Genomic DNA, 129,819 nt, shown 5'->3' on the forward strand with positions numbered 1-129,819 from the left:
CCCCCAGGGATATGGACATCCCCTTCTTGAGAGACTCCTGACCATGAGCATCCCTCAGGGCAATGGATATCCCCCTTCTGAGAGCCCCCTGACCCCTGCCATCCCCCAGGAACACAGATGTCCCCATCCTAAGTCACTTCCAACCCCAAGCACACCCCAGAAGGGAGGGAAACACAGACCTGTACACCCCGGGGTGCCCCCAGCTCTGCCCACAGGATCCCCCAGGCAGGGAAGCACTGGGACTCCTCAACACCCCTGGGACCCTGAGTCCTTCCTGGGCTGCAGGATTTGGACCATTTGCTGAGCCTTGCTGCTGGCTGAGAGAGAGGGGACCAGGCACAACGGGGAACCCCAAAAGGCAGGAGGAGGAAGGAGATGCTCACTCCCAGGGCACCTCCCAATGCAGCCATGAGCACTGGGGGTCTCTTTGCAGCAGCCACCCCTTCTGGAGGCACCTGGACATCCCAGGAGCACCCAAGAGGAGGTGGAAAGGAGGAAAGTGGGAGCAGCCAGGCAGCAGGGAAGGCCAGCTTTGGAGCAGATGTGCTATGGAATTAAGGAGGAGGATAAGGACATGCAGCAGGGCTTCATCTCCCCGCTGTCCAGGGCTCTGGGGACACCAGATCAGTTATTCAACCTCAGCACTCCCTGTGCTCCTTAATGGCATTTCAATCTTGGCTGTGAGAGGCAAACCAGAGCCGAGCCAAGGAGCCAGACAGGATGTCTGGCCGGAGATGAGCCGGAAAGATGATGCCTTTGGGGACCCCGAGCCGGGTCATCCCAGCATCCAGGCACGAGGGGAAAACCCCGAGGGGACGCTGGGACCCCCTATTGCTGCTCCCCCTAGGAGGGGTGAGATCCCCAGCAGCTCCCGAACCGTGTGAGGCTGGAAGGGCTCTGGGTGCCCTTTGCCAGCAGAGGGGACTGTTGCTTGTCTTTCCAGCAGCGCTCGCCTAGAGCCTGTCCCGTGGGATAACTCGGGAGGAGACATTCCTGTCCTCCTTGCCCTGGTGAGGACATAGCAGGGACCCTCTCGTGGGAAAAAACATCGTCTCCCGGGAGAAAACGCTGGCAACAAGTCTCTCCCCAAAAGTCATTTTCCTGCTCCTTTTGTTCACAGAAACCTCCCGAGTTTGAATTTTTTTAATCTCCGCCCCTTGCCAGCGCATTGCCCTTCCCCCAAATAAGTCATCTGGGGTAAATAAAAAGAGAAAACAAAAAATGTTAATCCCCACATGCTCCCCGTGAAGCGATTCCTGTCTCGATCGTGACTTCTTGATGGGGCGGGTGAAAGCTCTGAGGGAAACCAAACGCGGAGCCGAGTCTGGGAGGCTGCGGGAGGAGCAGCCCCCGTTGGGCTCCCGGCTCCGCTCAGCACATCCCGCCACGGACATCTGGAAAGAGGGAAATTGCAGCTGGACACAGCTGGATGGAGTCCCCCGAGGAGGCATTGGCGGTGCTCCCCGAGACACTCCTCCCTCTGCAGAGGGATTTCCGTACGGATGGATCCAGGGCACCGGACCTGCCGTGGTTTGTGCTGAGCCCAAAGCAGCCCCGGGTACCAAGAAGCACCGATGTCCTCGGTGCTGCCATCACCTCCCAGGGCTGTGAGACCCTCGCTGGGCTCCTTTGGGGCTCCCTTGCCCCGAGGCTTTGGGGCAGACAAGCTCCCACCGAGGGATGCTGCAGCCAAGCCCTCAGGATGGGCATCTGCCAACTGCCCTCGGACATCTGCCAAGCTCCACGCTGAGCCCTCCAGCTCCCTGGCATGGCCCTCAGGATTTAGGGAGGGCATTCCCAGCCGAGCCACGCCGGGAGAGGATCCAAGCCCTCGAGTCACCCTTCCAAAGTGGGAACACCTTGCTGTTCCGCAGGGCTGGGAAATCAGAGCTCAGCGTCGAGCCGGTCCGGCTGTGCAAGGGTTAAACCCGGCTGCTCGTCCGGGTCTCGGGGGCCTCCCACTCGCCATCGCAGAGTATGAATAGCTGCGCTCCTCTCTGCTCCCAGCCACTCGCTTCCCTCCCCGCCTTCCCACCCAGCCTCGGCGTTCTCCCCGGCATCCTCCTCACCCGGCGTCTTCCTCCGGCTCCAGAGCCCCGGCATCCCCCGGCAGCGCCGATGCTGAGCACGGAAAGTTTCGCAGGGGCGAGAGCCCTGGGAGAGGAATCGCTGCAGATGTGGGACCTCAACAAGCGGCTGGAGGCGTACCTGGCCCGCGTGAAGTTCCTGGAGGAGGAGAACGAGGTGCTGCGAGCTGAAATCCAGAGCACCAAGAGCAGCCCGGCAGGGGACTCGTGGCGGGTGAAGTACGAGGAGGAGCTGCGAGCCCTGCGGGATGCGCTGGATCACGCCTTCAGGGAGAAGTGCACGGCAGAGCTGGCCAGGGACAATCTCTACGAGGAGGTCCAGCAGGTGAAAAGCAGGTGCCAGAAGGAGCAGGCAGCCCGAGAAGAAGCTAAGAAGCAGCTGTCCTTGAGTAGAAAGGAGCTGGAGGAGGAGAGGAGAGCGCAGATCTGGCTGAAGGAGAGGGCTGTGCAGCTGGAGAAGGAGGTGGAAGCCTTGCTGGAGGTGCACGAGGAGGAGAAAGCGGGGCTGGACCAGGAGATCGCGAGTTTCTCCCACAGCCTGGAGAGCTTCCGCTGTGCACCGGTGGCTTTCCAGCCCGTGGAGGTGGAGGATTACTCCAAGAGGCTCTCGGAGATCTGGAAAGGGGCGGTGGAGACCTACAAGACAGAGGTGGCACAGCTGGAGGGTTCCCTCTGCCAGGCCAAGGAGAACTTGTGGAAGGCGGTGGAGGACAACCAGCAGAGCCAGCTGCAGCTGCAGCACCTGGAGAAGGACCTGGCGGGGCTCAAAGCACGGAAGGAGATGCTGGAGGAGAGCCTGGCCCAGCAGTGGCAGGAGCAGCGTGGGGAGGCAGAAAAGTTCCAGGCGAGTGAAGGCAGCAGGAAGGAGCTGGGTCCCTGGGGAGGGGGAGAGCAGAGGGCTGTGGGTGCCTGGTGGGGGATCCAGGGCACATCCCTGAGCAAAGAGATGGAAGGAGACAGGACAAAGGGAACAAACCCCAGGGTTTGATGGATGGTGGTCCTGGATGAGCTGCAGATGAAACTGGGAAGGGTGGGAGGAAGAGCAAAGCGGCTTGGGGACATCTCTGTCCCCAGCACAACAAAGACCTGGGGCCACCCACTGCAGGGGAGCAGCAGCCAGACACCGGGTCCTCCCCAGCACCCTGCCCGGGACTGCTGCTGCACGTCCTGCTGGGCTCCAGGTCAGGATCCCGGGATAGCCACAGCTCCTGCTGCTGCCCCCGCTGCACGGTGCAGGCACCGCCGGGGGTGTGGGCAGGATAAACTCCCACCGACTTCGCTGCAGCTGCGATTCAACAGCTGCAGAAGTGATTCAGCAGAGGGAGGTGGAGGCGGGGTGGGCTGGAAATATCGGAATCGGATGCCCGTGGAAGGGTCCCCCTTTGTTCCAGGTCCTGGGACCAGCCATGGGTGTCCTGGGGCAGAGGATGGCCTCGGCTGCTCGCCTGGAAGTTGTTTCTTTCCCACGCTGGCGTCCTGCAACCCTGAATCACCCCAGCCTTTCCTCCCTCCCCCAGCAGCCCTTTCCCCATGGTCTTTCAGCCCTGCTCATCTCCTTTCCCCATCCTCAGCCCCCCGTGCTAAAATCATCTCCCAGGCTCCTGTCCCTCAGCATCCTGAGGGGACGAGCCGAGCCACCACAGGGACCGGCAGGGCTCAGGCAGGGCTGGGGTGCCCCTGACCCCTCTGTGCTACCCTCAGCTGGCCATGGAAGCCCTGGAGCAGGAGCAGCAGAGCCTGAGGGTGCAGATCGCCCGCGTGTTGGAGGACAGGCAGCAGCTCATGCACCTCAAGATGTCCCTCAGCCTGGAAGTGGCGACCTACAGGTGAGGTTCCGGCTGGGAACGGAGCGTGCAGGGATGTGGGGCCGAGCCTGGCACAGGTAGGACTTGGCACAAGGGAGGTCTGGGCAGGGGCAGCCCTGTGCCCCTTCCGCAGCCCTTCCAGATGGCCCCACACAAAGGCCGCCTGCCAGGACTGGGGGGACAATTAGCATGAGAATAGGGGCTGTCCCAGCCCAGGCGAGGGGCCTCCCCGGCAGAGCATGATGTCACCCTGCGCGGACACTAATCCCGGGCACGGGGGGATGGGAGGGGAGATGGGAACGAGAGGGGCTTCTTCGATCCGCCCGTTCCTTCCCCGAGCCGTGGCAGGGCAGCACAACCATCTGTAAACCACTCCGTGCCTCAGTTTACCTGTCCTGGCGCTGCCGCAGCCCAGCGGGGTGAGCTGGGTTCATCAGCACCCTGAGCACCCATCCTGAGCACCCATCCTGCAGCACCCACCCTGAGCCCCCACCCTGAGCACCCATCCTGAGCACCCATCCTGCAGCACCCACCCTGAGCACCCACCCTGAGCCCCCACCCTGCAGCACCCATCCTGCAGCACCCACCCTGAGCCCCCACCCTGCAGCACCCACCCAGCAGCACCCACCCTGAGCACCCACCCTGAGCACCCACCCTGAGCACCCACCCTGAGCACCCACCGCGCTCCTCTCCTCCCGCAGGACGCTGCTGGAAGCAGAGAGCACCCGCCTGCAGATGCCAGCTGGGGAATTCAGGTTGGCCAATGGTGTCCGAGGTAAGGGACCCCCGGTGCCAGCCCGGCACTGTCACCGTGTCACCCTGGGAGGGCTCGGGGGGATGAGGCTGGGTTTAGACACGTTTTCCTGCATTTTCCTGGCAGCGGTTCTGGCCGCGATAGGAAGGTGCGAACAGCGGCCGGGGGCTCTTGGCACGGGGCTCACAGCCCAGATAAGGCTTATCTGCTCCTTCGCCTCGTTTTTTAATTCCCTGCCTTTCATGGGAAGGGCAGGAACGGATCTGCCCAGCAGGACGGCAGGCTGTGGTAACAAGCTGAGCATTTCCTTTTTCCTCAAAACAAAAAAAAGAACAAGAAAAGCTTGTCACCTGCACACTTTCCCCAGCAGCAGGACTGACCAGGCTGCAGCTGGGCTGAGCATTGTCCCGGCCTGATGCTGAATCCCCCGGGACAGCCAGCATCCGCTGCACTCAAGAGGGAGGAATTTCCCACTTTCCAAGAAGGAACCGTTTAAAAATAGGAGAGGGGGCAGCGAGAGGCAGCGAGGCAGCAGGGGAGGGCTGGGAGAGCCTGGAGCGGCTTCTTGCCCGCTCACGGCTCCACCTCACTCTTTGCAGATCTCAAACTGGAGGTGAGCAGCAGCAGCAGCAAACTGGTACCAGCGAGCCCTGAGACCAGGAGGCTGCTGCCCCGAGACCATTGCACCAGCCCCTCCATCTTCCCCAGGGCAGAGGGGAGGGGACAGCTAGCAAAACCCCAAAGTGACACCCTGACACCCAAAAGCCAGAGCCCCAGTGCCAGGGAGCTCCAGAAAATCAGCTCAGCTCTCCATGCCACAGCACTGCCGGCTCCCAGCAGGGCTGGGGTGCTCGGAGCCCCCGTCTGCTCCACACCCACCCCCTCACAGGCAGGCAAAGCTGCCCCTGCTCTGTCCCCAGAGCCCCCCAGCCCTTCACCACCAGAGCAGCAGAGCTCTGGAGGAGAGGGTCCCGCCTGGCCAGGGGGAGTGATGAGCCAAGGGACGGAGTGTCCTCTGTCCAGAGCCGTGGGGGACAGTCCCAGTGCCACCGTGCTGCCCCTGGGGGCGGTGCCCACCCGCAGGCTGCACTACCCTGCCCAGCTGGTCAGCGAGGTGCTGGAGGATGCTCTCAAGGCCATGGAAGATGATGCTCAGCCCAAAGAAGAGCCCACATGGGCCCCCCGCGATGCCTGTGTTCCCAGCCCCACTTTCCCCGCAGAGGCTGTGTCAGAGGGACCTGGGGAAGAGCAGGAGCCCTCTGAGGGCTCTGAGGATGGATGCAGCCCTGAGGTGGAGGAAAGGATTGGGGAGGTCGTGCTGCAGGGACTGGGTGTGGAGAGCAGCGCCCTGCAGGACAGAGCCGTGTCCCCAGAGGGCACAGCCGCTTCCCTGAGTGCCTCAGGGAGCCAGGAAGATTTGGGAGCCTGGGAGGAGCAGGAGGTACCTGCTGTGCTGAGCCCGAGGGAGCCAGAAGTGGAGGCACAGGAAGGGGACAGGGATCTCCCTGCACAGGCAGTGATCAGCTGGGAAAAGCCAGAGCAAGAGGAGGACAGGGCAGAGAGCACAGAGCCATCCCATCCCTCAGAGGAGGAGGAGGAGGAGGAGAGGGGACCCTGCAGCCCCTGCAAGGAGAATGGAGATTTCCAGGAAGAAGGAGCAGATGTGCAAGAAGAGGAGTGTCCACACAGAGAAGTGGAAGCTGCTCATGCTGTCCTTGCAGAAAGCCACCTGGGTTTGCTCACAAAAGGTCACCTGGGAGAGAACTTTGTTGATGCAGAGCAGGAAAGGTCTGAGCAGCAGAAAATGCCCACGTGTGAGATGGATCTGGCTGAGGAGGAGGAAAGGGGAGAGGAGCTGTGCCCGGAGCAGAAGCCCTCGAGTGTCCATGAGGCCATCCCAGCAGAGGAGGCTTTGTCAGGAGCTGAAGAGGATGCTGTGGGAGGGGAGGACACAGACAGAGTGGAAGATGATGAGGGAGAAAGTGGAGAGCCCAGCAGGGAGGTGCTGGGAGGAGAGGATCATGTGGTAGGACAGGACCCTGAGGTGGGAGAGGACTCTGAGTCAGTCCATGACCAAGCCCATGGGGCAAGAGAAGGCTCTGAGGCAGGAGAGGACCCAGGGACAGGAGAGGCTGTGGGAGGTGACACCCTGGACTGGGAGAGCAGAGCCCCAGAGGAGCCTGAGGACATGCAGGAAAGTGGCTCTGTGGGAGAGGAGGGGGAACAGGAGGAGCAGGAACCAGGAGAGGAACCCTGGGGCCAGGGGGATGATGGCCATGAGCCCTGTCCAGAGGACTGGGAGGTGACAGCAGAGGACACTGAGGGAGTTTTGGGGCCAGAAGAGCCAGCCTGCACAGATGACACCCCGAGCAGTGCAGGAAGGCTGATAAGTGAGGAGACAGATGGCACATTGCCAGCAGAGCTGGAGGAAGCCCAGGGAGATGATGAAGAAGATGCCAAGAGCCAGGAGATGAGCCAGCAGCAACCACTGCCAGAGGCTGAGCCAGCACCGGAGCTGGCAAGGCAGGAGAAGCAGGGCACCACGGCAGAGCCTGACCCAGCCCCTCCTGTCCCCGAACAAGGGGACAGACAGGACCTGGCTGAGGCTCCAGAGGAGCCCTGGGAGGGGCAGGATGACGATGATGACGATGCTGACGATGGGCTCAGCTCGGAGCTGGGGAAACCGGAGAGCTCAGAGCTCACAGCACTGAAGCAGGTGCCAGGTGACAGCGTGGAGAGCGGTGAGTGGGCACTGGAGGAGGTTCCTGGAGACCCAGAGCCCACACTGGGCACCGGCAGGAGGGTGGAGCTGGAGGACACACTGCCCGACAGCACACCCCTGCACCTCTATGAAGGGGAGATGCTGGCTGTGGGAGCACCCAGCCCAAACCCTCCAGAGACAGAGGAGAACACAGAAACAGCTCCTGTGTCTGACACAGCTCAGGAGGGTGAAGGATGGCTGGAAGAGAAGGACAGGCCACCAACTCCCACCATGCCAGAGAGCCCTGAAGAGGAGGCAGGGGCAGAAGTGGCTGCTGTGGCAGAGGGTGCTGAGGAGGAGGAAGGTTATTTCATAGTCTCTGCTCCCAACCAAGAGGTGAACAGCTTGGAGGAAGCTGAGCTCTCTGAGGACTTTGAAGAAATTAAAGTTGAAGCAACTGAAGGCAGTCAAGATGATCTGGGGGCTCCTGGAGAAGCATCTCCAGTGCCAGAGGGCAAAGCACACCTCGAGGAGTTTGTTGGGGAAGCAGATGAAAATACAGAGGTGCCCACTGAAGAACCTGAGGTGGCAAAGGAGGAGAACAACACTGCTGAGCTGGAGGAAGGCCCAGCTGTGCCTGAAGCAGATCCCAGCTGTCCTGGGGCTGTGGGACCATTACCAGGAGATACCAATGAGCCAGCCCAGGGTGCCACAGGCACTGCAGCATGGGAGGGACCAGAGCATTTGGAAGGTTTGGCTGCTGAATCAGATGAGGAGCTCCACAACACAGCTGAGCGGGAGAGGGATGCCAGTGGAGCAACAACCCTCCCAGACCTGGGGTTGGCAGGGCAGGAGGAGGAGGAGGAGGCAGGTGAGGATGAGCCCAGCATGGCTCTCCACGACACAGCCACCCCTCCAGCAGGGCTGCAGGCCCAGGCAGTGCCTGATGAAGCAGAGCAGCCTTTGGAAGACCAGCCATCCATGGAGGAGGAAGCACTCGACAGTGAGAGCCCTCCTTCACCCAAAGAGCAGCTCCCCGAGGCCAGCCCACCCGAGCTGGGCTCTGCCCTGGAGCAGGGAGGTTTTCCAGAGTCAATTCCAGACATCCCTGACACTGCTGTTCTCTCTGCAGAGGTGCCAGTGGATATCATGAAAGACTCAGATATTTTGGAAATAGTTGAGCAAGCCCTGGAATTCAACCAGGAGCTGATGGGGGTGGCAGAGGGTGGGCAGCAGGGTCCTGAGCTGTCCCAGGAGGCAGAGGAAGATTCCTCACCTGCCTCATCCAGTGAGGAGGAGCCGACGGTGCAGGAGGCACCAGATGCAGTCCCAGAGATGGAGGGCGTGGTCCGGGCTGAGAATGGGCTGCACCGGGAGGCCAGTCTGGAAGACCTGGCTGAATTCACTGACGAGATGCTGAACGGCATCAGCAGCACAGCAGCAGCACAGGAGCTCCCCACAGAGACCTCAGACCCCTCGATGGTGATGCCACCGCAGGCCCCCACCCCTGGAGATGGCACCACCACCAAGCTGGGGGATGCCACCCTGAGGGGAAAGCACGGAGGAGCTGACCCCAGCCCTGTGTCCCCTGCTCTGGGGGAGGATGTCCTGTGCCTCACACCCGACCAGCCAGCAGTGTGTCAGCTGAGAGCTGAGCAGGAGCCCTGGTCCTCAGGGGATGAGTGACAACAATCAGGGGGAACCTCCTGGTAGCCCCTTCCTACCAAAACCCAGTACCCCCACTTGTCCCACCTCCCTCCTAATGCTTCCCCATCTCCTTGTGGTTTTTAACATGTTTGTGTGGATTTTTTTGCACCCCTTTTCAGAGTGAAGAACCACCGAGTTCAGTTCCACCCCACAGCCCACCCAAATTCGCATGCTTGCTCTGGGACCCCTGCTTCATTTTGAGCTTCCTCTGGGTGGGTTGCTGTGGCTGTATTTAATTTAAACTTTGTGTTTCTCCATTCCCTGCAATCTTCCCCCTCCAACTCCCCCAGTATTTACCCCAGGACGCCCAGCTGGAGGCTAGGGACCCCCCAAACTGCACCTGGGACTCAGTGTTTTGGGGCTGCATCACCCTGGGGTCCCCAGCCCCAACTTGCCGACACTGGGGGCTGAGCCACACTGGATGTATTCTCTGCCTCGAGATTAATTTAATAAAGCCTCATCCTCCCACTCTGGACCCCGGCTCTCCTCACTCTGAGGGCAGGAGGCAGCAGCAGGGCTGGGGAGGCGGGGAGGGCACTGTCTGGTGGGGGTTGCACTTCCTGGCTGCTCTTGGCTGGGAAAATTCCCTTGTGGCCATTCATCAGGATCCGTGGGATGCTGCTCCTCCATCTCTAAGACAATGCACACGCCCGGAGCGGCGTGGCCTCAATCCCTGGGGCGTTGCTGGTCCATCCCTGCGGTGATGAAGCCTGCAGGAGGATGCTCCCCCTTTCCCAAGCTGCAGCCCCCCAGGGTTAGGGACCCTCATCCCTTCTGCGATGCTCCCCCATCCCCCGGGACCCCGCAGATGCCACTCAGGGCTCGCTGCTGCCCGGGAGCTTCCCCAGTTTCCGCCTGGGCTGCCAGCCCAGCCCACCCAGTGCCCGTGCCAGCGGCACCAGCCGCTGTTCGTGCCCGATGTGGGCAGGATGCCCGCGGAACAACCCGCGGGACCACGGCAGCACCGTGGGGACCCCTGACCCAAAGGGCTGCAGGGGGGCTGCGAGGAGCCGGCGGGGCTCAATCGCCCCGTTGTGCAGCCGGGCGTGGGGAGAGCCGCATAAATCAGCCAGCAGCTGAAGAATGGGCTCCTTTATGCCGGGCAACGGGCTGAGTCACCCCGGGCGGGGGGACACGGTGACTCGGGTGGCCACGGCATCGCTGTGCCCCGCCAGGCTCGCACCCACGGCTGCGTTCAGCATCGCCGGCGCTGCTCCACGCGCCCGATTTAGCTCGGTCATTCCCTCAGGGATGCTCAGAGCCAGGAGACACCGATAAGAACCCAACATTTAGCGCCTTCCTGCCTGCGAAGCCCCCGGTTCCCTCCCCTGCCCGAAGGCGACAGATTCCTTTTAAGGTGAAACTCCGACGGATCCAAACACCGTAATAAAAAAAAATCCCCCTCTGATGAGTTGAATCAGGCGCCGAATCTGCTTTCAATCACACCTCGGGGTGTCTGGGCAGCATCAGCCCGGCAGCAGCTCCAGCAGCACCCCCTGAGCCCCCAGTGCCCCCCGAGGGTCCCCAAATCTGGGGGTCCCCGGGCCAGGAGAGGGGTGGAGGATGTTGAGGAGGAGACGGAGACGGCTCGGGCCAGGCTTCGCCATGCGGGGGGTGACATTCCTGCCGAAATGAATCCACATTCCAGCCAGTGCTGACAGAGTGATGAGGGGGCACAGATGGCGGGGGGAGGGGGAGCCCCTTCCTCCCCGCGAGGAGGAGGAGGATGGGACGATGTGCTGAAATCTGGGAGTCAGCCGGGGGGATGGGGGAAGATTTGCCCGTGCCTTTGGAATCGGCGGGGGCTGCAGGCAGGAGAGGAAGCCCTGGTGGGGCTCGTCTGGGTGTGGTGAGTGCCCGAAGGACTGGGCAGTGATGGGACGAGAGTGTTCCTGCCAGCAACAAGTGTGTCCCCAACAGCACTGAGTGTGTCCCCAACAGCACTGAGTGTGTCCCCAACAGCACTGAGTGTGTCCCCAACAGGTCTGAGGGTGTCCCTGATGGGACTGAGCAAGTTCCCAATGCGATGAAGGATGTCCCTCATGGGACAAAGCGTGTCCTCAGTGGGATCAAGAGGTTCCCAACGGGACCCAGACTGTCCCTCAGCACTGTGTGACAACAACAGGACCAAACCTGACCCTGAGGGGACTGAACATGACCCTGGGGGGGACACGGGTGCCTGAGTTACCCCCTGACCCCCCTGGCTGGGGCTGCAGCTCGGACACCCACCGGGCACATCTCCCCTGACCCCAAATTCCATCAGACCCAATCAGAGTGTTCCAGACCCCATCTCCCACCCCCAGCCGAGTGCACACAGGCTGATTTTGGGGACCGCACCGTTTTGAGGGGTTGGAAAGAATAATCGAGATGCCCTCACACACACAGCACCAGGGGGGCACAGGAGGGCAGGGGGTCTCGGGGGCTGCAGCTCTGGAGGCGCTGCCAATTTTTGCCTGGGCTGCAGCGCTTTTAGAGCCCCTGGAGTCCCTCGCAGCCTCCCGCAGTGCCCCCAGCCCCTGCACCCCCCGCAGCCTGGCCCCCCGCCAGCCAGGGAAGGGTTTTGTTTCCTCCCAGGCTGGGCGAGGGGAGTTTCAATGGAGCCCACACAAAAACTCCCTGTGGGGTGAGCCCGCGCCGGGACAGGGAGGGGGGATGAGGCGGGATTACCTCAGCGATGACTTCATTCCGCTCTCAGCTCCCAAAATTCATGGGAACCTTTTAAGGAAAGGACTAAAAATACAGCGGGAGGGGCGCGGGCAGCCCCCGCTCCCCCTCCCCAAAAGGAGCCCTCGGGGATGTTACACGCTGGGGCCACCAGAGCGCCTGGGCTGTTCCCAAGGGGGACAATCCATAGGGACCCCAAAATCCCCACGGGAGAGACGGGCTGGTCTCCACGGGACAGCAGAGCAGGGCTGTGCGCTTTGGATGCTCAGGGACCATCACCCCCGTCCCCCCAGCACCGTCCCCTCCTGTGACACCTCCAGGGACATGCGGGAGGGGGGAGGTGGCTCGGTCACCCTCTCGCCCGCCCTTCACCCGGGTCAGACCCCGGGAATAGCTCTCACCGGCTAAAATCAGCTCTGCCCCGGCTTGGGGGGCTCTCCCAGCTGCCGGGTCGTGACCCCGCGGCACCGCCCGTGCCCCAGCTCGGTGACAGCTGCTGCCAGCCCGGGGCGGTGCGGATGCCTGAGGCTGAGCCCGGGGGCAACGCCGCCGGGAATGTGCGCCTGGAGCCGTCTGTCAGGAGCAGCGAGCGCGGTGGGGTCCCGGCCGTGATGAATCCCCCTGGGGTAATGGTTCTGTCATCCCTGGGGTGATGCACCCCAATTCCTGGAGCGATGCTTTCCTGTTTTTAGAGTGGTTAATCTCCCTGGGGTGGTGCTTTTCTATTCCTGGGGGCATGAATTCCCCCTGGGGCGATGTTCCCCCGTTCCTGGAGTGATGGTTCTCACTGGAACAATGGTCCCTGATCCCTGGGGAGATGCTTCTCCAGTTCCTGGGGTGATGCCCCCTCATCCTTGGAGCGATGTCCTGCTGACCCCCATTCCTGCACCATTATTTCCCCCAGATACCTGGGGAGGACAGGGAACACTTCTTTCCCCCAGAGACCTGAGAGCCCCGGCCCTTCCCTGGCCCTGGCAAGGATGTGGCACAGCAGCAGATGGGACAGTGTGGCTGGGAAAAACCCCAATGGCTCCCCCACACACATGCCAGCATCGTGCCTCAGTTCCCCTCCTCGTCCAGCCTGCCCAGGGTCAGCCACAGGCAGGAAGGGGATGAGCCAATGATGGGGAGAGGAGAAATCCCCCCAGAGCACTCCCCGATTTTGTGACACCCATCTGCATCCCCCCTATGCTGTGGGACATCAGGAATGGGCACAGCGAGTGCTGGAGGTGACTCAGATGCACAAATGGCACTGGCACAGCTGGAGCAGGTGGCACTGTGACAATCAGGATGTGTCCCCTGCCCCAAGGCCAGACCCACCCTCTGTGACTGAACCTGCCATGGGCTGAGCCCCCAGGATGGGGGGGAGTTTGGGGCGCAGTGCCAGGCCAGGGGCACATGGCAGGGACAGGATGTGACTGCAGCCAGCCCTGAGTCACCGGATCCAGCCCGGGAAGGGACAGGAAGGGCCCTTGGCTCCAGCACTCCTTGTCCCAAACAGCTTCCAGCGGGTGGCTGGGGACTCTGGTCTGAGCCTGGGGAATGTGTGCCCACTTTGGGGACCCTGTGTTCCCAGTTTCAGCACCATTTTCCCAGTTTGGGGATCTCTTTCTCACTTTGTAGATCCCATTTCCACTTTGGGTAGCCTTTTCTCAGTTTCAGTGTGGGGACTGTGTGTCCAGTTTGAGATCCCATTCCAAGGCTGGGAACAGTATGGGACTCCATTCCCCATTTGGAGACTCTGCTCCCAGTTTGTGAACCCCGTGCCCAGTTTGGAGACCCCACTCCCAGCTGGGAACCATATTCCTGATTTAGAAACCCCATTCCCAGCTTAGGAACCCTATTCCCAATTTGGGAACCATGTGCCCAGTTTAGAATCCCCATTCCCAGTTTAGAGACCCCATTCCCAGTCTGGGGAGCTCATGTCAGACGCGGGTCCCCGCCCGCTGCCATCAGTCACCCAACCGCAATTCCGACCAGATTCCAGGGGCAGGTGGCCCAGGGGTCTCTGGCCCTGGTGGGGCAGCAGCTGCCAGCCAGGGTTGGGTTTCGGGTGGGGGGGATTTATCACCTCCAGGCCCACAGGACCCTTCAATCCTGCCCTGCAGCCCCCCAGGAGCTGCATAGGGGCCCAGCCTGGCCAAACATGGACAGTGGGGACAGCAGGGCTGGGCTGGAGCACGAGGAGGGGAGGTCATGAAAGGGGGTCCCAGCACCCCCCCAACCCCAGCACAACCTCTGACAACCTCCTCCCTCTCCCTTTCCTCCTCCTCCTCCCCTCCTAGGGATTCACTGCCCAGCAACCCCAGCTGGACTGACAGGAGGCTATTGTGGGGGGCACAGGTGAACACCAGAGTCTGGAGGGGCCACAGAAATGCCTGAGCAGCCCTAGGTGGGCTATGGGAGGAGCGGCCCTGACCCCCCCACACTGCCCTGTGAGGGGACAAAGGTGAACTGGAGGATCCCAGCCCCTGGTTCAGAACCCAGCCCCTCAGTTTTGACCCCAGACAGATCCCAGGATCAAACCATCAGTTCAGGACCATGGCCCTCAAGACAGACACTGGTTCCAAAGTTCAGATACCCCAGTTCAGCTCCCACACCCTTTCCTGCTCTTGGCATCCCCCTGAAAAAAAAAAAGCCTATTTGGGGAGGGGGAACACAACCAGGCAACCCATTGCACAGGGGAGGGGAGAGCAGAGACCCCCCAGAGCCCCTTGCCCTCGCTGTGAGCCCCTCAGGTCTTCTATCACCCTTCCCAGGACCCCCAGACCTCTGGGGAATATCCTGTGACCCCCCCCCCGGCTCCCCACCCACTCCAGGGGTTCCCGCAGGAGGAGCCTGTGATTCCCAGGGGAATCTGTGACCCCTCAAGGAGTTCCCCTGATTCTGGTGGCTACTTGTCCCCTCACCGGCACGCCCCAAAACCTCCTCAGGACCCTTTAGTGACCGCCACGAGAACCCCCTGTGGCCTCCCTCCTGCCCGGGACCCCCAAGCCCACCCAGGACCCCCCTGTGACCATCCCAGAACCATGGGAACACTCCCCGGGAGTCCCGCAGAGCTCCCTGAAACCTCCGGCACCACCTCGAGCCTCCTCCGTGACCCCTTGGACCCACCCAAAACTCCCCATGCCACCACCCGGGGACACTCCCGGCCATGTCCCCCCGAAAAACAGCCACGGCCACGCCCCCGAGCCCGAGACCACGCCCACAGCCACACCCACTGTCAAACCACGCCCATGCCCGTGTTCATGGCCCCGCCCCCTGCCCCGCCCCGCGAGCCCTGCGCGCCCCCTGCCGGACGTCCGCGGCATCCGCATTTCCCACTCTTCCTTCTGATTGGCCATCCCCTCCCAGCCAATGAGCGAGAAGGATTCTACCCTGGGGGCGGGCCCAGCCGCTATCTCAGCCAATCGCAACGCGACACGGCGCCCCGCCTCCCGAGCCGGCAAGCGCCACCCTCACAACCAATCAGCGCCGGGGCGGAAGGGTGATGGGCGGGACGAAGAGGGCGTTTCCACCAATGGGCGCGGCGTGCGGCGCGGAGGGGGCGGGGACAGCGCGGGGGCCGTGCCCGCGGCTTCCAGAGAGTTCGGAGACGGCGGCGGAGCGGCGGCGGCGGTGAGTGGGGGGGCGGCCCCTGGGACCCCGCTGCGAGCCCCCAGACCCCCTCGGCACCTCCCAAACCCCCCCAGCACCCCCCGGCAGGAGCCGGCCTGCCCCGCCCCGGCGGTGTCAGTGGCGGTCCCGGCCCGGACACCCTGAGGTGGCTCGTCGGGATGACCCGCGGGCCTGGAGGGCTCTGGGGGGGCTCTGGGGTGATTTTCCCCCGTGAGCACCGGGCTCGGGGTCCGCTCCTGCACACCCGGTGTGGGGTCTGGGTACCTCCGCGGATGTAAACGGGATGTCACCGTGTCATCTCCTCCCCGGCACCTTCCGACACCTCCCGGTCCCCCCCGACACCCCCGCCCCGCGACCCTCGGCGGGCGGAGCCGCCTCACGCGGGGCTGCTGGGTTGGACCGGACGGGACGGACCCAGCCCCGAGGGTCCCGGCCCAGCCTCGGCCCTGAGGGTCCCCGGGGACAGACCCAGCTCCAGCCGCGGGGATCCCGCTTGGACCCGACGGGACAGACCCGTCCCGGGCATCCCCGGGGAACGGGCCGGGCTCCACTCCCGGGAAAGCCGGTCCGGTGTCGGAACCGGTTATTTACTCGTGCGTGGGTCACGGGCGCTTCCCCGCGTCCCCTCGTGTCGCAAGATAAACACGTCCCCACCCCACGCGGGGCTTATCGGCTGCGGCACATGGCCCGGGGGGGGACAGGGGCACCCCCCGACACCGCCCCTTCTCCCCGGACCCCCGTGCTGTCCCCGCACCCGTGGAGCAGGATGTCACCCCGTTCAGACATCCCCTGACACCCCGCGACTCACGGGATGCTCCTGCGGGGGGGACACTTGAAGCAGGGTTGTGCATGAAGGAGAACAGGGATCAAAGCTTTATCAAAGCTTTTTGGGGTTCCACGGTGGGACGGGACTTTGAGGTGTCCCACCCGCCTTGGGCTGGGCTCCATCTCCACACATGCACACACCTGCAGGACCCCTGTGTGGGGTCTGGTTGTCACATTGATACCATCCCCTGACCATCACCCCCTGTCCCACCATGCTGGGTAGGGTTGTGCAGGGGGACAACAGGGATTAACAGGGATTTTGGGGTGACTGTGCTGGGCTAGATCAGCAGGTCATGGGCCGCACAGAGGTCCCAGGCTGCAGGATGGTCGCAGGCTCACAGCTCTATCCTGTCCCAGCACGTCACAGCGAGGAAGATGGTGAAGGAGACGGGCTACTACGACCTGCTGGGTGTGCGGCCGGGTGCCAGCTTGGACGAGATCAAGCGGGCGTACCGGCGCCTGGCGCTGCGCTACCACCCCGACAAGAACCCCAGCGAGGGCGAGCGGGTACGTGCAGCCCCCCGGCCCCCCTCAGCCTGCCCTCTCCCACCTCACCCACCTCTCCCCCTCCCCAGTTCAAGCAGATCTCCCAGGCCTACGAGGTGCTGTCGGACGCCCACAAACGGGCGCTGTACGACCGTGGTGGCGAGCGGGCCATGAAGGAAGGCGGCCTGGGTGGCCGAGGGGGAGGCAGCGGCTTCGGCTCCCCCATGGACATCTTCGACCTCTTCTTTGGAGGGGGAGTGCGGATGCGTGGCCGGGCAGACAGGAGAGGTACGGGGATAAGGGGCTCACCTGGACCCCGGGGTGGGAGGGGGCTTATGCCCAGCACACCACTGGGGACCATGCTGTGGGAGAGGGCTGGTGCCCAAATGCGATGTGACATTGGCTCAGGGGGTCACAGACTTGCTGGGACCCCTGTGTGTCAGTGAGCTGGTGCCCAGCACAGCACTGTCTCAGGGGGTGACAGACCTGCTAGAGCCCTGAGGTGAGAGGAGGCTGGTGGCCATCTCTGGCTCTGGGGACACTGGGATCCAGCTGGGCTCCCCAGACTGTCTCTGCCCCCGCGGCACAGCCCGGTGCAGCTCCTCACCACCCTCATTACTTTCTCCACCTGCCGCTCTTCAAAGGGCCCTTCCCTGTCCTTGTCCCGGCTTTCCCCCGCCGCAGTCCCCGGGGCTGCAGCTGAGTCACCAGCGCGGCCCCGGGGGTGGCAGCAGGACGCGGGTGTGCGGGGCCGGCCTGGTGACTGTAAGATGCCTTGGGCCTGGGTCACAGGGACAGGGTGACTCGCCGTGGCGTTTCTTGCTGAGATGGCACGAGTTAATAGCAGGGCAATTAGGAGGCCAAGGGAATGTCCCAGCCACTCCAGCTGGAGGGTGGCTGAGAGCGCTGGGGTGGGAGCTGTGCCCTGCCCACGCTGGGGACCCAGCACTGCCCCAGGGCAGCTGGCAGGATCTGGGCTTGGAGGTGCCTGGCCTGGAGTGTCCTGCCATGTCCCTGCCTCTGTCCTTGAGGAAGGAGCAGGACTGGCTCTGGGGGGACCTGGTGACCCTGAGTGGTGTCAGCCGTGGCATGTGGCTGGTGCTGAGCCAGGTGCTGAGCCACCCTCTGCCCTGTGCCCAGGGAAGACAGTGGTGCACCAGCTCTCGGTGTCACTGGAGGACCTGTACAACGGCTCCACGCGGAAGCTGTCCCTGCAGAAGAACATCATCTGCCGCAAGTGTGGAGGTGAGTGAGGGGCTGCAGGGCCGGGGGGCTGCCCCAGCACCCCCTACCCCACTGTCTGACCCCCTGCCTCCCTCGGCACAGGCTGCGGGGTGCGGGAGGGCGCCCAGAGAAGGTGCCCCAAGTGCCACGGCACGGGCATGGAGGTTCGCATCCACCAGCTGGGGCCCAGCATGATCCAGCAGATCCAGACGGTGTGTTCCCAGTGCCAGGGCCAGGGCGAGTGGATCCGGCCCCGGGACTGCTGCCTCACCTGCAACGGCCGCAAGGTTGTGCGGGAGAAGAAGATCCTCAGCGTCCACCTGGATAAAGGTGAGACACGGCTGAACGTGGAGAGGGGTCACCCCAGAGTGGTGCACATGCCCTGAGCTTCCCCCACTCTCCTCACAGGCATGAAGGATGGGCAGAAAATCACCTTCCACGAGGAGGGGGACCAGGTGCCTGGCCTGGAGCCCGGGGACATCATCATTGTCCTGGATCAGAAGGAGCATCCTGTTTTCCGGCGCAGCGGCGATGACCTCATTGTCAGGAGGGAGATCAGCCTGGCAGACGCCCTGTGCGGGTGCCGGCAGGTGATCCGCACGCTGGACAACCGCACCCTGCTCGTGTCCTCCTCACCAGGTGAGAGGGGACTCAGGGACACCCCTGTGGGAGAGCCAGGGAGCTGCCAGCACAGCAGGGTGACCCTCGTCTCTCTCAGGTGATGTAATCCGGCCTGGGGACCTGAAGTGTATCCCCAACGAGGGCATGCCTGTCTACAGGAGCCCCTTTCAGAAGGGAAAGCTCATCCTGCAGTTCGAGGTGAGCTAGAGCAGGGTGAGAGTTGACATCTCCCACCTCTGGGTTTCCTGAGTCGCCATCCCCACCTCACATGTGCTCTCTGGTCACAGGTGAAGTTCCCCGAGCCGGGCTGGCTCCCTGCTGACCGCCTGCGCCAGCTCCAGGCCTTCTTCCCGCCGCAGGAGGAGGTGATGGCCACGGAGGACACGGAGGAGGTGGAGCTCAGTGATTACACGGCGCACGGGGGGCCCGGCCGGCGGCCCTACACTGGAGAAGCCTATCACGAGGATGACTTCGAGGACGGGATGCGCCAGCATGTCCAGTGCCAGACCTCATAGCGGGGGAGGGCCGGAGCCCCCCGGGCGCGGGCGGGGCAGGGCCGGGGCCGCGCGGCGGGGAGGGGGCTGCGGAGCCGCCACCTTCAGGGATGTACATAGGTCGCCTTTCCGACAGCACTTCACCTCCCTCGCCCCCCCGGGAACGGGCAGACCCCCCCAGTGAGGTGGGTCAGTTGGGTGAGGCTCCCCTGCCCTGCCCTGCCCTACCTCCAGCCCCGGGGCAGGGGTGCTTGGGGGGCGTGGGGCCGGGTCCAGCCTGGCACATCCCACACTGGGAAGGCTCAGCCCTGGCCTGAGAGGAGGAGGGGGTACCCGGTTTCCTCATCTGCTGTGGTGGGGCCAAGCTTGTGCTGGAGCCAGTGTGGGGAGGAGGGGAACTGCCCACCCCTTTTGGGGATGCCCCACTCCCAGCCCCACACTGCTGGGCCTGCTGCCTGGGCCCCCAGCCCCTTGCTTTGCCCATTTCTTTCCTTACTGGAGCCTGGCTCAGGCCTGGGATGCAGAGGGGGTGGCTCTTTTTCTCTTTGCACAGGACAGGAGGGGTTGGGGGGGACCCGTCCCTTCCCTTTAATTTATTTTTGGAAGAATTTTAGAAGTTTATCTTTTTTTTTTTTTTTTTTTTTTTTTTTGGAGGGGGGGGTTTGGTGACTTTGTACTTGGCATTAAACGCGAATCCCAACTCGGTGTGTGGGGTTGGGCATGCGGCAGGGTGTGGGGTTGAGCGTGGGGCAGCAGGAGCCCGGGGCAGTGACTCTGCCCCGCTTTGATCTCGGGTGTGCCTCAGTTTCCCCATCTTACACAACCGGGAGGTGTCAGATTCTTCCTTCCTCTGTCTCTGGCTGCTCCCAGCTCCTCCTGCTCCAGCAGGGGAGGACACAGACCCAAAGCCTCGGCAGGGGTCTGTCCCACTTCCTTTCCCCCCCTACAACCTCTTATCCTTTTCTCCCCTGTCTTGAAACAGTCTTCACCTCATGGGACCCCCAGTCCCTCACCCTGTCCTTGTCACCTCTACATCCCCTCTCCCACTTCCAGAACCCACCCCCAGTTACCCTCCTGGACCCTCTGCATCATCTCAGCATCCATGGGGACCCCACAATGGAGGCAGACTCCCCCCAGATAGCTTCAACCTCCCCTTTTCAGCCCTGCACTCCACACCCCATGGGAGCTTCCAGCCATGGGGCAGAGCTGGTCTACTAAGCACTTAAGGGGGACCCCCTAAAAAACAGACCCTACTGGGGGCCAGGCTGGGTCCCATAACCCCCCCACGCCCCCTCCACGTGCAGCTGCTGGAGACTCCACAATGGAATGGGGGTGAAGCCCCCCAGCCCCCTGCCCAGGGGACTCTGTGGGGCTGGAGGCTCCCCCTCCACTGGAGCCCAGGAAAGCTCCGGCGCCAGATGCAGCTGGAGGGGGAGAGGAGGAGGAGGAGGAGGAGAAGGAGGAGGAGGCAGCGGGGAGAACAATGCTGGCTGGCCGCCAGCCGAGGGGAGTGGGGGGGAAGCGGGGAGCTCCTGCACAGCCCCCGGCCCGCCGGGCACAGGGAGGAGGCGAAGCCATGCAGGAGGTGACAGTGACAGTCACCCTTCCCCGGGGCTGACGGCGCCTTGCTGAGCCACCCAGGCGTCAGCGTCCCTGGCTGCCCTGGGCCGTGGGGACACCCCTGGGGACAAGCATGTCACCCCAGTTAGATGGGGGCACCCTCGAGACCACGCCACGCTGGGTGCGAGGAGCTGCCCCCCGCTCGGGCAGGGACCCCTGTGCCATGTGCCAGAGCCCACCTGGACACGTGGCCCGGTGGCAGCACGATGTGGCAGCGCAATGCCCTAACCCTGCCAGGCTCTGGGTGCACCCAAGCCCTCTGAGCCAAGGCCTGGTGGCCAGCAAGCTTGTCCCACATCCAGAGACCCCTCCCTGGGGAGCAGGGCAGCTGAGACCCCCCTGAGGCTGGCACCTCCCTGTCCCCAGCTCCTCAGTCTGGGGGTGGGGGAAGGGATGTCTAGCAGCCAGCCTGGACCCTCAGGACCATCCAGGGTGGGCTCTGACCAGCGTCTGGAGGGTGTGGGGGTGTTTGGTGGGGACACCAGCACGGTTTGGCTGGGGTCCCTCCCCGGTGCCATGGGACGGGGGATGTGTGGGGGGTGTTGTTCCTCCCTCCTCTATCCCCATCCCCACCGGAGGGGGTGGCCCCCCAAGCCTGCCCACCGAGCCCTGCCCCCCTGCCCACACAGGGACATCCCCGGCAGGGCAGAGCCAGCACACGCCCATCGCTTCAGGCAGGTCGAAGCCCCCCCACCTTCGCTATGGCTCCGGCACGGGGCAGGGGGGGATGAGATGCAGCCACATCCCCCCACACCCAGCTGAGCCTCTGCTTCCAGAAAATGCATGGAAAAATTCCGGGGTGAGGGGCCAGGGCCCCCCAGGGTCGGGCATTCATTCCCCGCGCACAGAACGGGGAGGGAGCCGGGCCCCGCTTTGTCTCCAGAGATGAAAGGCGAGGGGCCAGCCCGGCCCCCTCCCCAGCCCGGGGGGGCAGCGGGGCCGCCCGGGGGCCACCGGGGTCACCGGGGAGGATTAGTGCCGGATTAGAGGCGCCGGGGACCTCCACACCACCCACGCGGAGCCATGGGAGGGGGCAGAGCCTCCAGAGCAGTTTTGGGGTTACTCACGGCCCCTCCATCCCAGCCCCCCATCCATCCCAGCTCCGTACAGAGGAATTTGCTTTTGTTTCGAGAGCAGCCGCCATCCAACGCCACGAGCCGCGGCCGTGCTCCGGGGAGGGGGCACCTCCGGCTCTGCCCCTCCTGGAGACCCCAGAGCAGCAGAACGGGACCCCCGGGCCGCGGTGGGGGGAGCGCAGGCAGCCACAGACCACCCCCCATCCAGATGTGCCGCCCCAGCATCGGGGTCCCAGAGCCCCCCCAATGATCCCCCCCAACCAGAGGCAAACCGGAGCCGTCCCCAGGGCTTGCGGGGGGAAAGCGGATATTCTTCCAACCAAGGGAAGCCGTCGGAGCCGGGGGGGACGGCTGGATTCCATTACCGGCTGCTCCTGCCTGGCCGTGGCTTTCCCGGGGGTCTCCGGGGCCAGCAGCAGCCGGTTGGGTGAAGTGGGGAGGGGGCCGGGTCCTGCGCCCACCCTCGGGGACGTCGGGAGAGCCAGGACACTGCCTGGCAGCGCTTTGGGAATGGCGACAGGGGCGATGGGCGCCTGCCAAGTGTCCACCTGGAGATACCGAAGCCTTCCTCCCCCTTCTCCTTCTCCTCCCCAGGGAAGATGTAATTCCACCCTTCCTGCTCCTGGACGCGCTCCCGGGGTGCCGGATCACACCCCGGGCGTGGGGGTGAAGCCAACCCTGAGCCCTGGCTCCCTTCTGCATCCCCCCCCCGTTCAGGGCCCCCCCATCACCGCACGGCTCAGCTCGGTGCCCCCCACCTGCCCCATGGGGGGGGATCCCAGCCCATTCCGGAGAGCTGGGTACCCCAAACCTCGTGGCAGGACAATCCTGCATCCCAACCCTCACTTAGCCCTTGTAGGGACGCGGGCTGAGCCCCCCTATCCTTGGGTAATTAATGCCATCCCATGCAGGACAATTATCGGGTAGCTCCCAAAGAGCATCCCTGAAAACCCCCAGAGCTGCATCCCACATGTGCCCCTGCCTCCCCCACCCCAGCTGGGATGGGGTCTCACGCCCCCCGCGCTGGAGCTGAGGCAGAGCACAACTCCCAGCCCCACACTGCCCTCCCTGCTCCGGAGTCACCCCACGGTCACCTCCGAGCCACCACCCGCTTCCCACGCCGGGATGTGCCAACCCAGCTGCCGCCTTCGCCCCCGGCCCCTTGCGCAACGACCGGGGAGTGGATGTGGGATGTGGGATCCACGGTGAAGGATCCGGGGTGTGGAATTCAAGGTGTGGGATCTGGGGTGCAGAATCAGGGGTGTGGGATTTGGAGTGTGGGATCTGGGGTTCAGAATCCGGGGTGTGGGATCTGGGGTTCAGAATCCGGGGTGTGGGATCTGGGGTGCAGAATCCGGGGTGTGGGATCTGGGGTTCAGAATCCGGGGTGTGGGATCTGGAGTGTGGGATTTGAGGTTCAGAAGCCGGGGTGTGGGATCTGGAGTGTGAGATCTGGGGTGCAGAATCCGGGTTGTGGGATCTGGAGTGTGAGATCTGGGGTGCAGAATCCGGGTTGTGGGATCTGGAGTGTGAGATCTGGGGTGCAGAATCCGGGTTGTGGGATCTGGGGTGTGAGATCTGGGGTTCAGAATCCGGGGTTCGGAATCCGGAGTGTGGGATCGGGGGTTCAGAATCCGCGGTGTGGGATCTGGGGTTCAGAATCCGGGGTGTGGGATTCAGACTGTAGGATCTGGGGTGCAGAATCCGGGATGTGGGATCTGGGGTTCAGAATCCGGGGTGTGGGATTTGGAGTGTGGGATCTGGGGTTCAGAATCCGAGGTGTGGGATTCAGACTGTAGGATCTGGGGTGCAGGGTCTAGACCGCAGAGTCTGGGGTGTGGGATCTGTATGGCAGTGGGGCCAGGAGGAGAGACAAGGATACCACGGTGGGGGGGTCATAAGACATTTATTGAAAAAGGAGAGAGGTGACAGAGGGAAGTTGGACCCTGTGGGGGTCGGGACCTGGCACTGCCCCAGGCTGAGGGGGTTTGGTGCTCCCGTCTGGTACAATATTCACAAATAAATACTGGGGAGGGGTCGCGGGGCAGGGCTGGGGGCTGCGGGAACCAACAGCAGCCCGAACCCGAAGCAGCTCAAACCAGCCCAAAGGGCAGGGAGGGGCCGCGTTACCCCCCGCCGCACCCCGGCACCTCGCCAGGCCCCGAGCGCTTCGTCCGCGGCAGAGCGGGGCCAGAACAGGAGATTGTGCTGCACCCGGAGAGACCCCGCCCTGCAGGGGGAGGGAAAGCCGTGTGTGTGTGTTCGTGTCCCCCGAAAAAAAGGGGTTTGGCTGGTGTACCCCCGCGGGGAGATGCAACACCCTCCCCGTGGCCGGGGGATGAGTGCAGGGGACTGAGGGGACGCGGGGTGGGGGACGGGGGATTTTGGGGCCGCCGGCGCGGGTTGGGGGGTGTCAGCTGGGCAGGGGTCACTCCCTGATGTAGACCCTGGTGCACACAACGTCGTCGGCCGTCATGGTCTGCAAGGAGAAGCAGGGTCACAGGCACGGCCGTGGCTCCCTCCCCTCCCCATCCCAGCGCGCTCCATGGGGGTTTCCTAGCGCACAGTGCGGGCAGCGCTGCCCCCAGAGCCCCGAATTCCTCCTCACCAGGATGAGCTCCCCGTCGTTGGTCATCTCCCGGGACCAGCCCGTCTTGGGCCCGTCGCCCTTGAGCAGCCGCTGCTCGCACACCATCTTGTTCTCGCTCTCCCACCTGGCCAGGCTCTGCAGGGGACACAGGGCAGCGCTGGTTGGGGGTGTGGGACCCCCGGGACACCTCCCGCCCTCACCAGAGCATCTGTCAGACCCCTGGGAGTGAACGGGGCCGTCTGTCCCTGCGCCAGACGGGTGTCCGGGCTCATCTGTCACCGGGGGGGCACAGGGGGAGGTTGGGGTGCAGGAGGAGGGGAAGCAGCCTGAGACTGTGCTGAGAATGTGCAGACACACACGAGAGCTCCTGCCCTCATGCCAAACATATCCCTGCACGCTCATGTGTGTGCACAGACACGCGTACATACACACACACAGAGCTTTGTGTGCACACGTGTGTGCAGGAGTGCTGATGTCCCTGTGCCAGGTGTGTGAGGCAGGAGTGCACAGGTGAGTGTGTGACACAGGGGAGGGAGAGATCCTGCCCTGGTGCAAAGTGCACGGACACACACACAGAGTCACACACAGACAGAGAGTCACACAGGGTGACACACACACACAGAGTCTCACACATACACAGTCACACACAGACACACACACAGAGTCACACACAGACAGTCACACACAGACAGAGTCACACACAGACAGTCACACACAGACAGTCACACACACACACAGTCACACGCAGAGTCACACAGACACACGCACACACAGAGCCACATAGAGTCACATACAGAGTCATACAGACAGAGTCACACAGAGTCACACACAGACAGTCACACACACACAGACACACAGAGTCACACAGAGTCACACACAGTCACACACACACACAGGTACAGATATACACACACACACATACCCAAACACAGTCACACTCACACGCATACACACACAGACAGACATGCAGTCACACACACACAGACATACAGAGACAGACACACAGAGCTCACACACACACAGTGCACACACACACACTCACACACAGATGCACACACACACAGAGCACACACACAGAGAGCACACTCACACCTACACTCACACACAGACACACAGAGCACACTCAGTCACACACACAGCACACTCACACAGACATCCAGACACGCACACTCAAACACAGTGCACACACACACACACACACTCACACACAGACACAGAGCATACTCACACTCACACACAGACGCACAGAGCACACTCACACACGCACACACACACACACAGAGCATACTCAAATTCACACCTACACTCACACACACAATCACACACACACTCACACACAGAGCACACTCACACACACACACACACACAGAGCATACTCAAATTCACACCTACACTCACACACACAATCACACACACACTCACACCTACACTCACACACAGAGCACACTCACACACACACTCACACAAACGTGTGCAGGTGCCCACGCGTGCCCACGTGCGCACCTTGCAGGGCCGCCCATCCACCGTCTGCTCCTCGAACTCCTCGCCCACCCTGAAGCGGATCTCGGTGGTGCGCACGGGGGTCGAGGTGCGGATGTAGAAACTCTCCCCGTCCTGCCGGATCTCCACCGCCGGCTTCGCTGCCGCCGCCACCGCGATCTTCCGCAGCATCATGTTCACGCCTGGAGAAGGGGACGGTGGCACCGAGCTCCCCCTCCACACCCGGTGACCCGGGCTGGTTCAGTACCCTCGGGGCGATGTGAACCCCTCTGTCCCACCCACCCCTCCCCCGAGCCTGGGGGAGCACCCCCACACTGGGCAGTGACACGTCTCAGGGTACTCCGAGTGCTGCAGGTGGCTCAAGGCAACCCACGGGGGGACGGACGAGCCCCCCCGGCCACATCTGGGCCACATCTGGCTCTCGTTACCTGGTGGAGGGGGCGGGAGGGGGGTGCCGGGGTTGGCGCCGGATACGCCCGGGGGAATGGACGGGGATCACGGGGGCAAGGGCTCATCCAGAGCGGGGTGACAGTGGGGACAAGGGCCCCAGTCCAAGCTCTGTGTTAGGTGACCTGCGTGACCCCCCCGAGGGGTCCCACGTCTCCCCCCGCAGCCCCCTCTTCAACCGCGGGGCAGCTGGGGCTTTGTCCCTGCTCCAGAGGCGGCTCATCCATCATGTCCTGGAGCCCCCGGCTGTCACACGGGGAGCTGCTCTTTGGGGACATTGTTCCCATGTCACCCTTCGGGTACCGGCCACCCCCCGAGAGGGTCCCTGCACAAAGGAGATCCCCCCGCACAGGGATGGGGGTGCTCGGGGGGGCTCCAGGAGCCGAACTCCCTTGCAGAAGGAAGGGACACGTCCCTGAGGGTCCCCTCGATGGCCACGCCAAGTCCCCACGAGCATCCCCAGGTCCCTGCCCTCCCCCCGAGGCCTGATTCACACCGAGGGGATGCCCGAAACCTCATGCAGACACAGCCCTCCACATGATGCTGCTGGGGAGAAGAAACAGCCCCCAAAGGGGGTAAAACCAAGGCTAGGGCGGCAGGGTGCAGCCAGTCTGGGGGGCTGAAGCTGATAAAGCCCCCAACCCCCCCGGGAGGGCCGGGGATACCAGCCGGCAGGAGCCCCCACTTGCGCCGTGGGAAAGGAAGAGGGCTCCGGGGGGGGCTGGCAGATTTATTTTCCTGCTGAGCTTTCCCCAAGCCGGTTCCAGCAGCGGGGCCAGGGAGGGGAGAAGGGGCGACGGGGGATCGGGAGTGAAACCCAAGAAAGTGATAATTATCCTGAAATATTCGTTACGTATCCCCTAACCTGGAAAATATTCTCCTCCGGCAGCTCCCCGGCTGGCGAGGAGCGGGTCAGGCGGGAGGGAGCAGTGGGGGAGCTGGATTTGATCCTTCCCAAAGCCCCTGGGACCCCCCCGGTCTGTGCCCCCCAGTTCCAGCTCCTGCGGTGAGTCCTGGCCCTCCCCACCCCCGCTCACTGAGGACACAGCTCTGCGGTGGGGGGAAAAGGGGGCCGAGATGAGGCCAGTGAGGATGGGACCCCAAAACAGCGGGGTCCTGCCTGGGCTGGCTTTGGGGACACTGGACAGGTGAGCCCGTGGGTGCTTTTGGGATGGGGAGCAGAGGGACTGAAGGGATCGGGGTGATGGCAGAGTCCATGCTTAGGGGTGCCCATGCTTGGGAGAACACCAGAGTGGGGAAACTGAGGCAGGAAAGAGGAGGACGCGCAGGGGCAGAGCGGGAATCCCTCGGGGAGAGGGACACGCTGCCCGCCGCCCTCATGCCTCCGATTCCTCAGTGGGGCACCAACCGCGAGAGCGTTGTTAAAAGGGGGAGCAGAGGGATCCCCCCGGCACACGGCGGCTCCGGGCACCGTGACACCCGGACTGCAAGAGGATTTGGAGGGGAGATGGGGGGAAGTTCCCCCCGCCCCCCGCCTCCCCTGCGCCGCCCCCAGCCCGAGGGAGTCCCGGAGGGAGCGGAGGGAGAGTGGGGGCTCCACTCACCCAGCGCCTTCAGTAGCTCCTCGAAGTTTTCCGAGCTCTTCATCTTCCAGTTCCCGGAGAAGTTGGGCATCGCGGCTGCCGGCGTGGGGGGGGCTCAGGGAGGGGACCGAGGGGGGAATAAGCGGTTCGAGGGATCCGTTGCACCCTCCGCACCAGCACCGGCCCCGCCGCTGGCTCCCTCTGTCCGTCCGTCCCGTCCCGCCCGCGCCGCCGTTTTATCGCCGGGCTGGTCCCACCCACCGGCCCCGGCCCCGGCACGGGGGCTCCGCGCTCACCTGCGGAGTGAGAGCCCGGAGGGACCCCCCCCCCGCCCCGATTTGCCGTGGGGGTGCAGGCTGGAGGCACCACCTGGTCTGCCTGTCCCCCCCAAAACTCCTCCCATCCCCCCCGAGATCTGTACTCTCCTAATCTCCCCGCAGCTCCCAGGCTGGCTGCATCTCCCTGAACTGCCTGCATCCCCTAATCTCCAGCATCCCCCCCGAAACTGCCTGCACCCCACATGTGCTGCACCCCCAAATCCGTCTGTACCCCTCCAAGCTGCCTGCACCCCCCGATCTCCCTGCGTCCCCCCATAACTTCGTGCACCCCCAAATTTACCCGCACCCCCGAGCGGCACGGGCGGTGTGTGCACGCAGGTGCTTGTGCTCACTCGTACGTAGGTGTGGGCACCACTTTCCCAGCCACACGATCGCACGAACTCACACAAAAATTCACACACAAACTCACACCTGTGTCCGTGCACACTCGTGTGAGTGCAGGGCTCGGTCGAGCTACCAGGGGCAGGTGAAACCCAGGTCCCAGGCAGGTAACAAGCGCCGAGGGATTTCCCGAGGTTTCTCAGCCCTGGGAACCGCCGCAGGAAGGGCAGGCTGCGCGGCGGGGCCAGTTCTGGGCAAGAAAAGCAAGAGATGGCGTTTCTGGTTTAGCAGAAGCTCTGGAATGGAAGGAGAGAGGTTTCTTCTCCGATTTGGGGTGGAAAGGCCCCACAGAGCCCCGCGCTGCCCCCCTCCTCCTGGCCACATCCCCCCGTGCCCCCAGAACCTCCAGCTCGGGCCGGTGAGCCAAGTCCCGGCTTGCCGCATCCCTAATCCCCTGAAGAACAGGATTTCTCACCAAGCACTGACATAACCTCACCTACAGCAGAGCCGCGGCCATGCCAGAGGGGACAGGGACAGGCACAGGGACAGGCAGAGCTGCAGGGGCTCGGGAAGGGGGTGCTGGTGAAGGGTCACCCCAACCCCTTCACCCCAGGGACACAGGAGCTGCATCCCCCCATCCCGGAGTCACAGGAGGTGCTGTGGGTTTGCTCCAAATCTGGGGAAAATGGGGGAAACCCTCCCCCCCAAAAAACATCTCTATTCCAGGAAAAGTGGGTGGAGAGGTCTGGGGTGGGATCTGTCTGCAGATTCTCGGGGCACCCCGTCCCCCTCGTCCTGTGGTGGGGGTGCCATGACCCAGTGGGGTTGTGAACGCCAGCGCCGGCAGCCCCACATCTGGAAGGGATTGAGCCGGGAAGGGCGGATAAAGCCTTCGCACCCCACCCTCCTCTCCCTCCCGTCCCGTTGAAGCCCTAGGGTGAGCAGGCAAACCAGCGGCCCCAAATAACCCCCCTGGAGCGCCGGTCACCCCTGGGAAGGACACAGATTCTCTGGGAGGCGCGTGGGGAGCCGTGTCCCAGTGCCAGGGCAGCAGCAGCTGGCTCAGCCGCTGGAAACATCCGACACCATCCACCGCCCGCACCCCCCTTCCCGGCAAAAATCCTCACAAGCCGCAGAAATCCTGAGCACAAACCGTGGGGGGGGTTCCCCTGGCCCAGGCAGGGCTCCATCGCTGCCCAGTACCCCCGTGCCCCCCCCAAAATGCTGTCCCAGAGCCCCTCCTGGGAGGATGTGGCTGTTTGGGGATATTCCCTCCCTTCCCAGTGCCCGGGATCCATCCCGGAGGGGGTGTCGGGCACCCTCACTCCATACAAGAACCAAAGCTGTTGGGGTTATCCCAATTTCCTCATCCCTTCAGCACATGGGGAGAGAGGATGGGGGGGCTCCACTGTGGGGGGATGAAGCCTGAACAAGGGCAGGTCACCCATCGTCTCCGCCCCATGTCCCCACAAATCCTTCCCAGCTGGCGGGACGCAGCCCCCACCCCCCGCCTCTGGCCACGGCCACGGCCGCTGCGGAAATGAAACACAGCTGGACGGCGAGACCGAGCCCGGGCCCGGCCCCGTGGCCGATGGGACCCCCGGCTGTGGGGCGGGAGGGAACCCACGTGCCCCAGGACCTCTGCTGTGCTGCCACAGCGGGACCCTGCCCTGGCCCTGCTGCCTGGAAAGGCTGAGCTGGAACGGAGAATGGACAGAGCAAAAGGAGTAAAATCCGGATTTATTGAAAGGATTCACCTTGGGCAGTGCGAGAGCCCGGCTGGGGCTACACCCAAATCAAATCCAAGATGGATCCTGGTTTTACACATTTACACTTTTATAAGTTTTGGTTCCTCTACATCTTGGGGTCAATTGTCCAACCACAGCCCCAGGCTAGGAAGTCTCAGCCTCCAGTCTTGCCCCTTTCCCTCGCCATTGTTTATACTTTTTGGGTACCGGTTGTCCTTGGTTCTCCAGCTGGGAAGGGATTGTTTTGTCTAAGTCCCCTGTGAAGAGACCTTACTAACACCTAATATGAAGTTTCAGAGTCACACACTAAGCAGCAGAGATTCTGAAAAATAGAAAAGCTAAAACCCAAGGCATCAGCCCAGGATCCTGATCCAGCCACAGCCCCTGTCCAGGACCCTCACTCAGCTCCAGGACCCTGCCCCAGCCCTGGGACCTTTTCTCAGTCTCAGGACTCTGCTCCAGTGCTGGGACTTTGCCCCACAACCAGGAATTTGCCCTAACCCCGGGACCCTTCCTCAGCCAAGGGAACCAAGCCCTGTTCCAGCCCCATCTGGAGGGACCCCAGGGTGAGATTGAAGCGAAGCCCCACGGGACCCTGACCCGCATCCCGCACCCTCCGAGGGCTGGGGCCCGGCCGGCTGCTTCTCATTTCCAGGGCCATAAACCCCTTTAACGGCCGGCCATTTATAACCGCACTAAAGCCCCTAATCACCGCCAAACCCAGCCCAGACACAAAGGCTCCCGCCTGCTCCTCCGCCCTCCCACCTTCCTCTGGATTTTGGGGCTCTGACAGTTTTCCCACCCCCACCCGGGCTGTAGGGACGGGTGTGCAAGGCAGGAGGGGAGGGATGAACTCCCCACAACTCCGCAAGCTCCCGGCCCGTGGGATGCTGGAGCATCCGCTCGCAGCACTGCGGGGGAACCCAGATCTGCCCGTTTATCCCAAAAAAACGGGGAAAGGCCCCTCCCACTGCAGGGTTGTACACCCCAAAACCCTCCCTCGGGCTCTAGCGCCCCGAGCCAAGCGCGGCCACGTAAACACGAGGAAAGGCTGGAAAAAGTGACGCACGTCGGGGGCTCGGGGCCCGGCGGGGGCGGGGGGATCCCCCAAGCCGGCTGCGGGCTCGGCCCCGGCACCGCTCCTCGGTTACAGCAGCACCAGGGACCCGCCGGTGTTTCCAGCAGAAAAAAGGGGTGCGGGGGTGCTCAGAGCTGGGGAAGGGGCCAGCTCGTCCCTGGCATGAAGAGGAGGAGGAGGAAGAGCCCGCGGTTCGCAGATGTTGGAGGGTGCCGGGTGATGGCCCGCCCGGAGCCCCCTGCCCGGCACGGAGCTGCAGCTACCGCCCACCGGGGCAGGGGCTCCTCCCCACCCCCACGGAAGGAAAGAACTCTTCAATAATTTCTTTTTAATTAGGATTTTGCACATAAACCTTTCAGTTCAAAGCATTTCCCGTCGGGCTGGGGTGCCTTCAGGGTAAGGCTGCCCTCCGGGGCCGGGGGTGTGCCCGGGCCAGCGCGGGGGGGACTCGCCCGCGGGTGTTGGGGTCGTCCCTGGGGCAGGCAGGGGGGGCTCAGGCAGGCAAATGGGGCGATGCTGTTCCCCACACCCGGGTTTGTCCCACCTCTTGCACAATGAGGAAGGTGGTACTTAACCACCAACTAAAGCAGCTCCCAGAGCAGAGTGGGGACTTTCCACAGGGATCTGAGTCCCACCCACTCCTGCGCTGTGTCCCGGGGCACATCGGCAGTTCCCGGCGCTGACAGAGGTAGTTTTGGGAAGAGGAAGGAGCCTGCTCCATTCCCAAAGCCCCAGTGATGGGGGCTGTGCTCAGGATGCCCCAATGTCACTCCCAGATCAGGACCAGCAGCAGCCCCGAAGTGTTCGGGGAGTGCAGGATCCCAGAGACTCCTCTTGGGGCAGGCACTGTCCCAGGCCCTCCCCAAATCCTGGGGAGAACAGGGAGGAACAGCAGCAGCACAACAAGGCACGTCAGGCTTGGGCATGAGAGATGTCACACCTGGCTCCTCATCATCCAAGAACTGGAGCAGCCCCTCAGCACTCACAGGACCCTCGAGAGGGGCAGGACCAGGCCTGGGGGCATCACTCTGGGTCCCCCCAGAGGCAGGACCAGGCCAAGGCCATCACTGTGGGCCCCCCAGAGGCAGGATTGGTCTGGGGGTGTCACTCTGAGCCCACCAGGGTGTCACTTCTGCTCTGGGTTCTGCCGCAGGTGCTGCTCCCACTCCTCCTCCACCACCTTGTAGAGCTCCATGGTGGCTCGGGCGTCCTCCACGGAGGAGTGGCCTCCTTTCCCCACCTGTGGGGACACAAATCACCACAGCTCCCATTATGGGGGCAGTCAGAACTGGGGGAGAGGGGATTTATAGAGATCAGGGAGTGCAGGCAGCTGTGGGGCAATGTATGCAGCAAAAGTGGGGGGATGCATGGAGATGAGGGTGTGCAGGAAGATTTGGGAGTGCAGGTGCATGAGGTGGGGGAATGTGTGACAATCAATTCACACAGACAGCTCTAGGGGATGCAAGCAGCCCTGGTGGGGTGCAGGCAGCTTGGGTGGGCAGATACAGGGAGTTGAGAGGGTGAATGTAAGTGTGGGTGGGGTGCAGGCAGAACTGGGGATGCATGAAAGTAAGAGGGTGCAGGCATGGGAGGGGTGGGGGTATGGGAAGCTCTGGGGGGATGTGTGGAGCTTAGGAGAGTATAGGCAGATTTAGGGACACAGAAAAACCTGGGGAGGTGCAGGCAGTGCTGTGGGACATGCACAGACATTAAGGGGAAAACAGCAGGAAAAAGCCCCCCAAGGCTGCAGGGATTGAGCTGATGAAAGGGAAACTGAGGCACAGAGCTGCATTGCTCCAGGACTGGCAGCAATGGCTGAACTCAGGGTTCCTTGGATCTTCCCCCAGGGATGGCCTTCACTCCCCTCTGTCTCCCTGGCATGGTAAAGGGGTCCCCACGTCCTGGGGGGCTCCAGCCATGGTACCTGGATGTCCTGGTTCAGCAGTGCTTTGGTGAGACGCTTCAGGGAGATGGAGACGTTCTCTGGGAAGCCACCACGGCGGTTCAGCAGGGGGATCTGGGATGTGTCCCGGGTGAGAGCTTTGGGGTGGGAGTAATGGAGTGCCTTGAAGTCGTTGTGGATGGCATGGCCAACCACGACCTTCCCAGCAAGGACCCGCAGCACCTGCAGAAGAGGAGGGGGTTGAGACCCCAGCAGTGCCTTCCCTGCTCCATGGGAAGTTTCTGCCCCCCAGGAATGGGGGCAGCCCCATGGGGCAGAGCTGTGGGGCTGAGTGACAGTGGCACAGTGTGGGGACAATCCCTGTGCCCCCTAGGGCAGGTGGGGACGTGGCAGCTCTGCACCCCCACACAGCCACTGAGCTGCAGAGCTCGACCCTGTGCCCCCCACCCATGGCCCTACAACCCCCACTCCAGACCACAAATCTAGGCCTGCACCCCCAGCCCCACGAACCCCACTCCTGGCCAGGCATCCCCCAGCCCATGAGATGCAGCGAAGGCCTTGCAGCCCCTCACCCCCAGCCCATAAACCCTGCAGCCACCCCCTCCCAGCCCTGCACCCCATATCCCCCCACCCTGCCCCAGTCCCTGACCTGCAGAGCCCATCCTCACATCCCCCAGCCCCGATTCTGCACCTCCCATCGCTGCAGCCCCCAGCCCGTCCCCGGAGATCCCCGCACCTCCTTCTGTGCCCTGCGGAAGGGCACGGCGTTCGCCATGTGCCGCGGGCGGATCCCGCTCCAGCGGGTCCGGTAATCCACGATGGGCGCCTCGGGCCGCACGTACTGATCGTACACGACATCACCCTCGTAGGTGACGATGCTGCACCGGGCCAGGGAGCTCGTGCGCCCGCCGGGCCCCGTGCCCACCATCTCACAGTCTATGGCCACCAGCTTGGGGGGCGCCGGGGGGGCACCGCCGGTCTTGGAGGTGCCCCGAGGTGCCCCCCGACCCTTCCCCTTGGTCTTAGCGGGAGCACCAGTTCCAGTGGAGCCGTTCTGGGATGCCGTTGGGGCTCTGATAACGTTGGCAGAGCCCTGAGCCACCCGACTCTTCCCCTTGGTCTTAGAGGAAACATCGGTCCCGGTGGGGCCGTTCTGGGAGACCGGGGGGCATCGGGGGGTGGCGGCAGAGCCGTTCTCTTTGGGGCACGACCGGGGCTGGCCCGAGCGCGGCTTCCCCGGGCCGCCCCCAGTTTTCCCGGTCCTCCGTCCTGGGGCCCGCCGGGGTCCGCCCGGTGCTGCCGGGAGCTGCTTCTGCCGCAGGACCCCCCGGCGCTCCAACTCTCGCCGCCGCCGCACGAAGCGCTGGTGCTTTGCGTTCCCCGACTCCTTCTTCGGGCGGCGCTCGGGGGCGGAGAAATCCACGTTGAGCATCAAATCGTCCATGGCGGGAGCAGGCCCGGGCCGCTGCGGTGCGGAGAGGCGGCACAGCGGCGGGGCCGCTCGGCACCGGGGATCCCCGGCACCCGGGACTCCCGGCACCGGCCCCCGGAGACCCTCGCGCCCACCCCCCCTTCACCTCTGCGCCCCGGAACCGGAAGTTCCCCTCAGGCACGCGGCCGGGCCGGTACCGGCAGTGACGTCATCCATGTGCGCCGCGGCGGGAATTCGGCGGCGCCGGGCGCTGAGGGGCGCGCGCGCGGGGCCGCGGCGGCTGCATGACGTCACGGGTGACGTCAAAGCGACGTCCAGGGGCATCGGCGACATGCCGGCGGTGACGTCACGGGTGCTCGAGGGTGAGCGATGCCGCTGGGTGATGTCCTGGCTCCGGGGGGGGTCTCGGTGCGGGGCGTGGTGGTGTCACAGCCGCGGGGCTACGCGGCATCCTGTGACGTCACTGCTTGATGACGTCGTGTGGCAGGGCCGGGGAGGGGGTGACACCTGGGGTGATGTGAGGGTGCCAGAGCTCATGTCGCAGGGTGACGTCAGAGTGCCAGGGCTGATGCCCCCGTGCCGCCCCAGGAGCTGCCATGGCGGCCGCCCCCCACCCCGCCCCGCACGTGCAGCAGCACCTGGAGCAGTCCCCGGAGCAGCGCAGAGCCGCAGACATCATCCGCCTCCTGACGCTCTACCGGCCCCTGCTCGACGCCTTCATCATTGTGAGTGTCCCAAAGCTGTCCCCGGGCTGTGCCCCCCACGGCCTTTGTTCCCCACGCTGACCCTGCTCCCCACAGGATTTCTTCACCGAGGGTCTGTGGGCACAGCTGCCCCCAGCCTGGCAGCCCGCCCTGGCCAGTGCCACCCCAGCACAGCTGGCCGGGCTCCTGGGGGGCCGTGGGGGCCCAGGGGCTGCCTGGCCCCTGTCCCTCCTGGCGTTTGCCGCCGCTGCCCGGGCCCTTGCCTTCCGTCGGGGGTGCCCGGGAGGGTCCCCGCGCCCCCCGTGCCAGAGCTCCCACCTGCACCCGCTGCTCCGCCGCCACGTCAAGCCCAAAAAGCAGCACGAGATCCAGCGCCTGAGCAAGGTGGGTGCCCCTCCCAAGCCCCTGAGATCTCCCAGTTCACCCCAGCCCCTGACAGCTCCCCTTCCCCACAGCTGCTGCAGCGGCTGAGCCAGACCACCGGCTGCGAGCGCGTGGTGGATATTGGAGCAGGGCAGGTAAGAGCAGGGGCACACAGAGGGGTCTCAGGGGATCCCCTGCACCTGAGCTGAGCTTGTGTCCCCCCACAGGGTCACCTTTCCCGGTTCCTGGCCTTTGGCCTGGGCCTGTCAGTCACTGCAGTGGACAGTGACGGCCGCCTGCTGAGCCTGGCTGAGCGCTTTGACCAGGAATTGCTGCGGGAGCTGAGGAAAACAGAGGGGCTGGGACACAAGAAGAGGTCCCCCCTGCACCCCCTCACCCCCCGGGCCCCACAGCACGTGGCCGGGTGCCTGGACCCTGCAGCTCCCTGGGGGGAGTTCCTGCTGCCCCCCAACTCCCCAGGACCAAGCCCTGCTGCCCAGAACCCACTGGGGGGCCCAGGAGGCTCTGAGGACGGGGGGCAGGTGCTGGTGACGGGGCTTCACGCCTGTGGGGACCTCAGCCCAGCCCTGCTGTGCCACTTTGCCCGCAGCCCTGCTGTGGCTGCCGTGGCCTTGGTGGGCTGCTGCTACATGAAGCTGTCAACTGCCCCACAGCCCCCAGGATGCCCCCTGGGCTACCCCCTGAGCGCCTCAGTGGCTGCATTGCCAGGCCACCAGCTGTCCTACCGGGCACGGGAGGCTGCATGCCATGCACTGGAGGAGTTTGAGGGGCGGCTGCGTGGGGGCAGCCCCCACCTGCGCGCCCACTGCTACCGTGCCGTGCTCGAGAGCCTCATCTGTGCCGCCGACCCCAGCAAGAGGCACCTGGGCCTGCAGCCAGGCAGGAAGGCACATGCCCTCAGCTTCCCCCAGTGAGTTTGGGTGGGGGGAATCCCCTTCTGCATCCCCTGGGTGTCCCCAGTGAGTCTGGGGAGGGGGACTCCTTTCTGGGACATCTGCTGGCCCTCCCTGAGTTTGGGGATGGAGGATCCCTTTCTGGGATGTCTCCTAGCCCCCTGTGAGTTTAGGGAGGGAGGACCCTTTTCTGGAACTCTCCTTGTGAGTTTGGGTGGGTTGAGACATCATTCAGTGTCCCCTTCTGTCCCTGCAGTGAGTTTGGGGAGGGGGAACCCCCTTTTGGGACCCTGTTCATGAGTGTAGGGAGTGCGGTCAACCTCCTGTCCTGGTCCCACAGTGAGATTTGGCGGGGGGGGACTCCGTTCTGCGAGTTTGGGGATGGGGTGTCCTGTCTGTGACTCCCCTGCCCCCTTTCATGACAGATACGCCCACCTGGGGCTTCCCCTTGCGGGACTGGACCCAGCGAGGGTCCCAGTGGACTCAGAGGCTGTGGGGGCCATGCTGGAGCAGCAGCACAAGGTGGTGGCATTCTGCACCCTGGGGCAGCTTCTGGCACCTGTTGTGGAGACCCTCATCCTGCTCGACCGTCTGCTCTACCTCCGGGAGCAAGGTGGGCATGGGTGGGGCTGCCAGGGCAATCCTCCCCCTCCTCTGTTTCCTCTCTCCCTGGACTCCTCTCTTCACTCTCCCGACTCTCCTTTGCCTTTTTCCCAGGTTTCCACTGTGCCCTCGTGCCCCTCTTCAACCCCAAGTTCTCCCCACGGAACTTGGTGCTGGTGGCCGCACGGACCCCACTGGCCACAGTGCTGGCTGGGTTGGACAAGGACAGTGAGGATGGGGACAGCATTGAGGACAGGCACAGCAACCAGAATGAGGATCTGGGGGCAGCAGAGTCCCCCAGCGAAGGACAGAGCCCTGGGCACAGACCACAATAAACCCAGGATTTGTATAGTCCGGGGCTGGCTGTGAGTGAGCCAGTGCTGCACCAAAAGCACTGCATGCTACAAACACAGAAAATCAAGGGGGGTGTTTATTGCACAGCCTGGCTCAGGGGGCTTCTGGCTCCCCCAGTTAATACCAGTAGGATTTCTTGGCCCGGCGTGTCTCCACGATCCCCATGGCATCCATGATCTCCTCCTCAAAGGTCTTCAGGGATGGCCGGTATGTCTTGGCCAGCGCATCCTCCTTGGACGTGTCCTTGGGGCCATCTGTGTGGACAAGGGGACAGCGCTGACCCCCTCTGTCCCCTCCACATCCCCCCAGCCTCCACTGCCATCCCACTCACCGATCCACTGCTCAGGGACGATGCCATCCTTGTGCGGCTGCGGGGGCACGGGCAGGATGCGGCCGCTGCGCAGCGACACGCGGACACGCTCGCCCTCCTCCGTGTACCGCCACTCCACCTCTGTCGGCTTCCTGCAGGCACACGGCATTGGCAGGGGGCAGGACTGAGGTGGGGGGCAGCGCTGGGGTCCCCTCAGCACCCCCCAGGCCATTACCGGTCCTCAGGGTCCACCAGGGAGATCTGGCTGGGCAGCAGTGGTGCCTCGCTGGCGATGTAGGTCCCGGAGTACTTGGCTGTGCGGTTGATGTAGCGAAAGTGCTGCGAGGACATGGGGGGTCAGCAACAGCCTGTGGCCTCCCCAGCCTCCCCACAGCCTCCTCCAGCCCTCCCTGCTCCAGCCTCACCGTGTTCAGTCCTTCCACCACCACCCAGTTGCGGGCTTGCACCACCTGGGTGACCATCCCCTGCTTCCCTGCATCCTTCCCGGCCAGCACCTGGACCTGCGGCGGAAAGAAGGGCACAGATGGGACCCCCCAGCCCAGCTGCCAGCCAGCGGGGGAGCCGAGCCTGGGGAGAGGGAGCCTCACCGTGTCACCCTTGAACACCTTCCAGTCGTCCTTGGCGATGGGTTCCACGAAGACCTTGCGGCGGCGCTGCCCCGGGGGGTTGCGGAGCCGGGCGGCCGTGGAGTCGGGGGGCCACATGCCGTGCCGGTAGCCCGGGGGCAGCCGCGGCCGTGCCGCGCTCAGCAGGGCCGAGAGCCGCATGGTGCTGGCGACTGGGAGGTCGGGGGAGGCCACTGAGCCCCCTGCGAACACCCCTCATGCTCCCCAGGGTCAGGTGTGTTCCGGGCTGGGCAACATGCAGGGGTCCGGCAGAGCCCACCCACCACCCAAGGGGAGTCACCCCCACCCATCCACGTCCTGAAAGAGGCCCCCGAGGGACATTAAAGCGTCTGGCAGAGCAGCCCCCCACAAAAGGCAGCCAGGGATCTCACAGACTTTCTCCCCCACTCCATAAAGGGAACGCAATCCCCAACAGACCCCACAGCCCCAAGGGGGGTCCAGGTATTGGCAGAGCCATCCCCCACCCAAAGGGGACCCAGGTGTCCCTCAAAGCACGCTCTATTCCCGAAGGGGACCTGCAGAGCCCCCCACTCCCCGAACAGAACCAAGGAGTCACAGACATCCTTCCCTTTCCCCAAAAGGGAACACGGCCGTCCCATAGATCGGGAGAGCACCCCACCAAAGAGGACCCAGGGGTCTAACAGACCCCATTCCCCCAAAGGGCACACGGACACCGGCAGAGCCTCCTCCACCCCCCAAGGGCCCCATGGATATCGCAAAGTGTCCCCTCACTTCCAAAGAGAGCCCGTAGAGCCCCCCCACCACCCAAAGGGAACCCAGGGAGAGCACAACCCCTCCACCCCCTCGGAAACGACACCCAGGCGTCCCGCAGACCCCCGGCCACCCCCAAAGGGGCCTAAGCCCCGGCAAACCCCTCCAATACCCCCAGAAGTGCCCCTCAGAGCCCCCAGCACCCACAGCGCTGCCGGACAGCCCCGGACCCCGACCCCGCTCACCTGCGGGGCGCGCGCCGCTCGCGCGCTCCGGGGGGCGTGGCCCGGAGGGGCGTGGCCAAGCGTGGGTGGGCGTGGCGCTGCGTCCCGGCCTGGGAGCGCGGCGGAGGCCGTGCCCGACGCAGGGCACGCCGGGAGGTGTAGTCCTGCCGCGGGGCACGCCGGGAGCCGTAGTCCCGCCGCGGGGCACGCCGGGAGCCGTAGTCCCGCCGCCCCCGGTATCCCCCGCCCCTCCGTTCCCTCAGTCCCGCCGCAGCTCCCGCGGCGCTCAGGCCTACGGTGGAGCGGCTGTCGGGAGCTGTAGTCCCGCCTGGGCTGGCGCCCGGCCACGGCTCCATTTTCTGCTGCTGCCCTCCCTGTCCCTGGGGCTGGCCCAGGGGCAAGGGAGGGTGTCCGCTGTCCCCTCTGCAGGGAGCTGGGCACGGCCAAATTCCCCCGGTCTGGCCTCTCCTCACTGGGCTGTGTGTTTGGAATAGAGTGCCCAGAGAATGGACACGGGCCAGAGCCTGCCACAGCTCAAACAGTGTTTGGACAAGGCCTTGGGGCGCAGGATGCAATCCTGGGGTGTCCTGTGCAGGGCCTGCAGTTGGACTCGATGATCCTCATGGATCCCTTCCTGCTCAGAATATTCCACTATTCCAGGATAGAAACTGAGTGCTTGGAAACCCTTGGACTTTGAAACTGGGGGCATTTTGGGGTGTCCTGAGCAAGGCCAGGGCTCGATGATCCCTGTGGGTCCCTTCCAGCTCAGGCTATTCCATGATTTCATGATCCTAAGGTCAAGGAGTGTTTAGACAATGCTCTTGAATGCTGGAATTTTGAGATGTGGTGTGTAGGGTCAGGAGTAAGACTCGATCCTTCTGTGCCCCTTCCAGAGCATTCTATGATTCTGTAGTTACTATTTTAGCTCCCCTCCAAAACCTCCCCCTGGCTCTTTCCCTGCCCCAGCCCCATCTCTCCCCTGATCCATGTGCTCGCTCCCCCCATCCCAGAGCTACCAAGGGGCTCTGGCAGCCCCACCTCTCTGGGCAGCCCAAAGAGTTCCAAAACCACCCATGCAGGGGGGTCCAGGGGCTAACCCAGGGCCCACAAGTGCTTTAAAAAGGCAAGATTCGCTTTTATTTCAAATCAACTGCTCAGCCCCAAGGAATCACTAATACAAAGCGTGCGCCCACGGCAGGGCAGGCACGGAGCGCTCGGGGTCAGTACCGGGCTGCTCTGCATTCCTCTCTTTTTTTGTAGTTTTTTTTTTTCTTTTTTTTTTTTTCCTCTTGAAATTTCATTTTGGGGTGGTTTCTCTCGTCCAGAGCTCCGGACACGACGAGCCAGCGTGGGCGACACAGGGCAGCACCCAGGACCCAGCACGGAAGGATCAGCTCACCGGGGATGCCGCTACAGGCTGTGGGAGCCAAGAAGAGACCCAGGTTCTTGGTTAGACCCTGGGGTGTGCCAGGGGTGCCCCCAAAGCCTGGGGGCTGTGGGAATAGGGGTCACAGCACCACCCTCACCTCTCCTTGTGGTCTCTGATCTCCTCCTTGCCCTCCTGCTTGGCTTCGTTGGTGTCTGGTGCGTCGGCAGAGTCACTGTTCTTCTCCCCTTCACCCGGGTTGGCTTTGGGCTCCTCCTTGGGGGCCTCTTCGTTGTCCACCTTCTTGTCCCCTTCCTGCCCCTCTGCATCCTTGGGGCGTTTGGGGGAGTCCTGGGCAGGGGCAGCTCAGGTCAGCCCAGCCCCCACCACCCACATCCCCGTTCCCAGCAGCCCACCCAGTACCTCCAAAGCATCTTCTGCTTTTCTCTTGATCCCGCCTTTCTCGTTCTTCTCCTTGGACTGTTCGTCGATCACCAGCTTCCCCTCCTCATCACTGCTGCCCTCTGCATTGCCCTTCTTCTCCCCATCTCCCTCCGGCTCCCGCTCGGCCGCCTCGGGGCAGCTCTTCTTCTGGGTGGGCTGTGGGAACAGGGATGGGTCACAGAGGGCACCCAGGAAGGAGGAATGGGGTGGGGGTGGGATGGAGGCCCCCCAGCTCATCACCCACCTGGTAACCGGAGGCTTTGACCGTGGGGTTGTTCTCGATCTCCCACAAACCTTCGCTGAACCCTTTCCGCTTGTTGGGTTTTCCAAACTTCTCCTTGCATTCCTCATAGGGGAAGAGATCTTTGGGCCCCAGGAATGCCCTGTGCCAGAGGAAAACAGTGAGGGCTGGCAGCAGGGAGGATCTCACCTTTCCCACACTTACTGGAACCACCCACCCTGTAAGGCCCAGCTCCCACTCACGTTTCATGGGTCCCGAAGAAGAAGACTTGGTACTTATTAGAGGAGGATTTGACTGCAGCTTCTGGCATCTCATCAATCTGTGTGACACAAAGGGCATGGTGAGAGGAGAGGGCTGAGAACCCTGAGGCTCCTCAGACCCCAGAATATCACCCTCCTTCAGTGTCCTATCGATGGGCACAGCTCAGGAAAGAAAAATGTGATTCCTTGGGAATTCACTCACCGTCCAGAGACAGTGCTGGCAAGAAGTGGTCAGTAGAACAAATGGTTGTGCCCCTGGTGTGGGGGCCAGCAGGGCTCCCCCTCTCCCACCCCCTCCCCCCTTAAGCTCTTGTCTAGACCAGCTCAGACACACTCAGCAAATTCAGGCGCTGCCAGTGGTGCCAGTGCAGCCACAGGCGTCACCTCCAGCCTGGGCCAGGAATGGGGATCGGGGTGCCTGGGGTGACACAGTCCTGCTGCTGGGACACCCTGGCCAAAATGGGGTCACCAGACAAGGGGACAGCCTGGCAAGGGCTGTGGGGTCAAGCAGCAGCCGGTGCCAAGCCCACAGGCAGGTGCTGCTCCACCAAGCGTGAATAATCCCGAGGCGCCAAGCGGGAACGGAGCGAAAGCAACTCCGGCTGCTTTTTATAGCATCTAAAAATAACCCCCCCTGCAGCCAGCAGCCATAAATTCCCTGAGAAAACCTCAAAGGGAGGTGGAAGGAGCTGGAGGAGGATGCGGGTGGGGGTCTCGGGGCAGGCGCCGGCACGTCACCGGGCTGGAAGGTGCCAGCACAGACGGCCGGGATCCTGGGTCCCATTCCCAGCTCTGCTGACTCATGGCACAACCTTTCTAAGTCACCCTGCAGCTTGCTGAGCCTCAGTTTCCCCAGCCAGCAGGGCTGGGGTGTTGTGACAGGGTGGACCTGGCCAAGAGTTTCTCCTGACTTCCTTCCCAGAGCTGGGAATGGAATTAACACTTGCCCCTGTGCTTAGGGGTAATGCCCCAGGGGCAGATGGAGGGGATGGGACACTGGAAGGGGCTCTGTACAGGCACCAGGATGTGGTGGATGGCTGGTATGATGTCCACTCCTGGGTGGGATGTGTCTTTGTGCCATCCCCACTGCCCAAATGTGGTTTGGGGGCACCCAGGCTGTCCTGCATCAGGATCCAGGAGGTGTTTCAGGATTGGTAAAGTGCTCCCACTCAGCACCCTGGGGCTACTGGCACATGCCCCAATGCCACCCATTCCTCACAGGCACGGGGACATTCCAGGAGCAGGGATGGTCCCCAGCAGAGCAAAGGTCAGCCTGGCCCTTGCACCAGTCCCCAGCAGGACCCTGGCCCATGGTGGCAGCTGGGAGCAGCAGCTCCATCCCTGCGTGGCACCGAAGGTGGAGGAGGGGATGATGTGACTCAGAGGGGTGGCCACCAGCCCAGCCCAGCCCAGCCCAGCCCAGGCGGGGATGGTGCTTCCCGCAGGCCACATTCCTGCAGGTCACTCCTGGGACGAAATAGCCAAGGCCCCATCAACCCCAGAGCCCCTCAGGCAAGGACCTGGAACCAGACTCTCCCCTGCCAGGCTGGACAGGGACCCCACAGCCCCTTGCAGTGCCACGACCCTGACGGAGATCCCCCAGCAAGTTTCCAAATCTCCTTCCCCAAAGAAAGGCAGCAGGTCCAGGGATGGCTGCCCTGTGTCACTGTGTCTCCGAGCCCACTGCTGCCCGTCCCCAGCCCATGAACTGAAGGCTCCATGGACAGGGAAAAGCCCTGACAGTGGGATTCCCTGCACAGCCCATTCCTGCCAGCACCAGCCCTTTATCAGCCCCTCCTGCACCCCAAGGGGATGCGGTGGCTCTATCTGCATGGGCAGGCGGGGACTGGGGCGCGGGGACAAGGGGCAGGAGGGTGACACCCTGTCAGGGACACCGATAGTGTAGGTGGGTGCAAACCCACCCAAAAACCCTGGGCTGCCCAAACTGCCCCACACAGGGGCCCAGGGCCTGTGGCACTGTCACGCCCCACGTTTGTTTGTCCGTCCCTGTCGCTTGCTGGACAGTGGCAGTGAGGGGAGACAGGGCTACAGTGCCAGGGTAAAGTCCATGGTGGCCATTTCTGTCCCCCCCCGCCAGCTCCTGCAAATGGCACTGGTGTCACAGCCCAGCCTTGCCCAGGGACCTGCATCCAGGGGCTGGGGGGACAGAAAATGGGCTGGGACAGGTCCCCTGCGAGGGGAAGCTCTGGAGCGTGGCAGGGGAGGGACAGGCACGAACCCCTGCTCTGGACTCTGCCCCCAACCTCTGCTCTTCACCTCTGCAACTGAGCATGGCTGGACACAGCCTGCCCTGCACTGGCCATGGGGGCTGGGAGCAGCCCCCTCCCTGCCTCAGTTTCCCCACTGCAGGACAAGGCTGGCAGTGAGGAGCTGGCTGTCAGGAAGGGGAATTAATGGAATTAACTCATGTGAGTCACACACGGTTGACGAAGCCCATGGGGGAGGGGGCACATGCACCAGGTGGGGGGCCTGAGTCCCATGGGTGCACCCATGCACTCCCCAGGGCTCTCCTGAGCCCCGGAGCAATCACTGGCCCCCATCCCAGCACCAGGTGGGCAATGGGCAGCAAATTACCCAGAGTCTGCTCCAGAGGATATGGCTAGCAGGATCCTGAAGCCATCCCCAGCCATGGGATGCTCAGGAAGGGGGCAGTGGTTCCAGGATCCCCAGCATGGGGCTGGTGCTCCCTGTATGGAGGAGGGGCTGTGGAACTGGCCACAGCAGCAGGGAAGCACCAATGTGCAGGTGAAAACAAGGGTCTGGCCTAAGGGACCCTGCAGAGAAGGAGTGAGGGGAAGAGGAGGGCAAGCATCATCTTCCAACTGCCAGCGACTCACCTCCCCACTCTATTTCCCCTCTGTTTAATGCTGCCCCTCTCAGGGAGAGGTTTGCACTGGAGGCAGGGGCTGAGCTGCTGATGCTGGGGAACAGAGCCAGGTGCCATCCCCAGGGAAAAGCTCAGGGGAACAACCCCTCCCCCGCAGTGCTGCCAGCTCTCCCCTCCATTTCTTCCCCCATCTCTCTGCTCCAGCCACACCTGGTTGGAAACAAATATCCCAGCACACGCCACGCGTGGCCGGGTAACGTTTCATCACAGCACCTGATTAGTCACTGCCTGCTTCACCCTGACCGATTAGTCACGGTGGGGACGGCTGCACCCCAAATCCCCCCTTTCAACCAGAACCCAGGCTTGGGCAGCCCAACCTCCTGCTGCTTCCAGAGGGGGAAAACCTATGAACCCATTCCCTGCCTGCCCCAGCACCCCGAAACGCTCCTGCCATGATGGTGGTGGTGAAACCAGGCAGATGAGTGGGGCGTGAAACCCGAGCGGGCCCGGGCGCACTCAGGCGCTAATTCGGTCCCCGGGAGCTGAGCCCGGCACGAGGCTCTGAGAGCCCCGACCCGGCGTCACCTCCGGCGGGGCCACCCGAGCCAGGGCGGCTCGGGAACCGGGCCGAACCCCTGCGAGGAGGATGGAGCAGCGGAGTGTGCCGGGGGCCAGGGGAGCATCGCTTTCCCCCGGAGAGAAGCTGCGGTGGAAAAGCAGGCGGCGGTGGAAGCTCCCAGGGATCCCTGTGGCTCCTCCTCGCAAAGCCGCTTTCAAATGCGCGTTGGGAGGCCAGTGCCAAATCCGAACGGCTCCCAACCCCCTCCCGGCCTCCCCGCCAGAACCCGACAAACCAAACAAAAGTTATTCAAATCCGGGAGGGGAAGGAGGAGGGGATGTGGGGGGACGAGGGGGATCCTAGGCCTTTAAAGCCCACCGCCCCATTCCTCCCCTTTTCCGCTCAATTTGGGGTTTCCAGGCAGCCCCAGTGCCCTTTGCAGCAAGGCCGGGAGAGGGGAGTGTGTGTGTGTGTGTAGGGGGGGAAACACTCCAAGGAAATTTTAAACTGCATCATCAACCGCTTAAAAATAACCAGCGCCGTGTTGTGTAGCCAGAGCTGCCCACGGCCCCCGGCCGGGATCGGCCCTGATGGCTCTGAGCTCCATCCCAGGGGTCCCGGGCTCCTGGCACCGACCCCCGAGGGGTGCCCGGGACCCTCTGGGGGGAGGGAGCCGGGGGCACATGGTGGGGCCGGCACATGGTGAGGCCTCGACCCCCCCTGAAACCTCCCTGTATACACGGCCCCCCCTTCCCCCGTCCTAAGTCCTCAATAAATCTATCGATTTTCTAAAGCCAAACTCCCGGCGAGCGCTGGCACCTCTGTGGCACCCGTGGCAAGAGGTAAGGCCACGAAGAGCCGGGGGACAGCTCGGGGAGCTGCCGGCGAGGTCAGGGCTCGCTGAACCCCCCTCGGGGTACCCCCGGATCATCAGTGAAGCGGAGGGGCAGCGACCTGGCAGCGGAGCGGGAAGGGCATGGTGGTGCGGCACAACGTGGAGAAGGGACCCCCGGTAGCGGGGCAGGGGGCTCGGCCCGGGCCGGCCCAGCCTCGTGCCCCGCTCTGGATGCGGCCCCGGCCCGAGGGGGTCCCCGCTCCCACGCGGCGGAGAAGCCACGCGGTCTCCACGCGTGATTCACCCCCCCCGGGAGAGGAATGAATAAACAGCACAAAAGGGGCCCCGGGGAGCCCGGGACGTTGTTTGAGACACATGAAATCCCCCCCGAGCCCAGCGAAATGTCCCGAAAGAGCCTCGCCAAGCCTCGGTACCGAGTAAAGCCCCAAGTCCGCCGGGCCCGGCCTTACATAAGGTGCCGGCAAAGTTGGACCCCGGCCCCCGTGGAAGGGGAACGGGGGGGATTGAAGGCTGACCCCAATGCGGTCCCGTTACACGGGGGCAGCCTGACCCCGGTGCGCCCCCTCCCCCCATCCCCCGGGCACCGCGGCCGCCCGCGTTATGCAACGGGAGCACCGGGGGGAGCACCGGGGGAGCACCGGGGGGCACCGCCGGGTCCCACCGCCCCCCACCCCCTCCCCAGCTCCTTACCCGGGCAGGCCAGTGCGGGTAACCCTTCATCTTGGCGAAGACCAGGTCCCCGCATTTGTATTCCTTCTGCCGGTTGGACCGGGACATCTTGGCTGGCGGCTCCTCCCGGGACCGGGGGAGCGGGCGGGGGGTGGGGGGAGGGGAGGAGGGGGTTAGGGATGAAGTTTGGGAGGCAAAACCCGGCGAGGCAGGGATTAGCCAAAAAAAAAAAAAATCCAAAAAAAAAACCCAACAAAAAAAACCCACCAACCAAAAAAAAAAAAGAAAAAAGAAAAAACCCCAAACCCTCCCTAATCCGAGGGGGAGGCGCGGAGGCAGCGGCTGCTCTGCCCCCCGGCGCCCAGCCCGGGCGGGGGGCGGCGGCGGCCCCGGGGTCAGCGGCGGCGCGGCGCAGCCACGGAGGGCCCGAGCCCCATGCGGTTGTTTGTGTTTGAAATTCAATTGCTCCCTCCCTCCGCCACCCCCAGCCACCCTTCCCCTTCCTCCTCCTCTCCTCCTCCTCCTCCTCCTCCCGGTGGATGCGCTCGGAGCGCGGCAGCGCTGCCTGGGAGCGCACACCCAGCGCCCGCCCCCGGGCCGGCCCCGAAATGTGCCCGGCCGGGGTGGCCAGCGAGGGCTGCAGGGGCCAGCGAGGGCTGCGGGTGGTCAGCGAGGGCTAGGGATGGCCAGCGAGGGCTGCGGGTGGCCACCGAGGGCTGGGGTGGCCAGGGAGGGCTGTGGGACTAGCGAGGGCTGGGGGTGGCCACTGAAGGGTGGGGTGGCCAGTGAGGGCTGCGGGTGGCCAGTGAGGAGTGGGGTGGCCAGCGAGGGCTGCGGGGGCCAGCGAGGGCTGCGGGGGCCAGCGAGGGCTGCGGGTGGCCAGCGAGGGCTGCGGGTGGCCAGTGAGGGCTGCGGTGGCCAGCGAGGGCTTTTGGGTGGCCAGTGAGGGCTGCGGGTGGCCAGTGAGGGCTGCGGGTGGCTAGGGAGGGGTGGGGTGGCCAGCGAGGGCTGCAGGGGCCAGTGAGGGCTGCGGGTGGCTAGGGAGGGGTGGGGTGGTCAGCGAGGGCTGCGGGTGGCCAGCGAGGGCTATGGGGGCCAGCGAGGGGTGGAGTGGCCAGTGAGGGCTGCAGGGGCCAGCGAGGGCTTTGGGTGGCCAGGGAGGGCTAGGGGTGGCCAGCGAGGGCTTTTGGGTGGCCAGCGAGGGCTGCGGGTGGCCAGTGAGGGCTGCGGGTGGCCAGAGAAGGGTGGGCTGGCCAGCGAGGGCTGCGGTGGCCATCGAGGGTTATGGGTGGCCAGTGAGGGCTTTGGGTGGCCAGCGAGGGCTGTGGGGTGGTCAGTGAGGGGTGGGGTGGCCAGGGAGACCTTTGAGTGGCCAGCGAGGGCTGTGGGGGCCAGCGAGGGGTGGGGTGGCCAGCGAGGGCTCCGGTGGCCAGTGAGGGCTCCGGTGGCCAGCGAGGGCTTTGGGTGGCCAGCGAGGGCTTTGGGGGCTCCCAGCAGCACGGGGGACCCGGCCCGGGTGACACCGGAGCGCTGCCCTGCCCTGGGCTCGCCGTGGGAATGGAGGGATTGGTGTAGGAGCGGTGTAAATTCGGTGTTGGAGCGTGCGGAACCGGGCGTAAAGCCACGTGGGAAATGTTACATTCGTGTCGTGATGGAAATACGCCATGGAGTCAATATAAACAAAAATACTGAAAGTAAAGCATGGGCATGAAACAAAGGAAAATATAATGATTTCATGATATTTGTTTAAATAATTTTGCTGTGAATTGCTAGCTTTTGCTGTTATGTTGTTTTTTTGGGGTTTTTTTGCCACTATAATCATGAATTGTAGCCAGTTTTTATGTATAAGTGTGAGATGTTACGTAGTGATTCATATCATAATGAAAAATACACCATGAAATCAATATAAACAAAAATACCGAACTTAAAGCATGGACATGAGACACAGGAAAATATAATTATTTCATTATATTTGTTTAAATCACTTTGCTGTGACTTGTTTGCATTTGTTTTTATGTATTTTTTATTATCTTGCCACTGTAATTATGACTTGTATCCACTTTTTAGGTGTAAGAAAAACGCGGGCTTGTGTGAACATGAACAGATTTGTCATTACTGTTACCTGCTTGCTGAGAGTGTAACCTGTGAATACATTCAAGCCTTGTCCAGACCTGGTGGGGCTTGTAGCCACTGCTGCTTGTGTGCTAGCCAACATGTCTGGGCTTGCTGGGACTTGTAGCCCAGCACAGTGGGCATGTCAGAGCCCACCATAAACTGCCCAGAAAAGGGGCAGGGACCAGGGGGAGGATGGATGTGTTGGTGGAGTCCACTTATCAATGATTTCATAAATTGCTTTATTGATTAACCTACCTAATTGTGGTAATTTATAACAAATTTGGTGACCTCAATGTGATGAATTTCCATTTTTCAGGGGAGAACATCTGAGCCAGGGGGAGGCCTTGGTGGCCTCAGGTGACTGTTGGCCTCTGCTGGGATAGGAAATTCATAAAAAGGTAAGGCACAGGCAAGGAGTTAGAGTTCCCAGAGGAAAACTGCAGTAAATGACCCATAATTTATTGTGCACAAAGATCCAGGCAAGGGCTGTGAGTGTGACTTGGTTGGGTGGGGTGTGACTGAGGCCAGAGGCACTGCAGGACCAGCCAGGAATGGGTCAGGTTTGTAAAAAACCTAAAAATCAAGGGTTCAGATAAGAACCAGGGTTCACATAAGAACTGGGTACAAAGGATAAAGGGACTGAGAGTTTCCTAGCACAGTCCACTAGGGAACAGGACAAAAGTGGGGGCCCCAAAACAGTGCTGGATTGAAGGATAAAATTCCCAAGAGCATCCATGGTTGTCCAACAATAATCTGGGAACAAGTAAAAAAAGTCTTAGTCTTGTGTTGTCTTGTTGTGAGTAAAAATTAGTAAGAAAGACATATTAAAGAAATAAAATTGAATGAGTGTGAATGAATAAATAAATGTATATGTATTGTTGATCTAAAGTTTCACTTTATTTTCTGGAAGGAAGTGGAATGTGTTGTATTGTTAGAAAGGAGGAGTTTTCTGTGCTGTAGGGGGGTAAGTGATGCTTAAGTTACCAGAGGAATTGGTTGGGAAGGAGAAGCAGAGGCCAGGGATGAAAGGGGGGAGTCCTGGAAGAATGGGACAAGAAACAAGTAAAATAAATTGGAAGAAAAAAATAGAAAGAAAAAGTGCTGGCAAATATGCCCTGGGAGGCTTGGATTTGTCAGCCCTTGAATGTATTTGTGAATTCAGAAAAACCGAGTAATCCAAAGAACAAGGAGTGTGCCACGTGTGGGGCAGGAGACACAGAACCCCTGGGGGTAAAAAATTTGAAAATATCAGAAACAAGAAAAGAAAAAGAAAAAAAAACCAGGGAGCCCTGGCACAATCAAAATACCGGGAGCAAGCTGAAAATGCTGTAAAGAAAAATCTGAAAAGAGATCTAAGAGTAGTCCAGAAGATACAACGTGGGCTCTATCATCTAAAGCCTTTAATAACTCTGAAAACAAGCCCACAAAAGGAAATATTCGAATTTATAGTAGATATTGGGACAGGTAAATATTCCAAAGGGATGTGATGCTTGTAGTAAAAATGTAGAAATGCAGGGGCAAAGGAAAAGGAGTTTGAAGTTCCCATCATTAAAAGTGCAATAATTAAAAGTGAAACCAGAGTATGGAGGGGTGATATCTTACTAGTTCCTGAAATAAGTAACAACAAATTGGGAAAGGATTTTCAAATAGCATGAAGAATAGGGGTTATACCAGAAGGAAAGAAAATCTAACAGAACAAACCCTCCTAAAAAGAAAAAATATATGTTAATAGTTCACCCAAATGTTTACAAGGATATGCCTTAGTAGATGAAGAAAATATGCAGACTATTAAAAAAAAAAAAGGTGGGGAAATTACTCTCAAATTGGTTAATTCAATTTTATAAATTACATGCTCTAAAAAGAGCATTAGAATATTTAGCAAAAAAAAAATTAGAAGACATGCATCAAAAAAACTTATTGGAAAGCTCAAGTTTTGTGTGATCATTTTTTTAAGGAATTATAGGTGCATTAGAATGTTTGGATTGGCAAAGCAAATAACTAAAAAATGTGTAGTTTGCCAAAAAGCAAATATGGGTTTTATTAGTAGTAATAGACCATTTAACTCACTGGGTAAAAGCTGTTCCCACTGTCAGAGCTACAGCTTTTTTAAAAACAAATTATTCCCAAATACGAAATGGTTAATACAGCAAGTAACTCAAGCCTTGGGAATAAAATAAGAATTACACATTTCATAACATCCAAAAAGTTCAGGCCAAGTAGAGAGGATAATCCAGACTTTAAAAAGAACTTTAATGAAATTAATAATAGTAATTGAAACCCAAATGTTGTAAGTAAAATGTTTATCTTGACTCTGTTAAGGGTCCAAACACAACCCAAGTTAAACCTAAAAGTGTCATCCTATAACATGGTGTTTGGATTACTCTTTTTAACCACCCAACATGAAAGTGCTACTTATGAGGCAGAGGAAATGAGTGTTAAGAAATATGTCATTACAACAACAAAAGCACTTAAAAATTTGCAGTTGAAGGAGATAATCCCTCAATTCACACCTTCAGAATTTAAAACCCATAATATCCATTCAGGGGAATGGGTATTAGTGAAAACATAGAAAAAAATAATTTTTAACTCCACAATAGGGAAGGTCCTTTTCAGGTGCTGGTGATGACTGAGACAGAGATCCAGACCAGGGAACGAGGGTGGATCCACTCCAGCAGAATCAAAGGACATGTGGGAGAACCTAAGGAGTGAATTACAACATCTGAACTGGGTGATACCAAATTAACTCTTAAGCTGGGATGGGTTGGTAATGAACTGGGGAAATGATCCAAGAAAGATATAAAGAATCACACCTAATAAGGAAATAAAGCCAAGCTTATATCAGTACAGGACAAGTTCTGAGACGCCTCCAATAACCCCCTTGGGGAGGAATACTTCCACTTCAAACAGGATCAGGACTGTTTCAGTCAAAAAGTTCTCATATTCTGGCCTCAGCCTGTGATTTATACAAAAAAGAGAAAAAATTACAACTTTCACTGGTGCCACACTACATACCCTGTCTAATTCATCCCAATACTGGACATGCTGGCTAAGCTAAGTCTAAATGTTTAAATTGCAGAAAAAATTGGTATTGTAGTTCACAAAATCAACACTCTCATAAAAAGTGTCGAGTGCCAAATCCATTCTCAATGCAGATGGAACTAAGAAACACAAAAATAATAACTTTGCTTTGTGGATGGAATTACTAGTGCCTGTTGAATGGGAAATACAGTAATTTCATGATTATAAGGTGCACCTGATTATAAGCCGCACGTTACAATACAGGGTGTGATAAAAGGTGTCTGTTCTGTCACCATCTGCTGAGGGTGGGGCAGTGATCCTGATCTCTGTGGGAGATATTCTGCTAATGGGCATCCATTGAAACCAGGCAGGGCAGTGTTCTTTATCTCCATGGGATATCTCCTGTTCATGGCCATGTTTTATAAACCAGGTAGGGCATTGTTCTTTATCTTTTCACAACCCATCCTTCCTCCAGCCAGTCATTTTCTGCTCATGGCCATTGAGTCCCACTGTGGCACTGATAAAATTACTGCATCCCATTGGGAGTTGTTCCAGCCAGAGGGAAGAGCCCAACATTTCTTACCAAGATAAAAACAGAGGTTTTGGGACACTAAGGGAGCCCCTTTCTCCACTGGACTCCAGAGGAAAACCGGATTTCTCCACATCACCACTGGAGCTCCGGAGGGAAACTGCACCTTGTACAGGAGCACTGCTCCAACTGAGCCACATCTGTCACTGCAGGAGGATGCAGCCACCATGGGATGGGACTGCTGCCAACACCCTGCCTGACTGATGGGGTGTCAGGTTGTACTCTGACTGTGTCAGGGTTTGGGGTTTGTTCCTTTGTAGTGCTGTATTTCTATTTTAATTTCCCTAGTAAAGAACTGTTATTCCTAATTCCCACATCTTTGCCTGAGAGCCCCTTGATTTCAAAATTATAATAATTTGGAGGGAGCGGGTTTACATTCTCCATTTCAAAGAGAAGCTCCTGCCTTTCTCAGCAGACACCTGTCCTCCAAACAGCAACTTTTCGTTCTTTGTCCATATATAAGCCGCACTTCGGGTTTGGACCAAAATTTTAGTCAAAATGGTGCAGCTTATAATAATGAAATTACTGTACTTGTATGCAAAATGGCAAAAATACTAGACTGTGGAAAATTTTAAAACAAGTAGTACTAGGTTAAGAAATATCCAAAACAAAAGAAATGAATTTGTTTCACATTTATCATTAGAAGTAAAGTCCAAGATTTGGAAAAAGAACAACTAGTAAGTGTAAAAGGAAAGCCAGTACAATAATTTAACTCTGTGCCAATTTCACTTCAATAAACCTGCTACTTGGGCACAAGATAAGGATACAAAAGGATATAAAGGATATATAGTTTTAGGATATAGGATATAAAACTCCCATTTATATGCTTAACCAAATTACCAAGTTTCAAACAGTAGTAAAAACAACTAAACATCTCAAACCCAAGCAGCAGTGGAGACCAAAACTGCATGGCATTAAATTATTTGTTAATTGATAAAAGCAGAGTTTGTGGGAAGTTTAACATGTTTAAATGTTGTTTACAAATTGATAACAAAGAAGTTGCTACTCAGCTAGCAGAAGATATTAAACAATTAGCACATGTCCCAGTTCAAAAATAGAATTCTATCCTTCAAGGACCTTGGTAAAATCAATTGTTTAATAGAGTCTAGTAGAAAAAAACACAATTCATTATACTGTGTTGAATACCAAGGTTACTAATTTTGCTATGTCTAATTTAATGTTTTTCTCAGGCTCATACACTCAGTAGTCCAAGGCATACAAATTTCAGCCATTCCCATCAATCCTGAACTTGCCACCTGAGGAAAAACTCAGAAAATAATGACATTGAAAAATAAAGAATTAAAAAAAAAAAAACAGACCCCACACAAAAAGCACTATCTCAATTTAAAAAAACAGACATGAATCAATAAGATAAAAAAGGGGGATTGTGAAATATTACACAGTGGTTTGCGTCATTATGGAAATACACCGTGAAATCTTAAAATATCGCATGGACGAGGGAAAATACAATTATTTCATGATATTTGTTTAAATCACTTTGCTGTGAATTGGTAGCTTTTGCTACCAATTAGGTAGTTTTTTCTTGTTTGGGCTTGCTGGGACTTGTAGCCCAGCAGAGTGGGCATGGCACAGCCCACCATAAACTGCCCAGAAAAGGGGCAGGGACCAGGGGGAGGATGGATGTGTTGGTGGAGCACAGACTCCCCGTGTCCACTTATCAATGATTTCATAAATTGCTTTATTGATTAACCTACCTGATTGTGGTAATTTATAACACACGTGAAACTAGTGTAACACAGTGCAAAAGTAGTGTAAAACAGCACCAGAATGTGTAAAAACATGTAAAATGGGGAAAAAAATGTAATGTGAAACCATCAAAAACTGTGAAACAGTGCATGACTAGTGTAAACCAGCACCAGAATGTATAAAAACATGTAAAACTGGGAAAAAAATTAATGTGAAACCATGAAAAACAGTGTGAAACAGTGCATGACCAGTGTAAAACAGCACCAGAATGGTGTAAGCCCCTGTAAAACAGTGCAAAACTGGCATAAAATTGCATAAAATTGAGTAAAAAAAAAGCTGTGTGAGACAGTACAAAACCTGTGTAAACCTATGTTAAAACGGTGCAAAATTGCTGGTAAACAACATACATGGTATTATAAATTCACAAGAAATTATGATTTCTTTGATGGCCATTTATTTAAAAAAAGCAGCAAGCAAAGAGCACTGGGGAGTCACTGCTCCACCAACGTAGCTTTGGTTCCGTTTTTATCCAGAGTTTTTGTTTTCCTTATTTTGTTTTCTTGATTCCACGTTGATGGTTATCATTCATTTATATATTTATATTTGCTTAAGCAAGCATAACCACACTTTCCTTATCTTTTGTTTCCTGCCTTATTTAGCTTCCTTAAAACTGATTTTTATAATCATTCCAGGCACTTCTTCCACTTATCATAGAGCTTTAGTCTGATTTACCCAACACAATGTTTCATAGCCACAATTGGTGGTCCATTACTCTTTTGGCCATTCCAGCCACCAAGTTCCATTTCCTGAGGTAGAGTTAGTGGTATGTATCAGTTTGCAGCCAGTGTGCCCCACAAATTTTGTAAAACTGGGACCTCCTTGTGAAATACATACTTGACCTATTACTTCATTGCTCAAAACCCATCCCTCAGGTAGGTTCTCCCTTGATTTATGAGTTCTATTCCAAATTAATAATTGGTCTGGCTTTAGCCCTTCCCCTCTCCATGGCCACTGTTCAGTCATTTGACCTCCCTCACATATCCAACAGGACAATATGTTTAATTCTTGTGCCACTCTTTGCATCAGATCAACAAACAAATTTTCCCCTAAAGTTGGTAAATCCCACTCACCAACTCTTTTTTTTTCATTTGCTCATATAAGCTTTCTGTGTGTTGTTTATTTGGGTTAATCCTTTTTAAGTGTTTAGTTACATCTTTTACTAATTCTTCCTTATATTGGTTTTGTACTCCTCCATTATCTGAATACCCCCTTATAAAAAAAATTTAATTTTCTCTGTAGGACAGCTTTGGTAAGCTACCCTTGTGCACCCACCCATCCCAGATTTTTGGCTACCCAATACTGACCTCCATGTCGACAAATTTCTAATTTGCCTTGCATTTATGTGGGACTGAACAGCAACAGACTGGAACGTCTTTCCACCATATTTAACATTTTGGACACACTTTGAGCATGGATCTGCAATCCCACTTGGGGAAAGGCTCAGTATCAGTATTAGTCTCCACAGCAATCTTATTCCTCTGCCTACCAGGCTCCTTCCAGCATCAGGGAAACTCTTTGGGAGCTCCATACTGGCTTTTATAGATCTCATGTCTCTTTTTAAATGCCCCCCACTTTTTAGCCTTTACTGGAGATCTGCTACAAGGAATTTGGTTTCTCTTGCAGCACTCTGTTCTTTCTACCTTTGCCATACTATCTAGTTTCCCTCTCAACCCATGTTTCCAAATATTAAACGACTCTGGTGAATCTAATTCGAGTAGCCCCTTCTGCACTGCTTCCTCTAAAGCACCGCTTGTCATTATTTGTTCAATACACAAACAGTTTGGGCACAGCCCCCTTGGAGAGTACCCCCTGTGACAATGATAATTCTCTTTACAGTATTTACACTTGATACAAACAGACAGCAATCACACCTTCCTCCAAACACCTCATCACCTGTGGATGATTTAGTGGTCTGGTGATCTTTATCTCCAAGTCTCCTGGAGTAGAAGTTATTTCCCAGATTTTGTCTCTTTTCCTCAAGATGCATCCACCCCTTTTCCGTGCTCCTCATAGCGATTTCTGTCACCAAAAGCACAAGAAAAGGTTTTTCTCAATGAGGGGTTAAGCTGTCCTCCCTCCAGCTTTTAACTAATACTTTATCTCCTGGTTGAACTTTGTGTATGGAAAAGTCTGAGGGTGGTGTCTGGGTTATCACTCCAGCTTGCCTTAGCTCTTGTAAATTTTTACCTAAGGTAGTTATGTATTGTTGGATAGATTGTCTTCAGCCATGAGGTTTCCTGCAGGCATTCCCTGAGAGTATGGCATTCCATACAACATCTCAAAAGGGGACACACCATTTTCTGAATTTGGCATTGGTCGAATATTTAGGAATGTTAGCGGTAAACATTTTATCCATGACAAATTTATTTCTGTCATGAGTTTTGACAGTTGGTATTTTTAAATTCTGGTTCATTCTCTCCACCCTTCCAGAACTCTGCAGGTGCCACAGTGTGACAGTGGCGTCTCTGGATTTAGAGTCTCTGTGTTCCAGCCCAGCACTGGAGAAAGAGCCAGGAGACTCTTCTGTTGTTTCCAGAGGTGTTTATTTTATCTAATCTAAAAGTTCTTTCCCTGACTAGCTGAGGTCCATTCAGCAGCTCAGCCCCAGGCACACTGCCCACCCCTGGGTGGGATTATCTTTTTATACTATAAACTACGTAAACATTATTTACAATTATCTTCCAATACCTATCACTTCTATTGTACAGTCTGGTTCTACTCTAAACCAATCTAAAAATGCCAACATCACCTAAAAGATGGATGCCAAGAAGAAGGAGAAAGAAGGACAAAACACGCCCAGATCCCCACATCTTGACTCCAGACCCTTATTATAAACAGTCTTAAAAACCTACTTTTCACCTTATAATATTCTAACTTACACCCTACTTATTTTATGTGACTTGTAACTCTTCATGCAAAGGTGGTAATTTTTCCCAGGGACTAAAATTAAAGGCACAGGGGTTTTGGGCTCTGTGCCAGGGCTTCTGAGCTCCCTGCCAGGGTCTCAAGCCATCCAGGGTATCTAAAGATATGTCCTGGGTTATGATATTCCCATTGGGCTCCTAGTGTATTAGTAATGCCACTGCAACAATGGCCTGTAGACACAAAGACCACCCTCTACTTACTGGATCCAAGAATTTAGAAAAATCTCCTACTGGTTTTTGTTTACCTGCCCTGTTTTGAGTGAACACCCCGTATGGAATTTGAAACCTCTACATATAACTGGAATGGCTTTGTGATGTCGGGCAAATGGAGGATTGGTGCTGTAATTAAGGCCTCCTTTATTTTTGGAATTGTTCCTTATCCATCATGGTCCATTTTAGAGAATTTTGAGTTAGTTGCTCATATAAAAACTTTACTTTTTCACTATACCCCTCAATCCATTGTCTACAATATCCCAATAATCCTAACAACATTCTAATTTCCCATTTTGTTGAGGGAGCTGGTAAAGCTAAGATCTCTGATACTCTGTCTGGGTCTAATTTCTTCTTCCCTTCACTATTCCAATGACCCAGGTATTTTACCTCTTGCTCTGCAAACTGTAATTTTGATTTAGAGACTTTCAACCCCTTGCCCCCTAAGAAATTTAAAAGGTCTATGGTGCCATTTCTAACTATTTCTTCTGTTTCTCCAGCAATTAACGAGTCATCCTCAGACTGTAACAATTTAACTTTTATTTCCTGTCCCCTCTAAGGGGGTGGTCAACTAACCAAAGGTTCCCACTGTTTTCCCAATATTTCTTTTTTTTCTTTTCAAAGGGTGTAACACCATTGCTACTGAGGAACCTTTCCACAGAGCTGCACAATCGCTTTCTTCTTGATCAAATGGGTTTTTTTCCATTTACATAAAGATTTAGCACCCTGGCAAATCCAATCGTCAAAGGACCCAAATTTAGGCCAATATAATTGGTTGGGTCGAATTTCTTCCTTAGTCCATTCAATCATGCAGTAATGGACAATTTTCTCCTTACTTTTTCCTTTTCTGGAATGTTCATTGTTCAATCATCAACCCCAAGGGACTGTTTGGGGGTAATGCAGGTAAATCCTTCCCTTCCTTATCTCTAGGGCTTCTCTGTGAGCCCTTTCCTGGGTTAGAGACTTTACTTAGGTGTTAATACTGCACTTCCAAGGGAGCTCTTTTTCTCTGCTTACTGCTTTTCCCCTCGTGGTCGATCTCCTGTCGGTTGAACCAAGTTCCTTACCTGGGTGCCCCCCACTAGGGTTTTACCCAGAACACATCAGAGTCACCAATTTGTTATAAATTCAGGAGAAATTATGATTTCTTTAATGGCTACTTATTAAAAAAAAAGCAGCAAGCAAACAGCACTGCAGTCACTGCTCCACCACCAAGTTTTTATCCAGTCTTGAGTTCTGTTTTCTGGTAACCCCTGCCTTTCACCTCGATGGTTGTCCCGTTGCTAGGGGGTCATCTGCCCTCTTTTGGTGGTCATTTGGATGAAGGCTCATTGTCTTCCTCAATGTCTTTTTCATTACCTTTTCTCTCAGCTTGCACAGTTATCAGCTATTTACACAGCTACAGTTATGTGTTGAAGCAAGCACAACCACACTTTCCTTATCTTTTGTTCCATTCCTTCTTCGGCTTTCTTGAAACTTCTTATAATCATTCCAGGCACTTCTTGTGCTTATCATGACATTCTCATGGTTTCATGTTTACTGTGGCCTCATGGCACAAATCACACATACATTTCACACAATGGTGAAACCATGTAAAACAGTGCAAAATGTGTAAACCAGTTCAAAACCCATCTAAACCCAGTGTAAAATGATGCAAACCCAGTGTAGCAGCATCCCTAAAATCCCACATCCTGGCTGCAGCTGAACACTTGATAGAAGAGGGATGTCAGCAGTTGAAAAGAGAGAAAATCAAGGACTATGAGCATTTGGTGCCCACCCAGGGTCCCCTCAGCCCCATTTTCCCCCAGCAGAACACAGATTTTCTTCCTTAGAAGCCCCCAGTCCTGCAGAGGCTGGGCTGGAGCTGCTGGGATTGCTCAGGGTGCAATCAGGAAATTTCTGGATGCCTGGGGAGGAGGCTGGGGCCCTAGCCAGGCTCAGAGTGAGGTGGCAGGGTGACAAAGTCACCAGGGGAGTAAATAAATCTTCACCTCGGTCCCTGCTTCAGACCAAACCTGTCCCTGTTGGGCCCAACCAAACACCTGGGATTAAATTAAACACAGATTAAGTCGTTTGCAAGACCAGAACCTCCACCCTGACCTGGCAGTCAGGCTCCTGGGCTGGGCTCTTTTCTTTCCATTCCAGTGAGCTTTCTTTGGCTTAATTTCTCCTAACAAGCTGCAAAGTAACACAAATAAATAATCCACAGGGTCACAGCTGACAGCAGGATTCTACTGCCTGGGGCTGAAACCAGTGTCAAGGAATCTCCACCTGCAATGGAAAAATGGACAAAGGCTGAGGGAACCGAGGATTCCTCCCTCTTTCTCCACAGCAGGAGCCAGACCTTGTTCAAACTGGGTCCCTCCTCTCCCTGCCAGGGTCCTTGTGGATTTTCCTCAGGATTAGGGCTGCCTCAGAGCTTGGGATGGTTGAACCACTCTGTACTTCTCAGGGAATCATCCATTTCCCTTTCCCAAATCCTAAGAATTTACAAATCTGGACACTTAAGAAGGGGTGAAAAAAATCTGCCAGGAAGATCCTAACGAATCCCCAGGATGATCTTTGTGGTCACTTCCAGCCCAAACTATGACTCTGAGCACAAGGGGTTTTTTGCTGGGGAAGTAACAACAATGCTGGGCCTGATCCACAAAAATTCCCTTCCCCATTTTGGTTTCCTTTGGATTTGTGGAGGTTTGGTGGAGCTGTGAAAGGAGAGGGCTTTCACACAGTTTGGGGTTCAGCCCTGATGAAGGGGGTTCACTCACCTGCGTGTGTCACAAAGTTCTGCTGTTTCTGGTGGATTTGGAATCCACATTCTCAGGGAAAGGGGATCCTGAAGAGAGGCTGGTACAGATGGGACTTTGTGTGAGCCATAGCCTCCGTGCCCACAGGGACACCTCCCTTCTCCTCGTCCTCCTCAGTGTCCCTGTGGTGGGATTGCTTGGCTTTGCCCTCACAGGTCACAGCCCTGTAAGGAGTGGGGAAAAATGGAACTCGTGTGTCCCAGCTCCTGGAATCCTCCCGTGCCTCCCGCTCCCCAAGGCCTCAATGCCTATTTTTAATACTGTATTTTTAACACTCCTCAGCCCTCCAGAACTGGCCAGGAGGGGTGGGACAGGGCTGGATTTCACACCGGTCCAAACGACACAGGGTTCAGGATACACTCTTATCTCCATTTTGCTGTAATTACTTGTGCTGGTACCTCACAGTAAGCTCTGCAAATCGCTTTCCTGGGTGTTAGGGACCCAAATTCGAGCCCAGCTCGCTGCTTATTCAGGTCAGAATGATCCAGAAGGAGGTCAAAGGCATCAAATCAAAAATCAGCAAATCGGCGGAGGGATAAACCGGGTCCTGGCCAGGCCTCCTGCATCCCAGTCCAGCAGCTTCTGCAGCACTGATCCTACCCCGAACTGCCCCGGGATTAAAGGATGGAGGTCAGAACCCCAGTCCGTGTCCCACAGTGACGCTGCACCGGGCACGGGGGACACACCGGGAGCCGCAGACCCAGTTCAGGGCTTGGTTTGGCACTGAATCAAGCGGCCTGGTGGGGGTAGGTTGTGCCCTTCCGCCTCCTCGTCCTCGTCTTCATCCTTGTCCCCATACCCGTCCCCGTCCCGCTCCGTCCCAGGGGCCTTCCCACAGCCCCCCTGTGCCCGGGCCTTGTCCCGGTCCCGCTCGGGAGTCCCACCGCGTGGCACCGGACTACATTTCCCGTAGTGCCTCGCGGCTGGGCACGGCGGGAGGCGGGCACAGCGGTGTTCGCGGGGTACGCCGGGAGTTGTAGTCCGGCGTCCTTGCAGTGCGGGCAGCGGGGCGCAGGCGGCAGCCATTACCGGGAGCGCGGAGCCGCCGCCGTCGCCTTGCCTCGCTCCGCGGCCCCGCCGCCGCTCGGGGAGGGGCCGCCATGGCGGCGTAGCCTCGCCCCCGCCCGCCCCTTTCTCCCCGCTGCGGGCTCTGAAGGTGCGGCGGCGGTGCGGCCTAGCGCGGAGGGTGGATCCCCGGCCTCGCGTAGCGGCTGCTGCCCGCGAAGGGCCGCCCTCCCCGGGGCCATGTCCCTCGTGGCCTACGCCAGCAGCGAGGAGGACAGCGATGCGGAGGAGCCTGCGGGCGAGGAGGAGGAAGCCGCCGATTCTCCCCCAACCGCAGCCGAGCAGCCCTCGTCCCGGGGGCTTTTCGCCGCGCTGCCCCCGCCCAGAGCCCCCGCGGTGCCCCCGTCGTTCCTCATGGGCCCCCCGCCCACTGTGAGCGGCTTCGGCAGCGCCCCGTCGGGCCGGGCCGGGGCCGAGAGCCCCCCCGAGCCGGCCGCCAGCGGAGATGGGGCCGCGGAGACCCCCCGGCCGAGGGGGCTCCTCCTGCCGCCCCCCAGGAACGCGGCCACCGCCGCCTCCCCCCTCAGCCCGCCCCCCGCTGCCTCCCCCGGGGCGGGTTTGGGCCTCCCCAAGCCAAAGAAGAGGACGGAGCCGGTGCGGATCGTGGCGCCCGAGCTGCACAAGGGGGATGTGAGTATGGAACAAACCCCCTGCTCGAGCCTTTCGGGGGTGAAACCTCCCCCCGCGGGTCTCTTCCCTCGCTCTCTCACACCGAGGTACCGGGAGCTATTGTTGTGTCATCCACGGGGAGATTTGTCCTGGATGCCTGCCCTAATCCTAAAGCGCTTTGCAGAATTAAACTGATATAGAAACCTTATTTATAATCATAATGCAGTCAAACCCAGATTATCTGCACCCTTCTTTATTCCTGGAGTTAATGAGTTGATGAGCTGCAGGGCGTTGTAGCCCAAAAAAGTCTTTTGTTTGCTGTGCAGGTGATAGATTTTTTCAATCAGTTTATTGCTTATTTGACTAAAGGTTTCAGGCATCTTCCAAACTTTTAGGTGATCATTTTCCTCTCATTTTGTGGGGATTTTTTGTAATTTCTGTGCCTTGCAGGGCTTGTGAACCCAGCAGGAGAGCATCCACCTGTTTTTTAAGTCAGGATTCTTTCTGATCTGGTTTCATCCTCTCCCCACTGCTCATTTCCTCTGGGACAATGCTGTCACAGAATCATGGAATGGTTTGGGTTGGAAAGGACCTTTGTGCTTATCTTGTTCCACTTCCCTGCCATGGGCAGAGACATCTTCCAGTATCCTAGGCTACTCCAAGCCTTAGTGTCCAGCCTGGCCTTGGACACTTCCAGGGATCCAGGGGCAGCCACAGCTTCTCTGGACACTGTACAAGGGCCTCACCACCCTCACAGAATAATTTTTTCCTAGTATCTCATCTAAACCAGCACCTGGAATCCTGGAGTGGTTTGGGTTGGAAGAGACCCTTAAAACTCATCCTGTTGCACACTGGCCACAGACAGAATAGACCAGATTGCCCCAGCCTGGCCTGTTGTGGAGGTGATGGTCATGTCACTGGTTTTGGTATGACAGGAGTGCCTGTGGCTGTAGGAAGAGCTAAACTGGAGGCTTGGGGTCATTTCCATGGGGACAGGTGGCTCGAGGAAGGATTTATAAACAGTGTCCATTGATAGTGGCCTGGCAGCACTTTGGGGGAGCCCAGATGAAGTCGGTGCTGGAAGAGTCTGGGGGGTCAGGGGAAGAGGGGGAGAGGACACAGCTTCCCAATCCCTTCCTGAACCACCCTGCTCCCCATAACCATCCCAGTCTGGCAAATTCCAGACCCAGAGCTCTGGAGGTTCAGTCTTTGGGACAGAGGGATGAGGGATACCCCAGTCCCTCACAACTTTTTGCTTACCTCCTTGCAGCAGTGTAGTGTGATTCCAGACAGCTGGAATGAAACAGCTGGATTTGTTCCTGCTTTACCCCTCTCTGTGCTCTGCTCTGTGGGCTCTGACCACACATTCTGCAGGTTGTCAGTGTTGAGCAAATGAATGCTGAAGGGACAAAAAGTACCTTAAACTGGAGCTGGTCTGAGCAGTTCCCACTTGGGGTTCCTGGAGGTCCCTTGGCATGTGGCTGATGTCCTCAGTTGTTCTCTCTTTCTCCTTAAAATCCCTCCCATCACTGCAGTTCATCCCCTGGAGATGCTCCAGGGCAGTTGCAGTGTCTCCTCTCCCCCAAACCAACGTGGGGCTTTACAATCACTCCCAGCTCTCTTTATTTATACACATTCCTTGTCTTTCCCTGGTTTATGATTTTGTTGCATCTTCCAACTTCTCTGAGGAGCCATGAAATTATAGAGATGCTTAGGGCCTTTCCTGATGCCAACCAGGCTTTCCACTGAAGTTTTAACTGGATATTTAGCAATCTCAGCATTATTGGGAACAATTCCCTGTATCCCTGCAGTGAACTTTACGCCCCTTGTGTGGTTTGTGCTTCCCTTCCAGTAACTCTGTTGTTGTCTGTCCTTCTGGAGGAGAGGTTGCTGTGCACCTGCAGTTCTTCCCTCCCTTTGGGTTTATTTTCCTGGGATTTATTAACATAATATTTTTAGTTTATCGTCTCAGGTTGTGCTGAGCTCTGGTTTTCTCTCTCAGTCAGATTCAGAGGAAGATGAACCAGCAAAGAAAAAAAATACTGTTCAGGTAAATAACAAGGGCACTTGGTTTAACAATTGTCACAGGAAAAAGTGTTTGACTGTGACCAGTCTTGGGCTTCCACTTGTGTAAATCATCCACTCTGATCACCTTGTGGCTTTAGGGATATTTTTGAAATCCCATGGGTTTTCAAGTCTTTTTTATGGGCAATTTCACCAATTTAAATCTTGGCAAAAGAGGCATTAATTTGGGAATTGGGCAAACACATTTCCCTTCAAAATCCCCGCGGCCTTTTGTGCAGCGTATTCAGAGTGGCCAAGTGCTGGAAAACCCACAAGAAGTGTTAAAACTGGGGGGATAACTGACAGGAAAAGTGAATAATCTCACTCTTTTCTTTCTGTCATGCCTGGATGTCACCAGGGACGCAGCGAGGGCTCCGGCTTGTCCGCTTTGCTTCCTCAGCCCAAAAACATGACGGTGAAAGAGACCAATCGGCTCCTCCTGCCCTACGCCTTCTCCAGGAAAGCAGGAGGAGAAAACACTTCTGACTCCAAGCCTGCCAAGGCCCCGAGCTCTTCCTCCAAAACCAAACCCTCGGCCAAGCCGGCCGTGCCCACGACTCCGTCCCCGTCGGCGATCAAAGCCGCGGCCAAGAGCGCGGCGCTGCAGGTAACCAAACAGATCACCCAGGAGGAGGAGGACAGCGACGAGGAGGTGCAGCCAGAGAACTACTTCTCCTTGTCCGACAGGAGCGAGCCCAGTGCTGTGGGTGCCGAGCCCTACCTGTACCCCGGCACGGGGGGGTCGGAGGACCCTCCGCCCGGGACAGAGCCGGAGCCCCAGTTCCAGGACGCGGCCGCTAACGCCCCTCTGGAGTTCAAGACAGGGGTGGGCTCCAGTGGAGTGCAGCACACCTGGGCACCCAAACCTGGTGAGGACTACGGCAGCCACCCCTACGGCCAGTTCCCCTCCGCCTACAGCGAGCCAGGGGGCTACTACCAGGTGGGTTTGCTGGCCAGAGGTGAAGTGAGGGGCTCTGGGTAGGTGCTTGAGTGAAGGGCTCAAGTTAGTTACTGGCTGCTCCTGGAATCCAGCCTTTGTGAGCTGCCTGGGACATGGGGAAGGGAATGCAGCCTGTGTGAGATAGCTGGGACACAGAGCAGGGAATGCAGCCTGTGTGAGATAGCTGGGACATGGGGAAGGGAATGCAGCCTGTGTGAACTGCCTGGGACACAGGGCAGGGAATGCAGCCTGTGGAATACAGGGCAGGGAATGCAGCCTTTGTGAACTACCTGGGATACTGGAAAGGAAATGCAGCCTCTGTGTGAGATAGCTGGGACACAGAGCAGGGAATGCAGCCTGTGTGAGCTGCCTGGGACATGGGGCAGGGAATGCAGCCTGTGTGAGATACCTGGGACACAGAGCAGGGAATGCAGCCTGTGTGAGATAGCTGAGACATGGGGCAGGGAATGCAGCCTGTGTGAGATAGCTGAGACAGGGGAAAGGGAATGCAGCCTGTGAGCTGCCTGGGATACTGGAAAGGAAATGCAATATGTGTGAGATAGCTGGGACACAGGGCAGGGAATGCAGCCTGTGTGAGCTGGGACACGGGGCAGGGAATGCAGCCTGTGTGAGATAGCTGGGACACAGGGCAGGGAATGCAGCCTGTGTGAGATAGCTGAGACGTGGGGCAGGGAATGCAGCCTGTGTGAAATACCTTGGACAGGGAGCCACTGCACTGGGCACAAGGGGATTCCCACAGTGTAAGAGCTCCAGATGTTTGACAGCTGCACTCCTGTGAAAATGCCCTGGATGTGAGGGTGCAGAGTCCTGGACCTGGTGTCTGAGCCCAGGTTTTTTCTAATAATTCATAGAATCCCAGACTGGTTTTGGTTGGAAGGGACCTTAAAGCCCATCCAGTCTCTGCCCCTGCCGTGGGCAGGGTCATGTTCCACTATCCCAGTTCGCTCCAAGCCCTGTCCAACCTGACATTGAGCACTTCAAGGCATGGAGCAGCCACAGCTTCTCTGGGCACCCTGTGCCAGGGCCTCACTGCCCTCAGAGGGAAGAATTCCTTCCCAATATCCCACCTGACCCTGCCCTCTGGGAAGCCATTCCCCTTGTCCTGTCACTCCTTGTAGAAAGTCCCTCAAAGCATTTGTTGCTTTGTCCCTCTGATGGAATCAGCCCACAGGCTTGGTGCTGCCCCAGGATTGCTGTCATGCCAAACTGGTTTCCCTTTCCCTGCCAGGATTACTACAGCAGTGGGTACTACCCAGAGGTGGAAGCAGCCCAGGCCCCACCACAGGAGACAAGCACCGACTCCTCCTTCATCGACGACGAAGCGGTTGGCACTTCTCTGTCTGTCTGTCTGTCTGTCCCCTGTGGAACTGGGCTTTGAGCTCTGCCAGAACACAGGACCTGCTTGGCTGCCATGGTCCTGTCCCCCAGCATGGCCTGTGTTTCCTGTGGTTTGGGCTGGATGGTTTTTCATGGGGGGCCTCCTGCTGTGTTGTGGATATGTGTGGAGTCCTCACAATCTGCTGGGCTCCTGCTCCAGCTGGGTCTGCAGGCCTGATATTTATTATCAGTTATTCTATTAATAGATAGACTCAATTGTTGAGGTTGGAAAAGGCCTCAAAGACCATCAGGTGCAGCCATTCCCCAGCACTGCCAAGGCCACCTCTAAATCATGTCCCCAAGTGCCACATCCACTTGGCTTTTAAATCCTTCTGGGGATGGGGACTCCACCACTGCCCTGTGCACCCTGTGTCAGGGCTGGACAACCCTCTGGGTGTAAGAATTTTCCCTTTATCCAACCTAATCCTCCTCTGGCACAACTTGAGGCCATTGTCTCTTGTCCTGTCCCTGTTCCCTGGGAGCAGAGCCTGACTCCTCCTGGCTGCATCTTCAGGGGTTTGTGCAGAGCCAGAAGGTCCCCCCTGAGCCTCCTTTTCTCCAGGCTGAGCCCCCTCAGCCTCCCTTAGTGCTCCCAGCCCTTTCCCCAGCTCTGTTTGCTTCTCTGGACATGTTCTAGCTCCTCAGTCTCTTGTCATGAGGATTCCAAAGTGACCAGTGCCAGCACAGGGGATGGGCACTGCCCTTGTCCTGTGGCCACACTGTGACTGGTGCAGACCAGGTCAATGTGTTGCCAAACTTGAGGTTCCTCTGTGGCTCATAAATGAGAGATACAGGACTCCAAGGGTCTCCTGAGCAAGCCTTGGAAGCAGAAGTAAATGCTGTTTTTAAATGTGGTTTTCTGATAGGAAAATTAGATGATAACCTTCATGCTAAGTAGTTTTAGATACTCTGATGTACAGCAAGCCAAAATTCTCCAAAAGATCAAAACCCTGGCTGGAAAACTGTTGTTTGTGCCTTGTGTCAGGTCAGTGTTGGGTGTAATTCCAGCTCTTCTGTTCTTCCTTCAGTTCAAGCGTCTGCAAGGCAAGCGGAACCGTGGGAGGGAAGAAATCAACTTTGTGGACATCAAAGGTGACGACCAGCTGAGCGGGGCCCAGCAGTGGCTGACCAAATCCCTGACAGAGGAGAAGACCATGAAGTCCTTCAGCAAGGTGAGGGCTGTGGTTGGAGCCTCTGCTCAGTGCCCAAGTGACAGCTGGAGCTGTGCTGGGCAGTCACAGGGAGGGGAACAGGGAACTGGTCAATAATGACGTGAGAAACCAGTAGAGTTCCTCAGAACACGGTGGGTGGGTGGGTGGGGAGTGCCAGGAAGTGCTTCAGCCCAACAATCTGCAGTTTAATAGGGAACAAATGCTGCTGGGGATGGCTGTGTGCAGGCCCTTGTCTTGGTTTGCTGTCCAGGGAAACACCTCTCCAGGCTGAACATTTCACCTCTTTCTGCTTTCCAGAAAAAAGGAGATCAGCCCACAGGACAGCAAAGGAGGAAACACCAGATCACGTACCTGATCCACCAGGTGAGTGGCCTCCCTGTGGTGTATGAGCTGGTCCAGGCAGAATTGCAGGGTTTGGTCTTGGTAACACAAGGTTGGGGGTGGTGGAGGTGCTCTTCCAGCAGCTGGGGACCAGGGGCTGTCCCTGAGAACCCCCTGAGTCCTGGTGAGACCAGTGGGGCCAGAGGTGAGTCCTGGCCCCGAGGGGGTCCCCGAGCTTTCAGCTTTGCTTTGCCCTTCCTGCATGTTCTGAGGCCCTGGGATCCTGGCCTGGATTCCACCCTGGGGCTGGCGAGCAGCTGCTGAGCCTGTCCCCACGAGAAGCTGCTTTTCAGCATGAATGCAATGCCTGTGCATCCCAATTAATCCAGGCCTCTGTCAGGATGATTGTGCTAACTCCTATAACGAGGCTTCTGGCTGGAGAGCTCTGTAATCCACATGAGCGGGGCTGGAGGAGGCCAGAATGCTGCTGAGTCACTGAAACACAGAGGGTAACAGCATCCTCTCCATCTCTGCAGGCCAAGGAGAGGGAACTGGAACTGAAAAACACATGGTCTGAAAACAAGCTCAGCAGACGGCAGACTCAGGCCAAGTATGGATTCTGACACATCTGTCCTGCTTTCTCGGCTGGTGTCCTGGGTGACCTGCTGTGTCCAGTGTCTCCTGGCTCTGGGAGATCAGCCAGGCTCGCTGGGAGGGAGGACACTGCACTCCCTGGCCTGGCAGGAAGGGTCATTGCAAGCTGGTCCTGAAACTCCACCTGTAATCCTTCCCCCCCTCCTTGTAAACGGTAACGTGGAAGTTCTGATCAGGCAAGGACGGTCCCAAGGCACCGCAAGGAACGTGCTGGGTGTGAGGCTCCAGCTGCTGTCCTGAGGGAACAGGCTGTGCCTCCTGATGCCAGACCCTTCAGCAGAGGCTCAATAAACTCCCAGTTCCCACTTTGCTCCTCTCTTGGACTTGCTGTGCATTGAGAGTGTCATTTTCCTTTCTAAAACACGGTGAGTTCCAAGAGCAAGCCTGGCTTTGGAATTTTTATTTTGTCCTTACCTTGAAGATGTCCTCAAAGCTGTTTCCTCGTGTCTGGGCCCTCCAAGCACTCCTCTCATGCTGATGATTTTGATAACCTGGTTTTTAGGTTGGTGTTTTTGCTCTGGGCTCCACAGCCTGAGCCACGCTGAGGGGACACCCCTGCACAGGTCACACCTTGTGCCAGGGCAGGTCCCACACATGGAGGGGAGAGTCTCCTGCCTGGCACACTCAGGGCTTTGGGATGCCCTGAGCCATGTGTGCATGTATATTGTCCTTCCTTTTCCCCCCTCTTTCCTCCTTCCCCAACCCAAGGCCTCCTGTCCTGCCCCAGGCTGTTCCAGACTCATCAAACTGAGTATCCCGTGTGGCTGGCTGGGACTGAGCTCTGCAGTTTCCTCTGGGCAGACAGAGGAGAGCTGCCAGCTGTACTTTTCCCCCCCAGCTTATTTGTATCAGTTCTCTTTCAATTAAGTGTTGACTTTACCCTCCTGGCTGGGAAGAGGAGACTGCCCAGCCCTAACTTCTTCAAATGAAACTTTTTTTAATTTAAGGAATTCTGTCGAGGTGATGCAACTGCAAATCCTGTGCAGCTCTGCTGGCCCAATCCATGGATCCAAATCTCTGTGGCATCACTTTGTTGTTCACCAAAGCATGATGCTGAAGGGAGCAGAGAGCTGGCCTGGTTATTTAACTTATATTCCCACCACTCCTGGTTTTATTTGTTGTAACCACAGCTCAAATGGCCAATATTTGTTATTCCAGTAAGAAGAACTCCCAAGAGGTGGTTTTTCTCCCATGTTACCTCTTAAAAACAGGCAAATCCCCATGACTGAAGTCTTTTCTTAGAACATTTTAAACTAATCTCATTTTAGTTTAGCTCCCTGTATGTTTAGTACTTTGCAGAGCCTGTTTTGAGTATTTGAATGATCAGAATAAAGCTACTGTTGAGTAATTTATTCGTATCTTGTATGTACAGTGAAATCCTCCCAGAAGAGATTTGGTAAAGGAATATACTTCTAAATGAACCCACCCATCCCCACTTCCATCACAAGGGGCTTGGATCCTCACCCAGGTACCCTCTTGGCCTGGGCAGTGTGCAGTGTGGAGCACAGATTGTGTGGGTTTGGGTGTCCCAGGTACCCCTTTCCATTTCTCACTGGGGTCATGGCTCAGGTTTAGCACCAAGGGGAGTTTCAAGAGATCATGTTCTGCTTTCAGCCTTCTAAGAGCAACAGAATTCAGGTTTGTGAAAAATCAGAAGTGAATTTTCTCAGAGATAAAACAGCTACAATGCCCCAGCCCTCCGTTTCCCTCTGAGCCAGGGCTTTGGCCATCCTGGCTCCCTGCCCCTGTTGAGCTGGGAGCACCACTGACACTGCCAGCACCCCTGTGACAGTTCCAGTCAGGGTTTGTCACCTGCTGGGCAGCCCTGGGACAGTGGTGTCATCCCAAATTTTGTGGCTGAGGAAGCATGTAGGGCTTGGACTGTTATGTCCAGGCTGGAGAGGTTCAGCCCTGGCTGTGGCATCACTCCAGTTTCTGGCCAAACTCATCCCTGCTTTTCCTGTAACAGCCTTTCCCCCTCATTTAATTATCAGAAGTCTATTGGAATGTGTTCATGGGTGAAAACCCTGCTCTCCTCTGTGCTGTCCAACAGCTTGGGAAGCAGAAGAGCAGATTTGCATTGCTTGGACCTTTCCTGCCAAGGCTTCCTGCAGTGGGATGAAGGCTGAGGTCCCTCCTGCCTGGAGCCAGCTCATGTCCTGAGCCCCCCGTGCAGGTGCTCAGGGGCAGTCCCCAGGCAGCTGCTCGTACACGTTCTCAGCCATGGCCGTGCTTTGCTGCTCCCTGGGTGTGCTCTGGCCATACACAGGATCATCCAGCTCCAGGGCAGGGTTCTGAGTGACCTGAATTCTCAGGGAGAGAGTGGATTTGAGAGCCAGGAAATAGCACAGAGTTGGTCTTTTACCCTCCCAGCCCTTGGCTTTTCTCAGGGCAGGGACACAGTTTTTGGAGGGATAGGACAAGGAGCAGTGGTTTCCCACTGCCAGAGGGCAGGGTTAGGTGGGATATTGGGAAGGAATTCTTCCCTCTGACCGTGCTGAGGCCCTGGCTCACGTTTCCCACAGAAGTTGTGCTTGCCCCATTCCCTCCAAGTGTCCAAGGCCAGGTTGGACAGGGCTTGGAGCAGCCTGATCTAATGGAAGGTGTCCCTGCCCATGGCAGGGGGTGGAACAGGATGGGTTTCCATGCCTCTCCCTCTGCTCCTGCTGTGGAGCAAATCCTGATCCCTCAGACTCTGGGAGGCTTCACTCGTGTTGGGACTGAGCTCCAGAGCAATGACCCGCCTTGGGCACCCACCTTTGTGCCCGTGCTGGAAGCTCCTCCGTCCCTCCTGTCCATGCTGGAAGCCGCTGAGAGCTGCCTCCTCTTGCAGTCCTGGCTGGAAACGCTGCGGAAGAGCCGCCGGTGCGGCCGGGGTTTGGGGGGCAGCGTGGAGAAGGCATTTTGGGGTGCCACGGGCAGCCGAGCAGGTAAATCCTGCCGGCTCAGCGCCACCTCGGAGTAGATGTTCTCCTCGGGACCGGCGCGGGGGCTCCAGCCCCGAGCCATGGCGTAGAAGGGGATGGGTTCTGCCGGGGTGTGCTCCTCTCGGGGCTCGGCATAGACGTGAAAACACATGAGCTGCTGGTACTTAACCTCGGGGGCCTCGGGGCGAGCTCCTTCCTTGTTCACCAGGGCATAGGTGGGAGGCTCGGGCGCTGCCGAGCTGCCGGAGGGGCTGCGCGACGCCCGGGAGCCGCTCTTGGCCGGGAGCGACGGCGGAACCTGCGGGGAGAGCCCGGGCAGGAATGAGGGAAGGGCTGGGAGCGGCTGACCGAGTCCCCGCTCCCCGTGTGACAAAATGCCACCAATCCCCTTCCCCTGGTACCTCTCCGGGGGGCTCCAGCTCCGGGAGCCGCGCTTGGCTCAGCGGGGACTGCGCGGCGTCGGCTCGCGGCTCCTCCTTCTGTCGCGACAGAACGGGGATGTCGGGATGGGAGCGTGCTCGGCCGGAGCACGGGCTGGCTCCTCAAAATCCCTGCGGTCTGGCTCGGCTTTGGGGTTTTTACTGCAGATTTAAGGACTTTTTGGACCATTTTTAGTGTGATTTTGGGGCATATTTGCATTTCTAACTGCAAATTTTTGTATTTTTTTAGACTGAATTTTTCCAGGATTTTTCCCGATGCTTTCCACAGAAATCTTCAGAATTTGGGCAGGTTTGGGATGTTTCAGTGCAGATTTTGGGTGTCCTATGACTGATTTTAGGGGTTTTGGGGGGATCTTTTTTATATATTAGCGTGGATTTTTTAGGAGTTCTTTCCCAATATATTTTCCAGGCATCCTTGGAATTTTGGCAGATTTGAGATGTTTTACTGCAGATTTGAGGACTTTTTGGGCCATTTTTAGTAAGATTTTTGGAGCATTTTTGCGTTTCTAACTCCAAATTTTTGAATTTTTTTAGGCTGAATTTTTTCTGGATTTTTCCTGATGCTTTTCCCAGAAATCCTCAAAATTTTGACAGGTTTGGTGTGTTTCAGTGCAGATTTTGGATTTCCCGTGACTGATTTTAGGATTTTTGGGATTTTTTGAATATTTTAGCAAGGATTTTTAAGGAGTTCTTTCCCAATATGTTTTGCCAGATAGAATTTTGGCAGATTTGAGGTGGTTTAATGCAGATTTGAGGACTTTTTGCACCATTTCTAGTGCCATTTTTTGGGGCATATTTGCGTTTCTAACTGCAAAATTTTGTATTTTTTTAGGCTGAATTTTTCCTGGATTTTTCCCGATGCTTTCCCCAGAAATTCTCAGAATTTTGGCAGCTTTGGGATGTTTCAGTGCAGATTTTGGTTGTCAAGTGACTGATTTTAGGACTTTTGGAGGGAATTTTGGGGTTTTTTTTTCATATTTTAGCGTGGAATTTTTAGGAGTTCTTTCCCAATATATTTTCCAGGCATCCTTGGAATTTTGGCAGATTTGGGATGTTTTACTGCAGATTTGAGGACTTTTTTGGCCATTTTTAGTGCCATTTTCTGGGGCATATTTGCGTTTCTTACTGCAAATTTTTAAATTTTTTTAGGCTGAAATTTTCCTGGATTTTTCCTGATGCTTTTCCCAGAAATCCTCAAAATTTTGACAGGTTTGGTGTGTTTCAGTGCAGATTTTGGATTTCCAGTGACTGATTTTAGGATTTTTGGGATTTTTTTTTGATCTTTTAGCATGGATTTTTAACTAGTTATTTCCCAATATATTTTGCGAGATAGAATTTTGGCAGATTTGGGATGTTTTACTGCAGATTTGAGGACTTTTTGGGCCATTTTTAGAGCCATTTTTGGGGCATGTTTGCATTTCTAACTGCAAATTTTTGTATTTTTTTAGGCTGAATTTTTCCTGGATTTTTCCCGATGCTTTCCCCAGAAATTCTCAGAATTTTGACAGATTTATGGTGTATCAGTGCATGTTTTGGGTGTCCAGGGACTGATTTTAGGATTTTTGGGGAGATTTTTTTGATATTGTAGCATGAATTTTTTAAGGAGTTCTTTCCCAATATATTTTGCTGAGTTGTCCTTGAAATTTTGGCAGATTTGAGATGTTTTACTGCAGATTTGAGGACTTTTTGGGCCATTTTTAGTAAGATTTTTTGGAGCATTTTTGCATTTCTAGCTGCAAATTTTTGAATTTTTTTAGGCTGAATTTTTCCTATATTTTCCCAGATCCTTTTCCCAGAAATCCTCAGAATTTTGACAGATTTGTGGTGTTTCAGTGCAGATTTTGGGTGTCTGGTGACTGATTTTAGGACTCTTTTGAGATTTTTTTGAATATTTTAGTATGGATTTTTTAGGACTTCTTTCCCAATATATTTAACCCAGACATCCTTGGAATTTTGGCAGATTTGGGATGTTTTAGTGCAGATTTGAGGAAATTTTGGACCATTTTTAGAGCCATTTTTTGGGTATATTTGCATTTCTAACTGCAAATTTTTGTATTTTTTTAGGCCGAATTTTTCCTGGATTTTTCCCGATGCTTTTCCCAGAATTCCTCAGAATTTGGGCAGGTTTGGAGAGTTTCAGTGCAGATTTTGGGTGTCCAGTGACTGATTTTAGGACTTTTTGGGGGGATTTTTTTATATTTTAGCGTGGATTTTTAGGACTTCATTCCAAATATATTTGTTGAGGCATCCTTGAAATTTTGGCAGATTTAGGATGTTTTACTGCAGATTTGAGAACTTTTAGAGCCATTTTTGGGGCATGTTTGCATTTCTAACTGCAAATTTTTGAATTTTTTTAGGCTGAATTTTTCCTGGATTTTCCCCGATGCTTTCCCCAGAAATCCTCAGAATTTTGGCAGTTTTGGGGAGTTTCAGTGCAGATTTTGTGTGTCCAGTGACTGATTTTAGGACATTTTTGGATTTTTTTTTTATATTTTAGCAAGGGTTTTTATGGAGTTCTTTCCCAATATATTTTGCCCAGACATCCTTGAAATTTTGGCAGATTTGGGGTGGTTTACTGCAGATTTGAGGACTTTTTGACCATTTTAATGTGTTTTTTGGAGTTTTTTTGGCCGTTTTAAGTCAGATTTTTCCCACTCTTTGATTTTTTCCTGGTACCCAGACCGGCTGCACGATGCTCGGATTTCCCTTGGCTGCATTCCCCGCTTTGTGACAATCCCCCAGCCTGGCTGGAAGCTGCAGGGGCTCTGGGGGTGCTCACCCGTGTGCAGGGCAGGGGCACGGTCAGGAACTCGTGGTAGGGGCTGACGGGGGCCGTGGCGTGGTGCTGCAGCAGCTGGGCCAGCTCGGCGTGGCCGCCGCGCTCCCCCAGGATCACGTAGCGCCCGTCCGGCAGCTGGTCCAGGACAAAGTGGCGGCAGCGATCCCGGCCCCTGGCGGGAGAGAACGGGATCTGTGGGGTGGGATTTGTGGGATTTGGGAGATGGGATATGGGATGGGATTGATGGGATTGATGGGATTGATGGGATTTGGGATATGGGATTTGGGATATGGGATGGGATCAATGGGATGGGATTGATGGGATGGAATAGATGGGATTGATGGGATCGATGGAATATGGGAGGGATGGGATGGGATGGGATGGGATGGGATGGGATGGGATGGCATGGCATGGCATGGCATGGCATGGCATGGCATGGGATGGGATGGGATGGGATGGGATGGGATGGGATGGGATGGGATGGGATGGGATGGGATGGGATGGGATGGGATGGGATGGGATGGGATGGGATGGGATGGGACAGGCATAGTGGCCAGGAGGGGATCAAGCTCGTTGGCCCCTCCCTCGGACTGGGCTGGGTCCCCTCACCTGTAGGAGAGGACAAAGCCAACGGTGCTCTCGCTGAAGCGGACCAGGAAGCAGCCCAGGGGCTGATCCTGCAGCAGCTCCTCTGCCTCCCTGTGGGAAGGGACACTGAGCCATTCAACCTCATCCCCTTCACGTGATCCAGGGATGCAGCTCCCTGTTCAGGAGCCCAGGGGTGGGGACACTGACCCTGATCCCTGCCTTGGCCTCCCCCTCGCTCACCTCCGGCTGATGAAGCCGTGGAACCACACTGGGAGCTCCCCCTTGGGCCCCAACCTCTGGGCTTGTGTCTGCTCAAACCACAGCCTCGTCTGGGCACGCAGGGCCACCCGCTCCGGCCACGGTTCCTCCTCTGGCAGGGTCTGGGCTGCTGGAGGTGACCAGGGGCCTGGAGGGACCTGGAGGGAAGAGGACAGCACTGGGAGCTCAGATGGGGATATGTGACAAGGATGTTCTGCCCCCTGCACAGGGCTCCCAGTGAGGACACAGCCCCTGAGAGCTGTGTGAGTGCTGGGAGGGTGAGCTGGGCTCGTGTCCACCCTCACGGCCCCATGTCCTACCCTGCCATGTCTGCTGTGGTGTCCTGGTGGCTGCTCTGCCCCTTGGGGATGGATGGGGGTTGTGCTGGGTGCTGGCTTGGCTCTGGCTGTGTTGTCTTCACCACAGGGCTTGAAGGTGATGAAGAGGGGACGGTCGTCATCCATGAGGTGCCCTGTCCCAGGGAATGGGGAGAAAAAGGCTCAGGGCAGGGAGGCCTCTACTGCCTGTAGAGCACTGGGGAGTCTGGGGGCTCCAAGACACTGCCCACAGGCTTTTCTCTCCCCAACAACCTGGGTGAGCATCATCTTCACCTTCTGCTCCCCAAGCTCAGGCTCATCATCCTGATCCTCCCCAGGGAGACCACCTGGGACAGTGACTTTGGGACCCCAGAGGAGAAAAGCCCTGGGGACAGGGATGTAGGTGAGGAGGAGCAGAGGTGAATGCTCCAGCCCCTCTGAAGTCCCCAGTGTGTCAGGTCAGCCCTGGATAGGGGAGGGAGAGGCTGAGCAGCTCCTGAGGGACCTTGAGCTTGACCCTGAGCTGCCAACACCCAGCAAAACAACGTTAATCCTCAGCAGATGCTTGAGGGGGCGGAAGATGCTGGGGCTGGTTGGATCTGGGAGGCAAAGCTGAGTCAGAGGAGTCGGTCGAGGCTTGTCTGAGAGCAAGGGGATCCAGCCACCAGCAAAGGCACCCAGCTCCACCTTTAACCCATGGCACTGCCCTGTGCCCCAGCAGGCGGGGAAAGGCAGGAGAAGGTGAGGAAGGTGGTGACAAAGAGAAACAAAACACCCCAAAGTGCAGTAACTCAACTCAGGGAGTGCTGGGGAGGAGAATTCGGGTCAGGTCCTGCCCAGGCTGCTGGGGACAACGTCAGTGCCCCGAGCTCACCGTGCATCCCTCAGCTGGGCAGGGATGGTGGGCTCATCCCTTCTCCCCCATCCCAACACCTTGGCCTCAGTGGGGCAGCTCGGGGGGATTTGCTCCCTGGGGCAGGATGTGCCTCTGAAACCCTGCCCTCCTAGGGTGGGAAGGAGTCAGATCAGTCTGGAAATGGGCTCAAAGCTTTGTTCTGTGAGACATTTCCGGGCTGTACTTCCTCCTTTGGAGAGGGTAAGCTCTGGCTGGAAGGGCTGGTGCAGGCACCTCTCTCTTCTCTCTCCCTTTCATCCTTTGTCCTTTGTCCTGCCTTTGGGCAGCTGGAACATCCCTGCACCACCTGGTGCTTCTGTCCAGCAGCCCCTGCTCAGGGGTCACTCCTTGGCCTTGCTGCAAACCCAACCCCGGGCTCCAGCCCCAAATCCCAGCTCCCAATCCCAGCTCCTACCTCTGCTGGGCCACGCAGGGCCCTGGTGTCGGTGGCCGGGGGATGCCCGGGCAGGGGACAGGCAGGGTGTGGCAGCACGGCTGTCCTGCCTGTGCTCTGCCTCTGCTGCTTGCCACAGGCAGGAAGCAGCAACCAAAGTTGCAAGAACCTTCATGTGATGGGGAGACGTCACAGGAAGGTGGCATGGTGGCCGTGGGGTGACATCCAGGTGACACCGGCAGTCCCGGGACAGGCTGGGCTGCGGTGAGGAGAGGACTCTGCTCACCAGCACCAGCACATCCAAGCCTGCAAAGGTGTCTTTGTCCCTCCTGTCTTTGTGTCTTTGTCCCTCCTGTCTGCATCCTGGGACCTGGCACCGCTGGGCATGGGGACAGCAGAGCTGGGTGGGGACAGCAGGGCTGGGTGGGGACAGCAGAGCTTGGGGACAGCAGAGATCAGTGGGGACAGCAGAGCTTGGTGGGGACAGTAGAGATTGGTGGGGACAGCAGAGCTCGGGGATAGCAGAGCTCGGTGGCAGCAGGCTCAGTGTGCCCAGGGTCACACCACGAGCCAGGATTCAGGCCTGGCACGGTGTCATCCAGAACCATTTCCCTTCCTCAGACTCTGGGCGCCTGAGCCAGGACATCCCTGGGCCAGGAGCGCTGCAAACACTGCAGTGGGGAGCAGCAGCCGAGCTGCCGACGCTGCAGCTCTGCCATGTGTCCCCTGCCACTCTTGCCCCGGGTGGTGCCAGGCTCCAGTTGGACACAGGGTGACAGTGGTGCCACCCAGCTGCGTCCCAGGGCTCGCATGGATTGGGAATTAGGGCGAGGATCAGGGCTGGGTCTGGCTCATCCCTCACACCTGCAGCAGGGATGGATGTGCTGTGCATGGGGTGGGGACGGTGCCTGGTGCCCCCCAGCAGCCCCTGGTGTTGGAGCAGTGCCAGCCCCGGCTCCCTCCACCTAAATAAACCTGTCCCTCCCCAAACCCCACAGCCTCAGATGTTTCCCCTGGCGGTGTCAGCCAGGCTTCCTGTTCGCAGCGTCGCTGAGAGGGACATCGCCTGCCCACGGTTCATCCTGCTGTGTCTCAGCCCCTCCTCGAGGAGCCGAGGCTGGAACCGCCAGGAACTGCTCCTCAAAGGCCTTTTTTGTCTCCTCCTCAGAGCTGGGGGCGTTATCAGGAGGAACGCAAAGAGCTTTTCTTGTCCTGAGCCGCTGTGGCCGGGTCCTGCCCCAGCTCCCCGGGAATGCTGCGACTGTGAGGCAGAGCCTGGCACTGCCAGGGGTGCTGGAGGAACTCTGGAGCTGCAGGTGAGGAGTCCCAGATATGCCAGGCTGGGGGGCTGTTGTGGTTGGGGGGTTTAGGGGATCAGTGGGGCTTTTTGGAAGTTGGGTGCTGACCTGGGAGCTCATTTTCTGGCAGCCAGGCTGGTTTTCCTGGTGAGTGGCTGCAGGACGTGGTAGGACAGGACACTGTGCCCTCACAGCCCCACAAGAGTTCAGTGGTTTCTGCCAGGACCTGAGGCTACCCATGCCTCAGTTTCCTCCCTTTCAAAAGCAGCACAGTGCAAGGGGGTGTCAGGCAAGGCGTGGGGGAATCAGCTGTTGTGTCCATCCCCAGGGGACAAACAGACACTGTCCCCCCACGGACGGGTCACATGCCCGGGGATGTTGGCCAGGCTGCAGCTGCAGCCGCCCCCGAGCACGTCCCCAGCTCTGGGCAGTGCCAGGGGCCAGCAGGGCCAGCCCAGGGCCAGGGGACACTCAGAGTGGGCAGTGACTGCCCCCGGTGCTGGCCAGCTGGGGAGGGAGGAAGAAGCACTGCTGGATGTGGAGGAAGGCTCAGGGAGGGTAAGGGGGCACAGCTGGGCTGGGAGTGGGAGGGATGAAGGGAAACTGGGCTTGGGGAGCACTGACTGTCCTTTAGGGCCCAGGTGGGGGGATGGAAGGGGTCCCAGCTCCTGCAGGGGTGCAGCACAGTCCTGTGGGGCTGGGAACTGTGTCCAGGCAGTGCCATGTGCCTCTGTCCTCAGGGGCTGTCCCTGTGGGGCTCAAATCCCTCCAGAATGCCCCTGGTTTTGCCTGGGGAAGGGCAAATTTTGCCATCCCCATCTCTTTCCTGGTGGCCTTGGACCCCACAGCCCAGCCCAGGAAACCTTCTGCTCCTGGGGACACAGAACTGGGGACATTGAGGTGGCCCCAACTCTGGGGCTCAGAGCAGAATCCCCAGTTCTCTGCATCCCTGCAGGGCTGGTCCCACTGCCCTGCTCTGGAGCATCACCCCATTGTTCAGCTGGGGAAGCTGAGGCACAGGGGGGTTGGGTCCTGGTGTTGGCCTGCTCTGAGTGAGCTGAGAGAGGAAGGTTTGTGGTTTGGAGCTGTTTGTGGTTTGGAGTATGAGACACGTCCCCACCTCAGTGCAACGAGCTGGAGGACTCTGCCAGATGTAGATGGTGCTGTCCCCTCCAAAACCCCTGCACAGGGGCCACGCTGTCACTGCCCTCCTCACCTGGACAGGGCACAGGAACAGAACAAAGGGCTCCTGGGAGGGGATAAGGGCAGGAAGGGGTCACTCACCCCTTAATGTCATGAGCAAAACACACTCAGCTGGGGGAAATTAATTGCATTTATTACTAATCAAATCAGAGCAGGATAATGAAAAGTAAAACCTTAGAAACATCTTCCCCACCATCTTCAGGCTCTCCCTCCTCCCTCCAGTGGCACAAGGAGATGGGAATGGGGCCCTGGGCAGTTCTGCACAGGTTGTTTCTGCTGCTGCCCAGCCAAGGTGTGGTCCCTGCCTTCCAGGGAGACCCTTCTCCAGGGACTTCTCCAGCAGGAGTCCTTCCCATGGCTGCAGCTCTGTCCTGAGTTCTCCAGAGTGGGCTTCCCACGGGCTCACAGCCCCTTTGGGCACCCCCTGCTCTGCTGGGAGCTCCTGCAGGGATCTTGGTCTCTCCTCTCTTTTCTCCCTTCTTCACTCTGTTATCCCAGAGCACTGGCACTGCTGGCCTTGGCCTTGGCCAGCAGCAGCTCCATCCCAGAGCCACTGGCATTGACTCTCTTGGACATGGGGGAGGCTCCTGGCAGCTTCTCACAAAAGCCACCCGTGCTAGCAAGAGCTGCTGTGCAGCCCCTCACCCTGCTTGTCTTTGCAGGGATGGCCGAGGGTGGCCAGGCAGGGGTCCCGGCTGAGGGGGGCCCGAGGGGAGCCCCTGACAGCAGCCAGGTGAGCCACGGCTGTGGGGGGTGTGTGGGGGGCTGGGAGTGCCTGAGCTCACAGTGGTGCTTCCATCTGCTATTAATCTGCTTTTTTAAAAAAGAAACCCAAATGCCTTTTCTCTGCATTTTGGACCCCTAGCGCAGTGAAGGAGAAGGAGGCTGCTGTGACCTCCTCTCTTCCTGCTTCTGCCCCGTTTCCAAACCCCCTGAGCAACTCCTGCAGGTCCTTTCAAGGGGTCAAAGTCTCCCAAGTTTCCACGTGCTGAAGAATTTAGTGTGAACTGGAAGAACTGGGCAGGGCCTGAGCTCAGAGGGGAACTGAGGAATTCCCCTTCAAATGTGCTGGGGGATTCTGGTGCTCCAGGGGTTGGGGTCCCTGCACTCCCAGGTGTGCTGGGGGGTTCTGGTGCTCCAAGGGATGGGGTCCCTGCACCCTCAGGTGTGCTGGGGGGTTCTGGTGCTGCAGGGGATGGGGGTCCCTGCACCCCCAGGTGTGCTGGGGGGTTCTGGTGCTCCAGGGGATGGGGTCCCTGCGCTCCCAGGTCTGGAACAGCCCTGAGCAGGGGCTGAGCCAGGTCCTGGTGCTGCCCCACAGGATGTGGCTGAGCCCAGGGAGGATGTGGAGAGTGAGGGCCTGGCAGCCAGCCCAAGCCCAGAGAATGTGGAGGACATGTATGAGCTGCTGGAGAAGCTGGGCAGGTGAGCAGGGATCCAGGCAGGGATCCAGGCAGGTTCAGTGGGTTACAGGTGGGGATCCCAGCTCCACCAGAGCCCCAGGGCTGCCCGGATTTCTGGGATTTCCCCAGGGTGGGGTCAGCCCAGCCATGCCCCAGCCCAGCTCTCGCTGCAGTGGCCACTTTGGCGTGGTGAGGCTCTGCCGTGAGCGCAGCACCGGCAATTTCTACGCCGCCAAATTTGTGAAGACGCGGCGGTGCTGGGGCAGCCGCCTGGGGCTGCAGCGGGCGCAGGTGGAACGGGAAGTCGCCATCCTCCGCCAGCTCGACCATCCCAACATCATGCAGCTCCACGACCTCTTTGCCAGCAGAGCTGAAGTGGTGCTCGTCCTGGAGCTGTGAGTGGGGTGCTGGAGGGGTGAACCCCCTTTTTGTGCCGTGTGTTGGAGGTGGCTGAGCTGCCCTGTCCCCACCCTGCGCAGGATCAGCGGTGGGGAACTCTTCGACTTCATTGCGGAGAAGGAGATGCTGTCAGAGGAGGAGGCCATCGAGTTCCTGGGGCAGATCCTGAGTGGGGTGGAATATCTGCACGCTCGCCTCATCGCTCACTTCGACCTCAAGGTGCCCATGGGGACCTCCCATCCTCCCTCCCTGAGGATCCAGGCATCTCCCAGCCCTGGTCCCATTCCTCTCAGCTGCCCAGGCTGCTGCTGTTACCCTGTCACCCCTTTGTCACCCTGCTGTGCCTGGCCCTGTTCCCACAGCCTGAGAACATCATGCTGCAGGAGAAGGATGTCCCCAAGCCCCGGATCAAGATCATTGATTTTGGGTTGGCCCAGCAGCTGGAGGATGGCATCACCTTCAAGAGCCTCTGTGGGACCCCCCAGTACATCGGTACAGGGCTGGCACATCCCTGGGGGTGGGGGCAGGACCCCCAGGCACGCAGGGAGGGAGGTGGCAGGATGGTGCTGCCCCTCTAATGTCCCACCCTGGCTCTGTGTTTGCCTCCAGCTCCTGAAGTGATCAATTATGAGCCACTGAGCCTCGCGACTGACATGTGGTGAGGAGTCAGGATTTGGGGGCAACAGGCTGAGCTGGTGGGTGGGAAGAGACACCCCTGGGTGCCACAGGGCATGGGGGACCCAGGGAGAGCAGGGCCTGAACCCCATCTCCTCCTTTCAGGAGCATCGGAGTCATCACCTACATTCTGTGAGTATGGAGCAATGCTCCCTGTGGCTGGGGGAAACTGAGGCACAAGGACACTGTGGGTGCTGGGGTGGCTGAGCCAGTGTTGCCCTGGCATTCAGTAGCTCTGTTGTGTCCCCACAGGCTCAGTGGCCTGTCCCCCTTCCAGGGTGAGACGGATGCTGAGACACTCTCCAACGTCGTGGCTGGTGCCTACGAGTTTGAGGAGCGCTGCTTCAGCCAGACCTCCGAGATGGCCAAGGACTTCATCCGCCAGCTGCTGGTGAAGGAGCCACAGTGAGGCCCCATCCTCATCCCTTCCAATCTCTACCTCCACCTCTGTTATCTCCATCCCCATCTCCATCCCCATCTCCATCCCCATTTCCATCCCCATTTCCATCCCCATCTCCATTTCCATCTCCATCTCCATCTCCATCCCCATTTCCATCCCCATTTCCATCCCCATCCCCATCCCCATCTCCACCTCCATCCCCATCCCCATCCCCATCTCCATCTCCATCATCTCTATTCTCATCTTCATCTCTTTTCCATCCCCATCATCTCCATCCCCATCATCCCCATCATCCCCATCATCCCCATCATCTCCATCTCCATCATCTCCATCACCTCCATCACCTCCATCTCCATCTCCATCATCTCTATTCTCATCTTCATCTCTTTTCCATCCACATCTCCATCCCCATCATCTCCACTTCCATCTGGTTCCCTTCTCTGTCCCCACCATCCCCTTCTCCCCCCGCCCATGGTGGATGTGTGGGGCTGGAATCCCAAACCCCAACGTGTCCCTTTGTGCCGCAGGCACCGCATGACAGCAGCTGAGTGCCTGATGCACCCCTGGATCAAGGTGAGAGGGGCTGGCAGGGGGTGGCTGGGTGGGGTGGGGACATGGTGACAGTGCCATGTCCTTGCCCCCACAGCCCCAGAGCAGGAAGCAGGCGCTGAGCCGGAGACGTTCCTCCATCAACATGAGAAACTTCCGCAAGTTCAACGCCCTGAGGAAGTGGAAGGTGAACGGGTGCCTGGCTGTGGGGTCCCATCACCCCTGAGCCCCCTGTGGAGCTCAGGCTGGGCTCCAGCCAAGGCTGGCTCCCTCTCAGAGATTGTTGCAGCGCTGTGGAAGGGACCCCCACCTCAGACCCCCTCCCTTCTTGTCCCCCAGCTCTCCTACAACACAGTGTCCGCCTGCAACCGGCTGTGCCGCACGCGGCTGCTCTGCAACCCCGGCAAGGATCACGAGGAGCTGGTGAGCCCCCAGGAGCCCCCAGATCCCACCCAGCATGGGCTGGGATGGGGGGAGAAGGGATTTGGGGGGTCTGTCTCTGTTTGTCCCTATGGCAGTGTGCTGCAGGCCCCCTGTTTTGGGCAGGAGGGGCAGAGCGTGGGTGAAATGAGATGAGGGAAGTGTGGGGGGCTTGGCCAGAGATGGGGGTATCAAATAGGGTGGGGTGTGTGCAGTGGGCAGTGAGGGCTGTCTCCACGACCTTTTCCTTTGTGGGAGTTTTCTCTCTGTGGGGGAAGTCCTGTCCCTGCCCTGCAGCCCCCCTGTACCCCCAGCGCTGCTGTGAGAGTGACCAAGAGGAAGAGAGGAGCCCCCGCATCGCTCTGCTGCGCCGGCGGAGAAGCAGCTGCTCCTGAGCTCCTCCAAAAAAAGACAAAACCCCTGCGAGGGGAGCTTTTGGGGTCCCCCCATCGCCCCATCCATGGGGCAGGGGCAGTGTCCAGCCCCACAGCTCCCAGTTCCGTGGTGTTGGAGGGTCACTGGGGCATCAGCACCCCGCTCCTGCCCCCGGGTTTTGCTGCGGTGGAGCTCGTGCTGCCCCAGGGCTGGGATCCTCCTCTCTGCTTTGCCCTAATGAGAAAAATAAATGTCACCTCCTCCTCCTCTATCCTCTTCTGGTACTCCTTCCCCTTAAGGATGACTCGTCACAGCCAGGCAGGTGCTGAGTGCCCGCAGCTTCCTCCCTCACTAGGGCTGCTGTTCTATGGGGACCCCAAAGCCGTGGGCTCCTGACACCCCAGATTTCACCCTGTGAGCCAGAGTGACCTTTAAGTTGTTCCTTCTGTGCTGCTCCAGGGGATCTCCATGGGCTGCTGGCTGCTTTCCTGGCGTCCCCCTGCCAGAGTAACTTGGATCCTCCTGCTCCGGCTGGGGAAACTGAGGCAGGAGGCAGCACTTCCTTCCCACCCACTCCGGAGCGGGGGGGCCGCCCTGTTTTCCCCCTCTCTATTTCCCAAACATGCCCTGGCCCTGGCCCTGACAGTTGTCAGGCTAAATATTTTGTGTGCGGCAGCCGAAAACAGAAGTGAAGGGGCCGCAGGGTCCGGGTAGGGTCCGTGGGGGCCCCCCCTTATCCCGGCGTTCCCCGGGTACAGCCCGGCCACGGCGAGCGGGACCCGACACGGAGCAGCAGAGCCCGAGGTGGGACGGGGACGGGGCCCTGGGGGTCCCGCTGGAGGATGGGGCCGAGGGCTCTGCGTGCCCCGAGGCTGGGGGTGATGCTGTTGGTCCTTGGCCACCTCCCGCTGCCCCCCGTGTGGGCTCCCTCCGAAAGTAAGTGCTTGGGAGCGGGGTGGGGGGTGCTTGGGATCGGGGTGGGGGCTGTCTGATAATTCCTGTGCTCGAGGGTCTGCCAGAGACAAACCCTGAGGCAAAGGTCTTTGGGCGTTCCCTGTTTGCCCCCATGGCAGTGCCCCCAGTGCTGCAGACCCCCCTTTTGGGCAGGAGGGGCAAAGCGAGGGACCCCCCCCTATTGCTGGGATGGGATGAGAGGAGTGCAGTGCGGGGCTTGGCCAGAGATGGGGGCATCGGTCCCTCAGCCCCAGCGGGATGGTGCAGAATTGTCACAGGAGTCGGGAGCGCTGCTCCCTGCGCAGCTGCTGGGGTGGGAAAGGTTGGGGAGGGGGTGGCGTGGTGGGGAGGGGGCAGCTCTGGGCCCTGGGTCTCATAGCCACAACAGGGGACAGCTGGGGGGATGAGGAGGGTCTGTCATTTGTCCTACCTTCCCCTGTCCCCACTACCCGTGCCTCAGTTTCCCCCGTCACCGAGGGGTTGTGCTGGGGGATGGGAGCAGTGGAGGAAGTGGATGAAGCACCCGAGAGGTGCCCAAGGGACACAAGTCACTCTACCTGCTCCCACCTGGGACCCCTGTCCTCTGTCTGTCCTCCCAGGGGTACGGGGGACCCTCTGCCTTTCCAGAGAGACTTTGCAAGGTCAGGGAGGTGATGGTGGCACTGGGGAGTGGGGGCTGTAATTCATGGCCGGTCCCGCAGGAGGACAGAGGGACCCTCCTGTCCTCACGGGGAGGGGACAGGGCTTCCAGTGAGGGGCTGAACCTGCTGGGGTGAGGGGCTACAGGCAGCTGCCAGAGCCACAGTGCCCATGGGGCCACAGTGCCCACGGTTCATGGGTCACACCGAGAGGGGAAAAACGCCACTGGGCATGAGGTCACAAGGACATGGCCATGAGCTGCTAGCCCAGGCTGGCAGCAGACAGACAAGGGGTGACCCACACCCCCAATCCCCTCCTGGACCTGGACCTGGTTTCTGGCTGGGGATGCTGTCAGTGGGAAACTCTTTGCTCATTCTAGCTCTTGTATCCATACTGGGATCAGGAAGCAGGAGGTACTGGGGATTGTGCTGCCCATTTTTGGGTGGAAAAGCCCCAAGACAGCCAGTGTGGGACCAGGGCAGTGCCACATGGATATCTGTGGGAGCCTTGTGTGCCCCATTAGCTGTCTGGGTACCAGGGGGAGTTAATGGGGATGGCCTTGCTGGAGCTGCCACTCACTGGGTAACGGCCTGTCCGTGAGCAGGATGATCCATGAGCCCCCACAGCTGCCCCACAACTCAGGGAAGGGGAAAAACCATCTGCACCCCCAGACAGCTTCCCCCAGAGTGGACAGCAGGGCTGGGACGTGGTTCTGGGGCTGACATGGGGCAGGGCAGGCGCCCGCCTGCCAGGCCTCGTTAGCATCAGAGCTGACGGACACGTTGTGCCCCGGAGAGCTGCAGCGTGCTGGCTGCTGTCAGAGCCACTCGCATCTCCCCGGCTGCCCAAACCAATTCCAGCCATGCTTGACAGGCAGCACCAGGATATTGAACCCCTGCGAGCATCACCTGGGGGATCCCTGGGTGGGGGTGGGGGGCAGCTGCCCTGTCCCTGCTGCCCACAGGGTCCCCCTCTCGCCACCCCAGTCTGCGGCAGCATGGACATCCGCAATGACGTGTCCCAGCTCCGGAAGCTGGAAAACTGCTCCATCATCGAAGGCAACCTGCAGATCCTGCTGATGTTCACCACGGGCGCCGAGGACTTTCGGGGGCTCAGCTTCCCTCGCCTGCTTATGATCACGGAGTACCTGCTCCTTTTCCGTGTCTACGGGCTGGAGAGCCTGCGGGATCTCTTCCCCAACCTCTCCGTCATCCGCGGCACCAACCTCTTCTTCAGCTACGCCTTGGTCATCTTCGAGATGCCGCACCTGCGGGACGTGGGGCTGCACAGCCTGGGCCACATCCTCCGCGGTTCGGTGCGCATTGAGCGCAACCAGGAGCTCTGCCACCTGTCCACCATCGACTGGGGGCTGCTGCTGCCCGACTCCGGGGACAGCACCTACATCGTTGGCAATAAGCTGGCTGAAGAGTGTGCTGACGTCTGCCCGGGCATCCTGGACGTGGAGAAGCCGTGTGTGCAGACCAGTGTCAATGGACAGCTGGATTATCGCTGCTGGACCTCCAGCTACTGCCAGAAAGGTGGGTGCTGGTGGCACAGGGCCTGGTTGTGCCGGCTGCTTTTCTGGTGGGGCAAACTGGGAGGGCACTGGAGGAGGCTGGTGGAGCCTCCTGGGAATGCATGTGGTGGTGGCTCCCCTGCTGCTGGGAGCATGCTGTTCTGGCAGCACGGTGGGGTAACCAGATCTGTGCTGTATCATCCTCCGAGGAGAGGCCAGCTCCCAGCTGTTGTGTTTTCCCAGTGGCGAGGTAAATACAGGCCCCTCCTGAGCTCGTTTGCTGTAAACAGGAGACCTGGTAATGAAATATGTACTATAAACACAGATCCTTATCAGGGCTGCAACCTCAGCTGTGGCCCTGGCCTGGCTGCACTGGGCAGATGGGGTTCAGTATGGGCTGAGCCCCACCTTGTCCATCCATCTGTCCTGCTGTCCCTCCATGCAGCCCCTCATCCACTGATCCAACTGCTCACCCAACCCACCTGCCAGCCAACCACTCATCACACAGCCATCCATGCATTCCTCCATCCCTTTGTGCACCCCTCCATTAAAGCTGCCATATCTCCATCCGCTCCTCCATCAATCCATCCCTACCTCCCTGTATCCCTCCCTGCATACCTGTATCCTTCCCTTTCTACTGCCATTCTTGGATCCTCACATCCCAGCGTCCCTCCTTCTGTCCCTGCATCCCTGCATCACATTCCTCCCTTCATCTCACCAACCATCTCTCCCTCCATCCATCCCTGCATCACATTCCTCCCTTCATCCATCCATCCATCCATCCATCCATCCATCCATCCATCCATCCTTCATCCATCCCTCCCTGTATGCCTTCATTCCATCCCTCCATCCAGCCCCCATCCTTGCATCACATTCCTCCCTTCATTCCACCATCGGTCCTCCATCCCTGCATCCCATCCATCCATCCATCCATCCATCCATCCATCCATCCATCCATCCATCCATCCATCCCTCCCTGTATGCCTTCATTCCATCCCTCCATCCAGCCCCCATCCTTGCATCACATTCTTCCCTTCATTCCACCATCTGTCCTCCATCCCTGCATCCCATCCATCCATCCATCCATCCATCCATCCATCCATCCATCCATCCATCCATCCCTCCCTCCATCCCTCCATCACTGCATCCATCCCCATGTTCCTCCCTCCCTGCATCCCTTCATTCCACCATCCATCCTCCATCCCTGCATCACTCCATCCATCTCTCCATCCCACCCTTCATTCCTGTTTTCCCCCAGCCCTGAAGGATGTCAGCAGCCCCCTGAGCCCTTCCCACCTCTCTCCTCTCCCCAAACCTGACCCCAATCCCAGCTGTGCTGCCCGGGGCTGGGCTCTGTGCCCATCACTCCCTCCCACGTGCTGTGTCTCCCCTCTCAGTGTGCCCGTGTGGCGCGGGCTCGGCGTGCACTGCAGCGGGCGAGTGCTGCCACGCCGAGTGCCTGGGGGGCTGCGGCCGCCCCCACGACAGACGGGCCTGTGTCGCCTGCCGCCACTTCCAGTTCAACGGGCACTGCCTGCCCTCGTGCCCGCCCCGCACCTACGAGTACGAGGGCTGGCGCTGCGTCACCGCCGAGTACTGTGCCAGCCTCCGCAAGGTCTCCGACAACCCCCGCGACGCCTCTAAGTTCGTCATCCACCAGCGGCAGTGCCTGTCCGAGTGTCCCTCGGGGTACACCAGGAATGAGAGCAGGTGGGGGTGTCCCCGGTGTCCCCAGCACGCGCACGGTGGTGGCACGCTGGCCAGCTCACATCCTGTCACTGTCATCCTGCCCACAGCATGTTCTGCCACAAATGCGAGGGGCTGTGTCCCAAGGAGTGCAAGGTGGGCACCAAGACCATTGATTCGATGCAGGCAGCGCAGGAGCTGGGGGGCTGCACCCTCATCGAGGGGAACCTCATTCTCAACATCCGCCGGGGCTGTGAGTGCCAGACCTGGCCCTGCCAAACCCACCCCGGCGGGGAGAGCTGCTGTGGAGGGCAGGGGGTGGAGGAAAGGGGTCTTTTCCCTTGCAGAGTGAATTAATGGGTGGTGCCCCTCTCCATAAGCTCATGCAGGGTGTCATTCCCAGATAACCTGGCCTCAGAGCTACAGAGCAGCCTGGGGCTCATTGAGACCATCACGGGCTTCCTGAAGATCAAACACTCCTTTGCCCTCGTCTCCTTGTCCTTCTTCAAGAACCTCAAACTGATCCGTGGTGACTCCATGGTGGATGGGTGAGGATGGTATGGGTTTGGGAGGGACATGTGGCTCTGAGGGTACCCTTGCCCACTGCCTCTATCCACATCTCCTCCCCAGGAATTACACCCTGTATGTCCTGGACAACCAGAACCTGCAGCAGCTCTGGGACTGGAGCCACCACATCCTCTCCATCCCCGTGGGCAAGATGTACTTTGCGTTCAATCCGAAGCTGTGCCTGGCCGAGATCTATCGCATGGAGGAGGTGACAGGCACCAAGGGGCGGCAGAACAAGGCAGAGATCAACCCCCGCACCAATGGGGACCGGGCATCCTGTGAGTATGGGCTGGGGAGAGCCAGCAGTGCCGTGAGCCTCTGCCTGAGCCCTGCCTCCTCCTCACAGGCAAGACCCAGACCCTGCGCTTCATCTCCAACATCACCGAGTCCGATCGCATCTTCCTCAAGTGGGAGCGGTACCGGCCCCCCGAGTACCGGGACCTCCTCAGCTTCATTGTCTACTACAAGGAGTCGTAAGTGGTGCCTGTCGCCCTCTTGTCCCTGTTGTGGAGGGCAAAGGAATCCATAACCCATGAGCTCCTTTGTTCCTGCTGGACACCTGGGGGTGTTGGGACCCTCCCTGATGCCTGGTGTGGGACAGACCCTTCCAGAACGTGTCAGAGTATGTGGGGCAGGATGCCTGTGGGGCTCAGAGCTGGAACGTGCTGGACGTGGATCTGCCCCTGAGCAGTGAGCAGGAGCCAGGGGTGACGCTGCTCAACCTCCGTCCCTGGACCCAGTATGCCATCTTCGTGCGCGCCATCACCCTCACCACGGCCGAGGAAGGACGCAACTACGGGGCGCAGAGCGAGGTGGTTTACATCCGCACCATGCCGGCAGGTAAGGGGCTGCTGGGGGGCTGGGATGCCCATGGTGAACCCCCCAGAAAAGACTGACCACCTCTGTGCCATCCCAGCCCCAACGGTGCCCCGGGATGTCATCTCCATGTCCAACTCTTCCTCCCACATTGTGGTGCGTTGGAAGCCGCCCACGCAACGCAATGGCAACATCACCTACTACCTGGTGCTGTGGCAGCAGCTGGCCGAGGACATGGAGCTCTACATCAACGACTACTGCCACAAAGGTGAGGCCAGGCAGGGCAGGAGCAGCATAGCACCCGAGGATAGCAGCAGAATGGGGACTGTGCCACTGAGCCAGGCTCTGCCAGCCCTGCCCATTGCTGCCCACAGGCCTGAAGCTGCCCACCAGCAGTGCAGACACGCGCTTCGGGTTTGGGGATGGTCCCGAGGGGGAGCAGGATGCAGAGGAGAGGTGCTGCCCCTGCCGCCCCACTGACGGGCAGCTCCGCATGGAGGGTGAAGCCGAATCCTTCCAGAAGAAGTTTGAGAACTTCCTCCACAATTCCATCACCATCCCCAGGTGCCATCTGGGGGGGTCCCTGCTTTGGGGGGCTCCCTGAAGCTGGGTGCGTGGGTCTGCCTGGGTGGGGGGTCCAGTGGCTCCTCCTGGCAGACCCTTTAACTGATTTCCCGCTGTCTCAGGCCGCCCTGGAAGGTGACGTCCATCAATAAGAACCCACAGAGGTGAGCTGGGACCACACCAGCCTGGGGGACCTCCCCTCCCTTATCAATTTTGGGGTACAATCCCAGCGCCATGACTCCCCACCACTTCCTGTCCCCATGTCCTGCAGGTCCCAAAAGCAGCGCCGGGACGTGGTGGCCGTCACATCCGCGGCCAACGCCTCCTCAGCGGAGCCGCTGGCCCCGAGCCGCCCCGGGGGCGAACCCAAGCCTGACTTCCAGATCTTCGAGGACAAGGTGGTGCGTGACCGGGCGGTGCTGTCACGGCTGCGCCACTTCACCGAGTACCGCATCGACATCCACGCCTGCAACCACGCCGCGCACACCGTGGGCTGCAGCGCCGCCACCTTCGTGTTCGCCAGGACCATGCCCGAGCGTGCGTCCCCCCCCTCCACCCCTGGCCGTACTGGGGTGCACTGGGATGTTGTTGAGATGGGTGGTTGGCTGTGGGTTGGGGTTCAGGTGATGTTCCCAGGAGATGAGTCCCTCTGTGCCCCTCTCCAGTGCAAGCTGACAACATTCCTGGCAACGTCACGTGGGAACCAGCTGGCAAAAACAGCGTCCTGCTGCGCTGGGAAGAGCCCAGGAACCCCAACGGGCTCATCCTCAAGTATGAGATTAAGTACAGCCGGGAGAGTGAGGTGAGAACCCCCTGTGGCATCCCCTGCCCAGCCCTGCCAGGTCTGGTTACAGGGGCACAGCACTCATGCCATGCCATCCCATGCCATGCCATCCCATGCCATGCCATGCCATGCCATGCCATCCCATCCCATCCCATCCCATCCCATCCCATCCCATCCCATCCCATCCCATCCCATCCCATCCCATCCCATCCCATCCCATCCCATCCCATCTCTCTCCCAAGGCTGACACATGGCTGGGGGACATTAAGCCCCATTGCCACCCCCACATTGTCCCCTCCAGGAGGTCACCACTGTGGTCTGTGTTTCACGCCACCGCTACTCCAAGTATGGAGGTGTCCACCTGGCTCTGCTCCAGCCAGGGAACTACTCAGCCAAGGTTCGGGCCACCTCACTGGCTGGCAACGGCTCATGGACAGGGCTCATCAAGTTTTACATCCTGGGGCCAGGTACCTGCAGGGAGGCAGGGGGACATCAACAGGGACCTTGGTGGGCAGGGAGGGGGGTGGCTGTGGGGTTGGGGACCTGGGGCTCAGGGCCATTGGATTGGGGAACTGGGGCTCAGAGGGTGCTGCTGGATCAGGGCACTGGGGGACTGGGCTGTGCTGCTGGGATGGGATGTGGGCGGTCAGGGAATGCTGCTGGGCTCGACTGGGCTGCTGAAGATGGGAGTTGTTGCTGAGAGATTTAGAGATGATCCTGGCCTCAGACCCTGGAGCATCACAGAATATCAGAATCACTTGGGTTGGAAAAGGCCTCCAAGACCAATGAGTCCAACTGTTCACTCAGCACTGCCAAGGCTATCACTTATGTCCCCAAGTGCCACATCCACACATCGGTTAAATCCCCCCAGGGACAGAAACTTCACCAGTGCCCTGGGCAGTCTGCTCCAATGCTTTCCAGTTTTCCCCAGCATCCAATCTAAATCTCTCCTAGTGCAACTTGAGCCACTTCCTCTGGTCTTGTCCCTGTTCCCTGGGAGCAGAGCCTGACCCCCTTGGCTGCCTCCTCCTGTCAGGGAGTTGTGCAGAGCCAGAAGGTCCCCCCTGAGCCTCCTTTTCTCAAGGATGAACCTTCCCATCTCCCTCAAGTGCTCCTGGGGCTCCAGACCCCTCTCCAGCTCTGTTCCTTTCTCCGGTCACATTCCAGCCCTTCAATGTCTTTCTTGTCATGAGGGGTCCAAAAGTGACCCCAGGATTTGAGGTCCCTCAGTGGTGCCCAGCACTCATTTTCTTCTTAGCTCTCCCTCGGGTAGTGATGGATTTATAGAAACACTTTTTATTGTCTCTCATGGCAGATTCAGTTCTACTTGAGTTTTGGCCCTTCTAATTTTCGTTCTTGTCCTGAGGTCCCTCAGATCCTCCTGAACTTCCTGTCCCCTCTTTTGAAGGTCAGAACCTCTTTATCTCTGAGCTCCAGCCAAAGACCTCTGTTCAGCCAGGCTGGTCTTCTTCCCATCCTTCATCCAAGGATACTGCTGGATTGAGGAGTTTGGGGGTTGGGGCGTGATGCTGAAGTTGGACACTGGGACTAAAGTGTCTGCTGATAGACTGGGGGATCTGGAGGATTGAGGGATGCTCTGGGTCAGGAGCACACAGGGATCTGGGGAGCTGGAGGCTCCCCTTCTCTGGCCCAGTGGTGGGATAGGTGTCCCATGTGAGGTGGAATGAGTGCCTGGAACCTGATCCATGGCCTCCTGCTCCTGGCAGCCGAGGAAGAGTCCAGCAGCTTCTACGTCCTGCTCACTGTCACACCTGTGGTGCTCATGGTGCTCATCTCCTGCCTGGCTGTCTTTGTCTTCTTCTACAACAAGAAGAGGTAACACTCCCCCTGCACCCTACAGGCTGGACTGGGGCAGGGTCTGGCCAAAGCAGGGCTGGGAAGGGCTGGGGGGAGGCAGCAGCTCTGAACTGCCCTCCCCTGACAGGAACAATGACGGGTACCCCAGCGGGACTCTCTATGCCTCCGTCAACCCCGAGTACTTCAGCGCCTCAGACAGTACGTGGGGACATGGGGACAGGCAGGGGCCACCCCAAAGGGCCACCGAGCCCTTTCTTTGCTGGGATCACACTGGAGGGAACAGGGGTGGGATGGGATGGCATGGGATGGCATGGGATGGCATGGGATGGCATGGCATGGCATGGCATGGCATGGGATGGCATGGGATGGCATGGGATGGCATGGCATGGCATGGCATGGCATGGCATGGCATGGCATGGCATGGGGACAGAGGTGGAGATGTGTATGGGGGTAGGGATGGACATGGAGATGGGAATGGCAGGGGGATAAGGACAGGGAGGAGGATGGTGATGAGATGGAGATAGGAATGAGAATGGGATGAAGATCAAGATGAGCATGGGAATGGGATGGAGATGAAGATGGGATGAAGATGAGCATGGGCATGCAGATGGGGTTAGTTACAGTGATGGGGATCAATGAAGATGAGGATGGACATGCAGATGGGGTCAGTTACAGTGCTGGGGATGGGGTGATCCCCACTCACCCACAGTGTACATGCCTGATGAGTGGGAGGTGTCCCGGGAGAAGATCACAGTGATCCGGGAGCTGGGACAGGGCTCCTTTGGGATGGTGTATGAGGGGGTGGCACTGGGCCTGGTCACGGAGGGAGAGGAGACCAAGGTGGCCCTGAAGACAGTCAACGAGTTGGCCACCATGCGGGAGCGCATCGAGTTCCTCAACGAGGCCTCTGTCATGAAAGCCTTCAAGTGCCACCACGTGGTAGGTGGGCAGCAGAGGGGGAGGGAGGGGACATGGGGGGTCTGGCCACTCACATGCCAGCCCTCTTTGTCCCTGCAGGTCCGTCTGCTCGGCGTTGTGTCCCAGGGCCAGCCAGCTTTGGTCATCATGGAGCTGATGACACGTGGGGACCTGAAGAGTTACCTGCGTTCACTCAGGCCTGAAGCCGAGGTGAGGGGCTGCTCAGGTGCCAGGAAAAGGGACACCCACCCTGTTCCAGGGGGGTCCTGCTGTGCCCCAGCCCTGACTCTGTGCACGGTGCAGAACAACCCTGGGCTGCCACCGCCATCCCTCAAGGACATGATCCAGATGGCGGGAGAGATCGCCGACGGCATGGCTTACCTCAGCGCCAACAAGTTTGTGCACCGGGACCTGGCTGCCCGTAACTGCATGGTGTCTGAAGATTTCACCGTCAAGATTGGAGGTGGGTGGGCAGCATGGGCAGGCTGTGCCAGCCCTGTGTCTCCATCTGCTCACCTTCCTCCTCCTCTTCCTCCTCTGCCAGATTTTGGCATGACCCGGGATATCTATGAGACGGATTATTACCGGAAGGGGGGCAAGGGGCTGCTCCCCGTGCGCTGGATGTCCCCCGAGGCGCTCAAGGATGGCATCTTCAACACACAGTCTGATGTCTGGTAGGTGCTGAGGTGGGCAGAGCCAGGGGGATCTGGGGATCCCCGGGCTGAGCAGCGATGCTCCGGCAGGTCCTTCGGGGTGGTGCTGTGGGAGATCGCCACGCTGGCCGAGCAGCCCTACCAGGGCATGTCCAACGAGCAGGTCCTGCGCTTTGTCATGGACAACGGCATCCTGGAGCGGCCTGAGAACTGCCCCGACAAACTGTGAGTGTTGGGGGACACCCCCTCACACCCCCACCCTGTTCTGGGAAAGGCTGGCAGGGGAAATCCTGGTCTCTGCGGTGCTGGGAGGGCTGTTGGGGGCTGGAGCCCCCAAAGTCAGCAGGTTCCTTCTCTCTGCAGCCACGAGCTGATGTGCCTGTGCTGGCAGCAGAACCCACGCCAGCGTCCCTCCTTCGTCCAGCTCCTGGAGCGCATCAAGGACCACATGGCGCCTGCTTTCCGCACCCTCTCCTTCTTCTACAGCACCGAGAACGGCCATCACGGCTCAGGAGAGCCCTCCAACAGCGAGACGGATCCATCCTCCGAGGAGGATGAGCCCCCCGCATCCCCCCTGCCCACACGCAAGGACCACAGCCCGGGGCAGCTCCCCAATGGGACAGCTTCACTCTGACCCTGGGGTGTCCTTGGACCCCCGCTGGACTCTGCACCCCACGCCCTTCTCTTGCCACCCCCCACTGCTGGGACCCCCCTGCATTATTTATTGCTTCCAAGGGCTCAGCCAAGGAGTGGATGCCTTGGGAAGAGGGTGGCAGCAAGACAAGGGTGTTCCATGGGATGCATTTTCCCTGAAAATAAATTGGTGGTGCTCCAAATCAGGGGGAGGGAGTGGGGGGGCTGCTGGTTGGGAGGAGAACACCCCAGTCTTTCCTTACTTTTTTTTTGGAGGGGGAGGTGGGATAATGTGGGTACAGGAATGGGTGGCAGGGTTTGGCATTCGGGGTCCCCCAACAACCTGCCTCTGTCATGGCTCCGCAGCTGCCTGGCAAACAGGTCAGCTCCCCCTGTGAGCCCCACACCTTTCACAGGTGAGGAAACGCAATCACGGGGCAGCCTAAGAAGTCTGGGATTGCCCTGATGTCTCTCCCCAGTCCCCTGCACTGGGACCAGTGCCGAGGCCGTGCTGGTCCACGGAGAGGGTGTCACCGTCTAATCTGAGCGTGAATAAAGGGGATGAAGCTCATCTGTGGCAGTGCCTGGCTTGGGGGGGCGGCACACAGGGCCTCCCACCCCCGCACCCCGCCAGCCCCATCTGCGTCCTGTGGCTTTGCCCTGCGGTGCCCAAACCGGAGGCGTTTCTTGAGAAAAACGTCAAAGCAGTGGAATTTAGGAGGATGTGGCGGCTGCCACTGTCTCGCTCGGCCGGGGGTGCTGCTGGGGTGTCCAGTGGGGCCCCACGGGAGGCCACCCCAAAGGAACCGTGGCCCCGTGGGTGCCGCTGGGGCTGGCAGCGGAGGTGAGCCCGGAGCTGAGCCGTGGGGGAAGGGGAAGGCTGAGAACGTGCAGGACTCAGTGCACAGATGAGCCACCCCCGACGTGCTTCCGAGCAAGCTCGGGGACAAACAGCACCCGGGTGGGGATGGGGAACCCTGTGGGGAGGGCACTGGGTGCGAACCAGTCCTGTCCTTCCCTGCGGGAGGAGGACGAGATGGGTCCTGGTGGGAGGTGACAGGGACAGGGCCACTGTGCCCCCAAACGTCCCCTTGTCTACAGCATCTCTACACCCCAACACAACGGGGGAAGAGCCTGAGCGGGGAGAGCCCAACGTGCCTCGAGATTTGGGGGGCTGTGACAGCCTGGGGGACTGTAGGTGACCCTCGGCATGGTTATGAGCCCTGTCCCTTCATCCTGCAGCTCGCTCTGAGCCGGGTTCTGGAGCGGGTGTGTGTCTGTGCGTACATGCGTGTGCAGGGGTGTGCCCCAGGAATTCTGGGGGTTCCAGCGGTGGGATGGATCCACTTGGAGGGGCTGGTGGTGCAGGTGCAGGGTGCCAGGGTGCAGGTAGGGTGGTGGCAGGATACAGGTAGGGCAGGGACAGGGTACAGACGGACTCCACGGTCAGTGTCCGTGTGCGGAATTCCCCTCTCCCGGCTCGGAGTCATCCCGGTGCCGGGAATCACGGCCGGGGGTGTCTCGGGCCGGGGCGGGGGCGGTGCCGGGGCGGGGGGAGCCGCCGGCCCCTCCCGGGAGGCCGGTCCCTGCATCGCTTTTAAGCCCCGCACGGCCCCGTGCTCGGGCTACCGGGCAAGTGCGAGGGACGGCGGCAGCAGCAGCGGCACCGGCACCGGGTCCAGGACTGGCACCGGCCCCGGGACCGGCCCCGCGATGCCGCCGCTGCCCGCCTGGCTCTGCCTGGCCGCGCTGCTCCCGCTCCTGTCCCTGCCAGCCCCGGGCGCTGCCGGTCCCTGCCCCCGGCCCTGCCGCTGCCCCCGGGCCGGGATCCTGCTCTGCCGGGAGCCCGACACCGTGGGCAGCCTGGCCCCGCTGCTGGGAACCGGCAGGTTCACCGACGTGTGAGTGGGGCCGGGGGCGATGTGGCCGGGGGTCGGGGTGATGGAGCTGAGACACCGGGCAGAGGGGCTGGGAGCGATGGGACAGCACGGAGGAGCTGGGGATGGAGATAACGGGGCTGGGGGTGACAGAGCTCAGGGACCGGGCAGAGGAGCTGGGGGTGGCGGGGTGAGGGATGCAGTGATGGGGCTGGGGCAGTGATGGAGTTGGTGGTGACAGAGCTCGGAGATGGAGATGATGCGGTTGGGAGTGACGGATTTTGGGGACCAGGAGGCCGGGAGTGATGGGGTTGGTGCTGATTGTGGCTGGGAGATGAGATGATGTGGCTGGGGGCAGCAGAGCTGAGGGACTGGGCAGTGGGGTGATGGGGATGGAGGCGATGAGCTCGGGGACAGGATGGCGGGGCTGGGCTGGAGCAGCGATGGAGCAGGGATCACAGGATGGGCTGGGACCGCTGTGGGGACAGCGCCTGCTTGCTGGGAGGCATTGGGGGCTGAGAAGATGGGGTGGGGGGCTACAGCATCCCCCCAGAGAGCAAGCGAGGGGCTGGGGGCAGCTCTTCACCTCCTCCTGCGGCGATGCCAACCACGGCAAAATGCTGAGGATGCAGCGGGCACCCCATACCGTGCTGGGCAGGGCAGGGGTGCGGGGAGCCGCTTGTTGCCATCCTGTTGGGGCTGTCACTGTGCCCTGGGGCCTGTGGGGTGGCATGCTGGGGGGACACACCCCAAATGTGCTGGTTTGGGGCATCTAATTGTTTCCATTGCTTCCCCTGCTCCAGGATGTGTGGTGGGGAGACAGGGACTGAAGCGAGCAGGGATGAGGAGGATGCTGGGGGGCCATGAGGAAGGGATGCTGCAGGATACCAAAGTGCCCCAATTCCTGGGATTTCCCCCTGCCGCAGCCCTGCCTGTGCCGCATTGCTGGGGACTGGCTGTGGTGTCTCCGTGCCTCAGTTTCCCCAAGTGCCAGGGGATGCTGCGCCACAGGCGCTGCCAGCTCTTTGTTCGCTGGCTGGTGGGGTGGGGTGAGGTGGGAGGTGGTGGGGATGGTGGTCCCCGAGACCCCCCCAGCCATCCCACTGCCCCAGCTGCTCTCGTCCCATCCCCACCGGGGTCAGTGGGACCAAAACCCCCTTGGTGTGGATCTGAACCCCAATTACCCAACCCCTGTGATTTGGGGTTTACAGGAGCAACCTGTGGGGTGGGGCAGGGAAAAGCCCTGCACCTGCTCCCAAAGGGGCTTTTCTTCTTCTCCTGCCTGGAGAAAAGGGTGAGGGGGCAGTGACAGTGGTGGCTCTGTCACCATGGGGTGCGACGAAAGGTGGGGACCCAAAGGGTGAATGGGGCTGAGACCCAGTAAACTCATTCTGTGGGTCAGACGACGGACTCCAAGTGGTGGCTCAGCCCTGACCTCACACAGCTCGCACTGACCAGGGGCTCAGCACCATCGGGATCCCCTGCTGCCGTTCCTCCCGTTTTCCCAGCTCATCCCAGGGGTAACTGAGGCACAGTGGGTCAGCCCAGCTCCATCCCTGTCCCCAGCCCTGGCTGTGGGCTGTACTGCGGGCACAGCCTGGGGACTGGGAGAGCTGCGTCCCTCTCACTCAATTCGCCCCACGCTTTGCCAACAGCCCCAGGCATGAGGGGTCCTGGGCTGCTGCCCTGACCCCCCTCCTTTGCCTTCCAGCATCATTGAGAACCAGCAGGCGCTGACGACCTTGACCCGGGCTGACACCAGGATGCTGCGGGACCTCAGGAACCTGTGAGCAGCCCGGGGAGGGGTCCCTGCACAGGAAAATGGGGGGAGGGAAGGGCTGGTGGAGGGGGGATCTCCAGAGCTCTATCCCACTGCAAGGAATCACGGGGGATGCTCCCAGAATGGAGATTCAGGATGCACAGTGCAGGTGTTCAGCCCTTCCCTCCTTTCAGCACCATCTCCAGCTCGGGGCTGCAGCACATCTCTGCCGATGCCTTCCTGGACACCCCCAGGCTGAGCCACGTGTGAGTTCTCCCCTTCCCCACCTCCCTCCCCCCGGTTTGGGGATCAGCCCCCCGTGCCCTCGGGCGCTGGCCCCGGTGCAGGGTGGCCGGTCCCCGCGCCCGGGCAGGATCGATGATTCCCGCTGCCCACGGGCACATCAGCCTGGCCGGGGGGGCCAGGCGGGGCTGTGCTGCTGAGTGGGAAACCATCGATCTGGGTGGGAGTGCGAGCAGCTGCCAGCCCCCCGGGAGCCTCGTGCTGTCCCTGACAGCAGGGGGACCCTGTCCCGGGGTGCACGGGGCTCCCCCTTTGCAGGGAGCTGCGTGAAGGGTGGTGGCACGCCTGGCAGAGCTGGTTTTGCTTGGTCACGGTGTGACAGGAGTGGCCCCGGTGCTGCCCTGTGCCACAGCCAGACCCTCTGTGGATGGGAATTTCAGTGGGAAGGGGTGGCTGATGGGGTTTGTCCCAACAGGAATCTCTCCTTCAATGCACTGCAAAGCCTTTCCTGGAAAACCTTCCAACATCTGCCTCTGCAAGAGCTGTGAGTGATGAGGGAGAGGGGGGAGGTGGGTGCAGAGTATGTCCCGCTGGGGATGTCCCCCTCGAGTGGCACAGAGGCAGGGACAGAGCTGGGGATGCAGGGAGATGGTGGCTCTCACATCCATAGGTGTGGGGACAGGGACAGGGGTGGCACATGGGGCATGTGTGACACAAAGCTGGGGGCATCCAGGTGCAGCCATGGCTGACTGCTGGGACATAAACAAATGCGTGGGGTATGGAGCCTTTTTGAGCCCATGTTCTCTTCCCTGTGTCATCTCAGCATCTTGGTGGGAAATCCCTTCAACTGCTCCTGTGGCCTCCGCTGGCTGCAGCTGTGGCAGAACAGCAGCTGGGCCGAACTGGAGAACCAGTCCCTGAGCTGCTGGGAGGGCGATGTGCTGGTGCCCCTGGGCAGCCAGGTTCTCCACAGCTGTGGTACGTGGCTGGGGTCCCTCTCTGGGTTGGCTCCCTCTCTGTCCTGAGCCATTTGGCTGGGGAGAGTGTGGGACACAGGGATACGTGTGACTCACCCTTCCTGCCCCTGCAGACCCCCCGACCGTGCACATCGAGCCCCCCGAGGTGGTGCTGCGCCAGGGGGACAGTGTGAACCTCACCTGCCACATCAGTGCCGACCCACCGGCCACTGCAGAGTGGGTGCCCCCCAAGGTGGGACCCGAGCTGCTCGTTGTCACCAAGGCAAGCTCAGACTTCCAGGGGTATGGCCAGGAGCCCTCCCAGCAGCACTGACCCCCCCAGCATCCTCTCACTGGTGGGGTGGGTATGGGGGAGCTGGTCAGGTTTGGGGTGTGTCATCTGCTCATTCCGGCCTGGTACTTCCTGCAGATCTCAGATTGGGAGATCGTGCTGGAGATTAAAAACATCTCCTCCAACCTCAACCACAAGGACTTGACGTGCCGGGCAGAGAACGCGGTGGGGCTGGCGGAGGACAGCGTGATGCTGAACGTCACCTGTGAGCAGCACAGAAGGGGCTGGGGTGGGGGCTGGCTTGGGGGTCTGGCTGAGGAACCCACCCTGCTCTGTCTCTCCCAGTTCCCCCCGTGATCCTGCTGCTAGACCAAGCCATCCCCCGGCATTCCTGGTGCATCCCCTTCTCCGTGGATGGCAACCCCGTCCCCAGCATCCAATGGCTCTTCAATGGCACTGACCTGGTTGAGGGGCCCTACATCCACACCTTCATCCTGGAGTATGAGCACAACTCCACCATCCTCCATGGCTGCCTCCAGCTCAACCGTCCCACCCACGTCAACAACGGCAACTACACCCTCCTGGTCCAGAACCCCCTGGGCTCGGCCTCCCGCAGCGTCCAGGGCCGCTTCATGGACAATCCCTTCAGCTTCAGCCCTGAGGAGCCCATCCCTGGTAGGTGCCAGATGGGGGCTGCCTGGGGTCTCCCCTGTTTTACAGAGGAGCTGTGCCACACCTGGTGTGCAGAGTGGGCTGTACTGAGCTCTGCCTGCTGTCTATACAAGCCCTGGTGTGCCTCAGTTTCCCCAGAGATGAGAGAGGGTGGGATGGGGTACTCCAACCTGTGTAATAACGAGTGTTTCTGCTTTCTTTCCCTTTGGGCTGCCCTAGTGTCTCTGTCTCCACTGGGTGAGTGGCCAAGATTGCTGCCCCAGCCTCCCTAAACTGGGCATTCCACCCATCCCCCAGGGCAGATCCTGGGGTGTCCAGGTCCTTGCCAGGGCCACTTCAGGGGAGGGGGACCCCACACTCACCCTACACCTTCTCCCTGCCCCAGGCACCAGGAACAGCTCGCTGGAGGGGCCTGTGGAGACAACTGATGAGCACACATTTGGGGTGAGGAGATGCTCTGCAGTCTGGGGTGGGAGGACCAAGACACCTGCAAGAGGGGGGGACAAATCCCTGGGGGCAGCCAAACCAGCACCAAGTGGGATGGGGGTATGTGATAGGGATGAAGGACAGAGTCTCATTGCCTCAGTTTTCCCTGTGGCGTCTCCTGGGGCTTGTAACCATCTCACGGGTTTGTTCCCATCCCACGGGCTGAGAAAAGGGACCCGGTGGGACCTCGACCTGAGCCCTGTCCTCGCTGCCACCAGGTCTCAGTGGCTGTGGCTCTGGCTGTGTTCGCCTGCCTCTCCCTCTCTGTCATGCTCATCCTGCTCAACAAGTGCGGGCGCCGGTCCAAGTTCGGCATTAACCGTGAGTCCCCCCAGCCTGGTGACTCAATATTGGTGCTGTGACACGGGGACAGCCCAGTCCCCACCTCCCCGGGGCCGCCGGGGTGTGGGCACCTGGGTTGGGTCACAGGTGTGGGAAGAGGGGCTGTGGGTGGGGACTGAGGGTGGGGGGACACCCGTGGAGAGGTGCTGGCTCCCCCGGGAGCCTGGGCAGCAGCTGCTAATTCACTCCTGGAATGGATTCAGCCTCTAAATGGTTTTGATCGGGCTGCCTGGCCCCCAGGGGCAGGACGAGCAGGGGGTTGCTCGGCAGAGCCTGGCACTGGCTGCACAGGCTGGGGGGGGCTGGGGGACCCCCTGATGGCCTTGTCCTTGTCCCCACAAGGCTCAGCGGTGCTGGCCCAAGAGGATGACCTGGCCATGTCCCTGCACTTCATGAACCTGGGCAGCAGCCCCCTTTCCTCGGCTGAGAGCAAACTGGAGGGGCTGAAGAGCAACTTCATCGAGAACCCCCAGTATTTCTGCAATGCCTGTAAGGGTTGGGGTCTGTGGTCCCCGAGCATCCCCCCGTGCTCATACCCGAGCCGGGGGACACTGATGGGCGGGGGTCCCCCCAGGTGTGCACCACGTGCAGCGGCGGGACATCGTGCTGAAGTGGGAGCTGGGCGAGGGCGCCTTCGGGAAGGTTTTCTTGGCCGAGTGCTACAACCTCCTCCCGGAGCAGGAGAAGATGCTGGTGGCTGTGAAGGTGAGGAGGGGATACCATGGGGGATGAGGGGGTCTGTGGGGGTGTCACTGATGCCGTGTCCCGGCAGGCGCTGAAGGAGGTGACGGAAAGCGCCCGTTTGGATTTCCAACGCGAAGCCGAGCTGCTGACGGTGCTGCAGCACGAGCACATCGTCAAGTTCTACGGTGTCTGCACCGAGGGCGAGCCCCTCATCATGGTCTTCGAGTACATGAAACATGGCGACCTCAACCGCTTCCTCAGGTGGGATGGCGGGGACAGGAGCCCCCCATCTGCTGCTCCATCAGCGCAGCCAGCCTGCTCCCTGCTAATGCAGCCCTCCTTGCAATATTGATTAGATTAGCTGTCTGAGAGGCTTAAATAGAGAGAGATTGGCCATCAGCTGGAATAAGCAGAGACTTTTCGATTGCCCCCCCAGGTATTGCTGCTAGACGGGGGGGGCTGCCAGAGGCATCGCTTTAGTGGCCGCGCGAGGAGCTCTGAGACGTGGCTTTTATGATTATTGTTATGGGAGTTGGCATTAATGGTTCTGCCGAGCAGAGCTCCCCCAGCCCCCGGCCGCGGCCGCCCTGGCCGGGCTGTCAGCCACGCTCGGCATCAAAGGCACCGAGGGGCTGCAGGCGGCCGGAGCCGTGCTGGCCCCCGGCCGGGCTCGCACGCCCCACTTCACACACGCTGCTGCTTTCACACCCGCCCTGACCCGCTGCCTTCCTGCCTGACACGCTGCCTTCCACCCTGACACGCTGCCTTTCATGGTGGGACAGCCCCTGTGTGTGCCCCTGCGTGTGTGCCCTCCCCTGTGTGCATGCACAGGTGTGCACACACCTCTCCCCTGTGAGCGTGTAACCCTGCCTCACATGCACACAGCTCTTCCCCTGTGTGCACACATGCATGTGAACATGTGTGCAGATGTGTGTTCACTCCCTTCCCTGACACACCATGCCTTTCCCTTGTGTGCCTGCGTGCCAGGGTAGGATGTGTGTGTGCATATTCTTTCCCCATGTGCATGCACATGTGCACATCCTTCTCTGTTGTGTGTGAACACAAGTTCTTGCCCATGCCTGGTGTCTGTGCAGACACACATGAGCACCTTTCCCCACGTGTAAACCCTTCTCTAGATTTACCCCTTTCCCCTGTCCCTGCCCACCCTCTCCCACACACGTCTTGCACTCCAAGCAGCCCCTCTGCCCCGCAGGTCCCACGGCCCAGATGCCAAGATCCTGGAGCAGGGTCCGGGCCAGCCCAGAGGGCCACTGGCACTGGGCCACATGCTGCACATCGCCACACAGATCGCCTCGGGCATGGTCTACCTCGCCTCCCTCCACTTCGTCCACCGGGACTTGGCCACCCGCAACTGCCTGGTGGGCCATGACCTGGTGGTGAAGATCGGGGATTTCGGCATGTCCCGGGACATCTACAGCACTGACTACTACCGGGTGAGCTGTTCCCTCTCTCCTCTCTTTCTCTGTGATGGGCTGGGAGCCCACACTCAATTTTCCCTCGTGGCTGCTGCCTCCCACCCCTTCTCCATCCATGTTTAACCACAGAATGAGCTGGGTTGGAAAGGATGTTTGGAAACCATCCAGCTCAACCTGCAGGGACGCTTTCCAATAGAACAGGTTGTTTGCTCCAAATCCTGACCTTGAGTATCTCCAGGGATGGGGCAGCCACAGCTTCTCTGGGCAACATGTGCCAGGGCATCACCACCCTCAGAGTAAAAATTGTCTTCCTTACATCTAACCTGGGGCCTCAATAGTGGAGCCAGGGATGGGGGAAGGGAAACAGGAGCGTCCCTGCCATGCTGACAGCCCTGCTGTGGGCAGGTGGGGGGCAGGACCATGCTGCCCATCCGCTGGATGCCTCCCGAGAGCATCCTGTATCGTAAATTCACCACCGAGAGCGATATCTGGAGCTTCGGCGTGGTGCTCTGGGAGATCTTCACCTACGGGAAGCAGCCCTGGTACCAGCTCTCCAACACTGAGGTGAGCAAGGGGGGAAAGCAGGATGGGAACAGGCCCCCCAGGGGTACCCAGAGTGGGGGATCCCATCTCCATCCCTGTTCCTGCAGGCCATCGAATGCATCACTCAGGGGCGGGAGCTGGAGCGGCCCCGCACGTGTCCCTCCGAGGTCTATGCCATCATGCAGAGCTGCTGGCACCGGGAGCCCCAGCAGCGCCAGCCCATCAAGGAGATCCACAACCGCCTCCAGGCCCTCGTCAAGACACCCCCTGTGTACCTGGACATCCTGGGCTGAGTGGGGACCCCCACCCACCCTCTGCTCCTTGCTGTTCCCCTGCCCGCCCTGCTGCTCAGGGCCATGGCTTTGCCCCACACAGCCCTGGACTGATGCCCCAAGGCAGGAGAAGCCTGAAACCTTATTTATAGTGCTAAATGCCAGCCCACTCCCGGGGGAGCTGGAGGGCTGGGCTGGAGGACTCCCAGGGCTGTGGTCCCCAGGTTGTGGCCCTGCTCTCTGGCATTCCCACTGTGCCAGGATGGAGGCTCTTGGCTGATGTGGGTTGGCTCAGGGGGGCAGAGCTGGGAGACCCCAGCACAGGGTCTGTGCCAGTGCAGGAGCTGGGTAGGGCTCAGCTCTCCTGGGGGAGTTGGGATGCCCCATGCTCGCCCACTCTGCAGCAAAACCAGTCAATAATAAACTGTGTCTCCCCCGCACTGGCCCCTGTGTGCTCCAGGGTGTCAGCTGGGATTGGGGGATTTTGGGGAGAAAGAAAGGCTTTTCACATCAGGGAAGCTGCCCTGTGTGGGGGAGAGGAGCTGGAGGGAAGGTGCTGTCCCAGGGATCCCAGGATGTGGGGATAATGTGTGCCCAGGAACCTGGGGTGCAGGCACCCACACACGCCTGAGAGGCTGTGTTTTGTACCCAGGGACCAGGGCCTGGTGCAGGGATGGTGACCTCATCCCCAGCCCCGCTGGGGGATGTTTTTGGCTGTGCCATGAGGACCACCTTGGTCAGCGCTCCGGGATTCTTGTGCCACACCCTGACCTGGGGAGCCTGAGTCTCCTCCAAGGGCTCCAGGTGGAGGATGGGACTTTGCAGCACAAAGCCAACACCCATCCCCCCAAAAGAGTGACATTCCCCCTTCTCTGTGTCCTCTCATCGGAACCAGGGGGTTATCACATGCCCTGTAGCATCCACTCCATCATCCTTCCTCAGGCTCTCCAGCCGCCTTGGTAATGGTTGAGACCTGGATTTGACCATAATGGAGCTGAATTGATTTCATCTGGATAATTAAGCAGCACAGGCAGAGCCCTGGCAGCTCCTTTGTTACCCCCTGTGACCCAAGATAAGCAGGAGGAAAGTGGGGTCACAGGGGAAACTGAGGCACACCACAAGCTGGGAAGAGTCAGGGGGTCTGCAGCAGGTGCTGAGGGGCTTGGGGCTGGCACCACACCTGGCTGTGCCCAGGGGCTGGATGTGGCATGACAGCTGGAGGAAATGGGAGCCATTGCCAGCACCCTGCAGCTCCCAGGCTGTAATCCATCCCAAAACCCTGCAGTGGTGTCAGGCTCCTCTGGCTGGCCCTGGATCGTTGCCGAGGGTTCTCCCTAGAAAATGAGGAGCTGGCATGGGCAGGGTCCGGCTCTGCTGGAGCTCAGCCTGGCTGGCAGAGCCCCCCACCTGCTTCCTTGGGGTCTCTAATCGCTGCCCAAGCTGATTTATGGCCTTTTTCCCTTTTATCTAATTTGAGGAAGGAACTAGATTACAACCTTGAGCTTTTCCAGCTCCACGCTGGAGATTGCCGCAGAGCAGTGCCCCAAAAGAGACCACGTGTAGTGGTGACACCCCCTCTCCAAACAGGGTGGGCTTCCCTGCATCTGTGCCTCAGATTCCTTCATGGGGTGGCAATGCCTCAATTTCCCTCGTGGGCGTGGCTGTGCCTCAGTTTCCCCCTTAGCGTGGTCAGGGAAGAGTTAAGGTTCACCCCGCGATCGATTTTCTGCCCCCCTGCCTGCTGCCGAAGTTTCTCCATTTCAGAGCTCCGGGGGGAGCGGTAATGGACTCTGGCAATGAGGTAATTAACGGCTCCGCTCCCTGGCGGAGCTGCCGCCCCAGCGGCACCGGGGCCTGGCCCTGCTCACCCGGGTTCAGCAGGGCTGGGGGGTCCCGAACCCGATTCTGCTTCGTGCAGCCAACACAGCTGCTGGTGCTCCCCAGCCACATCCCGCCCCGCGGGCTCCATCCCGGCTGTGCCACCCGTTCCCACCATGGCAGGGTTGGGGCTGCTCTTCAGAGGGTCCCACTCCCTCCCAGAAGTTCCTGAGGGGACCCTCAGATCCCCGCTAAGAGCATCAGCCGTGTGTTTGGGGCTCCTCTCCTGATGGGGTGGGTGTTTAGGGGAATACAGCTGGATCCTGGCATTGAGAGAGAGCAGCCCTGCACAGCCTCAGCCACACCAAAGTGCACTTGGGGGTCTCCATCCTCTCTGACTCCAAGGGTCCCGGGGGGGCTGCAAAGGCATCTCAGCACTGAAGTACCACTGGAGGGTCCCCGAGCAATATTTCCCCACCGCCCTGGGGACACCTTAAAAAGCATTGCAGGGGAGGGTCACTTCTCCTCCGGATCCTCAGCTCCGGATGTCCCCAGCCTGTCCCATCTCCAATATCCTTTCCTATACCGGGACACCGCAGCCCCCACGGTCCCGATGCCCTCCCCTGCTCCGGGAAGCGCCGTTTTTGGTGGCCACAGCGGAGCCCCAGCTGCGGGTGGGCTTGATCCTAATGGAGACCCGGGGAGAGGAACGGGGAGGGGGGCGGGCAGCTGGGTCTCCCTGGGATGTGAAAATCGTTGTGAGTGATTAGAGCTGTTCCTGTAACGAGCAGAGCAATTAACGGCGCCTCGGGAACCGCGGAGGCCGCTAATGTGTGCTGGGGGTGGGGGGCAGCCGGGCAAGGGGGCTCGTGGTGCTGAGGTGCCTGGCCGGGGGTCCCGGGTTCGGGGGAACACGTGGTGGCACGGGGATATCGGGATGAGAGGATATGGTCAGGAGTCCGGGATATAATTGTGGTATATGGTCTGGATCCAGGGATGCAGAGGTGGTGCATGGCTGAGAATCTGGAGATATGGGGGTGATTTATGGCCAGAGATCCTGGGATGCAGGGGAACACATGGCCAGGGATCCTGCAGTGTAGGGCTGGGGTGTCTGGGATGCAGGGGTGACTCATGCCTGTCGTCCTGGCATATGCCCAGGATCCTGAGATGTGGGGATCCTGTGTGCCCAGGATGCAGGGACACTGTGTGCCCAGGATGTGGGGGGGAAGGGTACCTGAGATTTGGGGATGCAGGAATGATGAGTGCCTGGGATGCAGGGAGGATGTCTTTCTGGAATCCCAGGATGTAGGGATGCTGTGCCTGGAATGTTGGGATGCAGGGATGATGTGTGCCCAGGATGCTGCGATGCAGGAACAATGCTGTGCCCAAGATGTTGGGCACCAGCCCTGGGCTCTGCTCTGCTGCCAGCAGCTGTTGTTCTGTGACCAGCCCCAGCACCACCCCCTCATACACCATCCCAAAGGAGCCCTGTCCCAGCTCCTGCATCACTGTGATCTTCTCCTGGGGCACCTCCCACTCATCAGGCATGTACACTGTGGGTGAGTGGGGATCACCCCATCCCCAGCACTGTAACTGACCCCATCTGCATGCCCATGCTCATCTTCATCCCATCCCCAGCACTGTAACTAACCCCGTCTGCATGCCCATCCTCATCTTCATTGATCCCCATCACTGTAATTGACCCCATCTGCATGCCCATCCTCATCCCCATCCTCATCCTCATCTCCACGTCATCACCATCCTAGTCCCTGTCCCCATCCCCATCTCCATCCCATTCCCATCCTCATCTTGATCTTCATCCCATTCTCGTTTCTATCTCCACCCCATCACCATCCTCCTCCCTGTCCTCACCCCCCCGCTATTCCTATTCCCATCTCCATCATCTCTATCTCCTTCATCTCTATCCCAATTCCCACCCCACCCCTGTCCCCTCCAGTGTGACCCCAGCAAAGAAAGGGCTCAGTGGCCCTTTGGGGTGGCCCCTGCCTGTCCCCACGTTTTCCTGGTCCCCACATCCCCTCCCCAAAGAGCAGCTGCCCCTTAGTCAGGGGGTCCTTTCACTCATCCCAGCCCTGTGGGATAACCTGGCTCAGGCTCTGCACCCACGGGTGCCACAGAGCCCTCCGGGAGGGGACACCCTGCAGCACCAGGACCCTGCTGAGGGGCTGCACCAGGATGGCCCCACAGAGCCCTCCCCATGCAGAGAGCCCTGTGTGAGCAGACCTGACAGTGCTGCTGTGCCAAAACCCGCTGGTTTCTGGACAGAAGAGGAAAAAAAAAAAAAAAAGAAAAAAGTAATTAAGTTTTTTTTATTTTTTTCCCTTTTCCGTAGTTGACTCCACGTCCAAACTTCCTGAGAGCAGCTCCAGCCCTCCCTCCGCTTCCGACGGCCGTGCTGCGCCATCCCGGCCGGCCAGGCCAGCCCCGTGTCGGGGCCACCGCGCCCTGACCCTGCCTGCCACCGCGGCCCCGGCCAGGTGAGTGCCACTGTCCCCTGCCCGGGCCACCCCGGGGCCAGGGCTGCGTCGCACGGGTTGCACCGTCCCCTGCTGGGTGCTGTCGGAGGGGATCCGAGGGGGGACAGGGGATGAGGCGGGTCCCAAGGTGAGGACGCTGGTGAGGGGACAGCGGATGGGGCGTGGGATGGTGCTGCGACACCCCGCGGTGACCTCGGTGCTGACCCTGACTCTTCCCCCGTCCTTTTCCCTGCCCCTGACTTGCACCCGTGTCCCCCTCGCCCTCACCCAGCTCCGTCCCGAGGAAACGCGTCAGACCCCGGGCTGGACAGAGGAAGCGCCGGGACAGAGATAGTGGCTGTGGGGCGGCCCCAGCCCCGTGTCCCCCGCAGGGACAGGGTAGGGCTGTGCCCTGCTCCCCTGCACTCACCCCACAAGCTCCTCGCAGCCCCATCACCAGGGGGATGCTTCTCATCCCACCCAGGGCACTCTTAGGGACACCAGTGGGGAGAGGAGTGCCGGCTCTTGGGGTTTCTCTTGTCATTACAGCAACCTTGGGTGGGCTCTTTCCCGCGGCTGAGCCCCACAGTGAGGAGCAGATGGGACATGCCGGCACGTTTTGATGACTCCTTGCTTTTCCTGCCAGCATCTCCCCGTGGTTCCTGTTTTTCCCGGCAGTGCCGGGACCCCCCTGGTCCCCCCCACGTTGTGGAACAGGGGATGAGGCTGTGGAGGAGTGGGGCACAGGGGAGAGCTTAGGGTTCCCCTGGATCTCCCCCCTCAGCAGCGTCCATGGGAGGGAATTTTGGCAGCGGATGAGCAATTAATTCTTCACTGCCGGGAGTTGAAGGGAAATGGGGGGAAACTTTCCCACTAACAGTTTTTCCACCCAAAACCGGATGCTCTGGCCCCAAAACGCAGCGCGGACTCTGGTGAGGGGGAGGATGAACCCAGGGAGCTGCCGGGGCAGCACCTTTGGGGTGTCCTATAGCTGGAGCAGCAAGGAAGCCCCGGTAAATCCAGCTGTGCTGACCAGGAAACCTCTGTTTCCTCCTTGGCACACGGCAGTCCTGCCCTCAAACACTCATCCCGGTAAACAGCACACCCAGCACGAGGGGCTCGGGGGTCCCCAGCCCTCCCAGCCTGGCCTCCGGCTGGCGGCGCTCCCAGAGCCGCCCCGGCAGAGCTGGACCCTCTCTGGGTTGAGCAAGAAGCTGATGGATCCAGGAAACACAACTGGGAATAAACACAGAGCGGGTTGAAGTGGGGCCACGCGGCGCCGTGCCAGGGGCTGGAGGTGCCGTGCCGAGCCCCGCCCCGGCACCCTGGCACCCCCAGCTCCCACCTCTGGCAGCTCCCCCCGTTTAGGATGGGGTCTGGCAGGACAGGTCGCAGTGATGCCCTGGGGTGTCTCAGGATGCTGGGATGAGGCTGTGTGGGGCCACCCAGGCTGCTGAGCGGCCGTGCCTCAGTTTCCCCTTGGCACAGGCCAGCGCTTGGGGAGCGGCAGGGCTGGGGCTGTTTCTCTGGATGGAGGAATGCAAAGCCAGCCCTGCAGGGAGGTCGGATGTGGAGCTGGGGCCGGGGGCGGTGGGTGGGGAGCGGGAATGTGCGGAGGCCCAGGGTGAAGCTGTGGTCTCTCCGTGCAGGATGCTGCTGCGGGCCGCGGTGCTGGCGGTGCATGCCGGGCTCCTGGCTGCCCTCCGCCCTGGAGACCCCAATGTCTGCAGCTACTGGGAGAGGTAGAACTGGGGGGACAGGGGAGGGGGACGGTGACAGCGGTGGGGTCTCCTAGAACCTGCAGTCACCCCACGTTCCCCCCACCCGCAGCTTCACGGCGCCAGTGAAGGAGTCGTACACCAAACCCCACGTCGTGTCCTCCAGCGAGCCCTGTCCCGGGGGGCTGGGCCTCTCCCTGCCCTGCCCGCTGCAGAGGTGGGAGCACCCCCAGCTCCCCAGAGCCCCTCGGGGACCGCAGGGTGTCCCCAGGGCCGTGGGGGGTGGAGGGGCATGTCACACTGCAGGGGGCTCCTAAGGATGTTGGGGGCGTGGAGGGAGGGACTGAAGGGGGACTGTCCCACCCCAAGGTGTCCCCAAGGCTCATGGAGGGACAGTCCCAGCCCAGGGTGTCCCCAAGGACATTGGGAGCATGGAGGGAGGCTGTGCTCAAGGCCATGGGGGACTGAAGGGGGACTGTCGCACCCCAGGGTGTGGAAAGGACAGTGAGGGGGCTGGAGGGGGGCTGGACCCAGGGCTGAGGGAGGGGCTGGAGGGGGGCTGCCCCAAGGCCAGGGGTGCTGGGAGGGCTGTCCCAGTGCGGGGTGTCCCCAAGGCCGAGGGGAAGAGGAACACTGTCCCCCTTGGTGGCACAGGGTCGTGTACCGCACCGAGTACCGCCAGGCCATCCGCACCGACTACCGGCGGCGCTACCAGTGCTGCCAGGGCTACTACGAGAGCCGGGACTCCTGTGTCCGTGAGTGGGGCCGGGGATTGGGGGGCTGTGTCCCACCACGGGTGTCCCCAGAGCTCCCTGAGGACACCCTCTGCTTGGCCATGTCTCCCCAGCTCACTGCAGCCAGGAGTGTGTGCACGGCCGCTGCGTCGCTCCCGAGCTGTGCCAGTGCGAGCCGGGCTGGCGCGGCCCCAGCTGCTCCAGCAGTGAGGAACGGGGGAGCTGGGGAGGGCTGGGGATGGGCACCCCCTCCAGGGGTGGCAGATGGGGCAGTGGGTTTCCCTGGAGAGCTGGGCAGCCAGGGTGGGACCCCCAAGAGTTGGGATGGGGTTGGGATGGGGTACGCATGGAATGGGAATGGAGATGGGATGAAGATGGGGGTGAGCTGGGAATGGTGTTGGATGGGGAGAGAATGGGATATGCATGGGATGAGGATGGAGAATGGGATGGGTTGGAATGGGGATGGAGATTTGGACAGGTGTAGAATGGGGACAAAGAGGGGATGGGAGCAGGGATAGGATGGGCACGGATGGATGGTGGGAATGGGGTGGGGATAGAGATGGGATTGGAATGTGAATGAAGATAAAAGGAGACATCATGGAATGAACTGAGGATGAGGATGGTCTGGGGAAGATGGGATGGGATGGGGTGGGATGGGATGGGATGGGATGGGGTGGGATGGGGACAAGATGAGGACTGAATGGGGATGGATGGAGAGTTGCCAATGACATGGGATGAGATGAAGACAGGATGGGATGGGAAGTGCTGCTGGTTTCCCCCATGCAGAGTGCGACGAGCAGTCCTGGGGGCCAGACTGTGGACAGCGCTGCCAGTGCCACCATGGGGCCCCTTGTGACCCCCTGACCGGGGTCTGCTCCTGTCCCCCTGGCTTCACCGACCCCCTGTGCCGCCAGCCATGCCCACCTGGCACCTACGGGCAGGGCTGTCACCTGTCCTGCCCCTGCCACCACCAGGCCCCCTGCAACGCCTCCACTGGTGCCTGCCTCTGCCCACCGGGGCTGAGCGGCCCCCTGTGAGTAGGGACCCCTCACTCTGTGCCCTCCCCTCCTCTGCCAGCCCCAGGCAGGGTCCTGCTCACCCCTCACCCCCCACAGCTGCGAGGTGCCCTGCCCTGAGGGGATGTCCTGTATCACCCCCTGTCCCTGCCAGAACGGGGGCATCTGCCACCCCTCCAGCACCAGCACCTGCGTCTGCCCTCATGGATGGATGGTAGGTGGACTGTGCCCCCTCTGAACGTGGCCTCTGCCTCAGCTTTTCCTGCTGACCCTGGTGCTCCTTTGCAGGGGGAGATCTGCTCCATGCCGTGCCCCCCCGGACGCTTTGGGCCTGGCTGCCAGGGCGAGTGTCGCTGCCACAACGGGGGCCAGTGTGACCCCCACGGGGGGCAGTGCCAGTGTGCCCCTGGCTTCACTGGAGAGCAGTGAGGGGGGAAACCGGGCACGGGGTGGGGGAAAAGGAAAATGGGGATGGGGTCTGAGGTATTGGAGGGATGGAGGGGAGGGGGATGAGTGGGACCTGGATTGTGGGGGCACTGGGGGCTGGGAGGGGATTGGAGATACAAAGGGATGGAGAGGAGGGGAATGAGGGGCTGGGGGAATGGGGATAAAGGGGATTGGAAGGCCAAGGGGATGGGTGCAGGGAGAGGGGACACCTGGGGACAGGGCACTTTGCACTGGGGTTCCAGTGTCTGTTTAGCAGGTGGAGAAGGAGATTGGACAGGGAGGGGGAATCCAGGGACAGAGCACATGGGTACCACGGATGATAGGGGACACATGGGGATGTGGCACATGGGGACGAGGCCACCACAACCCACTGCTGCTGGGACCAGGTCTCCATGCAGGCCAGGCACCCCCAGCTTCCCCAGTCTGGCATGCAATGAGCTGGATGGCCTCAGTTTGGGGCTGGGGGGGATCCCAGGAGTCCCCTCAGCTCTCGGTGGGGCTGTGTCAGCACCTCTGCCCCCCATGCAGGTGCCAGGAGAGGTGCCCAGTGGGGCGCTACGGGCAGGACTGCCAGGAGAGCTGTGACTGTGCCAACGGGGGCCAGTGCTTCCACGTGGATGGGGGCTGCCTGTGCGAGGCCGGCTTCCAGGGCAGCCGCTGCGAGGAGCGGCACTGCCTGCCCGGCCTCTACGGCCTCCACTGCGAGAGCCGCTGCCTCTGCCACCCCCAGCACAGCCAGAGGTACGAACCACAGCCCACCCCAGCATCCCCAGCCCACCCCAGCATCCCCATCCCATCCTGGCACCCCAATTCCACCCCAGCATCCCCATCCCATCCTGGCACCCCAATTCCACCCCAGCATCCCCATCCCATCCTGGCACCCCAATTCCACCCCAACATCCCCAGCCCACCCCAGCATCCTCATCCCATCCTGGCGCCCCAATTGCACCCCAGCATCCCCAGCCCACCCCAGCATCCCCATCCCATCCTGGCACCCCAATTCCACCCCAGCATCCCCATCCCACCCCAGCATCCCCAGCCCATCCTGGCACCCCAATTCCACCCCAGCATCTCCATCCCACCTCAACATCCCCATTGCACCTCAGCATCCCCAGCCCACCCCAACATCCCCATCCCATCCTGGCACCCAAATTCCACCCCAGCTCCCCTATCCCACCCATTTCCTCCCACCAACCTCGCCTCTCCGACCATCCTCATGTTCTCCCATCATCCTCACCTCTCCCACCATCCCCACCTCTCTCTGCACCAATCCATCCTCCCCTCCTTCCTTCCCCACCGCAGTGCCCCCCTGCCCCCTCACCCAGCCAAGTACTGGCTGCATGGTGAGGAACATTTAATCCCCACCTGGGGCAGGTGCTTTGTGCTCCTCTGTTTGCAAAGCCCCTTCCCAGCACAGCCAGTGCCCCACACTGGGAGCACTGGGGTTCTGAGCGTGCACCCCCAGCTGTCACCCGATGCTCGGGGAGTGCGTTTGCCTCCCTGGCTGGGCCGGGCTCTACTGCAATGAGAGCTGCCCCCCTGGCTCCTTCGGGCCCGGGTGCCTGCACAGCTGCCTCTGCCTCCATGGGGGGGTCTGTGATGGCACTACTGGCCACTGCCACTGCCCCCCTGGCTACACGGTGAGGGGCTTGGGCAGAGGGGAGGGCTGGGCAGTGCTGGAGGGGTGCTGGGGGCTCTGGAGGGTTCTGGGGGGAATGGAGATGTCTGGATGGTTTGGTGGCTGGGCAAACATGGGGTCTGGGCATCCCTGGGGTAAACAAGGGAGTCTGGTCATCCTCAGGGGTCTGGTTATCTCTGAGGGCAGTTTCAGGGTCTGGGCATCCTTTGTGGGGACAGAGTGGGCATGTTTAGGGGGCAACTTGGGGATCTGGGCAACCCTGGGGATAGCTTGGGGTTCCTGTGGGAGAATGGGGGTTTTGGGGCTGTCCACTTTCCCAACAGCACCAGGTTACCAAGAGAAGGTGGGTGGTCCCCAGACACGTGGGTCCTTTCCTCAGCCCTGGGCAGGGGTCCTGTCTGTCCTGAATTCTTGGTCCCCACACCCAGGATGAGCACTGCTCCTCCCTGTGTCCCTCCAACACCTTTGGGATGAACTGCTCAGGGCGCTGCTCCTGCCAGCACGCCCTCGCCTGCTCCCCGCTCGACGGCTCCTGCTTCTGCAAGGAAGGTGGGTGCACACCAGGGTCTGGGGGGGTCCCTGTCCCCACCCCAGCACCCACCCCACTGTCCCCTCATCCCACAGGCTGGCATGGACCTGACTGCTCAATGCCGTGTCTTGCTGGTTCTTGGGGTCCCAGCTGCAACCGGAGCTGTGACTGTGCCCATGGGGCATCCTGTGACCCCCAGAGCGGGACTTGCCACTGCCCCCCGGGCTGGCAGGGCCCTCAGTGCCTGCAGCCCTGCCCGGTGAGTCCTTCTGGCTGTGCTGGTGCTGCTGGCACTGGGGTTTGGTGCCACCACCCTGTGCTGACTGCCCAGCCTGTCCCCGTGCTCCAGAACGGGACATTTGGGGCAGGCTGTGCGGAGCACTGTGTCTGCGCCCACGCTGATGGCTGTGACCCAGTGACAGGAGAGTGCCACTGCCTGCCTGGCTGGACAGGTAAAGGGGGCACCAGGCGTTGGGAGGAGCCCACTGTGCCCTCAGCCACAGCCTTCATCCCTCACCGTCCCCGCAGGGCCGCAGTGCAAGCAGGGCTGTCCCCACGGCTCCTGGGGCCGGGGCTGCCTCATGTCCTGCTCCTGCCGCAACGGAGCCTCCTGCTCCCCCCAGGACGGATCCTGCACTTGTGCCCCGGGGTACCGCGGCCCCAGCTGCCAGCGCCGTGAGTGAACACCCCCCAAAACTCCAGGCTGCTCCCAGCCTGGTCCTTAAGGCCTGAGCTGAAGCCAGGCTCGTTCCTGTCCCCACAGCCTGTCCCGCTGGCCGCTATGGCAAACGCTGCTCGCTGAGCTGCTCCTGTGCCAATGGATCCTCCTGTAACCCCACCAACGGCTCCTGCCTCTGCAGCCCCGGCTGGCGGGGCCCCCGCTGCTCCCAGCGTGAGTGGGGGGCAGGGGGCAGGGGGAGCAAGGTGCCCTCGATTCACATGAGGGGTCTGGAGGGAGCAAGAGGGAACTGCCCATGGCCGCCTGGGTGACTCCTGTGCACAGCACGGAGCCATCGAGGCCCCTGTGGACGCCCATGGTCCTTGTGGCTGAATGGAATTAGCCATGGAGCTAATGGCACTGCTGTGTCCCCAGCCTGTGCCCCTGGGACCTTTGGGCTCCAGTGTGAGCAGCTCTGCCACTGTCCCCACAACGCCACCTGCGACCCCACCAATGGCACGTGTCCCTGTGCCCCAGGCACGACCGGGCCCCGCTGTGAGGCTGGTGAGTGGGGGCAGAGCGGGGGCTCCCCGGGTTCCCTCTCCCACCCTAGGGACTGACACTCCTCCCCACCCCACAGGGAATCCCGACGTGCCCTACACCATCGAGCCAGCCCCCCCTGCAGCCTACAGCCCCCTGGGCATGGTGCTGAGCCTGGTGGCCCTGGTGGTATTGCTGGTGGCTGTGGTGGTCACAGCCCTGTGCTACCATCGCTGGCAGAAGGGGAAGCAGCGGCAGCACCTGGCTGTGGCCTACAGAGCAGCAGGACAGACGGACACCTCTGACTACATGGTGCCAGGTCAGCCCGGCGTGGTGCAGGTGTGGCCCCAGCCCCGGTGGCCCTCTGGCACCAGGCTGACTGCTGTCCCTCCAGATGTTCCCCCAAGCCACCATGCGCACTACTACTCCAACCCCAGCTACCACACCCTGTCCCAGTGCCCTCTGCCCGCCCCCGGCCCCCAGGACAGAGCCAGCTCCCTCAAGGTACGGCAGGGTGTGGCACAGGACAGCACAGTGCTGCATGGGGCAGCACAGCACCACTGCCATGATCTTCGAGGTCAACCTGCCCCCTTTTTGGGCTCCAGGTACCTGGCACCCAGCTGTTCCCCAGCATGGAGAGACCCTACAGCTCTGAAGGCAATGCCACGCTGCCTCCTGACTGGAAACACCTCGGGGCATCAGCCCTGGGCCCCAGGGGTAAGGAGGAGGGGGAAGGCAGCTCTGGTGTGGATCTTGGCCAGAGTGGGGTGGGCACCTGAGTCCCTTCTCTGCTCAGGATCCCCTGGGAGGGGGCTGGGATGGGGTAGGTGGAGAATTTTCATGCTGGGAGGGAAGATGAAGCAGAGGGGACTCCAAACCTCCTCCCTTTACAGGCAGGCAGATGGACCGGAGCTACACCTACAGCCATGGCCTGAGGAAGTGTGAGAGCAAAGGTAGGAATGGGATGGAGAGGAGAGGGAAGAGACAGAGTATGGGGAAAGGATGGAGATGGGGTAGGGAAGGGATTGGGAAGGGATGGGATGGGATGGGGAAGTGAATTGGCTGGGATGTGGAAGGGACAGGAATGGGCTGGGCAGGGATGGGGAAGAGATGGTGCTGGGATGGGGAAAAGGCAGGAGTGGTTTGGGGATGGGTTGGAACAGGACTGGATTAGGGTGGGGATGGGGAAGGGACAGGGATGGGATAGGAAAGGGGTGGAGCTGGGACTTGCCTGAGACACAGCTGGACACAGCTGCTCCTTCTCCCCTGTGCTTCCTGCTATGGGGGGGATCCCCAACTTCTTCTCCCTCAGAGCACCCCTGGGAGGGGCTGGGGGCCAGCACCAGCTCCCTGGCCAGCGAGAACCCCTACGCCACCATCAAGGAGCTGCCCCCTGCTGTCACCAAGGCCCACGAGGGCAGCTACATGGAGATGAAATCCCCTGTCCAGAGGGAGATGTCCTACGCTGAGATTGGGCTCCTTGAGGAGCCACCACAAGAGGGTAGGTGGGATCCCCTGGGCCTGGTGGCAGTGGGGACACAAGCCCAGTGGGGAGGAAACAGCCTCAGTGACAGGGGCTGCACAGCTCTGGGAGGGGGTTATGACCCTGGTGTGACACAGGGACATTGGTGATGGGGCTCCATGACCCTGGAGGGAACGTGTCCCCTTGCACCCTTCTTTTGTCCCCACAGAGAGTTGTCCTGAAGGGCCCCCCCACAGAGAGCCCCCCAGCCACTACGACTCCCCCAAGAACAGCCACATCCCCAGTCACTATGACGTGCCACCTGTCCGCCACTACCCGCCGTCCCCACCAGTGCGCAGGAAGGACCGCTGAGGGACCAGCCACGATGGGACAGAGGCTCCTGAGGGGACTGGAGCATCCTGGGACTGTTGCTGTCCCTGAGAAGGGGCCTGCAGGTGGTGAATAAAGGGTGTTTGGATGTGGATGTTGAGTCCCCACTGAGCGTCTGTGCCAGGGAACCACACGGCACTGACACCATGGAGGAGGAAAGGGGAGACTGGGGGGGTCCCAGCGCACTCTGGGGTCACTGCTCCCTCCAGGGTGGGCACAAAGTGGGAACCCAAAAGCTTTTGGGTCCCACTCAAAGTCTGGCAGTGCCTGTTGTGCAGTGTGGCAGGGAACAGAGCCCATGCAGAACAGGGAAAGGCTGATGGAGCGTGCCAGGAGGGGGAGAGGGGTCACCTGTGGGCCTGCATGAAACCCAGGGGAGGGAGAAGCCCTAAAGTGCCCCAGAAGGAAGAAGGGATCATCTGGCCTGCAGAAAGGCTGGGAGGGAGCAGAGCCCCCAGAGATCTGCCCAAGGCTGATGGAGCCCACTGAGGGCTCCATTTTAGGGGGAGCAGGTGCTCCTGTGGGCCAGGCAGAGCATGGGGACATCTGCAGCTGGCTCAGAATGGGGACATGGGCACAGCCCAGCAGAACCCCTCGTGCTCCTGGGAGGGAGCAGGGTCCACACTGTTCTGTGGAAATTCCATCAGATCCCACTGTGGAAGGAGCAAGGCTCTGTGCAATGCCATGGAAAGTTCTGCAGAGCCCCTGAGCACCCTGGGAGGGAGCAGGGGTCCCAGAAAACCCAGCAAAGACTGTCTCATACCCTGGGAAGGAGAACAGGCCCCTGCAGAGCCCAGCTGGGCCCACCATGGACCTGCATTGTCCCACATCAAGCCCAACAGGGTCCACCAGGGTTCATTGGGAACTGGAGCAGCAGGACAAGGAGGAATGGCTTCAAACTGAGAGACAGCAGGGTTAGGTTAGAAATTCTTCCCTGTGAGGGTGGTGGAGCCCTGGAACAGGGTGCCCAGAGAAGCTGTGGCTGCCCCATCCCTGAAAGTGTCCAAGGCCAGGTTGGACACTGAGGTTTGGAGCAGCCTGGGACAGTGGAAGGTGTCCCTGCCCATGACAGGGGAGCTTTAGGTCCCTCCCAGCCCAAACCATTCCATGATTCTGTGATTCTACCTTTGGAATGACTTTAGCCCTCAGGCTTGAAGCAGGTTTCTCTCTCAGAAGCGCAATAATGAGACACCAATGGGCTCTGGGAAATTTAGCTTGGCAAGGACATGCTCTGAGTAACAGGACAAGATGTGCTCTTGGAGAATTAAACCTGTGGCTCAGCAGGCTGTGGAGATGACATTGCAGAATGCATCAGCGTTAGACATGTTGTGATTAAAGGAACAAGGGATATGTGGAATATTAAACTTCACCAGTGGGGAATGCTGCGTCCACAACGCTGCTACTTCCATAAAAGAAGCCAAGGTGAACAAAAGTGCAGAGCAAACACTGGGATTGTTCTGGTAATGCAACTGATGGACTGGTTTGGTGGATGGAGTCCTGAACCATGGGTGTCTGCTGCTGTAACCTCTGGGGCTCACAAGGTGGGGAAATGGCTGATGCAAATAGGAGTGATGTTATCAGCGGGATTTATTTTCCTAAGGATTGGTGTTGCCGTTGTTCACTGTAGAATTCCTAATTTGCTCTCCTCTATCACAAATCTTCCTTCTGTTCACTACGTGGTACTCATCAGCCTGGAAAGATTCCCGGGAAGGAGATTTGACCGGCTCTGAGCCACGGGGGGGTGGTGTTGTCCCAGAACAGGTTCTCTCACCCAGCCTTCCAGAGGCCAATCCACACACAGGGTGAGGTATTTGATTTATTTACTGCTCTGTGCCGAGGGCAGGGCTGGGCAACCTGTCGGGAGACAACAGTGGGAGACTGAAAGATTAAATGCGAGTGCCTCAAACATTGGGCAGCTGGGAAAGTCAGGAGGAGCTTTGCTGAGGCCGGGTCTGTATCTCTGACCGAGGGGAAAGGGAGAGTTATGGGTGTGGTGGTGAAACCTCAGATCTGCCCGGCCACAGCTCAGGGGCCTGAAAAGACTCAGTTTGGGGGAAAAGGGTGATCCGAGCACAGGGGCACAGCCAGGACAGAGGGAACACACCACTTGATCCACGGGTGGGCAGAGCCTTTTCCTTTCCCTTTCCCTTTCCTTTCCTCTCCTTTCCTCTCCTTTTCCCTCTCCTTTTCCCTCTCCTTTTCCCTCTCCTTTTCCCTCTCCTTTTCCCTCTCCTTTTCCCTCTCCTTTTCTCTTTCCTTTCCTTTTTCCTTTCCCTTCCTTGCCTTTCTCCCTTTCTTTTCTTCCTTCCTTTCCTTTCTCTCCCATTTCCTTTCCTTTCTCTCTCATTTCCTTCCTTTTTTCCCCTTCTTCCTTCTCCGAGACCAAATGCACTTTGCTTTAACATTGTTGTTTGCAAGTTCCACCCAGTGCCAAATCCAAGTCAGTTCAGTTGTTGCCAGTAACTACTGTTCTATTTGCAAAGACCTCTGGATAATCATTATTATCCCTCTCATTACTGCACAGAGATTCAAAACAACCTCCTCCCTTTTCCCCTGGAGGGGAGTGGGGTGGGCAGGGACTGGCAGCACATGGGGCAGGCAGCTCCAGCCACGGGAGGGACCAACCCCAGCCCCACAGGGCACCCCAGGCAGGGTCTGGGGGCTGCATGGGCAGCTGAGGGCTCCTGCCCCCCAGCTACAACCCAGAGGAGCCTGCAGGGCTGCAGAGACGATTTTCAGTATGAAAAACGTGTCCATGTTCCTCACCAGCCACCTCATCTGCCTGCCCATGAAGTTCAAGTGGTCAGGGTGATGTGTGGGACCCATCCCCTGACCCTGTCCTCCCTCAGGGATTCTGGCTCTGCTGCCACCATCCCCATTCCATCCCTGCAGTCACGAACTGCTGGTGCAAGGGGAAGACCCCAGGGGACTCCAGCTCCAGATGGACAGCTCCATACACAGCCCCAGCCAGGAATTGAGCACCAGCATTCTCTACCAGGTGTATCCCTGTGGGTGCCCAGCCCTGTGCCCAGGAGCAGGGCAGGGGCCAGGTGTGAGAGACTGGCATGTTAAAGGTTTTTGACTCAAAATGGGGCTTTCCAAAAGCAGCAGGTGCTCTGCTGAGGCCTGGCTTGCATTCTCCAGCTGAAGAGGGAGGAGAAAAGTTTTTAGATATGTGATGGGAAAACGTCTGATGTGCATAAGAACATATCTTGGGGCAGAGGAGGTGTCCACCCACCAGGGCATGACCATCACAAACCAGCCTTTGTTACAGATTGTTTTTGAGCCACACAAGAGAGCCATGAGAAGCAGATCCTGAGAGGTGGCTCAAATGTTTTTTCATTGTGACACTGTCCTCCCTTAAACAAATGGCTCAGGGGTAAAACTCCACTGCCCCTGCTGTCCCCAGGAGGTATCAGGACATTCACCTGTAAGTCATATCTTAGAAGGTGTTATAAATCATCAAAGACCCCCAAGGTGCCCCCAGACTCATTCCCAGCTGAGTGAGGAGGTCAGTGCAAGGAGTGCCAAGCAATAGGATGAAAACTGGTGCTCAGGAGGTTCTACCTGGACAGGAGGAAGAATTTCCTCCCTCTGCAGTGACCGAGCACTGCAACAGATTGTCCAGAGAATATCCCTCACTGGAGATATTCCAGAATTGTATGGACTCAATCCTGCGCTCTGGGATGAACATTTTTAAGCAGGGAGCTGTGACCAGCTAACCCAGTGTAGGCCCTTCCAACCAGAGCCACTCTGGGATTCTGTGATCACTCTGTGCCCACAGGTTCCCTCACCAACCTTCTACACAGCCCTGACCAACACCTGGCCCAGGTACCTGCATGGCTACTGGGACACCAGGGATGAGAAGATGTGAGCAGAGAGGTTCCAGAAGCCCACTCAAGACTGGGGGGCTGCAGCTCAGCCCTGCTCTACCCCATTCCTGCAGGACAGTGACAAAGAGGCAGCAGTGACACCAGGACATGGCTGGAGTCCCAGCCACACAACAGAAGCTGGCAGATGCTGCATGGGGAGTGGCTGCCAAGAAAAACACCTGGCCCTTGAGGCACCACAGTCCTGGCACCCTGAGCCCACAGCCCATGCTAGTCCTGACTTGGAATGCCCCCCAGCCCAACGCTGCTTCCTGCTCCATCCCAGCTATTCCCCCAGCCCCTCGTTGTCCCCTTCTCTCTTGGTGCCACCATCTCCAGCCCCTCCACATCCCTGTCCATTCCTGTGGTACCATCCACCCCTTGCTGTCCCATTCTCAGGCATGTGATGCCCCCATCTCCATCCCCATAGTGCACTCAAACCTGTCCCTGTCCCCACAGCCCCTCCTCTATTTCTGTCATGCCCCCAGCCCTGGGAAGGAAATGCCCGGTAGGGCAGGGGCAGCTCCACGTGCACTGGGAGCAGTGAGTGCTGTGTGAGAGACCTCAGTGGTGCTGCTGGGGGCACGACCCCCATCCTCCCCATCTCAATCCCTCACCTCCATCCTCCAGTGCAGCAGAGACCCCCCACCTTCAGCATTCTGCCAGACACACCCCCCAGACACTGTGCCAGAGGGGTTGAAACATTTATTAATTACCAAGTACCCTCAGCCCGCGTATCCCTGCTCCTCCTCCTCGCTGCTGTCCTGGACGAGGTCGGGGTCCAGGGGGCTGCAGGCGAGGCACATGAACCCCATCTCCTTCCAGCACCACTCGCAGTAAAAGGCAGTGCAGTCGGGGTTGGGGCAGGGCTGGTGCTGGGGAGTCTCGCGTGACCCGCACAAGGTGCATCTCCGGCGCAAGCAGCGGCGCAGCCAGGGCCAGCGCTGGCGGCACCGCTGCAGCAGCAATGTCCCCTGCGGCCAGAAAGGCTTCAGGGTCAAGAGACAGTGGCCACCCCACCCAGGACCCCGTGTCCCTGTCCCCACTCACCAGCCCGGGTGGCTGCCGTGCTTGTCGGGCTACGCGCCCGCGCTGCAGGAACAAGAAATTCTTCCGCTGCCGCAGCAATTTGTTATACAGGAACAGCACTCGAGTCTTCTCCCTCTGTGCCAGCAAAGACTGTCAGGGGTGGGTGGTTGGGGACCCAACCCACTCAAAACCGACCCCAGAACCCAACCCCAGGCTGTGCCCAGCCCTCGGACTGCTCACCTTGGGGAAGTAGAAGGAGGCGATGGCGCGGCGCAGGCGGAACGGGTAGACCTGGACCAAGCAGAGCACGGCCAGCGCGCCCAGGGGCAGGCAGGTGTTCAGGTACTGCTGCCTCGTCATCCCGGTGGGCTGTGGCAGGCAGACTGGGGACACAGCGCCGGTGTGAGCCCCCCGCAGCAGACCCTGGGCAGGTGTGGGGCTGGGGAGCTCCCGTCCCTGGCAGGGCCTTACCGAGGTTGGAGGTCTCCAATTCGGTGTTGACAGAGGTGTTGAGGGCCCCGATGGTGGATCGCAGCAGCTCTGCCATCAGGGATGTGCCCATCACAGTCACAGACAAGTGGTGGCTGGCTGTGGGATGGGAGGATGGATAGGGAGGCTGAGGAGGAGGTGGGAGAGATGAGGGGGTCCCTGCATTGCTGAGGGGCATGGCAGGACCATGGGGACCCTCCAGGGCCATGAGCTCACTTTGGTAGGAATACTCGATAAAGGAATGATGCTGAATGATGCTGAGAGTGCTGAAGATGAAGTGGTCCAGGCCACAGATGAAGAGAAGGAAGAGCAGCAGTGGGATGCACCTGAGCAGCTCCATCACCTGCAGGGAGTAGGGGAGCTGTCACAGCCTGCTGTCCCCAGCTCTGGCCCCCCTGATTACCCCCAGCCCCTCACCATGTGCTGCAGCTCAGGCCGCTGCACAGCTGGGTTGCACGGGAAGATGAAAGACGAGGTCTCCTCCCGGAGCAGGGGCAGCAACGTCTGCTTGTTCTGGGTGAGGGGCAGAGGGTGTCTCAGTGCAGACTCTGGGACACCCCACCGGGGGTGACAGGCCTGCCCTGCACCCCTTTCCCCCTGCCCAACCTGCTCTTTACGCCGGGCATCGATTTGGCGGAAATAGGTGGTGATGTAGCAGTTGTCAAAGCCGATGCTGTGACAGTATTGATAAGTGTAGTGGAAAGCCCTGGTGAGAGAGGACAGGTCTGGGGTAAGGAGGCACTGGGTAAGCATCCCTTGTCTTCATGTCCCTCCCTAGACCTGCTGCCAAAGAAAACCCCCACTCCTCTGTGCCCTGCAGCTGGCACAAGGGTGTCACCCCCACCCTCTGACCATCCCAAGGCTCACGAGAAGAAGACGAAGAGGAAGGTGAAGGACAGCAACAGGCGGAAGAAGGAGACAGCCAGGCCCAGGCGGGCGCCTTCCCTCCGCAGATGTGAGGTCACCTCCTCCCGCAGCTGCTGCGCTATCTCCGTGCCCACCAGCGTCTCATGGTGCTCCTCCTGTGGCAGAGGGACCATGGGGCAGGGCAGGGCAGGACCTGGCCCCCACTCTGGCCATGGGCACAGGGGACAGGGACACCCACAGGGTGCCCAAGCACTCACGTGGTAGGCAATGTCAGCGGTGAATTCTTGGCTGAGGCTGTTGACGGAGCTGTTCACGCGGTCATACATGTACCCGAAGTTCCCATCCACAGGGATCCTCCTCTCACACCAGCGCCTCATGACTGCAGAGATGGAACAGGGACAGTGGCAGCTGTGGCTCCCATGCCAGGAGCTGCAGGAGCAGAACTGGATCTGCCCCTCCAAGGGAGCACAGGGTCAGGGTCACCTACATTTGACCGAATGGCAGAGGAACCCAAACTGCATGGGCAGGCAGACGATGTGGTTGACGAGGGGCACGGTCACTTTTTTCTTGCATTTGTCGTACATTCTCTGGAAATGTCTTAAGCAGCGCTGCAAGCCCCTCTCAATCACAGCTGGGGAACAGGAGCCCTCAGTTGCCTGTGCAGCCCCAGCCCCACTGACCAAGCCCCCAGCTGGGGTGCCCTTGGAGGACAGCCCCCCTCTCCATGTGCTGCCTCACTCACTTTTACAACGAAGTTTGGTCTTTGTCTCATAGATCTCCTGGGTGCTGGGGGCTGACTGGTTGCCTGTGTCTGGGCGTTGCCGCAGGTCATAGCCCTCCTCGTTGGCCACCTGCTCGTTCAAATCCACGAAGGCGCGCGAGACGTTCTGCATGTCCGAGTTGAGCGTCTCGGCGCTCCTCTGCCAGGGCACACGCACACACACAGGCAGAGGTTTGGTCCTGTTCTCCCAGCCACCCAGCACCCACTCCCCAGCCCCAGACTCCTCCTCACCACCAGCTGTTCCATGACTTGGTGCAGCGGGGCTGTAGATGCCTGCCAGAGAAGTCTTGTGTGGTTGACCTGTAGCTCCACCACACAATCCATCGAGCGCTTTGTCTCCATCAGGTTGTACCAGAGGTTGGCCCCGGGCCCTAGTGGCAGCAGGGGTGGCTCAGAGCCTGCCAGCTCTGATGCCACTGGGGGACGCAGGGATATGGGGGGACCCTACCGCTGTAGATTGCAGCCAAGACAAAGGAGACAACGTAGAGCCGACCCTCCTTTCCCAGGAACTTGGGGACCACGAGCAGGTTGGCGCAGCGGAAGTAGGGGGACGTGGCCCAGCCCAAGGCAGTCACCCCTGTGCACAGCAGAGCAGAGAGCTGACCCCATAGTCCCACAGAGAACCCCCTGGGGCTCCTGACAGTCCCCATCATCTCAGTCCCCTCCCTGCCCCATCCTCACCTGTCAGCCCCCAGGTAAGCTTCAACCTCTGTGCCTCTGACACGTCCAGAGGCATGATGAGGAGGTGGCAGAGCCCTGCAACACCCAACAATGTGTCTTGAGCTTCCAGTGCCATGAGCCCCATGCTGTGCCTGGCACCAGGACACACTCACCGAGGCCAAGGAGCATCCCAAAGCCAGCACCCAGGCAGGCCTTCCTCCAGCGATACTCGTCCGGCCGGCTCCAGAGGAACCGGCTGCACAGGCGAGGCAGCACCGAGACGACCACTCGCTTCAGGACTGGGTGGGGAGGGAGGTGTCAGCCCTGCCCACTCCCACTGCCCAGGGGCAGCCGTGGCTGGGAGAGGAGTGGGAGCGGAGCTCACTTGTATTGGGGGGTTTCTGAGGACGGTGGAATTCTGCTCCAGAACTGGTGCCAGTGGGATGCTCCGATGAGGAGGGGAGATTATTGGGTGTCTGCGAGACCACCACTTCCTGCAGTTCTCCGTCCCTTCTCTCAGCTTGCTCCTCATGGTCAAAGTCGTGTCTGGCAGTGGGGAGACAAGTGTTGGGGACCAGCACTGGAAGGGAAGGAAGATACTGCCATGCCCACCACCAGCCCTCACCTGGAGAGTAACCCCTCACTCTCCTCCTCCAGCTGGTCTTGCAGACGGGTGGCCGTTCTGAAGGGGAGTCTCCTGTTCTTTATCATGTCCTTGATGCGCTGCAGCAGCTGCCGCCCTCGATCCTGGCCCCGCAGCGCCCGCACAGCACCCACCCACAGCTCCGGTGTCTCCTCGTCACTGGAGTCCCTGCAGTGGCAGAGGGCAGGGTGAGCTGCAGCCCCCCACCACCATCTGCAGCCCCCCAGGTTCGGGTGGGCTCCCAGCACCCCTCTGCTCACATCTCCTCATCCCCAGAGTCCGGGAAGCTCAGGGGGGCCATGCAGACGGAGCAGGTGTTGTTCAGGGTTCTGTAGCACTCACTGCAATACAACCCTGCGGAAAACGGGGCTGTCAGGGAGGACATGGAATGTTCTACAGACGGGGTCCCCAAGCTGTGGGGGCTCCTACCTTTGCAGCCAGATGTGATGCAGGCACTGAAATCCGGCTGCTCTGCCATCCCACAGATCAGGCAGTGTCTGCGCTGGATACCCAAGCGGCGAGCGAGGCGGACAAGGCGAGGGAACCTGCAAACATGGAGCAAATGATCCATGGGTCAATGCCATCCCAGAGATCTCTGCCACAGACTCCCAGGGATGATACTGCCCTTTTCCATCCTCTGGAAGAGCTTACCTGGAGATGAGGATAAGGAAGAGCCTGCTTTTCCCAGTATCGGCCAAGCGCTGTGTGCCAACTTGGCGCAGGGCAAACATCATCCATTCCCGCCGTGCCCGGATGATGTTGTGGAGGAAGACCAGGCGCTCCTGCCATGGAGGTGATGGGGTGAGGGCAGCTGGTGGCTGAGGGAGTGTAGAGGGACACACACACACACAGAGGGGGCTTCTCACCTGCTCACGGGATGGGAAGTAGGCAGCACACACTGTCCGGCGCAGGCGTGCCATGTAGGAACCGAAGATGCAGATGAAGAGCCAGACACCGTACAGGATTCCTGGTGGGAAAAAAACGAGTTATGTAGGGGGGCACCCCCCTACACCCTCTCCACCCACCTGGGTCATTGAGGGTACAGCACCCCTGGTCTGCACACCTATGGTCATGTAGGTGTTGTGGTCAGGCTCCACGGGCTCGATGAGACAGACCTGGGACAGCACCGAGACCTTGCCCTCCTGCAGCGCGTTGAAGGCAGAGACCAGATCCTGGTAGATCTCACTGGTGTAGCCCGTCCCATTGACACTGATGGTCATTGTCGATGGCGCTGTGGACGAGCAGCTCAGACCTGGGGCCGTTGCACAGCCCTGACCCTCAGTCAGCAGAGCACCCGAGGGTGCTGCTCACCCCTGGCGATGATCTCCGCACTCAGCTGGTGCCGGAACAGGTCAAGTAGCCAGAAGATGCTGTAGTCAGCCAGCATGATGCTGAGCCCCAGCAGCACATGGCGCAGGAACCCAAACAGCTGCAGCCCGTACTGGCGCCGCTCCCTCTTTGACAGCCACAGCGCACCTGAACGACCAGGGGAGCACCATGAGGCCGTGTCTGGGGGCTCAGGTCAGGTCTGGGGGATGCCCTCAGGGATGGGGCTGACCTGGGGGGATGTAGCGGCCCCTCTCCAGCGCTGACAGAGGCAGCACGGTGGGTTTGCCCTGCTCTGCGCACCGCAGGTCCAGCTCCACGAAGCGCCGCGTGATGTAAACGTTGTCAAAGGTGTCGTCCCGCAGGTAGCGGCGCCGGTACCGAATCGCCCTGGAGGCACAGTGGGGAATCTGAGCACCTGCACACCAGGTCCCCGTCCCCATGGGTCACCAGAGCACTACTCACTGGTACCACAAGTAGAGGATGGCCAAGACAGAGATGTAGGAGAAGAACTCCAGGGCGCGGTGGTAGGGCTCCATGTGCTGCTGCACAGCCTCCATTATGTCAGCAGACACCTCCCCCAGGCTCTTGCTGGCGTTGAGGTTGAAGCTGAAGTGGTGCGAGACCGAGATGTTGAACTCAAATTCAGCACGGACACGGTTCAGGGCATCTGTGAGGGCTGCAGAGGTGACAAGAGGTGCTGTGCATTGCAGCCAGAACCAGAAGAGGGGTGCAGAGAAGGATCCGCGACCCCCCCACGGCACTGGGATACTCACGGGCTGCGACATTAATCCGGATGAAGGTCTGGATGTACCGAGGGATGGTGCAGAACATGATAGCAACTGCAGAGAGGGAGACCTCTGCTAGGGCTGGGCCCCCATGATGGGGACAGATCTGCCCCATCACTCCATTAACCCCCCAAGGCAGAGGGACACGGACTCACGAGCAGTGAGCATGTAGCAGAGGGCCTTGAAGCTGAGGATGACATAGCAGAAGTGGAAGAAGAGGGGGAAGGCACTCTCACATCTGTCCTTGGCCTTGTCCATGTAGCGAAAGCAGCTGCTCTGGGGTGTCCCCAGCTCGCGGTTACACATATTGCCAGCCCTCGCCAGCCACAGCCAAACGTTGCGCAGGGCCCGGGCTGTGGGCAGGGAACGGGCATTGGAGATGGGGATGGGCTGGAAGGAGGGTGAAGGGTGCTGGGGATGGGGACACCCTCAGAGACCCCGCTCACCAACGTGTCTAGTGGAGTCTATGATGGAGCGGACGAACTTACGGACCCGGTCACCCACCACCTTGGCGTTCTGGCCAATCTCCTTGATTTTCTTCTGCACGTCTGCAGAGAGAGGGGACACCTGAGCATACTCCAAAGAGTGAGGGTAGCCTGAGGCTGTCTGGGCTCCCCCAGGAAGGGCCCCTCCAGTCCCTCCACCTTCCCCCAGCCCCCTGCTCACTCAGCAGCGGCTCCTTGGCACGTTGCAGCCGCTCGGCCGTCTGGTTTTGGGCCAGTTCAGCCCCACATGACAGTGCCTTGGCGACCTGGGAGACGTTGTGCAGGAGATTGGCGCCTGGGCCTTGCACGGTCAGGCACAGCGCCAGTATCATGATCATCATCTTCCCCTCCTCTGCAAAGACAGGACAGTCCTGAGGCTCAGCCAGGAGCCAGCACCCCCTGGCACCCCCAGCTCCCAGCACAGGAGCCGTGGCTGCTCACTGGTGAAGAAGTGCGGCAGTGCCAGCAGCACAGTCATCCGTGTCTTCATGGAGAAGGCCATGCCCAGGCCCAGCCCCGCGCCCAGGATGACAGTAATGCTCAGGCAGTACCAGACATCGTGGCCCTGCACCAGCAGCACCAGAGCCCCATAAATGCTGGCCAGAGTCAGGCCCAGGGTGAGGCCGCCGAGGCTGCGAGCGAACTCCTGGGCCTTGCTCTGGCCCTCTGGCCGGCGCTTGGCCCCAGGCCGCCAGGCCTGGTTCTGGAGCCGGCCCCG

General features: G+C 59.4%; 14 protein-coding genes and 1 long non-coding RNA gene across 22 annotated transcripts in view; 8 read left to right on the plus strand and 7 right to left on the minus strand.

The window, feature by feature from the left end:
• Positions 1–1,824: 1,824 nt before the first annotated feature.
• NES (nestin) lies at positions 1,825–9,523 on the plus strand. The gene is made up of 4 exons (XM_033082925.2): positions 1,825–2,931; positions 3,789–3,913; positions 4,594–4,667; positions 5,246–9,523. Exons 1-4 carry the CDS (start codon positions 1,978–1,980, stop codon positions 9,031–9,033), a joined length of 4,941 nt encoding a protein of 1,646 aa, XP_032938816.1. The 5' UTR covers positions 1,825–1,977; the 3' UTR covers positions 9,034–9,523.
• Positions 9,524–15,253: 5,730 nt separating this feature from the next.
• LOC117008911 (dnaJ homolog subfamily A member 1-like) lies at positions 15,254–19,593 on the plus strand. The gene is made up of 8 exons (XM_033083034.1): positions 15,254–15,336; positions 16,519–16,668; positions 16,737–16,935; positions 17,788–17,892; positions 17,974–18,201; positions 18,280–18,510; positions 18,590–18,690; positions 18,780–19,593. Exons 2-8 carry the CDS (start codon positions 16,537–16,539, stop codon positions 19,005–19,007), a joined length of 1,224 nt encoding a protein of 407 aa, XP_032938925.1. The 5' UTR covers positions 15,254–15,336; positions 16,519–16,536; the 3' UTR covers positions 19,008–19,593.
• A 3,986-nt stretch (positions 19,594–23,579) lies between these two features.
• On the minus strand, positions 23,580–27,961 carry CRABP2 (cellular retinoic acid binding protein 2). The gene is made up of 4 exons (XM_033082859.1): positions 27,785–27,961; positions 25,776–25,954; positions 24,291–24,407; positions 23,580–24,161 (listed from the first exon to the last, which is right to left on the minus strand). Exons 1-4 carry the CDS (start codon positions 27,852–27,854, stop codon positions 24,111–24,113), a joined length of 417 nt encoding a protein of 138 aa, XP_032938750.1. The 5' UTR covers positions 27,855–27,961; the 3' UTR covers positions 23,580–24,110.
• Positions 27,962–31,561: 3,600 nt separating this feature from the next.
• ISG20L2 (interferon stimulated exonuclease gene 20 like 2) lies at positions 31,562–34,595 on the minus strand. The gene is made up of 3 exons (XM_033082813.2): positions 33,888–34,595; positions 33,173–33,373; positions 31,562–32,488 (listed from the first exon to the last, which is right to left on the minus strand). The coding sequence occupies exons 1-3, from the start codon at positions 34,593–34,595 to the stop codon at positions 32,375–32,377; spliced, it is 1,023 nt and encodes a 340-aa protein (XP_032938704.1). The 3' UTR covers positions 31,562–32,374.
• On the plus strand, positions 34,594–37,515 carry METTL25B (methyltransferase like 25B). Of its 2 annotated transcripts, none has more exons than XM_033082811.2 (7): positions 34,594–34,945; positions 35,172–35,308; positions 35,384–35,671; positions 35,743–35,805; positions 35,878–36,581; positions 36,990–37,177; positions 37,282–37,515. In XM_033082811.2, the coding sequence occupies exons 1-7, from the start codon at positions 34,594–34,596 to the stop codon at positions 37,500–37,502; spliced, it is 1,953 nt and encodes a 650-aa protein (XP_032938702.1). In that variant the 3' UTR covers positions 37,503–37,515. The 2 variants fall into 2 exon arrangements, with proteins under 2 accessions (XP_032938702.1, XP_032938703.1); XM_033082812.2 differs by having other exon boundaries at positions 34,857–34,945; positions 35,128–35,308.
• Positions 37,516–37,579: 64 nt separating this feature from the next.
• MRPL24 (mitochondrial ribosomal protein L24) lies at positions 37,580–39,451 on the minus strand. Its single transcript, XM_033082816.1, has 6 exons — positions 39,435–39,451; positions 38,440–38,630; positions 38,257–38,352; positions 38,067–38,170; positions 37,853–37,983; positions 37,580–37,775 (listed from the first exon to the last, which is right to left on the minus strand). The coding sequence occupies exons 2-6, from the start codon at positions 38,617–38,619 to the stop codon at positions 37,639–37,641; spliced, it is 648 nt and encodes a 215-aa protein (XP_032938707.1). The 5' UTR covers positions 38,620–38,630; positions 39,435–39,451; the 3' UTR covers positions 37,580–37,638.
• Positions 39,452–40,527: 1,076 nt separating this feature from the next.
• Positions 40,528–47,033, minus strand: HDGF (heparin binding growth factor). The gene is made up of 6 exons (XM_033082815.2): positions 46,678–47,033; positions 41,707–41,783; positions 41,468–41,606; positions 41,203–41,379; positions 40,940–41,130; positions 40,528–40,830 (listed from the first exon to the last, which is right to left on the minus strand). The coding sequence occupies exons 1-6, from the start codon at positions 46,762–46,764 to the stop codon at positions 40,824–40,826; spliced, it is 678 nt and encodes a 225-aa protein (XP_032938706.1). The 5' UTR covers positions 46,765–47,033; the 3' UTR covers positions 40,528–40,823.
• Positions 47,034–51,000: 3,967 nt separating this feature from the next.
• On the minus strand, positions 51,001–60,827 carry LOC117008792. Of its 2 annotated transcripts, XR_004420361.1 has the most exons (4): positions 60,482–60,827; positions 60,045–60,247; positions 56,039–56,164; positions 51,001–51,724 (listed from the first exon to the last, which is right to left on the minus strand). It is a non-coding gene; the product is annotated as an uncharacterized LOC117008792 (long non-coding RNA). The 2 variants fall into 2 exon arrangements; XR_004420360.1 differs by having other exon boundaries at positions 60,045–60,827.
• Positions 60,828–61,112: 285 nt separating this feature from the next.
• PRCC (proline rich mitotic checkpoint control factor) lies at positions 61,113–69,658 on the plus strand. Its single transcript, XM_033082858.2, has 7 exons — positions 61,113–61,778; positions 63,760–63,807; positions 64,180–64,761; positions 66,011–66,106; positions 67,188–67,331; positions 67,629–67,694; positions 68,189–69,658. The coding sequence occupies exons 1-7, from the start codon at positions 61,329–61,331 to the stop codon at positions 68,273–68,275; spliced, it is 1,473 nt and encodes a 490-aa protein (XP_032938749.1). The 5' UTR covers positions 61,113–61,328; the 3' UTR covers positions 68,276–69,658.
• SH2D2A (SH2 domain containing 2A) lies at positions 69,138–77,212 on the minus strand. The gene is made up of 7 exons (XM_033082572.2): positions 76,926–77,212; positions 75,281–75,770; positions 75,062–75,151; positions 74,453–74,624; positions 71,635–71,712; positions 71,064–71,576; positions 69,138–70,609 (listed from the first exon to the last, which is right to left on the minus strand). Exons 1-7 carry the CDS (start codon positions 77,077–77,079, stop codon positions 70,487–70,489), a joined length of 1,620 nt encoding a protein of 539 aa, XP_032938463.2. The 5' UTR covers positions 77,080–77,212; the 3' UTR covers positions 69,138–70,486.
• A 591-nt stretch (positions 77,213–77,803) lies between these two features.
• LOC117008886 (death-associated protein kinase 2-like) lies at positions 77,804–83,895 on the plus strand. 6 transcript variants are annotated; one of them, XM_033082996.2, is made up of 13 exons: positions 78,183–78,220; positions 80,068–80,138; positions 80,727–80,830; positions 80,982–81,203; positions 81,288–81,426; positions 81,570–81,699; positions 81,817–81,865; positions 81,988–82,014; positions 82,135–82,287; positions 82,810–82,855; positions 82,929–83,018; positions 83,171–83,254; positions 83,530–83,895. In XM_033082996.2, the coding sequence occupies exons 2-13, from the start codon at positions 80,070–80,072 to the stop codon at positions 83,644–83,646; spliced, it is 1,230 nt and encodes a 409-aa protein (XP_032938887.1). In that variant the 5' UTR covers positions 78,183–78,220; positions 80,068–80,069; the 3' UTR covers positions 83,647–83,895. The 6 variants fall into 6 exon arrangements, with proteins under 6 accessions (XP_032938882.1, XP_032938883.1, XP_032938887.1 ...); XM_033082993.2 differs by lacking the exon at positions 78,183–78,220 and adding an exon at positions 78,553–78,760; XM_033082991.2 differs by lacking the exon at positions 80,068–80,138 and having other exon boundaries at positions 77,804–78,220.
• Positions 83,896–85,876: 1,981 nt separating this feature from the next.
• Positions 85,877–95,383, plus strand: INSRR (insulin receptor related receptor). The gene is made up of 21 exons (XM_033082824.1): positions 85,877–86,757; positions 88,133–88,445; positions 88,532–88,674; positions 88,825–88,969; positions 89,052–89,266; positions 89,335–89,461; positions 89,590–89,828; positions 89,905–90,072; positions 90,179–90,368; positions 90,491–90,532; positions 90,640–90,905; positions 91,034–91,170; positions 91,454–91,619; positions 92,880–92,988; positions 93,098–93,168; positions 93,680–93,909; positions 93,988–94,098; positions 94,192–94,351; positions 94,433–94,562; positions 94,632–94,766; positions 94,905–95,383. Exons 1-21 carry the CDS (start codon positions 86,082–86,084, stop codon positions 95,173–95,175), a joined length of 4,044 nt encoding a protein of 1,347 aa, XP_032938715.1. The 5' UTR covers positions 85,877–86,081; the 3' UTR covers positions 95,176–95,383.
• Positions 95,384–96,461: 1,078 nt separating this feature from the next.
• On the plus strand, positions 96,462–105,160 carry NTRK1 (neurotrophic receptor tyrosine kinase 1). Its single transcript, XM_033082838.2, has 17 exons — positions 96,462–97,075; positions 98,763–98,837; positions 99,005–99,076; positions 99,529–99,597; positions 99,877–100,031; positions 100,144–100,292; positions 100,440–100,566; positions 100,647–100,976; positions 101,193–101,210; positions 101,359–101,417; positions 101,678–101,780; positions 102,144–102,290; positions 102,376–102,506; positions 102,574–102,746; positions 103,699–103,939; positions 104,327–104,485; positions 104,572–105,160. Exons 1-17 carry the CDS (start codon positions 96,462–96,464, stop codon positions 104,755–104,757), a joined length of 2,808 nt encoding a protein of 935 aa, XP_032938729.2. The 3' UTR covers positions 104,758–105,160.
• Positions 105,161–109,004: 3,844 nt separating this feature from the next.
• On the plus strand, positions 109,005–118,237 carry PEAR1 (platelet endothelial aggregation receptor 1). The gene is made up of 22 exons (XM_033082836.1): positions 109,005–109,052; positions 110,681–110,773; positions 110,862–110,966; positions 111,404–111,504; positions 111,597–111,689; positions 112,270–112,516; positions 112,599–112,713; positions 112,788–112,924; positions 113,475–113,687; positions 114,412–114,586; positions 115,014–115,134; positions 115,210–115,373; positions 115,464–115,566; positions 115,643–115,789; positions 115,878–116,006; positions 116,208–116,336; positions 116,413–116,631; positions 116,707–116,816; positions 116,918–117,029; positions 117,206–117,265; positions 117,625–117,813; positions 118,004–118,237. The coding sequence occupies exons 2-22, from the start codon at positions 110,682–110,684 to the stop codon at positions 118,144–118,146; spliced, it is 2,904 nt and encodes a 967-aa protein (XP_032938727.1). The 5' UTR covers positions 109,005–109,052; position 110,681; the 3' UTR covers positions 118,147–118,237.
• A 4,521-nt stretch (positions 118,238–122,758) lies between these two features.
• The window catches only part of DCST2 (DC-STAMP domain containing 2), a 7,094-nt gene continuing 33 nt past the window's right edge, over positions 122,759–129,819 (minus strand). Inside the window, exons 1-30 of the mRNA XM_033082573.1 lie at positions 129,543–129,819; positions 129,283–129,453; positions 129,063–129,164; positions 128,772–128,969; positions 128,605–128,670; positions 128,294–128,507; positions 128,061–128,218; positions 127,814–127,978; positions 127,566–127,733; positions 127,369–127,469; positions 127,154–127,284; positions 126,932–127,047; positions 126,763–126,856; positions 126,485–126,670; positions 126,245–126,405; positions 126,033–126,158; positions 125,881–125,955; positions 125,648–125,776; positions 125,431–125,570; positions 125,161–125,338; positions 124,906–125,049; positions 124,676–124,797; positions 124,419–124,573; positions 124,158–124,257; positions 123,969–124,064; positions 123,768–123,894; positions 123,534–123,650; positions 123,303–123,445; positions 123,084–123,197; positions 122,759–123,007 (exon numbers count right to left, since the gene is read on the minus strand). The exon at positions 129,543–129,819 is cut by the window's right edge and continues 33 nt beyond it. Coding sequence (XP_032938464.1) covers positions 122,759–123,007; positions 123,084–123,197; positions 123,303–123,445; positions 123,534–123,650; positions 123,768–123,894; positions 123,969–124,064; positions 124,158–124,257; positions 124,419–124,573; positions 124,676–124,797; positions 124,906–125,049; positions 125,161–125,338; positions 125,431–125,570; positions 125,648–125,776; positions 125,881–125,955; positions 126,033–126,158; positions 126,245–126,405; positions 126,485–126,670; positions 126,763–126,856; positions 126,932–127,047; positions 127,154–127,284; positions 127,369–127,469; positions 127,566–127,733; positions 127,814–127,978; positions 128,061–128,218; positions 128,294–128,507; positions 128,605–128,670; positions 128,772–128,969; positions 129,063–129,164; positions 129,283–129,453; positions 129,543–129,819 — 4,323 coding nt within the window. The remainder of the gene's footprint in view (positions 123,008–123,083; positions 123,198–123,302; positions 123,446–123,533; positions 123,651–123,767; positions 123,895–123,968; positions 124,065–124,157; positions 124,258–124,418; positions 124,574–124,675; positions 124,798–124,905; positions 125,050–125,160; positions 125,339–125,430; positions 125,571–125,647; positions 125,777–125,880; positions 125,956–126,032; positions 126,159–126,244; positions 126,406–126,484; positions 126,671–126,762; positions 126,857–126,931; positions 127,048–127,153; positions 127,285–127,368; positions 127,470–127,565; positions 127,734–127,813; positions 127,979–128,060; positions 128,219–128,293; positions 128,508–128,604; positions 128,671–128,771; positions 128,970–129,062; positions 129,165–129,282; positions 129,454–129,542) is intronic.

The sequence above is a fragment of the Catharus ustulatus genome, chromosome 30 (assembly GCF_009819885.2).
Source record: "Catharus ustulatus isolate bCatUst1 chromosome 30, bCatUst1.pri.v2, whole genome shotgun sequence".
NCBI classification, from domain to species: Eukaryota; Metazoa; Chordata; class Aves; order Passeriformes; family Turdidae; genus Catharus; species Catharus ustulatus.

Coding starts and splice junctions, on each gene's coding strand:
- NTRK1 (XM_033082838.2), top strand. CDS start 96,462: ATGCGTGTGCAGGGGTGTGCCCCAGGAATTCTGGGGGTTCCAGCGGTG. Junction 99,598..99,876: donor CATCTGCCTCTGCAAGAGCT/GTGAGTGATGAG, acceptor GTGTCATCTCAG/CATCTTGGTGGGAAATCCCT. Junction 100,293..100,439: donor AGCTGCTCGTTGTCACCAAG/GCAAGCTCAGAC, acceptor TACTTCCTGCAG/ATCTCAGATTGGGAGATCGT.
- PEAR1 (XM_033082836.1), top strand. CDS start 110,682: ATGCTGCTGCGGGCCGCGGTGCTGGCGGTGCATGCCGGGCTCCTGGCT. Junction 112,714..112,787: donor TCTGCCCTCATGGATGGATG/GTAGGTGGACTG, acceptor GCTCCTTTGCAG/GGGGAGATCTGCTCCATGCC. Junction 113,688..114,411: donor CACCCCCAGCACAGCCAGAG/GTACGAACCACA, acceptor GTGCACCCCCAG/CTGTCACCCGATGCTCGGGG.
- PRCC (XM_033082858.2), top strand. CDS start 61,329: ATGTCCCTCGTGGCCTACGCCAGCAGCGAGGAGGACAGCGATGCGGAG. Junction 64,762..66,010: donor AGCCAGGGGGCTACTACCAG/GTGGGTTTGCTG, acceptor TTTCCCTGCCAG/GATTACTACAGCAGTGGGTA. Junction 66,107..67,187: donor CCTTCATCGACGACGAAGCG/GTTGGCACTTCT, acceptor TTCTTCCTTCAG/TTCAAGCGTCTGCAAGGCAA.
- INSRR (XM_033082824.1), top strand. CDS start 86,082: ATGCTTGACAGGCAGCACCAGGATATTGAACCCCTGCGAGCATCACCT. Junction 94,352..94,432: donor TTTCACCGTCAAGATTGGAG/GTGGGTGGGCAG, acceptor CTCCTCTGCCAG/ATTTTGGCATGACCCGGGAT. Junction 94,767..94,904: donor GAGAACTGCCCCGACAAACT/GTGAGTGTTGGG, acceptor TTCTCTCTGCAG/CCACGAGCTGATGTGCCTGT.
- CRABP2 (XM_033082859.1), bottom strand. CDS start 27,854: ATGCCCAACTTCTCCGGGAACTGGAAGATGAAGAGCTCGGAAAACTTC. Junction 24,408..25,775: donor TGGATGGGCGGCCCTGCAAG/GTGCGCACGTGG, acceptor TGTCCCCTGCAG/AGCCTGGCCAGGTGGGAGAG. Junction 24,162..24,290: donor ACGACGGGGAGCTCATCCTG/GTGAGGAGGAAT, acceptor TTCTCCTTGCAG/ACCATGACGGCCGACGACGT.
- LOC117008911 (XM_033083034.1), top strand. CDS start 16,537: ATGGTGAAGGAGACGGGCTACTACGACCTGCTGGGTGTGCGGCCGGGT. Junction 16,936..17,787: donor TGGCCGGGCAGACAGGAGAG/GTACGGGGATAA, acceptor CCCTGTGCCCAG/GGAAGACAGTGGTGCACCAG. Junction 18,511..18,589: donor GCTCGTGTCCTCCTCACCAG/GTGAGAGGGGAC, acceptor CGTCTCTCTCAG/GTGATGTAATCCGGCCTGGG.
- MRPL24 (XM_033082816.1), bottom strand. CDS start 38,619: ATGCGGCTCTCGGCCCTGCTGAGCGCGGCACGGCCGCGGCTGCCCCCG. Junction 38,171..38,256: donor TGGTGGAAGGACTGAACACG/GTGAGGCTGGAG, acceptor ATGTCCTCGCAG/CACTTTCGCTACATCAACCG. Junction 37,776..37,852: donor CGTCCCTGAGCAGTGGATCG/GTGAGTGGGATG, acceptor TTGTCCACACAG/ATGGCCCCAAGGACACGTCC.
- SH2D2A (XM_033082572.2), bottom strand. CDS start 77,079: ATGAAGGTTCTTGCAACTTTGGTTGCTGCTTCCTGCCTGTGGCAAGCA. Junction 75,771..76,925: donor CCCTGCGTGGCCCAGCAGAG/GTAGGAGCTGGG, acceptor TCCCTGGGACAG/GGCACCTCATGGATGACGAC. Junction 71,713..74,452: donor TGCCCCTGCCCTGCACACGG/GTGAGCACCCCC, acceptor CTGTCGCGACAG/AAGGAGGAGCCGCGAGCCGA.
- HDGF (XM_033082815.2), bottom strand. CDS start 46,764: ATGTCCCGGTCCAACCGGCAGAAGGAATACAAATGCGGGGACCTGGTC. Junction 41,784..46,677: donor ACCCGCACTGGCCTGCCCGG/GTAAGGAGCTGG, acceptor TGTGTCACACAG/ATTGATGAGATGCCAGAAGC. Junction 41,607..41,706: donor TTCTTCGGGACCCATGAAAC/GTGAGTGGGAGC, acceptor CCTCTGGCACAG/GGCATTCCTGGGGCCCAAAG.
- NES (XM_033082925.2), top strand. CDS start 1,978: ATGAATAGCTGCGCTCCTCTCTGCTCCCAGCCACTCGCTTCCCTCCCC. Junction 2,932..3,788: donor GGGAGGCAGAAAAGTTCCAG/GCGAGTGAAGGC, acceptor TGCTACCCTCAG/CTGGCCATGGAAGCCCTGGA. Junction 3,914..4,593: donor CTGGAAGTGGCGACCTACAG/GTGAGGTTCCGG, acceptor CTCCTCCCGCAG/GACGCTGCTGGAAGCAGAGA.
- ISG20L2 (XM_033082813.2), bottom strand. CDS start 34,595: ATGGACGATTTGATGCTCAACGTGGATTTCTCCGCCCCCGAGCGCCGC. Junction 33,374..33,887: donor TCCGCAGGGCACAGAAGGAG/GTGCGGGGATCT, acceptor CCTCTTCTGCAG/GTGCTGCGGGTCCTTGCTGG. Junction 32,489..33,172: donor TGCTGAACCAGGACATCCAG/GTACCATGGCTG, acceptor GTGTCCCCACAG/GTGGGGAAAGGAGGCCACTC.
- METTL25B (XM_033082811.2), top strand. CDS start 34,594: ATGGCGGGAGCAGGCCCGGGCCGCTGCGGTGCGGAGAGGCGGCACAGC. Junction 34,946..35,171: donor GACGTCACGGGTGCTCGAGG/GTGAGCGATGCC, acceptor GTGCCGCCCCAG/GAGCTGCCATGGCGGCCGCC. Junction 36,582..36,989: donor CATGCCCTCAGCTTCCCCCA/GTGAGTTTGGGT, acceptor CTTTCATGACAG/ATACGCCCACCTGGGGCTTC.
- LOC117008886 (XM_033082991.2), top strand. CDS start 77,909: ATGTTTCCCCTGGCGGTGTCAGCCAGGCTTCCTGTTCGCAGCGTCGCT. Junction 81,866..81,987: donor AGCCTCGCGACTGACATGTG/GTGAGGAGTCAG, acceptor TCCTCCTTTCAG/GAGCATCGGAGTCATCACCT. Junction 82,856..82,928: donor TGATGCACCCCTGGATCAAG/GTGAGAGGGGCT, acceptor TTGCCCCCACAG/CCCCAGAGCAGGAAGCAGGC.